Here is a 144,179-nt window from a genome sequence, read left to right as displayed (position 1 = left end):
AGGAGAAGAAAAGAAGGAACTCTAGAGGAATGGCTTCAATTTTTTAGGTGAATTATGAGGCAAAGTCCTTAGATGATAGGGTGGAGAAAGGGGCTGCCAAGGTGGGCTTAAGGAGGAATGAAAATGTTTGGAATAACTCTTGTGGTGAGTAGGATAGCAAACTGATTACGGAGGTGTGAAAGGTTACCTTGCTGCCGTGAGGGAGGTTTCTGCTGAGATTATGTAACATAGATTTGTAGGGCAGTGACAGGTGAAATCTGAAATGACTGAAGAAGCAAAGGTTCAAGCTTCTGGGCAGATCGATTTTTTAAGCACTGTAAGCCAATTGTATAACAAATCAGAACCAGGCCTTTTCAGTTTGGCAATGGACCCTGAATATACAGGGGGAGACAGATTTTTATGCATTAAAAAAACCAATTAAAAAGATATTAGATGGAAGGATAGAAAATTAGGTAATCTGATTACTAATTGGAGGAAAGTTTAGGGGCTTTCCAAGTTGAGACTAGGAGAGAGAAGAAGTACAATTCCCTAAAATCAGAAAAAGAGGTGCCCCACTCTCCTCCAGGTGTCTGTATTCAATGAAAGTAACAAGGGAACAGTAACTAATTGACTAATATGGGGCCAGTTTTCAGATAAGACAGATGGGTTGTTTGAGATGTATAATTGTGAGAAAACTTGCATCAGTCTTCAGATCTGATCTGGTTTCTGGTCAGCATAACCTAGATCCTTAGTTAAGGTCTCTAAGCAGCAGGTAGAGGTGATCCAGCTTCCCAACCACACAGGGCTATGTTCAAACAATGCAATAAAGTTGTCTCACAGTTCCCATAATTGAATAAAGTTTTCTCACAAGACAGAAATTGAACTAGACCCATAACTGAATAGAAAGGGAACTGAGCTAGATCCATAATTGAGTCACAGGATGGAGTCAATGTGATTTGCTCAATTTCTGCAATTCCCACAGTGGACCCAATTAGTATGATTCCTTGACTTTCTCCATCTCTGTTGAATATGAGGGAAGAATAGTGGGGGAGTAATCCAAGGTTGAGGTTTTTGAGAAGGTATAATCGATGAAAGGATAAGGAGACAGGAGACTATAGAGGACAGTGTACAATTGAACTGAGGGACAGAGGTAGGGAGGGGAGGTGGGGAGGGAGTTCAGCCATTGTAGGGGTGATATCTGGCAACAGAACTGAGCAATAGAGGATTAAAGATCATGATAAGGAGAAAGAACAGGGATGGGGGTCATAAGGTAGAAGCAAAGATGCTATAAATATTTTTATGCACTTGAGTCTTTTCCCTCTTTCTTTGATCTTTTTGAGAGTATATGCTTTAGAGTAGTGTTGCTGGGTCAACAGTTATGTGCAGTGTAGTGACTTTTGAGCATAGTTCTAAATTGATTTCCTGATTAGCTGGATCAATTCATAGGTTCACTATCAATATATTAATATTCCTGTCCTTTTCTGTCTCCAACAATTATCATTTTACTTCTGTGTCATTTTTGCCAGTCTAATGGGTAAGAGGTAGAATCTCGGAATTGTTTGAATTAGCATTTCTCTTATCTGCGATTTGGAACATTTTTCATATGGTTGTTGATAGCGTGCCTTTCCTCCTTTGAGAACAGCCTATTCATATAGCCTTCGTTGTTTGTTGTTTAGTCACTTTTCAGTTGTGTCCAACTCTGTGACCCCCTGGCTTGAATCTTAACATTAAAAAAACTTAGATCAAGGTGACTAGTCCCATCTCTTCCTGGCAAATAGAGGGAGAAGAAAAGGAAGCAGTGGCAGATTTTATTCTTGGGCTCAAAGATCATTGCAGACAGTAACCGCAGCCATGAAATTGAAAGCCACTTCCTCCTTGGAAGGAAAACTATAGCAAATCTGGACAGCATATTAAAAAGCAGAAACATCACCTTGTCCACAAAGGTCCATATAGTCAAAGCTATGGCTTTTCCAGTAGCCATGTATGGCTGTGAGAGTTGGACTATAAGAAAAGCTTTTGAATCAATGCTTTTCAATTGTGGTGCCGAAAAAAACTTTTGAAAATCCCTTGCATGTCAAAGAGGTCAAATCAGGGAACACTTAAAGAAATGAATTTAGACTATTCATTGGAAGGTCAAATACTGAAGCTGAAGCTTAAATGCTTTGGCCACATAATGAGAAGACAGAACTCATTAGAAAAGATTGATACTAGGAAAGACTGAAGGCAAAAGGAGAAAGGAACAGCAGAAAGTGAAGTGAGCAGAACCAGGAGAAAGTTGTACACAGTAACAGCTACATTGTTAGACTGATAGACTTGGCTCTTCTCAGCTATGCAAGGATCTAAGACTTCTCCAAAAGTTTTGTGATGGAAAATGCTATCCACATACAGAGAAAGAACTGTAGAATCTGAATGCAGATTGAAGCATACTACTTGCTTTTTTTTTTCTTCTGTTTTGTTTTCTTTCTTCTTTCTTGTGGTTCCTCCTATTGGTTCTAATTCTTCTTTACACCATAACTAATGTGAAAATATATTTAATAGGAATGTATATGTAGAACCTATATCAGATTGCACTCTGTCTTGGGAAGGAAGGGGGAGAAAATTTAAAACTCAAAAGCTTATGAAAGTGAATGTTGAAAACTAAAATAAATTAATTATTTTTTTAAGAAAAAGAACAGCAGAGGATGAGATGAATAGATATTGTCATGGAAGCAACAAACATGAGCTTGGACAGACTTTGGAAGATAGTGGAGGATAGAAGGGCCTCGTGTGCTGTGGTCCATGGAGATCATGAAGAGTTAGACATGACTGAACAAATAAACAAAGCACAACTTATCATTTAGTGCCATGAAATGATGATTGGTCCTTACACTGAATGGCTTTTATTTTGCCCTCTGGTTCGAGGAGATCTGGGCAGTTCTCTTTTTTAAGAATTCTTGAAATGTGGTATCTAAGATCTTTTTCTTTGGGGTGGGGGCGGGGCATGGTGTTCAGGTAGTCCAGTGATTCTTAAATTTTGTCATCTCAATCTACTTTCCTGGTCAATTGTTTTGCTATGAGATACCTACATTTTCTTCTACTTTTTCAGCCTTTTTACTTTGTTTTACTATTTCTTGTCTCACAGGGCAGTGGGTTCTGTTTGATCTATACTAATTTTCAGAGAGTCTGTGTCCTGGGCAAACGTTTTCTCTCTTGTGCTAAGCTGTTAATTCCCTTCCCAATTCTTTTTTCCATAGCTCTCATTTTTCCCCCATTTTTCCCCTTAAGCACTCTCATTTATTTAAAGAAAAACATTTTTAACTCTTTTTAAGAAAGACCCTTGCTTCATTTCATTTGTATTTGAACCTGTAGGACAAGCTGTGTCATTCTTTGGAGTTTTGCTTGTAGATGTTTTGGAGTCATTCTCTTCTTTGAGTTTATGTCTTGAGACTCCCTGTTACTGAAATATCTTTTTATGATGCTTTTTTTGTCTGTTTATTTGCTCATTCTTCCAGTCTGCTTCCTGACTTTAGACTCGTTGTTAGGATTGGACTCTGGGCATTTCTGGAAGGTCTGGGCTAGTTCTGTTGCTGCTTTCTTAGGGTATTTGAGTGATGTGTTATTCCAGGATCTTGGGCACAGCTCAGGCTGGGGACCTGCAAGCTTTTAGTGCTTTGCAGGTGGTCTTATTGAGGACAAAGTTTGATTATTTCCCTCCCTGGTCTGAGCTCTACAAATTCTTGACTTGGGCTTGGGTCTGAGCAATTGCTGCTGGACTCAGCCAGCTGGGACATTTTGCTGGTTCAGAGTGACAAAACTGCACATTCTCTTTTGGTCTGGGATTCCTGCCCTGGTTATTCCTTTGTGGGTTTCAGTCCAGGCTAGAAGTTAGAAACAAGACCCTGTTCTGCTCTTGGGATATGAGGCATATCACTTGTTTGCTTCTGAGCTTGCTCCTCTCTAGGCACATAACTTATGGACTACCACTGCCATGACCCAGAAAGCCATAGTCTAGGCATAGGTCCCCTCATTTCCTCCTTTGTGACTCAGAACTGGATAGTGAGCCACAAAGCTTCCAGGTGGTACTCTTTCTGTCAAGGTGCCCTACTATGGGTTTAAGACCTCCTCTTGCCTTAATGAACAGCCTTTCCTGTGGGCTGGAGTGTCCCCTGCACTCTTGGCCAGACCCCCCTCTCCAGTATCCACAGACCTCTCTATCTTCTGCTGATCTGTGCTGGGAAAATGACTGTGATTTTAAAATTTCTCCATGAGAATTCAGTCTGGTGTACTTTCTAGATCTGTTTGGAGGAGGTTTTTAGGGAGAACTTAATGTACTACTTCCTGCTACTCCTCCCTCTTGGCTCTGAATCTTCTCTGTTCCTTTCAATCAATTATATGACTGTAAAGATATGATGATATAGAGAATACCATTTTAAAAGTCTGCCAGATCCCTTCTCATAACTTCATCAAGGATATATTCCATATACATGCAGACTATTCTTATATTTTATAGAGATGAGAAAGTAGGTATATGGGTCAGTGTTTATTGATATTTGATCTCTCAACTTTTCTGGGTAGTAATAAAACCTTTGATTTTTTCCAAAAGTTTGTTAGTCTTTCCTCTTTCAGATATTTTGAGAATTCATCCCTCCACATTTTCAAAATTATGTTGGCTCCAGAAAAGCCCTCCTCTGTGTAATGTTGACTTAATACAGTTGCTTTTTCTGTCTTTATTTTTTTTAAGTGCCATTTTTATTTACTTATGCAGCACGTAGGAGACTGAGTTATTAGAGTCCAAATGTAGTGGTTCCAGTATCATTGATGGAGAAGAGTTTGTTACCGAAACATTCACAGATCTTTCCTGTTTTTTTCTTTTTTGTCCTCTGTTCAGTTTCATCCCAAAATGGTTCTTGGGATAGTTTGGCTTAATCGTATCTTGTGTCAGTATTCCTGTAGACTTGTTTTTCTCTTCATTGCTTCTCACTATTTTTAAACTCATACTGACTATATCCTCCTCTAAATGATCTTACAAATAAATTTATAACATATTTATAATTCGAACCAGAGTTGCCTTTGACTGCTATATCTTTCTGGTTGAGATCAAGTAACTACTGTGATTTCTAAGCTCATTTGATTTCATCATTGTGGCAATTGATTTATGTTAGTTATACTTTGTCAGGAAATGGTAATAGGCTATACTTATGTCTGTTTTATCCATTTCTCTTTTTTGTTGTCAAGAACTTGGTTAAACAAGTCAGGTTGGACTTTCCTCAACTGTGTGCTTGCCTTATCTTCTCATTTTTCTTTTTTCTAGTGTGGTATTTGATTTTCATCTTTGCTTTAACAAATTAAAGGTCTTAACATGCACAGAGGGCTGGTTCAGAAATGGATCCCACAATGTTAACCGGTTATTTTTTATTTATTAAAACATAATTGGTCACATGACCAACAAGATGGCAGACAAGACCTTTTTTTCTAGTCCCTACTAAGTGTCTTAAGAAAAACCTTCAGACACTAAAGGAGGAGTCGTGCTAGAAGTATTATGTATTTAATTACAGTGGAATCCATAGGACCAGAAAGCAAGAAGCTCCACAAGATCTTGTGAATTAATACTGGAGACCACCAGTCTCTCATTCACTCAGCATCTTTTTCCAACCAAACTCCCATGTTTCTGCAGGGTGTACAAACCAACCCATGGGCTTGTGCTTTAGGATACAAAGATCTCCCTCCTGCTGCCTACATATTTCACCCACTTCCCGTCTCCTGACTCTGTTGTAACAAATAGGAGACACAGCTACCCAACCATATGAAGAGGGGGGTAGGAATTGGAGGGAGCAAATTGGATTTGCTTTATGCCTGGGGAGGCCCCTATTATAGGGAACCCCAAGGCTATAGAAACTGTGCCCATAGCATCTACTGTGCCTTCCTTTAACCGTGCAAAAAGTGGAAGATGCCAATTTATGCCAGTCAGAGAAAGAAAGCACAGCAACCAGAGATAAAATTGGTTCATTGTCTGTTTGTCTGATTGAGGACAAAGTTTAGATAGAAAATGAACTGAAATCTACCTGAGGCTAGTCCCATGCCCCCTAGAAACTACTTAGGATAGGTCCTGAAACCAGTACAGCGTATATTGCCCAACGTAGGAGGAGACAGAGTCAGTTTTGCAGCCCAGCCCTGGGGGCATACCCACCAATAAAGGGGAAGAGTCAGAAACTGAGTGATGGGGTGGGGAGAAAGGCTAAAACCACAAAAGATGTTGAGGGGAAGAAAATTAATTTGAAAACCTATAGCACAATAGAGAGAATACTGAAAATGAGAAGTAAGGGCAAATGCTAAATCCTTGAAAACATTATAAACTTCTCTAAAGAAATATTACAAGACAAAGGGAATTAAACCAATGTCTGATGAAACAGAGAACTCTGTCGGATCCAAAGAGATTGTAGAAGTACAGCAGGTTGTACTAGAGTGGTTCAAAAGACAAGTAAAAACCATGAGAAAAGAAATGGGAAGGGAGCAAATGTCAGAACGTATGGCCTGCATAGAAGAATATGCCGGAGGATGCTCAAAGTATCTGGAGAGTTTATTGTTAAATTTTGGAAATTGTGCTACAGATTAAGGCTCAAGAAATTGTTTTGTTGATTGTCTAGACTTAAGAGTGTCAGTAGTGCATATTAAACTTTAAAATGTGTCATGTGTACATTTTTTCCCCAGAGTGATGTTTGTTAAACATTCACCAGCATATGCCTGCCTGCACAGCAGAAATAATTAGCAATAGAGAAAAACTTAAATTTACAGGAGTGAGTCTCTCCAAAGAAATGAAAGAAAAAACAACTGATTTTTAATAAAGAACAACAGATTTGGAACACAAATTACTAAAGTTAAGGAAGTTCTGGAAGAAGGTAAGCAAAAGGCAATAATGCTGAAAGATCACATGATCTCTATACAAACAAAAGCCATTGATCTTCAAGACAGGATTCAGAAAGACAACTTAAGCTCCAGAGATCTCCCAAAGAACATAATGCAATGAAAAATCTGTAAGAAGTGATATAAGAACTTCTGTAAACAGAAAACCAAACATTAAATCAAAAGAATCCATAATCACCTTCAGAAAAAAGCTCTACACTTCAAACTCCAAGACACATAGTGGTCAAATTTAACAATTTTAATTCCAAATAACATTCTGCAAGCAGCCTAGAGAAAGACTTTTAAATATAATGGAAAAGAAATTTGAGTAACAGAAGTCTATTCTGAAGTCACTTGAAACTGCAAATATTAAAAAAAAATACCAAAAAAACAGAGGAACTCAATACACACACCAAAATGACATCCTGCAAACCTGAGCCTAATCATCAATGAAGAAAGATGGACATTCCATAAAGGAGAGGCATTTGAGGCTTTCCAGAAAGAAAACAAAACAAAACAAAACAAAACAAAAAACAACAAAAAATGAAAATGTCTATCAGAATAATTAACATGTAAACATCTCAAGCAGAAAAACAAGGTAAATAAATACAATTACCAGAGAAAGAATAAGTACATGATGAAATAAATCACTTATTTCTAGAAATTAATATTAAAAAATAAGCAAAATGAGAAAGACCAACGTATCAGGTGTATGTTCGTGTGTGTGTGTGTGTGTGTGTATTCATCATAATTATATGTAATCCATTTAATTTTTGTTATTTGTTGTTTAGCCTTTCTAGTGACTCACATCTTTCTTCTTAAAGAACATATTGACAATATGTAATTCTAAGGCTTCTGTAGAGTCTGTAAGACCTTGACCTTTTTTTTCTTATTGCTGAACTACTTTTTCCAAAATATTTTCCACCATCCTCTCATTTTCCTACTTGTGCTTTAAAGTCAGTGAATATTACAGTATTTTAAAACTTAATCTGGAAGGTCTTATTCATGGAATCTCTCTATCTATCTTCCTTATCCTCCACGATAGATGTCAGTACATAAGCTAGAATACTGTAGAGTTTTGTTTTGTTTTGTTTTGTTTTTACTCTTAGAAGTTCTACTAATAAGATACATAAACAAGTGTGTCCTAAAAGCCAGAGCAGACTGACTCTGATGTTGTGCATGTTCCAGGGGTTCACATGCTCTCGTACATATAGGGCTTCAGGATTTACCCTGGCAGGAAGTTCAATCACTGGTTTGTGTAAAATGCTTATCACAGACACTGCCTCACACTGGACATAGACAGTGTGACCAAATAGCAAGGGCACAGTATAGGGGCCGCATCGCCAGATGAGAGGAGTTATATCTGGAGGAGTTCATGGAGTGTCTAAATAGATACCTGGAGTGTGGGCAGATCCTGCCTCTGCATATGTCACTCATCACACTAGTCCCCATAGTGAGGTGACTTTGAGATGCCAGCTATGTGACTTTTACCCTGAGGAGATCTCATTGACATGCCTGTGGGATGGGGAGGAGCAGATCAAGGACCCAGAGCACACTAAGACCAGTCCTACAAGAGATGGGACCTTCCCAAAGTGGGTAACTATGGGAATATCAGAAAATGAAGAAGAATGTATTTCAGTAGCTTAGTGTAGCATGAGAGACTGCCTGAGACTGCCTTTCAGCCTGAAATAGGAACCACAGTCCCTGTCCATCAGGGTCATTGTAAGTGCTCCTTTCAAAGTTATCAATGATTTCTTAGCTGCCAAATTCAATGGCCTTTTCTGGATCCTCATCCTTCTTGGCCTCTCTGAAGCCTCTGACACTGTTGATCATCCTCTCTTCCTTGATACTCTCTTCTCTCTAGGTTTTTGGGACCCTACTCTCTCCTCTTATCAGACAGCTCCTTCTCAATTTCTTGCTGCCTCCTCCGCCAGGCCTGCCCTTCAGATGTCTCTCTCAAAGCAAGTCCTTACTTGTGTGGGCCTGAGAAAGAAACAGAAATACTCACATTTTCATTTCCTGTCTATTCTGCTTCTTCCCCCTACCCCTTATTTTCTTTCTCCAGATTTGCCGCTATGATCTTGGTTGTTCCTCTGTTAGCCAAACTTCAAGGTAGGAAGCATCAGCGCCTTCATCCTACTTATTACTTCTTACTCCTTCCATCTTTCTCCTTGTCCTGAACAACTTTGCAGGGAGCAAAAATGGAGTGTAATTGGAGGAGTTTTAGAGTTTTCTGTCCTCCATACTTGATGTTGCATTGGCCTTTGGGACATTTTTCCTGATTTTTTTTTTTTTGCTGGAAGATAAAAAAAAAATACATGCTTAATTTTTGTTGTCATTTTTGTTATTTACTGACTCCTCAATCCTCACCACCACCACCACCCTTCCCACTCCCCATCCTCACCTCACCTCCCGCACCCCTTGGCCCTATCTAAATCAAAATTATGTTTTGGTGGGGTGAACTGTGTGACATGTAGAGAGATTCTGGCAGTATGATAGGGAAAATAAGTAAAGACCTTTAAGACTTTTAAGAACTGTCTTGTTTTCTGGACACCTTCTGGCCAACCACCCTGCCTGTCTGTGTGTACTCTTCTCCATCCTCACATCCTCCACCTTTTGCTCTGGGAACCATAATCAAACAAGTGCCACCATTGCTCCTGAAAAGGCCATGCCATTGTCTTTTCTCTGATTTCACTCACTATTCCAATGACTTTCCAGACCAAAACACCATTCCCTGACCAACACTCCCACAGATGTGTTTTTTTCCCTATTAGAATATAAGCTGCTGAATAGAGGGGACTGTACTTTTTTTTAAATTTGTATTCCAAGAGCTTAGCACAATGCTTAAACACATAATACGCACTTAATAAATACTTTTTATTCTTTTGTTAAAAAATTCATTCTTGTTGCCAGTTGGTGCTTGATAAAGCACCTGCTCCTTTATTTGTCTTTCCAAGGACACCCATGAGCCATCATTCCCCTTAGCTACAGCTTCTCTTTCTCTTTGGTTTTCATTATGACAAAAATGTCAAGATTGGTATGATTTAGTTGAACCAGTGTATGTGCACTGAACTCACATTTAGAGTACCAACACATCAGTTAGCATTTTAGCCAAGCTGACAGGGCCCTTTGCCCCTTTTCTACCATTCTGCCACTCTCAATGGAGACATGTTTTTCTTTGTGTCAATGCTTAGTCTACCTGCCATCCACAGCCCTCAAATGGGCAGAATTCAGGGGACACACAGCATGGCATGTATTTCTCCCACTTTCATATACTTTGTGTTAACATTGACACTGGGCAGAATATATGAAACATGCACTTGGGCAGGAAGGGGGAGATTTCCCACACCTAAAGAAATTATATCCTTTGAGTCTGTGGCACTTCTAGACAATCATAGTACAATTACATTGTAGGTTCAATATCAAAACACTGCATAACTTCAGTAGCTGAATGAACAGAGATCACAGGCAGATATGGTCCCTGCCCTAGAATCATTGGAGAGGTGACTCTGTAACACCTTAATCTCTGCTAGTCATGCCCTGAGAGAGACTTGGTTACAGAGATGACCTAACTGGCGAGCAGCTTCTGCCCAACCTGCAAGCACAGTCATTGCAAACTACTCAAAAAGTACTAGTAACTAAACCCAAACTCTGGGAAAATATATCATGTTAACAGACATTTGAGACAACTACCCACCTTCTCCTTCTTATATCTAATTAGAATTTCCTACATTCATAGAATGGTGGTGGTAGCTCACAAATTATCTGGTGTCTTAATACATTTTCAGTATAAAAATTGCTTTCTCTCCTTAAATACCCTGGCTGAACTCAGCCTTAGAGTGGGTAGAAGCTGTTGGTTCCTTCACCCCTTAAAAAGGCACTACCCCTTCCTGCCTTTACCAGCCAGGTGCATTGTCACCTTCACTGTGCTAACTACATGTCCTAGGCTTGAGTGACAGGCAAAGCCCACTTTCCATTAGTTCTGCTTCTGGGTCACTTATCCCTTTCAAATGTGCAAATTTCCCTTTCAAGGGCACTCTGGGAATCAGCAGAGCCATAAGTATGGGCATGCAGCTTCCATAATGGTCACACACCTAATGATGTTTCTTGTGCAGTGTTTGTTTCGGAAGTTTAGACAGAAAAACGATGGATTCATTGATGGACAAGGGGAGTTAAAAGTTTGAGTGGGACATTCAAGGTGAGATATCTATCAAGCAGGTGTCAGTGTGGGACTAGTACTCAGAGCTAGAGATGAAGAAGCAGGATTGTGACCATAGAAGTGATGGAGGTGGATTGAATAAGGCTACCTAGAAAAGGTATGGAAAAGGAAGAAAAAAGGACCAGAGCAGAGAGCCTTGGAAATGTTAATATTTGTGATAGGAGTCATCTTGCATGCTTTTCAAGAAAGAAAAGGGACAAATGAAGAGAAGACTAAAGATGCATTAGAGAACAGGGATGATTGTTGGACCAAAGTCCTAGAGAAGGTGGGAAGGAATGTGACTGAAGATAAAAATGGAGGGTTGGCCTCTACAAGGAGAAGGGCCACCTTTTCCTTTGAGAAAGGAGGGAAACAAAGAGATCATACAAATGGGAAAAGGACCCACATGTACAAAAATATTCATAGCAGCTCTTTTTGTGGTGGCAAAGAATTGGAAATTGAGAGGATGCCCATCAATTGGGGAATGGCTGAGCAAGTTGTGGTATATGAATGTGATGGAATACTATTGTGCTATAAGAAATGATGAACAGGTTGACTTCAGAAAAACCTGGAGTGAAGTGAGCAGAACCAAGAGAATGTTGTTCACAGCAACAGCCACGCTGTGTGATGACTAATAGTGATAAACTTAACCCTTCCTAGCAATACAAGGATCTAAGACGTCTCCAGAGGCCTTGTGATGGAAAATGCCATCCACATCCAAAGAAAGAACTATGGAAGTTGAATTGCCATTTTTTTTCTCTTCTGTTGAATTTTGTTTCCTCTTTCTGATGGTTCCTCCTATTGGTTTTAATTTTTACTTACAACATCACTAATGTGAAAATATGTTTAATATGAATGTAAATGTATAGCCTATATCAGACTGTGTGCCATCTTGGGGAGGGTGGTGGGGAGGAAGGGGGAGAAAAATTTTAAACCCAAAAGCATATGGAAGTGATTATTGAAAAATCAAAATGAATTAATGTAAAAATAAAAAATAAAAACAATAAAAACTGAAAAAAAGAAAAAAAAAGAAAGGAGGGAAACACGGTTAGCTTGAGACACAGAAAAGCTTTGAGGTATAGAAGAGGAAAGTATTTTGGATGCCTTTAATCTTCTCAAGGGGCAGCTAGGTGGCATAGTGGATAGAGCACCTAGCCTCCAGTGAGGAAGACTCATCTTCCTGAGTTCAGATTTAACCCTCAGACACTTACTAGCTGTGTGACCCTGGGCAAGTCACTTAATCCTGTTTACGTCAGTTTCCTCATCTATAAAATGAGCTGGAGAAGGAAATGGCAAATCACTCCAGTATCTTTGCCAAGAAAACCCCTAATGGGGTCACGAAGAATCAGACATGACTGATCAACAACAATCTTCTTAATAAACATGAAAGCAAGAAGAGCAATTTACTTGAAGGGAGAGGGAGTGGAATTTGAACTTTAGAAGAATGGAACAAGTTGGTAAGTTATTTAATCAACCAATCAATCAACAAGAATTATTAAGTAATTACTGTGTGCCAGATACTCTGCTAGGTATTGGAGGGTGTGTGTGTGTGTGTGTGTGTGTGTGTGTGTGTGTGTGTGTGTGGGTGGGTGGGTGGGTGGGTGGGTGTTTTCAGTCATTTTTTTCAGTCTTGTCTGACTCTTCACTGGAGATTAAAAAAAAAAATGAAAAGTCCCTGCTTTCAAGGAGTTTCCATTCTGTAGGGGGAACAATATGGACACATGTAAGCAGAGACAAAATATGTACTCAATTAATACAGGGTCATTTGGTAGGGAGGCATTAGCTGCCAAGGAATCAGGAAAAGGCATTAGGAAAAGGCCTCAGGAGGAAGTAGCACTTGGGTTGAGCTTTAGAAGAAGCTAGGTATTCTAAGGGGGCAGAAGTGAGGAGGGAACACATCCCAGGTGTGAGAATTGTACACAAGACCAAAGAACGGAGATGGACTTTTATTAGGAACTAGGAAAGGTGTATTTGTGTGTATCAATTACATGTTAATGTCATTCCCGTGGCATTGAGTGCAACAATGATACTGCTCAGGGAGCATCGTGAGGTTGAGTGCTCTTGGATTTGGACTGGTAGTTTCCCAGGGATACCTCAGCTGGCATTCCTTCTTTGCCAACCCATACTCTAGTGCAGGGGTGGGGAACCTGTTGTATCCTCTTTGCAGGACCATCTGCGGGCAGACAGCAGACAGTCTAGGAGACACAAATCTGACAAGCAAGTTCAATATGCAAGGCCCAAATGTAAGGAGCATTAAAGCGATGTCAGAATAGAGGAAAACAAAGAAAGAAACCACAAGTCTCATGATGCCATTATTTAGTTTTGACAAACAAGATTATCTGATCTAATTATTTCCTCAAAAGTTTCCACTCCTATTCCAATTCCTTTAGCAGGATCAGATGCTATTGAGGATCCAATTCCATACATGTAAATATAAGTAACAACACTTTTGCAGGTAGAAGCTTTCTATCCTTGAGTGTAATAGTTATATAAATGAATTTGCTTATGAGAAGCTGATTTTACTCCAATTATCATAAAAGATTTGGGAGGATACATAATTCCAAAACAGTGCATATCAATGAGTTGTTTATGATAGGACATGTTTGTACCACAGGACACACAGTATAAACAGATGTTATTTCCACAATAGTTAACAAACTTTGCATGAAATTGACTTTTCTAATAATGCAAAAATGTTCCATAAGTTACCTCCCTCTAAAGAAAAACTGATTGCACTGAAATTCTCTTTCCCAAACCAAACTGAAGATGCTTCTGATTTAGTTTCATTTATTAATAGAATAACAGCGAGGTCCCTCAATCAATTGTACCAATACCTAATTATTCTTACATCATTTTGAAACATTTTAGGACCTTATTCCATACAGACATATACCTAGTAACAGGCAGGTAACTAGGCCAAATATCCATTTGCTAAGTTGTTCAGGATATAGAAAGTAATATAATCTTAGGCTGAACAACTCAGATCTTAAACACACATTTTATTATCATAGTCCAGATGTATCCCAGCCTTAACCTATAGGAAAATGATTCAAAATTGAGTTTGTACCCATATCATTCTTAAAGAATGTTCTATTCCAGGGATTTAATCTTTCACATGACTATGCAGGACTACTAATTTACCTAGTTGTTTGAGATATGAAATGACTACACATTCAGATTGAAAACAGCAAAATTTCACATACTTGCATTGTGCTTTTTTTTACTAATCACTTGCTCTGATTATAGAAATTAGCCATAAAAAGGAAAAGCATGGCATATGATTATGCCAAGTATGGCAGGATAAAACATCACAGTGTTCCAACCACGTGGTACCAATTCCACCTCATAGCCAGACTCAGGAATAGTCAAGTGGGAAACATTCCCTTTCAGAGGAACACAATGGCAAACTGAGCCAGGAGGATCCCATCCTAGATTGAGGCTAATATTGTCCCCCCAGTTTTTAACGGATGCAGACCCTCCACCTGTATCACATTCTCTCTGAATAACTTGTAGCATTTCTCTTAGATGGTGGATTACTGACTATTGAATATCAATGGATTATTATGATCTATCAGACAACTCAAAACATAATCCGTTATGGTCCCAAGAGCTTTTACCTCAAGATGGCAAGTTTCACTAATCAAAAATTTACCAGGACTCACAATCTCAAATTTAAATTCCCCCTCCTACAAAAGCCAATCATTAGAAATCATTTCTATATATTTGCATGTTCTTAGCAAGCCAAGTTCATTGCTTTAGGAATGCCATAATCCAAACAAGTTCTTTGGCAAGTTTACAAAGTAAGGGGGATCGACAGGGAGAAAGGGCCTCCTATCACAGACAATAAGCAACAATCTTTTCATAAGAGATAGCCAAATTGTTTTAACTGTAACACAAACAATAAACTTCAGATGACATCAATTGCACATGAAGTAGCTGCTGCACCTCCCCCCTCCTTCCTTTCTCCAGATGGGGGAGGGGAAGGGTGAAATTCTCTTCTCCTAGTCTGATCTGGGATGAGAGGGGTTAACAGGAAAATGTGGGGCTGTTTGCAGTCCCTAAATTGAGATACCCTCTTGACTCAATGGGAGGGAATGGGGGAAGGGAGTGATGGGTTGTAAGAAGGTGTTTGAAAACTCCTTAATGATCAGTTTCAAATCTTGCAGAATCTGCGAAGATGTTTTAGCTGTCCTAACTCTTTCACTTTTACTTCCACCCCTCAAAATTTAATGGGGCATTGAACCTTTCAGACCTACATTCGACAGACCAGTGCCCTTTCTTATGGTACCTGAAGCACGAACCATCGATTCTGTTTCTCTGAAAGCACCCATTTAAGGCTGATCCAAGGACACAACAAACCTAGGAATGAAACTCAGAAAATTCGCTGTAGGTTTGGACATAATTGTTATCAATATCAAATTAATACTGTAACAAATTAGCTTGAAAATGAAAATTTACTAGGCCTTTTAAAATTTACTCAGTACCTTTTCTTCTCTTTATCTTTAAATACATCACTAAGAAATTAAGAAAAATAATTGCATTCTGGAATCTCACATAGATAGTGAATGTGGTAGTTCACAGACCTCCAAATTAACATGTGAATATGTCCTTAGATGAAGCAGACTTGAAGATCACACCCCTATTTTGTGCAAGGATTCCCATTTACTCAGTAAGAATTCTACAACACAGAAAACTTGGCACAGAGTTGATAAGAATTTATGATTAAATGGTTCCAAAAATCCTTGTCTTCATTAACAACCTCATAATCTGACAGTACAATTCTTAATCTAACAATATCTAGATTATAAGAGAAATTGCTTTTCTAACAACATAGGTGATACAGTTGTTTACCAAATTACACAATATAAAACATTTAGAAATATAACCATACCATAAGCAATTATCATGTATTTAAAACTTGAAACAAAACCAATTAACTACCAGTCCAGTGACTTTAATTTAGGTAGATGAGCAAATCAAATCTGGATTCATAATCACTAATGGTAATATTTTAATTTCTAAGGCCCAATACTCTTAGCTCTTTAAAACAAAAGATTATTATCCATAAGTTCACTTTTTTTTTTGAAGACACGTGGTGACAATTCCCAGCTCCAAATAACCTTTTACTTCCTTAAAGAGCTGGAGCTCCCTGTCGCTTTTACCTTTGAGACTTATCAGATAAAGAGCTGACCTAAGCATTCCAGCTCTCCATTCCCTTCCTGCCAGGAATTGCATATCCCATTTTGCAGGAGGATGCCTAGTGGGGAAAGAAATACAGAGTGCATAGGTAATGACTGGGAGAGGAAGAAATCCAAAAGCTTGGAGAGGCTTGCTTAAAAATCCCATTCACAAATCACTTTTCTTGGTCCTCTAGATTATATTGAGGCCAGGCTGTGTTGCAAAAAAAAGATGAGATGTTTTCTCTCAAGGTTCCCCTTCCTAAATTTCTCCCAGTGCCTAAAGAGGCAACCGGGGGAGAATCCCTTAGCCTGTCCCATGTCTAATATCCTTCCCCCACTCACCTCATCTTCTTCATCCCAAAGAGGAGGAGAAAGAGAATAGATGGCTAAGTGAGAGGTGTCCCCCCTCAAGAAGCCGAGAACCATTTGCCTGACTGTCTAGAAGTCAGAGAGACCCACAACGCTGCTCTAGGTAATCAAGGCACCTGGAGTGTTCCAGCCACAGGACACAGACAAAAGAAAGGGTGAGGAGACAGGGATGTATACCTGTTGGCTAGGAGAAGATCTGACCCTCTGTCAGCTCCCAGGTTTCGGCACCAAAATGAAAAGGATAAATAATGATGAGGTTCAGGAGTTGGATTGTCCAGATAGAATTCAAGAGGCATATATTTTCCTAATCAAGAGAGCTTTATTGTCAAAAAAGCAGCGGGCTAGCCCTTGTGGGGCAAGGGGAAGGGAGGACTAGCAGTTTGCCGGAAGACGGGGGTTTGTTTTTATACATAATTTTTGGGCATTCAGGCAAGAGTGGAATGTGCTCTTACATGAGTAAGGGAAATCACTGAGAAAAAGGGAGGCAGGAAATGAAAGCAGGTGTGCTGAAAAACAGGTCAAGAATGTGATCACAGAACAAGGAACTTAGCTTGCTCCAGTATGAGAGGCTATTCATGTACAGAGTATGGGCTAAGGAAGCAAGGTTTTATTATCTGATATAGCTTCCTGTTACTGGGCAGATTTAGACGAGGCCCTCATAGTTGCTGGGCAAAAGTCAGCCTCATCAGAGCTTAATTCAGATTAAATGCAAAGACCAACTTTTGTACTGTGGGATGGTTAATTCAACACATTTGCCTCTTCTCCCCACAGGGGGTGGGCAGTTATGGTTGCTAAACGTTGTCTAGTCTGTCAGATGGTGTGGGCTTTTCAGTTTGTTTTGCTTGATTGTTTTTCTTTGTTACAAAGAGAGATTTTCCAGGAAATGACTGTGTTATAAAACAAAACAAAAAGTAGAAGTAAAAAATTTTAAATTAATAATAATAAAAAGTTATACCGAGTAGTGAAAAGTTTGCAGTTGCCAGCAATAACAAAATAAGAAACAAAGAAAGTAAGCTCAGTAAAACTATGCAAACTCAATCTGTCATTTCCAGACCACAAGTCTGGCAGACTGAGCACACTTAGCAGTAGGTCTCTGTAGGTGCTGCTCTCCCTTCTCCACTGAACCTTCCACAGTAAGGCAAGTGAAGAACACAGCTAAGGGCCCCGTAATGATCTTTTGTGCAGCCATCTAACTGGTCCATATAAAGAAAAAAAAAATAGATTGAAAGAGAATCAAATATGTGCTAGTACAAAGAACACTGCCAGTCCGGCTCCATCATGGGAAAGTAAGGACTGACGAGTTATGGCTGTGTACTCTTCAGACTGAAAAATATGTATATATTGAAGAGTAGAGGCATTTTTCGGTTTGATTTTAGGGTGAGTTCTTCTTTCTTGTTCTCTCTCATGTTCTTTATTTTGTGAAGGGCAATATTCAGTTGTGATCCCACCCCCTTTTCTGTTGTTGCTTCTTATTTTGGGAGGGACTGGTTTTCTGTTGTTTTTGTTTTTTGTTTCATCTATGTTTAGCTCAGAGAGGAGCTTAGAAAACACTTCCTGCTTCCTCCCTTCCCACTTTCTTAGAGCTTTTTCACTTTTTCTTTCTTTTTTTTTTTCTCCTAAGGATATGAGAGGTTTAGAAACTCGTTATTTTTTCTTCCTCACAGGAGTTCCAGCACACTCCTGGAACAATGGTTCAGTAGGACCCTGAGTAAAGTAGCTTTATTATTCTTTCCCCACTTCCCAAGAGAACTTTCACTGCAAGTTGCATCCTCTACTTCTGTTGCCAATATTTTAGTTCTGTGTTTATTTCTTCTCCTTCACTCACAACTCTTAGCTCTCTGTGTGTGTCTTCTCTGCCCGCCTGTGGATCTGTGTAATTTACTTTTAGAAGTTGTTCAAGCTAAGATCCTAATGCAAAATAGCTCTCTGATCACACTAATTGTTGTTTTTATGAACAACATTTTACATACTTGCCTATGAGCTAAACTTTTGCTGGTATAATATATATTTTAAATTTGTACACTTAATGCATTGATGCTCTTTTTTTTGTAAATAGTATTTTATTTTTTCCAATTACATGTAAAGATAGTTTTCAACATTCATTTTTTATAAGATTTTGAGTTCCAAATTTTTTCCTTCCCTTCTCTTCCTTCCTGCCTCCCCAAGAAAGCAAAGTGATATAGTTTATACATGTACAATCATGTTAAACATATTTCCACATTAGTCATGTGTGAAAGAAGAATCAGAACAAAGGGGAAAAACCACAAGAAGGAAAAGACAAAAAAAAAGTGAAAATAGTATGCTTTGATCTGCATTCAGACCCCGTAGTTCTTTCTATGGGTCTGGATAGCATTTTCCATCATGAGTCTTGTAGAATTGTCTTGGATCATTGTATCATTGAGAAGAGCTAAGTTTGTCATAGCTGACCATCACACAATGTCGATGCTCCTGTTTTTAAAGATAGACCTATGAGAGTGTGTTGTTGAATACAATATGCTAAGATACACTACTAATGAAGTTAAAAGGTACCAAGTTCAAGATATTCATTTGTAATATAGATTGAGTGGAGGCTACTCAACCTTAAACTTTTTTGTGACATGACCCCTTTGGCAGTCTGGTGAAACCTGTTTTTCTTTTTTAAATTGTTTTAAGCTAAATTTCAGTTAGAAATTTGTGAAAATAGAGATGTAATTGTTTTCCTATCCAAGTTCACAGACCTTATGTACAGAACATGCAACCAAGATTATGCTCATATGTGTAGCATACATACTTGCCCATATATGATGGGCTTCCATATGTAGAAGAAATAGAAGCTTCTACTTTTGAGAAAACTCATATATGCAGAGGATGGGATCCCATGTTATACAGGATAAGCCTCATGTATAATATGTGCACGCTTGTAAAAGGGGTTCTAGTGCATAATAATAATAATAATAATAATAATTAAGGTTCCAGGTGTAACAATAATATACCTGTATATAGCCATCAAAGATATTAAATTATATAAGAATTCAAAGATAGGAAACAAAAGTGTTGACCTAATAGACTTTTTTTGGCTAGCAGCTGTGAAGGACAAAGTGTGGGTGTGTGTATGGGTGGCTGGGGCAGGGGCTTTGAGCTAAGTTTCCTTTAAAGCAAAGGGTCCCACCACTCTGCTATTCAGTCTTCCCTAACATGCCCATCAGCTCTTAGCAGTTGCTAGCTTGGCACTTAGTCCTCATAATCACTACTGTCTTCAACAGCAATTTTTAAGAATCCCAAGGGGCCTGGGTAGAGTACTCAGGGATAGAGTGCTTGTCCAAGAGAATCAATGTCCTTCTTCTCTACATCCTCAAAACTGAGGTTAGTATCATGGATGGGTCCTGTCAACTTTGGGTAGAAGGCAATTTGGAGGTTATAGTTCCTTCCAGTGTTTTGAGTGTCCCTGTAGGGACTTTGCTGTAATGTCAAGCTAGGGCTACATGTAGAACATGTGGAAAAGAAGAATATGTCTGTAAGAATCTTCCTAAGAGGCTTCACTAGGCTTCTGTGGACTGAGTTCTCATTATCCTGGAGGCCTTTAAACATTGCACTTCATGTATTTGTTAATGTAGTTCAAACAGTGCTGATCAGTTACTGTTGAACTTCCCCTTGTCTACTCTGGCAACTTCAAGAAAGGGAAGATTTCCTGGGTAGGATTCTCTTATTGTACAAATTAAGTATTTGAATATTATAAGTATGGCAAAATAATGTAAGTGGTGCAGTAATAAGCCTTTTCATTTGACCTACCTGATATATTACCCACCTTAAATGGAGCTATGTTATCTGTGCCAGAAGATTGTTCTTATCCACCCCTAAACTCAATCGCCTAGAAAAAAAGATATCTAGGCTCCCACTCTATGTCTTTATCATATCTCATTGACAGTTGATTTCATTAAATCTATAGGTTAATTAAATAGCATTGCCATGTTTATTGACTTAGCATAGCCATATATATAGACTATCTTTAATTATTTACTTCCTCTTTTATTTTGCAAAAATTATTTGATAGTGATCTTTTTAAGTGTTATGTGTGTCTTGATAGATTAATAACAAAATATTAAATTCCATTTGTCATTATAAATGGTATTTCTCTTTATATAATTTTGTTCTGTTCTGGAAAATAATGAATAGAAATGTATATTTTTCTTTTGTCCTATTTTGCTGAAGCTTTTTATTATTTTTATTAATATTTTTATTGCATCTCTTGGGTTTTCTAAAATAAACCATCATATCATCTACAAATTGTACTATTTAAATATCTTCCTTATGTGGGTTTATTTCCTGAATTTCTTCTTCTTGCCTAATATTTATAGTTAACTTTTTGAAAACTATATTTAATAGTGTTAGTAAGCGTTAATAGCCTTCCTTTACCATTGTTCTGAATGGCATAGTGCCTACATATAATGCTAGATTTTATGTTCAGATAAATGATGTTTTTCATGTTAAGGAAAATCCTTCCATTCCTGTACTTTTTAGTGTTTAAAAAAAATACAACTCAGTCTTGTACTTTATCAGAAGGCTTTTCTGGATCTGTTGATATATAATCATATTATAAGGGGGCTAATTGGTCAATGAGCACTTGATTTCATACTTTTTCCCTATATTGTTGTAGTCATAGAAAGTAAGGGGCAGATCGGGAGGTATTAGACTAACTGTAAGAATGTGATCACACTGAGTGGGATGCCCCTATGAAGACTTCTCAGTGTAATTAAGGTTTGGGATAAGACTATCCTGAATTTGGAAATAAGTTTAGAAGACAGAAAAGGATAAGTATAGATTTCTATAGTTCCCTGGTTCTCACAGTCTGACATCAGTAGTTAAGGATTGCCAAGTCTGAAAACCCCCCCCTCCCCCCGTACCCCCGCATTCGGTCATGGCGAACTTCCCACAGCAGCGTTTAGCTTGATCACACATACTAAATTGTTCATTTTTGCAGCAAACTAAGGTGATGGATGTGTATATTGTTTCTTTGTTCTCTGTCTCTGGGAATAGATTTTCGCTCTTAGATTGTAAGCCGAATATTGGATGGTTAGTGGGAGGGGGCATTTTCCCCATTTCTGCTATTTAATCTGACTTTTTGCTTCTGTAATTTGTCTTCATTCATCAGAGGCATGCTGGTGAGAGGAACACCCAATTCTCGAAAATTGAAATAAACTTTCTGTTCCTACCTTGAGATACCTCTGAGGTTTTTTTAGATCCCTATCCCACACAACACCCAGTTCCATTTCAACAAAAGTATGGCCAAGTTTCACTTTGATTGAATTGAAAGGTGCAATTCCATTGGCTGGGTGAATTGGCCACATCTCTGATTGCCCCTTAAAAGGTTAAAGCTTACTTCTTCTGGGAGAGTCCAGGGAGTATGACCCTTGTGTAGGAGTGGATTTATGTCTCCTTCTCCCCCCACCCCCACCCCCATCAGCCACAATGTCCTGAGAGGGGAGCTACTCTCTCGACAGGAGACAGTGCATTCAGTAGAAAGGAAACAACCATTTTTTTGTTTGTTTGTTTGTTTTTTGGTGAGGCAGTTGGGGTTAACTGACTTGCCCAAAGTCACACAGCTAGTAAGTGTTATGTGTCTGAGTCCACATTTGAACTCAGGTCCTCCTGACTCCCGGGTGGGTGCTCTATTCACTGCACCACCTAGCTGTCCCTGAAACAAGAATTTGTTAAGCACTGACTATGTGCCAGGCACCTGCTTGCTAATAGCTGGGAATACAAACAAAACAAACCAGAAAGGCAGTCCCTGCCCTCGAGGATTTTACTTTGTAGTAGCGAGGACAGCAAACAAAAGGGAACTGAATGGTATGTGAATGGTGGGGGAAGAAGGGGCCAGTTGCAGTGAAACCTGGAAGTAAGGAACAAGGTTGGCCTGGGCCCTTCCAAAAAAGGGAGGCTCCAAGAAGAACTCACCCATAGATGAAAGGGTGGGCCTTACAGAGTGATGTTCCAGGTGGAAAAGGCCATAGGAGTGGTTGGGTATTATAGAGTAAGGAGGCTCCAGGCACAGCAGGAGAAGTTCCAGGTTGAGATCCGTGGTTTGGAAGTCTGGAAGCCAGGAACAGGACTGGGAGGAAAACAAGCAGTCCATGAGTTCATTAGCTTGAAAGAACTAATGACACAAAGACATATATTTCCTAGTCAGATGTGGACACAAAGGAACCATTGACTCAAGAAAGGAAGAAGTTTCAAGGAATATGACCTCTGGCGAAAGAGAAGAGGGTAGATCATGGATGTAAGGGTAAACAAGTCTTGGCAATAATAACAATAATAATAATAATAACAATCTAGCTATAGAAAGAACTCCATGTGAAAAGAATATATATCAGGGCTCTGTAGTGCCAGAGGTATGAGTTACTTTGGTCATATATATGTCTTACTACTATTACATTTTAAGTTTGTGTCTACACTTCCCATGGAACCTGTGAATCTTTGTGGGAGAATGCAATCCAGGTTTATGAAGGGAATGTCATATAGCTGTTAAAAGAAAAATCCTGATTCAGGTCTTACCTTGGTCAATTAAAGGCAAACTAAGAAAATAAGACAAAAAAGAGTTTATTGGACCCTAAGGCATCAAGCAGTTAGAGTGGGGCCACCAAATCAAAGCTCTGACCTGCTTTTATAGACATTAATAGAACAATTTACATACAAAGGTAAAATAATCCCAATTGGTAGACATTTTAATGAGGAGGTAGAATAAGTGTCATCCAAGCTTCTCCCCATTACAGCATCACTGGGAGATGAGATTAGTTCTCAGGCTATGAGAGTAGCCTAAAGGGGACCTCCCCATTTCCCGTAGTCTGGCTGAGCTCAGTACTCAAAGGTTGAGCAAGGTTAAAATATGGGGGTCTCTCAGATTATATTTGGCCCACTTGCCTGACTTTGCACATAGCTACCGTTCTTGCTATGCTATTTTAGTAAATGCCTTTATTTTGGGGTAATTATGTCTACGGACTGACTGTTAAGGATAAGTTCACTAATGGGGGCTCCTAAACTTTAGTTTTGGAAGTGCAGACCCAAAGGGGACCCTGCCCTGCAAACCACCTATTAGTGCTGCATTAGAGTGGTCACCCAGAGGAAGTACTATTGTCAAAGGAAAAAACATTAATACTGTACTATATATTTTAGGTACAAGTCTGCCAGAAACAATTTTTTAAAAATCAATTTAACATCATTCTAAATATAAGTATTTTTAGTTAAGTGAAAGAAATGTCCAAATTGACATAGTCCTCCTATGCCAGCAGATATCTCTTTACCCCAGAATGATCTGAGGTAACATTTATAGGAATCTTGAAGAAAAAATGTCACAATATGTTAAAGTTTTGAGGTAATATTCTAGAACAAAAATGACTAACAATAGTCACTTAATCTTCAACTAGAACTACTCAATTCCTTCCTTGACTTCTCCCTTCAAGAACTGGAAAAGTCTCTCCCCTTTGGATCAATATTTTAATACTTCCTGAATAAATAAGGGCACTTGTTTTATAAGGATGGGTCATAGCCACAGGCTTCAGAGGATGAGGAAGCTAATTATCTCAAAGATAATTAATAAGAGATAATAACTTTGTCCCAAATTTTGGTTTATACTTTGGGCCTTAGGAATACCTTTTTGTTATTGACTACTTTCCTAAAAGGACAAGTCTGGAAAAGGTTTTTAGACTAGTGTGACCATTGAAATCTGAAATAACTGAGAAAACAAAAGTTTGAGTTTTCGAGCATTTCAGTTTATTGAGCAATACATGCCAATTGTATCATAAATCATGACCAGGACTCCTCAGCTTGGCACTGGACCCCAGATACAAGGGGGGAGAGATTTTTTATGCATTAAAAGAAAACACAAAATATAAACCAGGATACAAGATTAGGTAATCTGATTTCTAATTGGAAGAAAGATGTGGGGCTTTCCAAGTTGGGAGAGAGAGAGAGCAAACAGGTAAAATTCCCTGAAATCAGAAAAACAGGTGTCCCACTCCCCCCAAGCATCTGTATTCAGTCAAAAGAACAAGGGAACAGTAATTGATTGACCAGTATGTGACCAGTTTTTAGATAAGATATATGGGTAGTTTGAGATGTATAAGTATGAGAAAATTCCTTGTATTAGTCTTCAGATCTAACTGGGTTTCTGGTCAGCATAACCTAGGTCTTTGGTGAATAAAATTGCAAGAAAGGCACAGTTTTCTCCAGGGCAAATGGGTTATACTGATACCTCAGCAAAAGCCAGGGATCTGAGCATAATCCATTCATTCATTCATTTTTAAAAATTTTTGATTTGTTTTTCTGGAGGCAATTGGGGTTAAGTGACTTGCCCAGGGTCACACAGCTTGTAAGCATCTGAGTTTGGATTTGAACTCAAGTCCTCCTGACTCCAGGGCTGGTGCTCTATCCACTGTGCCACTTAGCTACCCCACATGATCAATTTATTGTGTAGGCTAGCAGTAACCAAGAAATTTCATCTATGGCCTCTCTCAGTGACCAAAGACCACAAGTAAGGGCTGACAGGGTCTTTTATTAGTTCAATAGGGTTCTCAATTTCAGTTTTATTAATCTCTCCTTTGATTTTCAGAATTTCTAATTTGGTATCTAATTGGAGATTTTTAATTTGTTTTTTTTTCTAACTTTTTTAGTTGCATGCCCAATTCATTGATCTCCTCTTTCTCTATTTTATTCATGTAAGCATTTAGAGATATAAAATTTCCCCTAGGAACTGCTTTGACTGCGTCCCATAAATTTTGGTATGTTGACTCATTATTGTCATTCTCTTTGATGAAATTATTGTTTCTATGATTTGTTGTTTGACTTACTCATTCTTTAGAACTAGACTATTTAGTTTCAAATTAATTTTTAGTTTACCTTTCCATGGTCCTTTATTACACATAATTTTTATTGCATCATGATCTGAAAACGATGCATTTAATATTTCCGCCTTTCTGCTTTGGATTGTGAAGTTTTTATGTTCTGATACATGGTCAATTTTTGTGTAGGTGCCTTGTACCACTGAGAAAGAGGTGTTTTCCTTTCTATCCCCATTCAGTTTTCTCCAGAGGTCTATCACATTTAAATTTTCTATTCACCTCCTTAACTTCTTTCTTGTTTATTTTGTGGTTTGATTTATTTAGTTTTGAGAGGGGGAGGTTGAGGTCCTCCACTTGCATAGTTTAACTATCTATAACATAGTTTCCTGTAACTCACTTAACTTCTCCTCTAAGTATTTGGATGCTATACTATTTGATGCATATATGTTTAGTATTAATATGAATTCATTGTCTATGATACCTTTCAGCAAGATGTAGATTCCTTCCTTATCTCTTTTAATTAGATCTATTTTTGCTTTTGTTTTGTCTGAGATCAGGATTGCTACCCCTGCTTTTTTTACTTCAGCTGAAGCATAATATATTCTTTTTTTTTTTTTTTGGCAGTTGGGGTTAAGTGACTTGCCCAGGGTCACACAGCTAGTAAGTGTCAAGTGTTTGGTCTGAGGCTGGATTTGAACTCAGGTCTTCCTGACTTCAGGGCTGGTGCTCTATCCACTGTGCCACCTAGCTGCCCCAGCATAATATATTCTACTCCAGCCTTTTACTTTTACTCTGTGTATATCTCTCTGCTTCAAAAATGTTTCTTGTAAACAACATATTGTAGAATTCTGGTTTTTAATCCACTCTGCTATCTGCTTCCTTATTATGGGAGAGTTCATCCCATTCACATTCCTGGTAATGATTACAAACTGTGTATTTCCCTCTATCCTGTTTCACCCCTATTTATGCTTTCTCTCTCCTCCTTTCACACTGTCCCTCCTCACCAATGTTTTGCTTCTGACCATTGCCTCCCTCAGTCTGCCCTCCCTTCTATCAGCGCCACCCTTTTGTTTCCCCTTTCTCCTTTTACTTTTGCCCTCCCTTCTGTCCTCCCTTCTATAAGCCCCCTGCTTCCCTTTTATTTTCCCTTTTACCTCCTACTTACCTACAGGGTAAGATAAATTTCCATATCCAAATGAGTGTGCATGTTATTCACTCTTTGAGTCAAATCTGGTGAGAGTAAGATTCAAACAATGCTCTCTCCCTCCCTTCTTTCCCTTTACTGTAATAGGTTTTTTACACCTCTTTATGTGATGTAATTTATCCTATTCTACCTTCCCCTTTCCTCTTCTCCCAGTACAATTCTTTTTTTCACCCCTTAATTTTTTTATATCATCACATTAGAGTCTACTTATACCCACACCATCTATCTATGTGTACTCCTTCTAACTGCCCTAATAGAGGTACAGTTCTCAAGAGTTATAAGTATCATCTTTCTGTGTATGTAAACAGTTTAACCTTATTGAATAATGTGCTTTTTTCTTTCCTGTTTACTTTTTTATGCTTCTCTTGAGTCTTGAATTTGAAGATCAAATTTTCTGTTCATCTCTGGTCTTTTCATCAAGAAAGTTTGAAAGCCCCCTGTTTCATTGAATATCCATCTTTTTCCTGAAAGATTATGCTCAATTTTGCTGGATAGTTGATTCTTGGTAGTAATCCAAGCTCTTTTGACTTACAGAATATCATATTCCAAGCTCTCTGATCCTTTAATATAGAAGCTGCTAAGTACTGTATAATCCTGACTGTGGCTCCTTGATATTTGAACTGTTTCCTTCTGGGTGCTTGCAGTATTTTCTACTAGACCTGATAATTCTGGAATTTGGTGGCTACAATATTCTTTGGAGTTTTCATTTTGGGATCTCTTTTAGGAGATGATCAGTGGATTCTTTCAATGACTATTTTACCCTCTGGCTCGAAGATATCAGGACAGTTCTCCTTGATAATTTCTTGAAAGATGGTATCCAGGCTCTTTTTTTTTGTTTTATCATGGCTTTCAGTCCAATAATTCTTAAATTATCTCTTCTGGATTTATTTTCCAGGTCAGTTGTTTTTCCAATAAGGTATTTTACATTTTCTTCTCTATTTTCATTCTTTTGATTTTGTTTGGCTGATTCTTGATTTCTTACAGAGTCATTAGCTCCCACTTGCCCAATTCTAATTCTTAAGGAATTATTTTCTTCAGTTAGCTTTTGTACCTCCTTTTCCATTTGGCCAATTCTACTTTTTAAGGAGTTATTTTCTTCAGTGGATTTTTTTCCCATTTGGCCAATTGTATATTTTAAGGAATTGTTTTTTTCAGTCAATTTTTGTTCTTCATTTTCCAAGCTGTTGACTCTCTATCTTTTTTTTTTTTTGACTAGGCAGTGGGGTTAAGTGACTTGCCCTGGGTCACACAGACAGTAAGTGTTATGTGTCTGAGGCCGGATTTGCACTCAGGTCCTCCTGAATCCAGGGCCAGTGCTCTATCCACTGTACCACCTAGCTGCCCCCTGTTGACTCTCTTTTGAATAACTCTTATTTCTTTTCCCAATTTTTCTTCTACCTCTCTGATTTTTAAAATCCTTTTTGAGCTCTTCATCTTCCCTTTTGAGGCTTTTCAGGTAGGCATTTTGACATTGTTGTCCTCTTCTGAGTTTGTGTTTTGATGTTCTTTGTCAACCTTTGTCAGGGCTCTTTTCTGGTCTTTTTTTTTTTTTTCATTTTAAGCCGATTTCATGACTTTTAAAGTTGAGCTGTGCTCCTAGGGCACAGGGGCACTGTCATAAGCTTCTTGCACTGGCGTCCAGGGGTCTGGTCACTTTTGCGTGAGGGCCTCTGGGGTGTATGACTTGCCCACTGTGCTGGGGTGGCCTAGCCTCGTTGCCCCTGTTGTGCAGGCATTCTAGGACTGGCAGTTTACCTTCTGCACTGGGGCTGGAGGCCTCACAGCTAGACTACTGTGCCACTAGCCTGATGAGCCAGGGCTGAGTGGCCTCCACTGCTGATCTGTGCTGTGGCTCAGAGCCTCCCACTGGCTTGCCTGGACACTACCTGCACTGGGCTGTGCTCCCCTTTTACCCAAGTGAGACAGACCTTTCCTGAAGTCCTATGTTTTCTTAAGCTGGAAAATTGTTTCACTCCATCTTGTGGTGGGTTCTGTTGCTCCAGAATCTGTTTAGAGGCTTAAGTTTTTTTTTTTTTCTTTCCTGAGGGAAACTGTGGAGAGCTCAGGCAACATCCTGGCTTCTCTCCATCATCTTGGCTCTGCCCCTTCTGACAGGGTCTTTCAAACCTAGGTGAATCTCCCTTCTGATTAGCCTTACAGCACATCATCTGGACCTCTTCTGGCAAAGGTAAGGCAGTCCATTTGGAAGATGGGTTGGTCTTCGGGTATGGACTCTCACACTCCTCTGTAGCAATTAAGGAATGTTAATTGTTTGATGGGTATCAAACTGCCCAAGCTGGTTCTCTATTTACAGGTAAACAGAAGGGGGGGGCGGGTTGGAGTGCTCACAGTCCTCAACCAAGCCTTAGTTTGGATTAGGAGAGGTCTCCTTTAGAGTTAGGCTAAGAGAGGGTTGTTTTGTTTTGTTTGTTTTTCTCTACAAAATAGGGAAAAGGATGGATTACAGAATAATATTAATTATTAAATTCAGCATAATATTAATCTTCCTCAGTTAAGGGACTCCAAGCAACAGATAGAGGTGGTCCAGCTTCCCACCATGCAGGGCTAGGTTCAAACAGTTGCAATAAAGTTTTCTCTGAAGTCCCATAATTGAATAAAGTTTTCTCACAAGACAGAAAGTAGACTAGACCCATAATTGAATAGAAAGAAAACTGAGCTAGATCCAGAATTGAGTCACAGGATAGAGTCAGTCCCACAATTCCCACACTAGAAAAATATTTATTTCTTAATATTTCTAAAGAAACTAAAAAGAAGATTTTCTGTTTCTACACTGCACCTGACTTTTATGGTTACATACTGATGTTATGATTTATCATAATGATTATTTTCATATTATTGAACAATTCTTATATTTCTGTATGGTTCATAATGAATATTTTATATACTGTGATATATTCTGTGAATATTTTTTAGGATATTTTTATTTTTTTCATCTAAAATATTCATTCATGATGTTGGTCTATTGATTTCTTTTTCTGGTTTATTCTTATGTCTTGGTTTGTCAATATTTAGGTTCTGATACTGAAGATAATGAACAGTCTCCTCTTCAAATACCACAAGCTCAAAAGAAACATATATTTAAATGTATGTACATATGTGCATGTATGTGGACTAACAGTTAAACACACGTGTGCTTGTTTACTGGCAATTGATGTTGGAAAACTATTGCTACTCCAAAAAAATGGCCTTTTAGGAGTTGGCAAACTGGTGTACTCCCTATTTTTGTACAGTGATCTAAGAATGGTTTTTGTACATTTAAATACAATGTACAAAAAACAGGTTGACTGGCAAGATTTGACCCAGGTTGGTAATTGCTGACACCCCACCACTACCACCACCACCACCACCACCACTACCACCACCATAGAATGACAATTAATGTATACTGCCTGTGAAGTATAGACAGAACACTACTTTTCATAAAGCATTTCTAAGGTGTGTACTCTTAATTTAGGTTGATACTGTGTCTCTTTTGGGTGGTGCTTAGCTAGAGAATTCCTGCATAGCTATGTAGAAATCTAGCTTCCTCTTTCCCTGCATATGTAGCTAACTTCTGATCAGTAATGATTTAAAGCTAGCTATCAGAAAAGGCCAGAAATTCCTGTCTAAACAGCTTGAGCAGACTGCTGTGGAACTGAGTTATTATAGTACTTTAAGTAGGGACAACAATCAGTCTTATAGTTTACCTTTTTGATGACAGCTCATTCTTCAGTTCTGGAATATCTTTAACTGGAGAAACACCAATATGTTAGGTGACTGAACTTGGTGATAGGCTGTGATCAGTTACTTGGTGAGTAAGTTGGATGGGGTGGTGGTGGCAGTGTCTGGTTGTGGGGAGGAAATGCCATTGATCAAACTGAATTAATTTCATAAACCCTGCAGCACCAGAAGCATGGAGAAGATTGCAGATTCAGTTCATTTACTTATCAGATTTGGAGATCAGCATCATATTTACCTCATAGAAAGTTTGGTAAAAAGCCATATTCATTTTTTGAAAATTTTATATAGGAGAGATGGTGTGATATTGGATAGAGAACTGACCTCAGAGCCAGGAAGACCCAGATTAAGATCTTGTGTCTCATATAACTGGCTTTATGACTTTGAGTTTAACTTAATTTCTCTAGGAAGTGCTCTAAGATTGTAAATTGTAGAGAGGATCCTAACTTACTTTGATAGAAAAAGTTGCTCATCAGAAGTTCCCTATATCGAGGAAATCACAGGTCAGAGGTCTATTCCCTATCCCCATTCACTTTATATAAACATAAGAATTATTTGTTCTTTGAATGTTTGATAAAATTTACTTGTGAATCTTTCTAGCCATAGTATCTTTTTCACATGACAGGATATTCATGACTTGTTCAATTTATTCTTTCTGATATTGGTTTATTTAGGTTAATTCCTCTTCTGTCAATTATAAGATATATTTTATAAATATTAATCCATTTCTTTTATATTCTGTTTTGTTAACATACAGGTATATATAATAGTCTCTAGTAATTTTCTCTCAGTAATATATTCCCTTTCTGATTTGTTAATTTTGATTTTTTTCTTTCCTCTTTTTGATTAAATTTGTTAGTGGTTTATCAATTTTTCTGGAATAAAAAAAAACAAAGCAAAAGATATCAGAAGTTTTGAGATAGATTTGAAAAAGGACTCAGAGTAAATGTATTGTTTGGTATCTTTTTTTTTTGTTTTATTTTGTTAAATGCTAAATATTTAAATGTGTTTGTTCTTTATTTTTTATGCTTATTTGATCATTTTTGTTGATGTTATTAAGTTTAAAATAAAAATCTTTTTGTCTTCTAAAAATGAGATTTGGTTTCTTTTTTTCAGTTCTTTTATTTTCTATCTTGTTAATATTTCCTTTAATTCTGGCAACTTCTTGTTTTATATTTTTATTCAGTTTCTACTAATTTGTTCATTTTATAATTTTGTAAACTATGAACTCAAGCTCATTAATTTTTTTCTTTCCTATTAATATAAGTATTCTGGTGTATAAAATTTCTCTTGAATACTGCCATGTCTACATCCCATAAATCTTAATATCTTGTTTTTCTATTTACTTAGTGTATGGATTGAATCCTTCCAACCCACTTTGTGAAATTATAAGATAAAAGGAAGCGGCAGGTAAGAATTGTTAAGGTTTTGCCCCTTTTCTACTTGGAGTAGGCACATTTGCATCTTTTAAACAGTTGCCCCTTACATATTTTGAGTTTATACATCATAAAGAGTGTCAAACCTTTAAGTTTACAGTCTGAGTGGCCTATTAAAGATTATAAAGGGAAGTAAAACATGTATAATTGATATCATATTGCTGCTTGCTTTCTCAGTTTATGCAGAGAGGAGCTAAAAATGGTTTAAAAATAATTATTTTTTTAAAATGAAGTGAAAGGGGAAGGGGCCTATTTACTACTAGTAAATGAAGTATAAAGAACTATTGCTCCTTTAGGAAATCTGAAGACTGTTCTTCCACTAGTTTGATAGAATTAATAGGGAGTGATCTCTGGAAGTTTCCAAGGAAGTCATGCCTGGCAGTTGATAAGAGAACAGTTGTGGAGGAAGACCCCAGCTCTTTAGAGGGAATCACTGTTCACCTTTTTATCTTTTTTTTAATTTGTTATTTTTTTTTGTCTTTTTTCATTAAAAACTTTCAATGCCTCAGGGACCAATAATTCCACTGGTATTTATACTCCTTCAACCAAAAGAGATGGCAAACCCTCTAAAAACTGAGTAGACAGTCTTCAAGAGGATGTTTTTTATTAATACTAATACAGTATCACCAGTAGTAATTTCTTCAAGGTTTATATTGCCAAGGAAGGAACTTTCTCTAACAATGCCAATCTGCATTTTCTCTGTGAATTATAGCTTTTCTATACTTGCCTAGGAGTGACTTGATCAGAGTCACACAACTAGTATGTTTCAAAGGAGGGACTCTATCCAGTAGGCAATGCTCCATTTTCTTTTTTCCTTTTTTTTTTAAAATAGGAATTTCATTCATTTATTTATTTTTAGTTTTCAACATTCACTTCCACAAGATTTTGAGTTCCAAATTCTCTCCCCATCTCGTCCCTCCCCCCACCCCAACACGGCGTGCATTCTGAATTCCCCTTGACTTAATCTGCCCTCCCTTCTGTGAGAGATGATCTCTGAGCATCTCTCAGGAGTGAAGCCTCCTCAAAGAGTTAATCGTTTCTTATTCCATTGAAACATTTGCAGCCGGTTGACCTTGTAAAGAAACATGCTTTTCAACACATCCTGTATTTTACCAGACCCCCCCCCTTCCCAAATTTGTTTTTAGGCATGTAGCAGGGAGGAGTAACACCCCCCCCCTTCTAAAACTGTATACTCCTTGCAAAAACTTCCTACCTCCAGGCAGGTTTGTGAAACTGTCTTTGTTCTCTGTTGCTGGGGTAGATTGCCGCTAATAGATTGTGCCCTCAAGGCTTGTACCAGTGAGCTGAAAGGAAGGGGGTTAGGGAGGAGGAGTTGCCGTTAGGGACTATATATTCTTCCTTTGCTGAGTACACCCTTGCACTCTCCCAGCAGAGCTATTTTAAGCAGACAGAGGGTGCCCTTTCTAGAGAAAGCTAATAAAGAAATCTTTTCTTTGCTACATCTGAGTCTCCAATTTATTGGTAAGGGTCTCTGTACCCCACCCAGTTTTGGGAATCATCCAGAATTGCACCCCCTTTTTGGGAACTCTCCCAGTCTAAATTCGGGGGCAGGTGCCGCACCAGACTTTTTTGGTGGCCTCTGGGTCTCGACTGGTTTGGGATTCTCCCCCAAGGAGGGAAAAGCCCGAAGGGAGATCTCAGAGTAGCAAAACAAAAGTTCTGCGGCACCAGTAATCAGAAGACCACCGAGGCCACCTGTGTGAAGTGAAGGAAATTTTTGGTCATGTAAGTTTGTGCGCACAGATCCAGGTAAGCAGACTGGGAAGGCTTGGAACCTAAGCGGGGAGGCCTGTAAGGCACTGCAAGCCCGGAATGACACCCCTTTGAGTGACCAGATTCCCCGGAGTCTGAGCAGAAAGGTCCATAAGATGTCCGAGGGAACTGAAGTCTTGTGAGGGGAAGCCGTACAAGCCCACCTAGACTCTTCGAGTTGGTAAAGCAGCATACTAGCCTGCCTAGACTCTTTCAGTTGGTAAAGCGGCCATCCAAGAGGATGGGGAAAACAAATTCAAAATTGGGTGGAGACAAGGAAAAGTTACCAGATGTGTCAGCTGATAGTCCCTCATTTTGCTACTCTAGACTTAGTAATTGGGATGAACTTCCAAAATATAGGAAACAGATTGAGTAATTGAGTGCACTATCAAAACATAAATGGACAAGAAAATATAAACAGGATTTGTTTCGTGACTTTGTTTCTATCTGTCATGTGTCTGTGGGAGTGTCTGTGTAATCTGAAACCCTGTAAGGTGTAAAAATGCAGCCAGCAAGAGTAGCTTCCAAGAGCTGCAGCTGGATTTATTGCTTGGAAAAATGTTTTCTTTCTTTCTCTCCCCCCTCCCTCCCTGATTGCAGCAGCCTCGAGGAGCGGGTGGATGGGAGAGAGAAAGAGAGACAAATACTTTATTATTTAGGATGATTGGTAAAAGACAAGCCAAGAAGGATCCCTGAAATGTCAGGTCAGGATTAGAAAGAAATAAGATATGTGCAGTTTTAAAGGGACTTTAATCAAAGTCCATCAGAAGGAAAGGCAAGAAAGTTTAAGCATGTAGGAATGAGAGAAGTATGGGTAGAAAGAAAAGTTCAAGCTATTTGCACAGTGTGAGCAGAGGGTTTGAGAGTAAAAGAGTTGGGAACTTTTGGAGAATTGTTGGGGAAAAACAAAACTCTCTCTACATTCTAACTCTGGCCAAGTTTTGAATGTGGAGGGAAAGACAAGAAAGAAAAGGGGAACCTTTTCCCCTCAGATCAAAAAGAGAGGTAGCCAGTCTATTGGGGTGGGAGTGGCCCTAGGAGACTGTTGGACCTGGTGGAGGGGTTCAGAAAGAAAGGTTTTTTATTTATAATTATTAATTGGATCTGTTTCAAGTTTTAATATACTACTTACATAGTTCTGAATTTTCTTATATGATGTAATCTGATAAGCAATTGTATTAGTTATGTTGCTGGAAGGGCAATTTATTTTATAATCTGGAATGTTAGATTAAGAATTGTACCTTCCAAGAAAGAGAAAAAGGAATGAATTGGGGTTGTTGGGGCATTCTATATGGTCCTGCTTTGTAACATTTCCTTTTAAGTACTGTAATTTAAGAAATAAGAACTTCTAAGTTTTGTCTATGTTTAAAGGAAAGTTTTAGCCAGGATTATTTGGCTCTCACTTATGAAGTTTAAAATTGTTAACTAAGCTATTTGGAGTTATTGTTTAAGTCAAGCACTGGAAAAAATATTTTGTGTGTGTGTGTGAAAAGAAACTTGGTCATTATGCAAAAAAAAAGAGATTTTGTAAAATCTCATAATTCTTATACAGACACCTTTTGACTAAAGAATTTTATGGTAATTAGGAAATTGTAAGCTGTTTTTGAGAAAGGGAGATACTTTTATGAAGAAAATGTTTTGATGAAATCTTTGATATTCTTTTAGAGGGCCTACTAAATTTCTGTTTGTAAGAAAATTATGTCCAAACCTACTATGAACTTAGAATTTCATTCCTGGGTTTATTGTGTCCTTGGACTGGACTTAACTGGGTGCTTTTGGAGAAATAGTCTCAATGGAAGCAGCATCAGAGATCTAAGGCTAATGATTAATACGAAAGCATATAAGCTGTAAGTAGGAAAGATCTTACTGTTTTGATCTGAACTCATTCCACGGCCTAGCAGGAGTTAAAATTGCTGTTTGAACTTATCATATGTATAGGATTCAAGTCCTGAAAGTGTCTCATTCTTTCAGATTAAGAATAGTTAGAGAGGAATAAATAAGCTTGAGAAACAGAGAGGCAAATTTATTTAGAGAAACAACTTATGATCTTAATGGAAATTTGGTTTTACTCAGGATAGTATTAGGAACCAGAACATGTGTAGGAAGTTATGCAAACTACTTAGAGCTCACTTTGGAGATGTTCCCTAATTAAACTATATTCCCATCTTGAAACCTTGAAATTCCCCTGATAAGGGGAATTTGCTATTTAAGACCATGGGGACTGTTAATGAACTGTTGTTCTGAGTCTAACTCCAGGTATGGTTAACAAGGAACTGATTGAGCTACTGACCCATGATGTCAGCAATCTGCAAAGAGGCTTGTGAGCTGCACCTATGAGCTGCAAGAGGGTGTTCTCATGGGAAGGTTGGGAGAACGGCTTTTCTGCATGGCTGAGGTAGGATTCTCCTGACTCAATTTCCCCACCATGACACCTGGCAGACTTTAAACTTGGCTTAATGCAGTTGGTCATATATATGTAACTTCTGCCTGGAGTTGACATGACTCTAGGGAAGCATTGTTCCCTTACTTTAGTTATGTCCTGTCTTTTCATGACAAATTCCTCTAATCATAAGTTTTGTAAGCATAAATATCAAGTCTATTAAACAATAGATTGATGCAGGAACATCTGAGGTTATTATAGTAAGATTCAAGTATAAGATTGAGTTATTTGGCTTAGAATTTCAATACTAAGTATTCAGTGTTGACATCTGTTACTAGTATATTCCTGTATAAGTCAGGATCCTTTAATTTCTCATAATGGCTATGATAAGGCCTAGAGGTTTGGGGGTGCTGGGACTCCAAGGTCACAACACGAGGGTTCCTCCTTAAGGAGGTCAGCCCAGGTCTTTCAGCCAGGGGGGAAGTTTGTTGGAGATAAACCATACAGGCCGGGTGATGCCCATAAGGACAAGCAGGCACTTGAAAGTCTCACCATTTAAATGGGGGCCAGGGTGGATCTTACATACACTAAAGTAACTTTGAGTGACCAGAGGAGGAGCTGGGAAAAGGGTCTAGGAGAGAATTCCCATTGGAATGTCTGAGAGATTGAATAGACAATGGGAATAGGTAGTGAAGGGTACTGGAAGGAAGAAGTTTGAAAGGCATCTGAATAAGATCAAAAGGTGGGGCTAGGGCTTTCAAAGGAAGATGAGGAGTTGGGGCCCATGGAAGGATGGGAGCCAGATTCTTTCTAGGGCAAGGGGCAAGGGTCTCGGCTTGAACCCATACACCATCATTAGAGGATAATTAGACCAGGAGATTGTGGAACTAGAATATTATTCTGTAACATAGTTAATACTTAGTTAATGTTAAAGTTGTAAGTTGTCTACAATTAATTAATGTTAAAAGAGGAATAACTTATGGCTTATCTTGTAAATGCCTTGAAAGAAGCATCTATTGTAATTAAGGATTATCTATTTGTAGGTGATTTGATATGTACTGGTTTTAAATTAACTACTACATATTGGAGTGTGTTATTAATTCCTTAGTGGAATCTCATCCTCCTTATGGGGAATATGAATAGGAATGAATAATGAACTAATGTGAGGTATGAAACTAGAAGTAACTCAGAGTGTAAGGCTGGGTTCTAATTTTTCTAATTTGAGTTTCTTAAAATATGACAATTGGCCAAGATTCCAATTTTGACCTTGTAATAGTGGAGATGTGGGAGTTGAGTTAACTTTCATTATTTGCCCAGGTTATTGGCAAGATAATTTAAAATTGTGTTAAGATCAATCTTGTAGGAGAGAGAACACAAGAAGGAGGATCTGTGCAGGAGGAGAGTCTGCTGGACACTGTTTGAATGGTACTCGGCAGAGGACTTCACCAGATGATGTCCAGAATGTCAGACAGCTGTATGAGAAGAGACTTCTGAAGCTTTAAATGGACAATTTATCATTACTTTTGGGTCTCTGTATCTGTACTTAATAAGGGGACTGCCCCCTTTTTAATTTGCCAATGCGTCATTCACTTTCTCCCATATTATTTTAAGTCCCCAAAATCCCCTGATGAAATGTTGCCCAGTAGCACAGCCCCAGATAGAACCATCACTAAGTCATTGCAAGGTTTAACCACTTTAGCTGAGGAGTTGGCAGAGAATTCTGGGATAGATAATTAATTAAAGGGATGGTTAGAATGTTAACTGCTATAGGATGTTGTATAGTTCCATGCAATAAGGGATTAGTACAACGACTGATAATCTCACTAAAGATTATCCCAGTAGGACCCACAGGAGGAGTGAGGGGGGCCACTGGGACCAGGAGACGGAGAATATTACCCTATAGTGGGGAATTATTCTGCCGTGTTCCATCACCAACAGCCAGCTTTGAGAGGGCATTATTAGATCTGTGGCCTCACTGCTTACACCCACCTTCCCACTGATTGGACTGGGATATGCTATATTGGATTGATCCGCCCCCAAATTCTTTTTCCTTTCTGGAGCAGAAGGAGGTAACCTTGGGGTAAGGTTATATGATGATTTAGGCCAGCACAGGCAGGAAAGGTCTCTGGGTATCTCCATTACCAGCACTGGGAGTGCAAATGGATGGGGAGATGAGTGTCCCCGGAAAGGATAATCCAGACATATGGGCCAACCACTCGGGCTCAAGATGGGAGCTGGGGTTATAAGATTCCAATTTACAAACTCAATGGGTTGATTAGACTCCAAGCTGTAGTAGAAATTATCACCAACCAAACTGCTAAAGCCCTCAACCTACTAACAGACCAAGCCACCCAGACTAGGGAAGCCGTACTCCAGCATCAGTTGGTTCTAGATTACCTACTGGCTGAGGAAGGTGGAGTCTGTGGGAAACTGAATTTGTCCATCCATTGCATAAAGATTTATGACAATGGTAAAGTAGTAAAGGAAATCACAAAGGATATTAGAAAAAGTGCCCACATCCCTGTCCAAACTTGGTCCTCCCTCTTTAATACTTCTTGGTGGTCTTGGTTTGGAGGAAGTTGGTGGAAAGAAATTCTGTGGTTTGTGCTAATTGCTATTAGTGGCATAATGTTACTCCCTGTGTGCCTCCCCTGCATGATGCAGCTAATTGCCTGAACTGTTCAGGACACCCTGTCTAAGATGATCAGATTAGAAGAGAAGGCAGAGGGGTCCCTGCGACTGATGATTTTAAAAGGTCAGGGGTGGACCCCCTGGTTGACCCTGGAGATTGAAATAAGCCTAAGGGCAGAGAAGACAATTTGATGGAAGAAGCATATCAAGAATGGTGTGAGGAGGCTTCAAAGAGTAAAAGATAAGAGGAGGGATTGTAAGAGATGATCTCTGAGGATCTCTCAGGAGTGAAGCCTCCTCAAAGAGTTAATCGTTTGACCTTGTAAAGAAACATGCTTTTCAACACATCCTGTACTTTACCAGACCCCCCCCAAACTTGTTTTTAGGCACATAGCAAAGAGGAATAACACCCCTCCCCCTTCTAAAACTATATACTCTTGCAAAAACTTCCCGCCTTTCCTTGTCTCCAGGCAGGTTTGTGAAACTGTCTTTGTTCTCTGTTGCTGGGGTAGATTGCTGCTAATAGATTGTGCCCTCAAGGCTTGCACCAGTGAGCTGAGAGGAAGGGGGTTAGGGAGGAGGAGTTGCCGTTAGGGGCCATATAATCTTCCTTTGCTGAGCACACCCTTGCACTCTTCCACCAGAGCCATTTTAGGCAGACAAGGGGTGCCCTTTCTCAAGAAAATTAATAAAGAAATCTTTCTCTTTGCTAATATCTATGAGTCTCCAATTTATTGGTAAGGGTCTCTGTACCCCACACACTTCTATCTCTCCCCCGCTCCTTCTCTTATCCCCTTCCCCTTCTATTTTCCTGTAGGGTAGGATAGATTTCTGTCTGTATATCTTATTTCCCAGTTGCATGTGAAAACAATTTTTAACATTTGTTTTTAAAATTTTGGGTTCCAAATTTTCTCCCTTCCTTCCTCCCCATACCCTCATTGAGAAGGCAAGCAACTTCATACATGTTATACATGTATAGTCTTGCAAAACACTTCTATAGTATTCATGTTGTGGAAAACTAACTATATTTCCCTTCATTCTATTCCACCCCCCATTTATTCTACTCACTCTTTTGACCCTGTACACCTTTTTATCTTGTTCTTCAGAGTAAAGGAGGAATGGGGGGGGGGGGAACAGCCAAAGGCCAGTAAAGAGAAGTCCCAGAGAGTTCAGCTGCAGCGTCAAATTGAGCTGTTGAAAGGAATTGGCCCAGGAAGCTCAGCAGAACAATCTGCCCAGTAGAGACTGTTCCCAGTTTGAGGACCTTAAGAAAAAGACAACACAGTCCTATAGTGTCAGAAGTGTGAGTTAGATAGGCTATGTGTGCATTTCCCTTCCATTTACTGTACTCTATTTGTGTACCCATTCTTCCTACTGATGCTGTGAAAGGTTTATGGAGGGAATGTTTTATTATTATTGCTCATACTGTGCAGTGTGGTTGGCCAGAATACTGGTGGAACTGGGGAGGCATGAATTAACTTCCCACACTTTTATAGCACAAGTTAGGGCTATTTTAAATGAGGAAGCAGTGGCAGAGACCTGGGGCTGTTGGGTTAATTTTGCTCCATGGTAAATTTCTGGGACCCAACTGTGTAAAAAGCAATGTTTAGGACTTTAGTGGGATGTTCCTGAGACCCCAAGGAATTGCCTTGTCAGCTGCGTTTAACCTCCAACTTTTATCTTTATCTTTCTGAATGTCATTTTTACTATTTTGAGAGCTGCTTTTTATGGTATTTGGATCTATTTTTTATTAAATGGATTATTTGTTTGAACCCTTGGGTTCTGAGTGATCCATTGGAATCTGCTTCAATGGCTTCTCTTTGAAAGAGTTGTAGAGGGTAAAAGGGTAGTAGTCTCCTGACCTTCACTTAAGCAGTGATGAGGGAAGTGACATTTGGACAGGGATGACAACAGCAAGATAATGGGGTACCCTGGTCTTTGGAGTAAAAGCCCCTATAGCATTGACAATGCTGGCAGTAGCAAGATAATGGGAAAACAATGTCATCCTGGCACTGACTCTGCTGGTGACACTCATGTCCAGAAAATTGGCAAACATGACAAAAAGTGGAAATGGTCATGGGTAGAGGGGTTCCAGAAAGACAAGCATGTTAATATGTTGATGGGAGCAGACACACAAATTGTTCCAACCATTTCGGAAAATTATGTGGAATTATGTTGAAAAAGTGACTAAAAGATTCATACCCTTGGACCCAGAGATCCCGCTGCTAGACATAAACCCCAAAGAGGTCAAAGACAAAAAAGTCCCATATAGAACAAAATATCTATTTTTTTAAATACTAGAAATAGAAATAAAGAAGGTGCCCATTGATTGGGGAGTGGCTAAGAAAATTATGGTACATTAATGTAGGAGGTTATTATTTCTACCTTAAGAAACCACAAATATGAAGAATTAAGAGAAATGTAAGATTTATATGAACCGATACAGAGAAGCAAGCAGAAGGAAGTAGATAATAAGACTAGGTGCCTTCTAAGATCTCTTCTTAGCACAGTGCCTGGTACATAGTAAATGCTTAGTAAACACATATTTCCTTCCTCCTTTCCTCCCTCCTCCCTCTCTCTCTCCCTTCCTTTAGTCTTTCCTTCCTCCCTTTTCTTCTTTTCCTTCCTTCCCTTCTAGCTAATATATACCATCCTTATAACATTCATGTACCACAGTTTGTTTAGCCATTCTCTGATTGATGGGTACCCACTTTGTTCTCAGTTCTTTGCTACCACAGAAAAGTGCTGCTATAAACATTTCAGTCTATATTATATGGGGACTTTCTTCTTATCAAGAAATATACCTTCTTGAAGAATATACCACAGAACAATAATAATAGAATCCATTTAGAGAAACAAAAGATCCAGAATATCAGTGGAAATTATGAAAAAAAAAAGGTTGGAATGAAAGAGGAATAGCACTTCCAGACATCAAGTATATTATTAAGCAAGATTCATCAATACCATTTGGTACTGGTTAAAAAATAAGTAGATCAATGAAACGGATTGACAAGGAAGAATCAGAAACCAAGGGACTCAATAACATCAGTGTTCAATTAACCCCAAAATATAAATTACTTAAGACCTCCCGATTTGATAAGAACTGCTGGAAAAACTAGAAAGTAGTCTGGCAAAAATTTGCCTTAGACCAACATCTTATGCCAAATTCCACAGATACATGACCTGAATGTTAAAAATCATATCACAAAAAGATAAGAGAAATAGATCACATACATTTCATAGGTATAAGTAGAAGTATTTTTAATTTAATTAGAAGTATTTTTAATTAAACAGGTTATAGAGGCAATTATAAATTATAAGTACATAATTTTGATTACATGAAATTTGAAAAGCTCTTGAACAAAGAAAATTAATGCATATAGGATAAGAAGGAAAGTGGTCAAGTAGAAAAAAAAATCTTTGTACCAGGTTTCTCAGGTAAGGATTTCATATCCAAGGTAGTTAGACAATTAACAGTTATCTATGAACAAAAAACCATTCCCCAGTAGATAAGGGATCAAAAAAATATGTAGGAAGACCTGCAAACTATTAACCACCCATATGAAAGAATACTTCAAATCTCTAAACACCAAGGAAAAAGTAGATCGAAACAACCCTGAGATTTTGCCTAATGCCCAGTAACAGGACAAAGATGACAAGAAATAATAGTAGTCGATCTTGAAGGGATTATGAGAAAGTAGACATACTAATACATTGTTGGCAGAGCTGTGAATCAGTTGTAAAGCAATTTAGAATTATACTATCTGATGCAGGGATTCTGCTACTAGGCATAAGAATGGAGTACCCTTAACTGAACATGGTACTCCAAATGTAGTCTGAGCAGGGCATAATTCTGTTGGACTGACAATGACCCATCTTGTAAATCATACCACATTTCTAATACTGAAGGTTAAGGTCAAAATAGCTTTTTTTGGCAGCCATATCATAATGTTGACTATGTTTCTAGTCCACTAAAATTCCAGATGTTTTTCTTTAAAAAAAATTTTATTGTTATCTGTTTTAATGTCACCTTTATTTCTGAATAAAGAAATACTTTCTTCCTTCTCAGCAAATCATCCCTTTTAACAAAGAATGAAAAGCAAGTTATTTTTGCCCTTAGTATTGAATCAACAAATAAATCATTAACATAATAATAGCTAATAGCTAACACTTATGTAGAGCTTACTATGTGCCAGGCACATATTACAATTATTATCTCATTTGATCCTCACAACAACCCTCTGAGGTAGGTGCTATTATTATCCCCATTTTATATATGAAGAAACTGAGATTAAGTGACTTGCCTAGGGTCACAGAGCTAGTTAGTGTCTGAGGCTGGATTTGAACTCAGGTTTTCCTGACTTCAGGCGCAGCACTCTAACCATTGCACCACTTGACTGCCAAGCAACTAGAAGACCACAGCTTTACAGAATCCCAAAGCTTCCATCAAATATAGCATCAGTCTGGACCTGGGAGTTCTAGGACATGAGTAGTTTGATTTTGTTTGATTCTGTACAATGATACTAAGGAATATAATAAGCAAGACAGTTTTCACAGGATGTTTGATTTTTTTTTTTTTTTTGCATTTTGCTAGGCAATGGGTTAAGTGACTTTCCCAGGGTCACACAGCTAGTTAGAGTGTCAAGTGTTTGAAGATGGATTTGAACTCAAGTCCTCCTGACTCCAGGGCCAGTGCTTTATCCAGTGAGCCACCTAGCTACCCCAAGGATGTTCAACTTATTTCTACAAACTAGAAGAACCCTGGACCTAGGATTCTGGTGGATTTGAGATCTCAGCTAGTGCTTGGAACTTGGTTATGGTTGTCTTGTGGTTGGTGGGGCCCTCCAGACCCTTTGGGCAAAGCCAGCGCATGTCAGAGCAGGGTAAGTGGACTCAGTGGCTAGCCTTGGCAAGATGGGGCCATCTTGATTGGGCTCTCTTCTGCCATAGTTGAGTCTCTCTTCACTTCCTACCCCTTCCTTCCCCTACCTCTCCAACTCCTACTGCTCAGCAGAGTAGGATAGAATGGAAGACAAAGTATAACACTAAATCTTAATTAACCTTCCATATCTCAGTTCCCATGTCTATAAAATGAGAGGTTTGGACTCAGGTCTCTTAAGGTCCCATTTAGCTCTAAATTTAAGATAGGATTATTTAAAAATTTAGAAATATCATATCAGAGTGAGGTAATTAGAAGCAAAACTAAAATTAAACTTTCTTGACTCTGATTTGGTGACTTAGCTTCTTAACCTAATTCAATTCTCCAGGCTTAGCTTGCCTAACATCCTCTTGATGCCAAGAGCCCCAGCACAAGTGTTTGGCTCAATTCCGGACAATTCTCAGAACTTTCCATAACCAATCTGGTCTTGTCCCACCTGTGTGTTCTCTAAATCCATTCTAGAAATTCCTGCTTGGTCTCAGTCAGTAGGAAGTCTGATGTTTCCTTTTATTATTTAATCCCTCAGCTAACTAGATGTCCACTACTCCTTGGAGAGAGGGAGGGGACAGAAAAAGAACATTTAATTCTTACCCCATTTCCCTAAAAAATTTCCATCAGCTCACTTCAGTAATTGATTTTTACTTCTCTTATTATGATTGATGTGGATCATTTTTTATAGATTTCAGTTCTTTTGAAAAACTGTTCATATCCTGTGACCACTTGTTAGGGGAAAAGCTTCCATTTTATTTGGAGAACACAACCTGCACACAAATAATGGTACAAAAAATTTGAGGAAGAAGAGCATCACATCTCTTCTCGAGGAGTTTGTAATCTACCAAAGAGAATAAAATATGGGGTAGAATGAATATTAGTTTAATTGTCAAATAGTTGAGTGATCCAGGTCTCCTGACTCATAGTACAGTATCCTTCCACTGCTCAGGGAAGCTTTCTTTCTTACTAGTATTATTTGGATAGTCAGTTAGCCAGCATCTTGGCCCTTAGTCCTTTTCAGTCCTCAAATAAATTCCAGAAGTCAGAGACAGGGAAACGGTGAAGTCCATCTCAGGCATTTGAGATGGCAGATGCAAAGACAGGAAGACTGGAGGAGGCAGGACTGATAGGAGAGTGTGTGAGTACTCACAGTTTGGCTAGAATGTAGAATACATGAAGGGATTCAGTGAAAACTTCAGAGGACAAAGGGTAGAAAGAAGAAAAGAGGATCAAAGACAAAGTCCTGGAGGTGGTTATTAGGATAAGAATAAGGAAATAGAAAGGTAAGTCTATTAGTTAACAACCACTTAGTATTCGCCAGGCATGTACTGAGGATACAGAGAAATACAAACATGGCCCTTGCCCTGTAGGAGTTTGCATTCTAATACAGGAGACATGTACATCAATAAGATACTGTGTGTGATGGAGGAATGACAAGACCCCATAGTCTTGTGTCATAGGGTCAAACTTGTCTTAGGTTTTATTAAGTTTGATAGCAAGGGAGCCACACCCCCATGGGCAGAGACTCTCCAAAGTGAGTTCATATGAGGCTTAAATGTGATTACACCACAAAGGAGACAAAAGGAGATTGTCAAGGGGTGTTGTTAAAACACTAAATTAAGATTTAGCATTATTCTCGATCTGCCTTTTTATCCTACTATGCTGAGCTAGCTGATTAGATATCTTGACCTGAATGACCAAGCTGATTCCTGATATCAAGGAACCTTTGAAGTTTCCCTGTACAGATACTATCACACAGGATGTTCTTGTTGGGGTGGGGAGCAAGGCTGGGCAGTCCTTTAATTGGTGAGCCACTGCTTATCACAAGATGGAGGGAGTTGTGCTCAGTTTGTGATCCACATTACATACAGAGTAGAAGGAAAGTCACCTTAGAGGGGAGGACTCAAATAGCTGAGGACTGGAAAAGGCCTCCTGCAGAAGATGGCATCTGAGCTAAATGTTGAAGGAAACTAGGGATTCCAAGAGGTGGGGGTGTGTGGAGGGAGGGCATTCCGTACAGCTAGGGCTGTACCTATAGATCTGTGCCTTTTCTGCATAGAGATGACAATCCATCCTATGGGAGCTGATGAGAGAGAAAAAAGGAATGGAGCCCAGGTTAGAGGTATACTCATAGTGAGTATGACATAAATGGTTTTCAGCAAAAAAAGACTGACCAGAAGTGGCTAGGCAGCCAAAAGAACCAAAAGAGCAATGTCATGAAAACCCAGAGAGGAAGGAACAAATAAATTAATAAAGTGTTTATTAAGTGTTTTTCTAAGTGCAAAGCACTGTTCCAAGTACTGGAGATACAGGTAGTAAGGTTCGATATTTCCTGCTCTCAAAAAGCTCCCATTCTAATGGAGCAGATGACATGTAGAGGTTTCAGCTGCAAGTCAAATGGGCAAGTCCCAAAATTGTTAGGTTATAGCAGCAAAGCAGATGCTAATGCCTCTTCTTTAATGTCATTTCCATTACATCATATCAGTGTCTGACGTTGAACCTTTTGATAATTCTAAGGATTTGAATTTAGGGAGATGAGTCTTCCTGACTCAAGGCCAGACACTCTATCCACTCAGCCACCTAGCTGTCCCTTAGAAAAGATATGAGAGAGAAGATAGTGTGGGGTCAAATTGGTTCATCAAGGGGGAGGAATGGGAAGGGAGGTCATTGTGTAACCAGAGCAGTAGTGATTGCCTGGAACAGTCAAATGAAGTCAACAATTAGCAATTATGAAGTGCCTACCACTATGCTAAGCAACAAGGATATATAGAAAAGCAAAAAAACCAAAACACCAGTCCCTGCTCTCAAGGAACTTACATAGTTTAAGGGAAGGGACAAACCACTATATATGAACAAGATATAGACAAGATAAATTGGAGATAATCTCAGAGGGATAATCCTCAGTTTAAAGAGGATTGGGAAAGATTTAGAAGGGGGGCATTTAGCTGGGACCTAAAAGAAGCCCGGAAAGCCTGGAGGTGAAGACAAGGACAGAGAGAATCCTAGAAATAAAGGACAGTCAGTAAAAATGTCCAGAGGAGCTGGGTTGGAGTGCCATGAGTAAGAAAGCGAGGAGTCCTGTGTTACTGCATCACAGAACAGTGGTAGGGAGTAAGGTATAAGAAGACTGGAAATATAGGAAGGGGCCAGATTGTGAAGGGCATTAAAAGTTAAGCAGAGAATTTTATGTTTGATCTTGGAGGTTATAGGGGAACATTGGAGTTTATTGAATGGAGGTGGGTGGGTAGGATGAAGGGATTGATTACATGTTCAGACCTTCACTTTAAGGAAGATCAATTTGATAGCTGAGTAGAGGGTGATCTAAGGTGGGGAGAAACTTGGGCAACAAGACCAACCAGAAGACTGTTGCATTGCTCTCAGTCAAATGAAGAGATGAAGGCCTGCACCACAGTAGCTGCAGTGTCAGAGGAAAGAGACATATAGAAGGGATGTTGACAATTGGTTGAATATGAAGAGTCAGAAAGAGTGAGGAATGGAGAACAACACCCAGGTCGCAAGCCTAGGTGACTAGGATATTAGTGGTATCTTCCATAGTAATAGGGAAGTTAACAAGAAGAGAGAGTTTGAAGGGAAAGATAATTCAGTTTCGGACTCATTGAGTTTAAGATGTCTATGGAATATCCAGTTCAAGATGTCCAGTAGACAGTTGGAGATGTGAGAGTTGAAGGCAAGAGAGAGAGATTAGGGCTAAATGAATAGTTTATGAGGGGTAGAGAGATTGGAGAGCATGGTGAGGAAAAAGAATATCGTTATAACAGAAGAATAGTCAAATATAGGGAGAGATATAATGATAAAAGATAATTATTATTCCAATAAAAGAATTTTGGAGTTCTTGAACATGGAATACCTGTAAGTGACAAGGGCAAGATCAAGGGGTATGAGCATGCCTTTGTGTAGCTGAAGTGGCGGGGAATAATTATGGGAGTTGAATAGATGGAAGATCTGAGAAGTTAAGGTATTTGAGGAAACATCAACATATGTTGAAGTCCCCCATGATGAAGGCTGGAGTTGGGATGTAAAGGGAGACTGTGAGTCAGGCAGTGAATTCATTGAGAAAGGGGGGAGAATGTCCTTCGTGTTGGTCTGGATTGGGTGATAAATTTGGATTGTGAGAATTCTAAAGGAAAAGAGGTTGCTAAGTGATGACTTGGAGGCTCTTTTTGGAGAAAAACTCCAACTGCCTTTTGGAGATTTCGAACTGAATGTCTCATAAAATGAATGTTCCAAACTGAACTCATCTTTCCATCCAAACCCTCCTGTCTTCCTAACTAGTCCCCATCACTGTTGAAGGGGGAAAGGAATGGGAATAAGCATTTACGAAGCCCCTACATGCTGTGTGCCAGGCACTGTGCTAAGCACTTTACAAATATTAGCTCATACCATCCTCTCAATCATCTAGGCTTACAATCTAGGGGTCATTCTCAATTCCTCTCTCATCCCCCACCCCTATCAAATCAGTTGTCAAGATCTGTCATTTCTGTCTTTTTAACATCTTTCATATATACCTCCTTCTGTCTTCTGATTTTATTTCACTCCTCATTTCACACCTAGACTATTGTAATAGCCTGCTAGTTGGTCTCCCTGCCTTCCATCCAGATAATTGATCTTCCTAAAGCACAAGTATGACCATTAATCTCCTGTTCAATTAACTCCAGTGGCTCCACTACTGGCTCCAGGATCAAATATAAAATCCTGGCTCTGGCTTTTTAAAGCCCCCCATATTCTGACCCATTCCTACCTTTCTAGTCTTCTTACATAGCTCGCTTGTGAAGTAGATACAGAAAGGGACCTGGAGTCAGGAAGACCTGAGTTCAAATCAGACCTCAGACATTTAACTAGCTGTGTGACTCTGGACATGCCACTTACCTTCTATTTGCCTCAGTTTCCTCATCTGTAAAATGAGGATAATAATAGCACATCTCAGGGTTGTTGTGAGGATAAAATGAAGTATTTGTAAAGCACTTTGCAAACTTTAAAGCACTATATAAATGGTAGCTATTTATCATCATCATCGTCATTATTATACCTGACAACTCTCTCTTCTCTTACTCTGTGATCCAATGACTTGTTCCTCACAGGAGATACCCCATCTCCAGACTTCCAGCATTTTCATTAGTGATAGCCAACGAATGGGCACACCCCATTCCTGGGAGTTTCCTCCTCAACTCCACCTTCTGGCTTCCCTGAACTCTCAGCTAAAGCTTTGCCTGCTATCAGAAGTCTTTTCCAACTTCTCCTTAATCTTAACCTTCCCTCTGATATTATCTCCGGTTACCCTGTCTACACCAGTTTTGTACATACTTGTTTGCAGTCTTCCCCTTTTAACTGTGAGCTCCTTGAATGCAGAGATGGATTTTTTTTTCTTTGTATCCCAATGCTTAGTGCAATGCGTGGCACATAGTAGGAGGTTAATAAATGTTTGCTTACTGACTAACCGAAGAAGCAGATAAAGAAGTTAATGCAGTTGGTTTTGTCCTGTGTCCAAAAAAAATCAAACATCATTTCATGGGGCATTTGGTATCACACAGTGCCAGTTCTGATGAAAAATACTTTCAAAAGGAATATCATTTATTAGCTGACATTGGACAAATTACTTAACTTCGTAGTGCGTCAGTTTCCCTATCTGTAAACTGAGATTACACTCGAATGACCTTTAAGGTCCTCTCCTGAACAAAAGCTATGATCCCATACCTAAGGAAAATAATTGTTATTTAGATGCCATTCTAAGACTAGGCCAGTTCCCAGAACTAAGAAAGCCATTCTGGTTAAATCAACATATCTTTGATAGCACTCAGTACAGGAGAATTTGCAAGTTAAAAAAAAAAAACCTTCGTTTTATTCCCTTGGCATGCACAAAGTAGGTGAACAGCAGTTGAATTAACACCCCACATTTGCATGACATTGACCCAAGCAGTTTCTGAAGGAGTTGGCTTTGTTTGGGCAGGGGTTTTCGGGCTACATCCTGAATCCAATAGGTCCCCAAGTCCATTACTGACAATTCCTCCAGGCACCGGCTTTCCCGGGTCGAGTTCATCCCCTCCCACAGCAGCCCGGGAGCCTCAGCATCTCGCTTCTGCTCAGCTCCCGGCCTCTGGACTCCAGGGTGCGAGCCTCCTCCCGTGCATCCCGCCCACTTCTGCAAGAGAGGGAAGAGCATCTAGTCCCACTGGACCTTCCCGGAGGGAGCAGCAAAGAAGGGAGAGGGAACGAGGCAAGAAAACGAGCGAAGGGCAAGGATGATTCAGAGTGAAAAGAGGGAGGAGAGGGAGGGGCACAAGGGAGTCAGGTGAGACCGCGACAAAGAAGAGAGAGGCCGGAGCTAGGAGGAAAAGGAAGAAAATCCCGAGAAGAGCAGCGCAAGGAGGCCGGCCCGGAGGGGAGGAGAAGGGGGCGGGGGTGGGAGTTGGGGGGCTAGGGAGGAGGAAGAGCCGCGAGGCAGACGCGAGCCGGGGAGGACCGGAGGGAGGGGGCCCGGGGCGGGGCGCGGGGCGGGGCTCCGGGCGGGCGGTGCCGGCCCCCCATCACGTGACGGGGGCCTGGCGGCTGCGGCGGCGGTGGCGGCGGCGCGTCGTTCGCGGCGCCCAGTGCACCATGGTGGTGGCGGCGGCGGCGGCTTCTGTAGAGGCTGCGGGAGGAGCGGCGGCGGCGGCGACGGCGACGGCGGTGGCTTCGCCTGCGCCTGTGGGTGGTAGAAAATGGCGGATTTTGAGGATTTGCGGGTAAGCCCGGGATGGGCAGCGGTAGAAATTGAGGAGGGACGGGAAGCGGCCACGTCCTCCTCGAATCCCGGAGGCAGGGTTGGCCCTGCCCGGCAGACCCCCGGCCCCAGCCCCGAGCCGATCCCGGGCCGAGCCGCGGGGCCTGGAGGGGCGCCCCGAGTGAGCCGCCCCCTCCTCGCCCCTCTCTTTGGGGGGAGGAGCCGGGGGCGCAAGCCCAGCGTCTGGGGGGGTTTGGGGGAGGGTCCAGGCCTCCGGCGCGGCCCCCACCCCCTCGTGGGTGGGAGTGCATGCACACATATGGGCGTGCATCGTGTGTTGATGGAGACACTCGCGGGTGTATGTGTGTGTGTGTTGTATCTGTTCATTTGGGGTCTGTAAAAGGTGAAATGGGGGTAAGAGCTTTGTTGTTTTGTGTTTTCTCCCCTCTTCCTGGTGCTGCTGTTGTGGAGGCTAGGCAGGTTTGCCAAGGGAGCCCCAGACTCCACAGTGTGACTGGTGGCACGGAAACAAATGAAGGAGCCCCTTCCAGTAACAACTCCGATATCCTCCTCCTCCTTAGGCTGCCGATCCATGGGGCAGGCTGGCTGGACGTGGGTTTGGATGGTCAGGTGAAACCAGCGCCAAGGACAACACTGCCTGGCCCTTGGACGAGCTTTTAGTGTTATTTCCTCGTGACTCTAACAGATAATTGTAATCATGGAATATTGGAGTTATGAGGGTCCTTAGTGGTCACCCAATCCACGCCTGCAATCATTAAGTGCCTACTGTGGTTAGGGCTGAGAGTCCGGCATGGCGGAGACACCAGGGTCTCTCAAACATCACATACTACCACTAGCGCCTGTTTTTGTACTTGCAAGCCAAGAATGACTTTTACATTTTAAAATAAAATTTTATTATATTTTAAAATGCAAAAATTGTTCTTAGCTCCTGGCCTCACAAAACTGGGGGAGGCAGGATTTGTTCTCCTGCAGAGGTGGTATGGCGGCTGGAAGTTACAAGTTAAGGTTCTTTCCCAGACACTGCAAGTCACTTAATCTCTCAGTATCCTTGCTTCTCTCTGAGACTTTATATTGGTGAACAGTTGCTAATCTGCCTTAGCAAGCCCTAGGAACTCTCTTCTAAGAAAGAAATCCAAGGTTCAGAACCGGAAAAAAAATGCCCTAGGCACTGTGATGGTAGCTAGTGATTCACAGGCCAAATGAAAAGTTTATTCTTCTAGGAGTTTATGTATTTTAGGAGGATACGGCCTATTATTATTTACTAAGCACTAACTTGGTGGGGACCTCAGTGCTAAGCACTGGGGATACAAAGAAAGTCGAAAGGTGTGCCTGGCACCATGCAAAACACTGGGAATACCAGTACAAAGGAGAAAAACATTCCCTGTCCTCTAGGAGCTTACATTTTAAGAGGGGTGATGGGGATGACCTCAAAGGAAGCTGAAAAGTGAGGTGGAGGGAGAAAATGAAGAGCTGTGGAGTTTGGGGGCTTGGTAGAGAGTTAGGAATGTCACCTGTAGAGGAATAAAGGTAAGACTGGTCTGGAGAGCCTCCTTAAAATGGAGATTCTGAAAGGAACCGGACCCTGCCCTCAAGGAATTGACAATCTAATGGATGAGGCCACTTGAAAACTATTGTGTATAAACAAGCTATATTCTTGATATATAAATTGAAAACAAACAAAACTAGGGATGCATTGTTATTTAGGGAATCAGAAAAGGCTTCTTGTAAAAGGTGGAATTTTAGCTGATACCTGAAGGAAGTAGGAGGCGAGATGAGGATACAGCCAGAGAAAATGTCCAGCCAGAAGAGGGAGTGTCCTGTGTGAGGAACAGCAAGGAAGCCCCTGTCATTGGATTGAAGAATATTTGGAGGGGAGTAAGGTGTGAGAAGACTGGAAAGGTAGGAAGGGGCCAGATTATAAAGGGCTTTGAATGACAGCATTTTATATTTGATCCTAGAGGTAATAGGAATTATTTATTGAATGGGGATTATATAAACAAATCTTCACTTTAGGAAGATCAATTTGACATCTAAGTAGAGGACGGATTATAGAGAGGAAAGACGTGAGTCAGGGAGGACACCCACTAGGCCATTTCAGTAGTCCAGCTGTGAAATGATGAGGGCAGTGTCAAAGAAGTACAGTATAAGATGAGTATATGAAGAGAGAGAAACACTAACAATAAAAGCTTCTTGTAGGAGGTGGCACACAAACTGATCTTTGAAGGAAATTAAAGATTCTTAAGAGATGGATTTGGAAAAGGGAATTGAAAACTTAGGCAAAATAGGAGATGGAATGATGAGTTCATGAAACAGGTAGGCCACTTTGACTGGATAGTACCTGAAGGGGAGTAATGTGAAATATGCCAGGAAAGCTAGGCTGGAGCTAGATTGTGAAGAGTTTTAAAATTCCTGACAGAATAGTTTGTATCAGCAATTGAAAGCTTCTGAACATTGCTGACCATATTTTATTTTCACTGCTGTTTGGCAGACAGATTTGAGAGGGACAGGGATTTGAGTTTGTTGCAAATGTATAAGCAAGAGGCAGGAAGGGCTCTGAACTGTGGTGCTGGCAGTATGAGTGGTGAAAAGGGATGGATGCAAGAGATGTGGTGGGAGAATTGACAAGATTTAGCAACTTCTAGGTTATGGGGAGAGAGTGAGAGTGAACAGTGGAAGGTTTCTCTTAAGTGGTAAACATGGGTTACTAGAAGCAACCTGGTAACCTCTACAGAAGTTGGAAGTTCTGTTTTGGATGTGTTGAATTTAAGATACCTACAGTTAGAGATGCCCAACAATCCATATCTAGTCCTCTACCTAGTGATTACATTTCCTCTACCACATCCTTGAAAAGTGACCATTTAGCCTATGGTTTACCACCTAATAAACAGTGAATTTCACTTCTAGGCATTACCGTGTTTTAGATAGAGTGTCTGGTCTATTTCAGTAATTTCATTGGCATAGTGAACTCCTAGTGTTGAAAAGGTTCATGAAATTCAGCAGTGGCTTTTGACTTAAGAGTCTTGTTTTTACCTTTTTTTAAAAAAAAATTCTGGACTTAAAACACAAGTTATGAGCATTTCCCAGTACAAAGTAGGACAGAAGAAGAGAGTTGTACATGGAACTGAATCTATTTTGTACAATTTGTTTTTCAAATATATAATAAAATTATTTTAAAAGCTGTTCTGTTTGTTACCCTCTGATCTTCTGGGCATTTTATTTAAAAATTTACTGATCATTTTTTCTTTATTTTCTTTCACCTTATTGCTAGGCGTCCACTCCCTCCTAAATTAAAAAAAAAGAAAACTACATCCCTCTAACATATGCAAAATAAATTCCCTTATGGACCATGTCTGAAAATGCATGTTTCATTCTGTATTTTGATTTTAATATACTCTGTCAGGAAGTAAGTAACATGCTACCTCTTACGTTCTTTGGAATCAGAGTTCTTCATTCCATTGAATTCAATTCTTAAATCTTTCAAAGTGAATAAGAGTGATTTTTTCTTTACAGCGTTATTTGTTACTTTATAAATTGTTTTCATTTTACTCTTCATCAGTTCATATGTCTTCTCAGATTTCTCTGCAACCTTCCCTTTCATCATTTTTAAGGCACAATAGTATTTCATTACATTCATTACGTTCATATTCTACAACTTTTTCAGTCATTACCCAATTGATGAGCAACCCCTTAGTTTCTAGTTCTTTGGTACCACAAAAAAAAGTGCTTATAAGCATTCTTGTGTTGTGATTGAAATCTGCAAATAAAAAAAAAAATCAGCTTATTAGCAAAGTGAGCATTTGCCAGTAAATGGGGTTCAAGGCTCTTCAGTAATCAAGGACCCCTCCTGACAGTCAGGGCATGTCATAAAAGAGGAACCTGGAAAGGGCAAAGAAAGGGACACAATTTATACACCGTGGGCATTATCGAGTTATAATTGGGTTGTATCAGAGAATGGGGATTTTGCAAAGCCCCAGGAAACAGCAGCTACTCCCTGGAATATCTGGCATCTGTGTTTTATGGAATACATTTGACCTTTTAAGTAAGCTCCTAAAAGTGGGTAGTGGGTGACTTATAAGGTCAAAATAGGGCACTAAAATTGTAGGCTTAAGGAATTTAAACACATATAATGAAGGAGAATAGTAATTTGAATTAGTCTTAATGAAGTAGAGTAGTATATCAAATTTTAATATCACATTTGATTTTTTCCTTGAACTACCTGTTCATATCCTTAGACTATTTATCAATTGGGGAATAGCTCTTAATTTTAAAAGTTTGAATCAATTCCTCATAAATTTTGTAAATGTATCACAGAAACATGCAGAGATTTTTCCATTTGTTTCCCTTTTAGTCTTTGTTAAATTTGTAGAAAATCAATTCAGTTTTATGTAATCAATGTTATCCATTTTATCTTCTTTTAGGCTTATCCCTAGATCTGATAGGTAATTTTTTTCCATATTTTTCAAATTTTCTTATGATGTGATCTTTTACAGCTAGGTCACATCCCCAGTTGGTGATTATCTTTGTGTGAAGTGTTGGTCAGAATTACTTTTTTTGAAGCAGAACTTTATACTGTTTTGCTTTCTATTTATTGTCATTCTAATCCTGTCTATATAGGTAGGGACTATTGTTTATATCTCCATTCTGTTAAAGCTTTTTCTGAAAACTGTATTCTAATTTTTCTTGAATATGAATATCATGGAAATAGGAACCAGAGACCACAAAAAATTCAGTTAGTGACTTATGTTCACACATGTGTATGTATATTTTTTTTTGTTGAAATTCACCTTTGATTTAGAAAAGTAAAATCTTAAAATTCTGATTCTTATGGAACATATTACATCTCCTTTTCCTTCTATTTCCTTGTATACTCCAAAGGAATGACTTTTTCTAAAAGTTTTACACTATAGGTTCCTTCTGGTAAACCCTCTGCCTCTGTACCCTTACAGTATGTGAGATATTTAAAACCTGACATTGAAGAGTTATTTGATTTCACTTTTGAAGAATTAAAAACTTGATTTTTTCTGCAGACTTCCCATTGCTATAGAATTTTTGTTCAAGGTCATAGAAGTTGTGATTGAGTACAACTGATCTTCTGAGCATGGTATATCAGGTCCTTCCTCTTCTCTTGGCTTACTAACATCCATTAAAAAAAATTATGGTAGTGCTATGGAAAGATGCCAGGGTGCATTTTAACTCTACGTGTATGCAGACATAGTGATAAGTATAATAAAAAAATCTATAGAATTTCATCTACATGAAACAAGGTACTTTGTGTACTTTCCCCTTCTCAAATGGAATCGTAATGCATCTTATCTTTGTACATCTCTTAGAGGTTATAGCTGACTGAAAATATTATGCTTTCTGTATTGGATCTGAGCTTTAAATCAGGCTAAAGGAGGATGAGGATGATTGATTTTTTATATATGTGTGTATGTAGAAATAGATATCTAAGGTTGACCTTCCCCAAGAAAAAAAGATAATTAAGGCAGATAGTAATAAGTAGAGACAATACTTAAAATAGTTTCTTCAGTTACTCTAAGTCCTCATTATTCCTTACTCTGTTGTCCATGTCTGTTTTTTCAATTCGTTGTCCTGCCTGGGGCAAAAAGATTATTTGAAGCCATCCCTGCCCTAGTCTTTCTGTCTCTTTTTGTTTATTTCTGTTATCATTATAACTACCTGGAACACATCCACAGTGAATAATGAGTACTTGTTTTAGTTAATAGTAATATTAAAATAAGAATTGGTATTTTGTCTTTCTTGGGGAGCCCTCAACTATGGTGGTCATGTGTCCCTTCAATCTAGTGTAATGGAAAGACCATTAACACCCAGTCTTAATCCTTGGGTTTGATTAGTTCTTCCATTTACTGGTTATAACTTGGGAAAGTCACTTTGCCTCTTAGGGCCTCAATTTTCTTATCTATAAAATAAAGATGTTGGACCTCATTTTTTTAAAAATAACTTAATACTTTTTTTTACATTGCCCATGTTTTCTAATAGATCCCTTCTCCCCTTCTAAGAGAACCATCCTGTATAACAAAGAATAAAAAAGAAAGGGGGGCAGTTGAGCAAAATTAGCCAACAAGTCAGTTATGTCCAACATACATGTAATTTACCCTACCCCCATAATCTCCCACCTCTACAAAAACGTTGGAGGAAGTATAGGATATTTTATCGTCAGAGTGGGTCTGGGCCATTATAATTGCACAGTTCTCAGTTTCATTGATTTCTGTTGTTCCTTCCATTTATATTTATAGTCATGTATATTGTTTTCTTCTTTTTCCTTATTTTGCATCAGTTCATATATATAAAAGTTTCCCTATTCTGTGTTCTACAGCTCCATTTCTTACAGTTCAGCAATACTCTAGTTCATTAATATATTACAACTTGTTTAGCTATTTTCCAATCAATGTGCATCTATCTTGTTTCCAACTCTTTTGTCCTACAGAAAGTGCTGCTATACATTTTGGTGTGTATTGGGGACTTTTTTATTTTTTTACATTTAGGAATGTGCCTAGCAACAAGACTCAGCTCAAATTCCATTTTCTACAAAGAGGCCTTTTATAGTTCCCCCTTTTCTTTCCCTTCCCCCCACCACCAGCTTCTCCCTGCTAGTACCTTTCCGATGAGATGTCTCCTTCCACATACATTGTATGTATCTTATATGTAAACTGTTATTTGCATATTGTTTCTCCTAATAGAATGTGAACTTTTTTAATGTAGGGACTATATTTGCTATTTTTTTTACATTCTTAGAACGAAAGTGTTTAATAAATTGTTGACTGACTTCAGCATTTGACACTGCTGGCTGCCCTCACTTTTTGCATATTCTACTCTTGGCTTTCATGACTCTGCTTACTCTTGGTAGGTACTTGGTTACTCCTCCTACCTGCCTGATCCTTCCTTCCAGTCTACTTTGTTGGATCATCATGGCCCTAGCTGAAGATCTAGCAAAGGAAACTGAGAAAGTAAGTCTGATATGTGAGAAGAGAACTGGGAGGAAGCAGTGTTAGGAGAACCTATAAAAGTAGTACTGTAGTATCAAGGACACAAAGGTGACTGCAGCATCAAAGAGCACTGGCAGGCCCCGAATAATAAGGATTGTGACAAGGCCATTAGATTGAGCAAATAAGAGATCATTGGTGACTGAAGACAGCAGTTTTAAGTTGACTAATGAGGTTGGAAGCTTGGAGGCAAAGTGGTGGTAACCAGTGTAAACTATTTTCTCAAGGAGTTTAGCTGTAAGAGGGTAAAGAGAGTTAATACGGTGAGTGTAATTCAATTAACTGTGTGGTTTTTAAGGATTGGGGAGACTTGGCCATGCTTGTAAGCAAAAGGGAAGCAGTTAGTCAAAGGCAGAGTGTGAAGAATAGTGAGAGAGTGATGATGAAAGACAGGATAATCTGCTGGAGAAGGGTGGAATGGGATCAAGGATGCCTTGACAAGGAGAATATCCACCTCTTCATGTGAGATGAGAAGGGAAGAAGAGGGAGGTATCTGTGAAATGGCCTCAGTCCTTTCAGTGAAGTAAATAAGGTTTATTTACCTTAATAAATAAAACCCTTACAGGATGGGAGGGGAGATACATGAAAGGATGAAAAGGTTTTGAATAATCTCCATGGTGAGTAGGAAAAGTTGATAATTTTAGGAGATGTAAAAGGATTGCCTTGCTGAAGTGAAGCGCCATCTGAGATGATAATAATATAAACTTGTAATGTCAATGTCCTCTGATAACAGACAGGTACAGTTAACAATGTTTTACCACTTTATGCAGCTCTTTTCAATAGCATGTGAATTATGTTGGGTTGGTGGGGTAAAGGATTGTAGGAGTTACTTGAAGTTAGGGTTTGGTAAGAAAGAGAAGAATAAGAAATAATGAACTCAAGTGTAAAGGGTGGTTCAGGGTTGAACTTATTCACCAAAAAGTTGAAATGGGCAAGGAAGGAGATTGTAACTAGTGCAAGAGTGATAGTATCTGAGAAAGAATTGAAGATCAGAAGGATTGAAGGTTACCCTAAGGATGAAAAACAAGGGAATGGTAAGGCAGAGGAAAAGTTGGAATGATTAAAATTTATGATAAGATATTGGGATTTCAGAGGTCCTAAAGGCAGAGATGGAATATTCATGAGTGATGGCAAGATCAAGGGTATGACCATTTCTTTTGTAGTTGTGGTAGAATGAAGAAGTAGATCATTGATAGTGAGTCTTTTGAGGAACTGGGAAGTTAGGGTACTTGAAGGAGTTTCTATGTATTTTGAAATCCCCTAGTATAAGAACCGGAGTTGGTAGAGAGACTGAGTCTGGTATGTATTGAGCTTACTGTGAAAGGAAGGAGAATGTCCTAGGGGGCAGTTGTTCTGATCTGGACCTGACTCAGGTTTGTCTGTTGGTAGTTGAAGTTGAATATTGTAACAAAAAGAGACAATGGCAGGTCATTCAAGAGTTAACAAAAGGAGAGTTATGTAGCCATAAAAGGAAAAAGCTATTCAACAAGGATAGACATTTGAGAAACACCTTGAGTTCATTTAGTTGAGAGAAGCTCTCATTGTGATCTACCAGCCAAAAATCTGAGAGCCCCTCTGATTTCTTGTGGCTGCTTTGTACTCAGGCAACAAAGAAGAGTCCCTTTGTCCCCTGAGCTAACGAGATCTTGAGAAGTGTCTGAATACCTCTTAAGGAAAAACTAGCCAATAGAAGGAAGGAGTTAGGATATTACTTATACTTTATCAGTATACCAGAATCTTGATTAGGTGATACATTTAGATTGAATGAACCTCAAAGAAAGAGAAGTTACTAAATGAAGGTGGTAGAGAGAAAGTCTAGCACTGGGGAACAAGGAGTATTCCCATTCTTCTCTCATGAACATTAAGATGGAGGGTATGAGTAAACTGGAAAGGTGACCAAGGGAAGCAGTGTCATCAGCAGGGAGCTAGGTCTCAGTGAAAGTCAGAATTTTGAGGGAGTAAAAAAGGAAAACGTTTAAGGTAAAAGCAATATTTGTTCAGTATAGAGCAAGCGTTCCAGAGAGCACAGTGGAAGGAGCTGTTGGATCTGTAGTGAGACGCAAGGGGGACAGAAAGAGTTGATGGGGATGAGAATAAAGTCATGGACTATGGGAAAATGATGGGGTACAGAATTGCTGGCATGGATGGTATGAGAGGGAAATGGGAGTTATGCTAACATTGAGGTAGTTGTATTATTGTCTGGAGAAACTATCTGTTACCACTGGGCAGGTAAGCCCAAGAATCCTGGGAGTCCAGTGCCTCCCAAGCCACCAGTCATGCCTCCATCTCAGTTCACAAAGGTATCATCTGGGTAAGCAACTGCTGTAGAGAAGCCACCGCCAACTGCTAACCATTTGCTACGGACAGGGCAGGCAATCAGCCTAGCTGAAGCAGCAAGGAGAGACAGGAGGTGATATATGCCAGATGAGTTTAGCCAGTGTGTCCCCACCTCAACCATTACTTTCCCTCATACTTCAATGGAAACGAATCAGAACCCTGAGCCTAAAAGCTCTGGAAATGGTAGTCCTGCACAGATTTACTACTGGTCCTATTTTTAGCACAGCCTCTGCAACCATCATGCTGGGAAGCAAGCCCTTTGGAGATGCTACCTGGAAATTGCTTTTACAAGTGTTGAAGCTCCCCTCCTTAGCAGCCACAACTACTGAAGACCTTGAAAAAGAAAATTCTCACCACCAAAGTTCTTGGCATTGTCAAATGGTTATCACCAGAAACAGGTGATTTTTTTTTTTTAATGGAAACAACATTAAAGAAGTTACATTGCCATCTCTTTTTGTCACTATACCTTAAGGATCATGAGACCTTTCCATGTGCACCTGAAACCTTTTATATATTGTTTCCCCTTTTAGAATCTGAGTTTCCTGAGAGTGGGGACTGTCTCCTCTTTGCTAGTTGTATCCACAGTGTTCTTTATACATAGTAAGCTATTAATAAATTCTTTTTCATTCATTCATCAACACCAACATTTTGCCAATATTCTTACATCGCAGTGAGACATGGCATACAGTAATTTCCAAAGAATAAAAAATGATTATTGTACAGAGAGCATTGGAGAGGCATATGATGCTTGTGAGCAGACTTCATTATATAATAAGGTATGTCAAAGAATAAGAGCAAAAGGTGTTGAAAAAATGCATGCTGAGAAGGGAAAATGGGCCAATCACTTGGTAAGGGTAGGGATGACAAATGTCCATCTGCGGTGAGATATTGGTACCCTCTTGATGTTTGGAAAAAATCAAGAAAAACCTGTGACACATTGAGTTTGACTTCTGTGGAAGAATTATTGGAGGAAGTGAACAAGAGTCACATGATGGGTGGAAAAATTTGCAATTTGCATCCTTGGATGGGATTTGCCAATGAATGCCTTCATAGACCTATTTAAGAATTGAGAGGATTAGAAGCATCTGATGATTTTGTTTTCAGTTGATCAGTGGTCAAGAACATTTATTACTCTTGGGTGCTTCCTGGGTGAGGTAAACATTTCTTCCCATCTTTGTTCCAGGCCTTGAGATCTGGTGTCAGAGCTGAGTATGTTGATATCAAGGGCAGCGAAGAGAGTTGTCTGGTAAAGGAGTCCTCTGTTTTTGGTTGTATGTTGTATGTTGCCTCTTTATTCCACTGCTCCTAGGTACTCTTAGGATGAGAGGCTATGGTGTTTGTTTTAGTGTCTTCTTTAGTGGTGACTCCGTCTTCCTGAGACTTGGGCGGTTGTGATGACTGAAGACACTTTTCCCAGATGAGAGTGGGCAGCATATATGTCACCGTCTGCCTCTTTAAATAGCTTTTTAAGTATCAGGATAATGGTGTTTGTGTGAGTAGTGTTATACTCTTCAGTATGCTAGTATGTCATACTCTTCTTCAAAGTATGGTCCCCACACGGGCCTTTGTTGTGGTGGATCACTGATGTTATTGCAATATACTTCTTGTCCCCCCAACTTCCTACATTCCTAAATTACAAATCCTCTACTTCTTGTAATTTCCCTCTTCTGTCCTCTTCTCCCCATCCCCACACCTGACTTCTTCACCTCTGCTCCTTGGGTACTGAGCATTAATGGACAAAAGTCAAATTGAGCTGAGTTCACGTACTAGACATTTAGTTTGCATGATCTCAGTGGTGATTTACAGGCAGCTGGGTGTTTGACAGCTCATGTCACCATCCTTAGATATAGTGCCTGTACCTGACTCCTTCATTCTCTTCCTCTCACTACCTTTCCTTCTTCATACCTCAGTGCCACATGGTCTAGCTTCTTACTTCATTAAAACTGAGAAGCTTAATGTTTATTCTTTATATCTTCTCCATTCCTCAGGAATTTTTAGCATCATTTTCCACCCTTCTGTCCTTTCCTCTTGTAACAGAAAGGTCCTAACTAAAACTCCTCCCTCTCTGTCCTTAATCCTGTTCTTTTTTCCTTCTTTCACCAACTGTCAATCAACTGCCAGACTCAGGACAGGAAAGTTAGCCTGGCTGAAACAGTAAGTCACCCAAAGGGGGACGAGAGGCAGCATGTGCCAAGCAAATCAAGCCACCCCCACCACCGTAACCACCATCTCCTCTTAGAAACAGCCCAGGACTCTGAACTCCAGAACCATGGAAGAAGCAGTACTTCCTGCCCAGAGCCCTCAGCCATCACCTTGGAAACCCACCACTGTGGAGATATGGCCTGCCATCTGCTTTACTGCTGCACCCTGAGGACCCTAAGTCTGTTCATCTCATTTGCAGCTGAAACTTTGAATATGTGTTGTCTCTTTTAAAATGCGAGCTCAATCTATTATGCTTGCTTTTTTGGAAAGTATATCATGAATTCAGTGTTTTAAAATTCTTGATTATCTGTGTTTCTTGAAGTTCGTTGTGTTTTCTGAAAATAATGTTTCAAAGACCTTTTCTTTTCTGCATTTTTGGTATTGCTATCATTTTTTTTTCTTTTCCTGAATTGCTCCCATTTAAGAAAAACAGCACAAAATCCTTGAAATAAATAAGCGTAGTAATGCAAAACAAATCTACAAATTTACCCATGCGTGAAAATGTCTCATTCTGCACTACGAACTCATCACCCCTCCCTCAGAAGGTGGGTAGAATGTTCATTAATCTGGAGGAGTTGCGGTTGTCCACTGCATTAATAACAACGACAAGGAGAGCTTATATTTACTTAGTGATTACTATGTTGCAGATGCTGTGCTAAGCACTTTACAATTATTATCTCATTTAATCCCCACAACTACCCTGGGAAATAAGTGTTATTATAATTCTCATTTTCTGAAAGAGAAAACTGGGGCAAACAGAGGTTCAGTGACTTGCCCAGAGTCACACTGCTAGAAAATGTCTGAGGACAGATTTGAATTTCTGATTCTAGGCCTAGTGAGCTATCCGCTGTGCCATCTATCTGCTTAGGTTAGGAAATGACCCCAAAGGGATGCAAACCTTCAGTCTTCTATCCCATCCAGTAGTTCTTAAGTCTTTTTTTTTTTTTAATGTTGATTTCTCTCTCTCTCCTTTTTTCTTTTGCTCTTTGGTGAGGTGATCAGGGTTAAGTGACTTGCCAGGGTCACACAGCTAGTAAGTGTTAAGTGTCTGAAGCTAGATTTGAACTCAGGTCCTCCTGACTCCAAGGCCAGAGATCTATTCACTGCGCCACCTAGCTGCCCCTAGTTCTTAAGTCTTTTAAAGTTTTTCTTTAATCTCCTGTTTCTTATCACTTAGTTTTACATCATTTTATACTGATCTTCCTATTTTTTTTCTGATTCCATCCTTTTTGTTATTTTTTACATCACAATAATATTCCATTACATTCATACACCACATTTATTTAGCCATTTCCCAATGTATGGACATTTTCTTAGCTTAACACTTACTTTCCACTCATTCATTTATTCTTTATTTTGATTGGATCTGTCAGCTTCACTTTGCTTCAGTTACTGCAAATCTTCTTATGTTTCTTCTGTGTATCTTTTATGTTCATTGTTTTCTATAGCTGAGTAATAATATTCCATTACATTAATTTGTATATTTGTATAGCCATTTACGAATCAATAGGCATCTACTTTTTTCCAATTCTTTGCTTCTACCAGAAGTGGTACTATAAATATTTTGGTGCATTTGGAGCTTTTTTTTTTTTTTTTTTTTTTTTTTGCATTACCTCTTTGGATTGTATATAGGAGTGGACTTTCTATTACGAATATTTTAGTCACTTAGCATAATTTCAAATTGCTTTCAAGAATGGTTAAATCACTTCATTGCTCTACCAACTGTGCATTAATGTCTTTTTCTTTTTCCTTTTAAGTAGATAGACTCTGCATTTTACTGTCAAAGCTGTCTTGCTTGAGGATCTCTGGGTCATGTGACCAACAAGATCCAGCAGAGTGACACACTGGATAGAACCCTGGGCCTGGAATCAAGAAAACCTAAATTCAAATCCTGTCTTAGACGCTTAGTAGTTGTGTGACCCTGGACAAGTCACTTAAACCCCTGCCTCAGTTTCCTCAGCTGCAAAATAATAATAGCACCTACCTTGCAGGTTTGTTGTGAAAATCAAATGAGATAGTACTTGTAAAGTGCTTAGCAAGTGCCCAGCACTTGGTAGGCGATATATTAATGTGTATTCCTTTTCCTTTCCCCTCCCAACCTTTCAGACCCCTCAAGCAATTTCAACCACCTCTACGGTCTGACCCAGTAACAACAGTAACAAACCAGTGAACAGCCTAATCAGTAAAAGGTTCACTTAGCATTTCCTCATCCCCTTCCCTACTGGCTGTCATCTTTGGGCAGGGCTATACAAATCAGCTCAGAGCTTGTAACAGATCTTAACTCTGCCCCTCACTTTTAGCCATAGAAAGCCAAAAGCCAGAAGCTTGCTGTAGCTTAGCATAGCAGGTGTGAAGCTGTGCTTCAGACAAAGAACTGAGAACAGAAGGAAATGAAATAGGGTGCCACTGTATATGTGGCTTTACCAGGCCTTTAGAAAAAGGATTAGGGGTGGGGAGAACTGGCATATAGTAATGGTTAGTTCTGTTCCCCAGATGTTACATAGGCACACATATGTGTGATTTGTACAGTGAAGAAGAGAGACTGAGACAGTTTTGTGGTCCAGCCCCTGTGTGCACCATCATCAAAGGGAAAGGAGTCAGAAAATGAATGATAAATAGAGCATAAGAAAAAAAGACGATGACAGTGTTTCCAAATTCCTGACAAATAGATTTGGGAATAAGGAATTGGAATTGCCCAAATCATGAGTTATTTTCTATTTTTCACAACATTTAATATACATGTTTTTAAAGATGAATGACCATAATAGTAAATGGTGAATAATTTTTCTGTAATAGCATTATATTAAACATTTTAGAAATTCTCTGTTAAAAAAGTAAATGCATAGTTTATATTGTATTGTTATATTGTAGCAGTGATTCAAAATATCTGGCACTGACTTGACTTCCTTTATCTTTCTCAAAATACTGCCAACATTCTTCCTACTTTACTTATTATGGATGTCTAAAGTTTTTGAGTAAAAAAGAAATCTTGTTTAGTAGTATATACAAAAAATTGTAGCTGGCAGAGAATATTCAAATACTGAAAAACAATAGCAAACATTGAGTAGTATTCGAATAATAAGTATTCAGATCTGGTAAGATTAACAGCAGTACACAGAATCACATGTTGAAATAGCCAATTTAAGGACTTATTTTCCTTCCAAAACTTATTTCTTGGAACAGTCCTCTTAGGATCTGTATAAAGTATCCTATGCCCAAAAACTTATTTGTGAGAATAACTTTCCAGTAGCAGCAATAGGGCCATGAACATCAACTTATAACATGGCAAAACAGTTATAAGCCAGACTGACTGATTAGATTGTGACTGCTTCTCTATTCTGAGGATATTTTCTCATAGAAATGTCAACTTCATATTTGACTTTGGGTGTCATCAATTCCTCCTTTTGCTTTTCACTTGATAGCAGTGGGTTCTTTTAAATCAGTAAAATTTCTGTGTTGATTCTAAAGTTAATTCTCTTACAGGAATCACAACACTTTTTTCTATTTCTCAGTTGATTTTTCTTGGGATTTGGAAAAATACATAAATTATCTGAGAAATGCTGAGTGGAAATTTCTCCATGGAAAGACTTAATTGAAATTACCAGAGGTCTCAGGAAGAAGAAAATTCAGTAAAAACCTTGAGCATAAGCTGAAAACCCAGTAGGGAAAATATTTAAGATATTAATAGAAATGAATATGGTCTTCAGATCAGGTAAAAAGAGTGTAGATATCTGTAAATAAATATTGTAAGACAAAGGAAAATGAATCACTTCCGAGGGAGGCAGAGGACTATGTGGATTCCTAAGACAGCATGAAACTGCAGCAGAATGTTCCTGAATGATTTAAAAGATACAAAAAGAAATGTAAAAGCAGAATTTGTGGCCTATATTGCAGAAATAATTGACAGAGTAGAAAATCTCAAATCCAGGGTGGGAAACCTAACCAAAGAAATGAGAGAGAACAACTGATTGGGAATGCAAATACACAGAAGAAAGGACAATCTAGAAGAAGAGAAGCAAAAACAAAAACCCAAGAAAACATGATCTCCAAACAAGGGAAACAGTGATTTCAAAGATATACTGGCTACACTACTTAAAAATTATGGGGCTCCCTGAAGAACATGATAAGTCAAAAACCTGACCACTTTAATGTAAGAAATAATACCAAAAAACTACACAGAAAGCCAAATGTTAATGGAAAGAATCCTCAAATTACCTCCAGAGGAAAAAAATTGTAAACCAAGACACATAATGGATAAATTTAACTATTCTGGAAATTCTACATCTGGGGAAAGACCTTTAAATATAAAAGAAAGGAAATTTAAATAACATTAGACTATTCTGAATCTAATAGAAATGACAATAGGAAGTGGAATAAATAGTATATTTTAAAGAACAAAGGAGCTTAGGATGCAATTCAAGGGGACAAAACATGCAAATGTTAGCTTAACCATTAATGAAAATGAGCATTGAGTAAAAAAGTGGCTTTCGAAGCATTCCTTCAGAGAAAAACACATGTGAACGAACTGATTATTTGCTTCTCAGATGCCCCAGATAACAGAAATATAAGAAGGGTAAACAGACACAGTAACTAAGAAAGTCACAGGTAATGAAATAAATTACCCCAGAAAAATAAGAAGCTAAAAAAATGAAAACCTAAAAAGGGATGAGACCTAGGAAGTAAGCAACCATCTTTAATTAATTTATTTTTAGTTTTCAACAGTCACTTCCATAAGCTTTTGAGTTTTAAATTCTCTCCTCCTTCCCCAAGATGGCATGCAATCTGATATAGGCTCTCCATATACATTCCTATTAAATGTATTTTAACATTGGTCATATTGTAAAGAAGAATTGGAACCAATAGGAGGAACCACAAGAAAAAAGAAACAAAACAAAACAGAAGAGGAAAAAAAAAGAGCAAATAGTATGCTTCAATCTTCATTCAAACTCCATAGTTCTTTCTCTGGATGTGGATAGCATTTTCCATAATGAGACTTTTGGAGATGTCTCAGATCCTTGCATTTCTGAGAAGAACTAAATCTGTCAAAGTTACTCATCACATTACTGTGTAGAGTGTTCTCCTGGTTCTCCTCACTTCACTCAGCATCAGTCCATACAAATCTTTCCAGGTTTTTCTGAAGTCTGCCTGCTCATCATTTCTGACAGCACAATAGTATTCCATTATATTCATATACCACAACTTGTTCGGTCATTCCCCACTTGATGGGCATCCTCTCAGTTTCCAATTCTTTGCCACCACAGAAAGCTGCTATAAATATTTTGGACATGTGGGTCCTTTCCCCATTTTTGTGATCTCTTTGTAGTTGCATATATTTTTAGGAAGAAATCTGTTAATGCTGTCTTGTTACTTCAAAAAACCTAACCTGTTCCACTGATCTAGCACTCTATTTCTTAGCCAGTACCAAGTACTTTTGATGATTGCTGCTTTATAATACAATTTAAGATCTGGTATGGCTAGTCCACCTTCCCTAACATTTCTTTTCATTACCCGTGGTATTCTGCACCTTTTATTCTTCCAGATGAATTTTGTTATTATTTTTTCTAGCTACATGAAATAATATTTTGTAGTTTGGTTGGTATGGCACTGAATAAATAAATTAACTTAGAATTGCTGTTTTTATTATATTAGCTTGGTCTACCCATGAACGTGATGTTTTTCTAATTATTTAGATCTGACTATTTGTGTGAAAAATGTTTTGTAATTGTGTTCATATAGTTCCTGGTTTTCTTTTGGCAGGTAGACTCCCAAGTATTTTATGTTGTCTACGGTAATTTAAAATGGAATTTCTCTTTCTATCTCTTGCTGTTGGGCTTTGTTGGTAATATATAGAAATGGCAATGATTTATGGGGGTTTATTTTATAGCCTGCAACTTTGCTAAAGTTGTTTATTACTTCAAGTACTTTTTTACTTGATTCTCTAAGTATATTATATCATCTGCAAAGAGTGATAACTTTGTTTCTTCTTTGCGTATTCTAATTCCTTCAATTTCTTTTTCCTCTCTTATTGCTAAAGCTAACATTTCTAGTACCATATTAAATAACAGTGGTGATAGTGGACATCCTTGTTTCACCCCTGGTCTTATTGGAAATGCTTCTAGCTTATCCCCATTACATATAATGCTTGCTGATGGTTTTAGGTGGGTGCTGCATATCATTTTAAAGAAGACTCCATTTAAAGAACTGGTATTTCTAAGAGTAAGGCAAAACCCAGAAAGTGGGGTAGGGGAGTGGGCAGCAGCTTGTGGCAAGATCTACAGCAACAATATAGAAACTAGAAGAGGTCATCCAAAATAGATTCCTTGGAAGTTTTAATACCATGAATATTAGAGATAATGAAGAAGGAATAAATAAACATAAGAGTCGTGACTTAAAGGATAAAAGTCTAGAGGAGACAAAAAAAGAAGAGAAGTCATGAGGAGGGGAAAAATCCTTTTCACGAAAAGGCACAAATGAAAATTTTAAACTATCAAGAAAAAGGGAGGAGATGAAAGGGGAGGTTCACATGATTACATGATAGAAAAAAGGTGAAAGAAAAATGCACTAACTAGGAAAATGCCTAAAGTAGGGAAAGAGATGACAAACGGGTTGAAAATGAGGGGTTTATGGAAATCACATTGCAACAAAAAGTGAGATTCAAAAAAAGTCCTTTTGCGTTAACTTGCAGTTGATATGTATTGCAATGGATGTGGCAAAGTGCGGAAATGGGTGTGTGTTAGGCGATTGAGACAAGTCATCCCATGAAACTGGCACATAAAATAATAGCTCATAATTTTATGGCCCCTTAAAATTTGCAAAGTATTTTCTCACTTTTATTTTTTGATGTAAGTATATGAATGGGAAAATGTGATAAGAAATGGAAATACAGATTTGAATTTTAAGTCTGAGCACTTTGGTTTGAATCCTAACTCTGTTGCTTAGGATCTACTTTCAAGACATGAACACAACACTGAAAACCTCCCTGGGTCTTTTCTTATTTGTAAAATTGGGGGTTGGGTTACCTGAACTTTGTTCCTTTCAGCTCTATATTTTTTGATTCTGTGATTAGAATAACATCAAGTAAACCTATGGATTAAAAATTGTGAATTTTCTGTAGTCTTAACTTTAAACATAGTAAGTTGGAATGTTCATCTGCCAATAGCTCCACTCCTCTCTCTGTAGGGTGAAAGTATGGTAAAATACTTAGGATTTTCCTTGTGGTTTAGAGGCCTTTTCTCATCTTCATTGTACATGCCCAATCATCCAGAAGTCTCTATTGTCACTTAATGTGAGTGTAGACTTTTGCAGGTTGCTCACATTTTTATATATTTAATGCATATTTGTTCATTTTTTTCTCTGTAATATTTCAGTTATGGTAAAATTGTCATTCAGTAATTCTACTCTCCTTGAAATCATATGGAGTGATGTACATAATTGAGTGTTGAATTTGGACTTAAAGAGTCATAGGATTTAAAGTTGTAAGCGATCTAACCCTTGTAAGAAAAAGAATCCCTACTATGTAGTGCATCTAATGAATTGTCATCCAGCCTCTGCTTAAAGATATTCAATTAGGGGAACTAACCACCTCTAAAGACTTTCTCATTCTACTTTTGGCTGTCTCGGATTGTTAGGAAGTCTTTCTTGACAGGCCTAAAATTTCCTCTTTACAACTTCCACCCATTGTTTCCAGTTCTTCCCTCTGGGGTCAAACAGTCACATTTTCCACATCACAACTCTTCCAATACTGAAGACAGCTGTTCTCTCCCTCGTGAATCTTGTAGTCCCCAGGCTGAACATCTCCAGTTTCTTCAACTGACATTCATATGGCATGGAATCAAGGGCCTTCACCACCCTGGTTGTTTTACTTTGTAAGTCCTCCAGCTCATCAGTGTGCTTGTTAAACTATGGAACCCCTGATTGAGCACAATACTTCTGATATAATCTGACTAGGGAGTCTCACCTCTTTACATCTGGGTGCTATGTTTCAAAATCTAAAATAGAAGAATGATGTTCCTGGTGGGAGGGAGAAGGAAGGGGAAGGGAAGAAGCTCTAGGTAGCAATGAATAGAAAAGCTTCTGCAAAGTCCCTTTGAAGCCCAGGGCCTAAGCCCAGGCTGAGATGCTATTTGTAAAAGCAGACATTCAGAACTTTGAATGTCAAAGTGGAGTGGTTCTATGTGAATAACAGTGTAGCACAGAGATAGCCATCATAATGTAACTCTGAGCTTACGTGGACTGGATTATGGGAGTTGACATCAGAAGAATAATTATCTCTTTAGCTTATAGCCCCTACCTTGAGCTTCTCCAGGAAAATCTAGTATATTCAGGATATGTGGATAAAAATATTCTTAACTCCAATGTGTTTTACCCCATTGAAAATGCAGGAGACCTGAAGGACTCAAAAGAACCCATAAATAGAAACAGAATCATAATCATGTAAAAAAGCACTCAGTAATCCGTTAGCTTCCTCTGGAAAGGGAACTGAATATGAGATTGCCAGTAGGGCTACACCCTGACATTCTGATGAATTCCCACAGGGTAATAGACAGTCCCTTTCAAACTAACAGAAAACACTCTGTAGTTTAGATTTCCCCTGAAAATTAAACATTTTGGGGTACTGCTGAGCAAGCAATTACATTCTCATTATAGGGTCACTGTATTGTCTGAGGAACTGATTGACTTTCCTCTCCAAGTTATGCTGCCTAGGAAATTATATTTACTTCCCCTTTCTTTCCTTAAGGAGTGTTCTGAATCAAGAAATCTTCTCTCTATAGAAGGTGTAATCCCCAACCTCTTGAAATTGTGATTACCTATGAAGTAACTTGACAGCTCCCAAAGTTCATATTGTAAAAGTAATAAACTTATTTTTGCTTAATTAATTTGATGAATTAATGCTCTAAAGCCAAGGAGAATACTACATTAGATTTCTTTTAACATTTTTTATTTTTTAGATTTATAGTAGCTTTCCTCTGCTCTTTTAAAAATTATTTATTAATGCCTTTTGTTTTTGTATTGATCATTACCAGATATACCTTTCCCCTTTGGGGAGGGGAAATGTAAGCAAAACCAGTTGACGAGCATATACAGCATTCCACACCCAGAGGCCTTCCATCTCTCCAAAGAAAGGAAGATGGTGCATTTCTAATGGTGCATTATACTTAAACAGAATTGAGTTTTATTTTCATCTTCTTTTCATGTATGTTAACATAGTCATTATGTATATTGTTTTCCTGGTTCTCCTTTACTCCCTATCAAGTCATATAAGACATCTCATATTTTTCTGAATTCTTCGTATTTGTGTTTTCCTATAACACTCCTTTAATTTTATGTATGATAATTTAACCATTCCCCAATCGATGGCACCTACCTTGTTTCTGGTTCTTTGATAGCACAAAAAGTACTGATATGAATGTGAAAAATACTTAATTTAGTACTTAAATGTGATTTCATCAGTGTTTATATTTCTTTCTACTTTATTCTTGGCTGTAGATAGCCTAAATAATTCACTTGGTGGCTAACTTTTACTAATGAGGAATTTCTTCAAACTTAAGCTAGACTGGTCTTTGGAAACAGCCATAGGTCATCACTGGGCCCACATTTGTCCCTGAACCCATATATTTGAAGATTTTCCAACTTGTTACAAGACCTCTGCCAGAACTTGCTCCACTGGCATAACTTCCTGAAATCTGCCTCCATTGTGTGTTAATACATTGGCAGAGAATTAGTGAATGATTAAGAAAATTTTGGAAATAAATATTTAAATTAGAAAGATTTTGTAGCCACTAAATAAATCTAAGATGGCAAACTTCATATCTAATATACCGATAATAGTCTGAGGTCTTTTGTTTGTTTAATTAGATATTCTGGTTCACAGTGTTATTACTTACTGTTCTCTGTATGTGGCATTCAATCTCATGTCTCCTCTTTCTTTATATAGACTGCCTCCCATGCCTTGACTACATTGCTTCCTCCCTAGCTTTCTTCAAGGTTCAGTTCAGCCTTTGAATATATTTTGCATTTACTTAGCTATGTACAAGTTTTTTCCTCCGGTAGAATATAAGCCTGGTGAAGGTATGAGCTGTTTTGGTCTTGATTTTGTGTCCCTGCTGCCTAGCATGTTCATAATATAATAGAACTTAATAAATGCTTATTGAATGATTATCAGGTGTTATGGTTTGTCAGTTGAAATTATTCATCAAAATTATTTCATACTGGAACTTATGGAATACAATTGAATCAACTGTGATTTCAGAGGTACTTCAGGATCTTTTAATTCCTTGGAATAACTATAAAAGTAGTGATTGGCAGATAGTGGGTGTGTGGAAAATGCTGGTTAATAATGTTCTAGAAGATAAACCAGGCTACATTGTATTTTGTATGTAGCATTTTTGTTTTCATGAGAAGGGACTGTCTGCTTATGTGTTTTTTTTCCTTTTTCTTTTTTAGAATATGGTTTCTAGTTTTCGGGTTTCTGAGCTACAAGTATTGTTAGGCTTTGCTGGACGTAATAAAAGTGGACGCAAGCATGACCTCCTGATGAGGGCTTTGCATTTATTGAAGAGTGGCTGTAGCCCAGCAGTTCAGATTAAAATCAGAGAACTTTATAGACGGCGTTACCCGCGGACAATTGAAGGTCTTTCTGATTTGTCCTCGATAAAACCTTCAGTTTTCAATTTGGACAGTAGTTCATCACCTGTGGAACCCGACTTGACTGTTGCTGGAATCCACTCATTGCCTTCTACTTCGGTCACACCTCAGTCTCCTTCCTCTCCTGTTGGTTCAGTGCTTCTCCAAGATACTAAGCCTTCATTTGAGATGCAGCAGCCATCTCCCCCAATTCCTCCAGTCCACCCTGATGTTCAACTGAAAAGCCTTCCCTTCTATGATGTTCTTGATGTTCTTATCAAACCTACAAGTTTAGGTAAGTGTTATTTCTTTTGGTCAGAAATTAAATAGAATAAATTGTCAGCTGTTTGTTAAGTGGGTTAGTGTTCCTGCACAAGTGAGTTACATTAAATGATTAATGTAGGTTACTTGTAGCTTTTTACCTTAATGTTCATTTTATTATGCTGCCATCACATTCCAACCTGAGTTTTATTTGTATAATGTCAAATTTTGCCAACCTTTTGCAAAAACCTTTGGTTTTGCTTTTTTTTTTCTTCCCACCATGACCCAGAAACCCATTCAGTTGTACAGATAAAAATCATATTGAATTAACCATAGCTTAGTTTGGAAGACATTTGTCTAGAATGTGGTGGTCAACTTTTTCTAAGTAATATTTTTTTAATAGGTGTTTGACAAAAAGATGGTTTTTGTTTCTGAAGAATGTTGCCTGTTTGTTTTTAAGTTTTTTGGTCTAGCCTATAGCAGTTAACATTGGCTGTAGTTTTGGTGTCCCTGCCTTACAGTGATCACCGTGAGTATGACTCAAGAAGAGTATAAGATCAATTAGGAGGTAGATAGGGTAGGATCAGGAGCACTCCAGACCTAGAGTCTCCTGAGAAATAAGACAGAAGGTCCAGGGAAAAGATGAATGTGTTCTTGGAATGCCCTTCATTTTCCAATGAGGAGTGATTATGAAAGAAGTGTGAAGGGAAAGGTAGGGGAAGACTATGCTTCTTCATGCCTACTGTAAGAGTAGTATTTTCTTTATCTTTTTCTTAAAGAGGATAGTTACAAAAGTAAGCATGTTATGTAATGAAATGGCATCACTTAGGATCTTAGGATTTTAGAGTAGGCCTCATGATTTTACCTTATAGAATTATTAAAATAGCCCATTACATATCACTTTTCAGTGACATAAGCATGGATATTTATGACTTGGCCAAAAAATGCATACAAACAATAAAGCACCATAAAAGTACACGATATTTGTTGGAGAAAGCTTTGTAATGGATGGAAGGTTTTTGAGCAAGCCCTTGAAAGATGACTAGGATTTGGATATGTTTAAGGGAAAGGAGATCACATTTTATATATAGAAAACAACATGAGTATAGCCCTAGAGACAGAAATGAAGATGGTTTTATCTCCAAGCAATAAGATTGCCCTGACCAGAGAGGAGCATTGAGTTTTTAGCAGTTAGTAGAAATATCTCTTGACTTATTTTTAAAAGTCAGGATTGTAAATCTTATTCAGTTTTGAACTGCTTGAGTTTCCTTATATTTCAAAAATTAAATAAATAAGTCATTCCCCTCTATAAATAGTCATATATTTGTGTGAATTGGCATTTTCAAGATAAACAGGAACAAAAGCTGTATTATTATGGCATTAAGTGCAAAAATGGCATAAGGCTACCACTCTTCCTTGTTGTTTACAATTTATTAGCAAAAAAAAAAACGTTCTTATTTATAATGTTGTTAGATTCAGAATAAAAGTAATTAGAAAGTAAAGTTTTTAAGAAATTTGTGTTTTTGGTACAATTAGTAATAGACACTTAAAATAATTTTAAAAGATTTTACTGTTAGAATTCTGTTCGAAGTTTTGTTTAAATTTTGACTTACAAAATCTGAGAACTATTGAAGTAGAAATTAGGTATATAAACTTAAGTATTATATGGTTCCACTAAGTTTTAATTATCTTCCATAGCTTAAGCATTCGTTTCTATAAGAATGACTTCTAAATCCCTCTCCAGCTTGAACTGCCTAGACTCTAGATCTATATACACTACAAAGAAAGATAAAAAAAAAAATCAGTCTGGTAAAAGCAAACCAACATGCCAATGAATGCTACATCCATGGTCCCACACTTCTCCAAAGAAAAGAACTGTCTTCTAATACTTGGATTTCTTATTGGCTCTTAAAATTTAATAATAGTCAATTCACTTCCTTTCAACAAATTATTAAAAGTTCTATAGGATGAACTCTACCCCAAACCTACTTCACTTTATTATTGTTTTTATAAATGGTACCATCCTTCAAATGGTAACTCATGTTCGAAACCTTGTATTAACATTTGCTGTTATCTGTCTTAATACCTGAACCAGAAGAAATTGAGAGTACTCTGTGTGTGTGTGTGTGTGTGTGTGTGTGTGTGTGTGTGTGTGCATCTCAGTACCTCAGGGTAGATTTTTTTTTTAAACCTGTATTATAGTTCTCATTGTAATGTGAAGTTTCCACTAGTGTTTGAACCACAGACAACCATAATGATTGCTTCTGTTCCTATGTAACTTTAAGGTTTTTAAAGTGCCTTTATGTGATTATTGCATTTTTCAGTCATCCATCAAGTATTATTAAGTTTCTACTCCTAGAATTGTGGTAGGTTTTGGGAAAGGGAGTAAACACTTTGTAATCTAGTATAGGACAGACAGTAATATGAATTAGAATATGTTTTAAGTGCATAGGAAGAATAATGAGTATTTGACTCAAATGACATTGTTGGGAGGGAGGGCGCTGTCATAAATACATTTCTGGTGATTTTATGTAGTATGGCAGTAGACAGAGATTGGGGTATGGGCAGTATGTGAAAATTGTATTCTAAAAGTAGGAGATAGTACATGGGGGCTGGAAATTACAGGATGTGTTTTCGAGGAGGAATCCAGTATGGGCTAGATTGTAGTGTAGGCAAGGGAAGGTAATAAAAGATGAAGCTGAAAAGGCAGGATGGAGCCCTTCTTTTGGGCCTTGAAGAATACTGAAGAGTTTGGACTTATATTTTAGAAGCCATCAAAGATTTTAATAGGAGGATAGTGACATCATCAGACTTGTTAATAGGATTATGTTCTATGGTTTGTAGGATGAATTGTAGTATAGTAGCAATAACTCATGTCAGCCTTAGTATGTTAATTTATTATTCCATAACTGACTGATTTTCAGAGGTTAAGCAAATTATCCTGTCATACCACCAGTAAATGGTAGAATAGTATAGGTGTACTGAGTCTTTAGTTCATTATTCTTCTGCATTACAGGAAGGATGCTGACTAATGCCTAGCTTAATAAATGTGTGAGCTATATTTTGAAGATTTCTGTGCTAGTAAGTAAATTAGTTTCTGTGCCTTTCCTGAGAGAATAGTTTTCTGTGAGGGTAACAAAAAGAATGATTTAACAGAACAATAGCCATTATTGGGCTATTAAATCTACCTCATGATTTTGAATAACGCGCAGGTGGTTAGTGAAGAGGAAAATTGTTGAGTTAACTATTGAAGAAATTTTTTTAGCTTTTTTCACTGGAGAAAAACATTTGTATGGTGTAATGAATAGAGTAAAAGAGTTGGAGACAGGAAGACATAGGTTTGAATTCGGCCTCAGACACTAGCTGTATGAGCCTGTGCAAGGTACTTCACCTTGCTGGCCTCAGTTTCCTTGTATGTAAAATTAAGGGATTGGATTTAGTAACCTAAGACCCCTTCCACTTATAAATCTATGATTCTGTGAATATATGGTACTACTTTGACTGCAGCTCCAAGGTTAATGGAATCATTTTGAATCTGGTTGCTGTAAGGAAATGATATATTTTTTATTTTAGGTTTTAGGTTTTATTGTTGCCTTTTGTGTTACACCATGGTCATTTTCCCTTCCCCCCCCTTGCATTGAACCCTTCCTTGTAACAAGGAGAAATATTTGGCAAAGCCAGCTGACTGAGATTTTCTGTACCATATTTCAAATCATAGTCTCTCTTTCCCTCTCTACTGAGAGGAAGAAGTTGCCTTATTAAGCTCTCTCCAGGACTGATATTATTAGAATAATTCACCAAAATTTCTACAGCTACGAGGAAATATATCGAGGGGAAAAAAGGGCATCTGTTCAAACTTCTGAGGGTTTCTTTAGAAAGAAAATTTAACCATGATTATCATTCTTCAAAATTCCTTCCTAATTTTAAGAAGGCAAATATTGTTAATTATATGTTGTATGTTTATTTATGGATAACATTTGTTTTAGGTCAAGTTTACCATATAATTGCTGTGCATTATTTAATGTTTTGTATATGAGGGTAGATCTGGACCTGAAATTTCACTAGGAGAACTCCTGGGTTAGGAAACTCCCTGTACTAAAGCAGATCGGCACCTTCACCAGTATGTGTTATATGTGTTGAGGTAAAACTTGAACCCAAGTCTTCCAGACACAGATGAGGAAACTGAGGCAGCCCATAATTGACAGGAGGAGAGGAAATAACCGAGAAGTTACTTTTTTTGCGGAGAGGGGTGGATAGAAATTTCTATTTTTTAAAGGAGCAAGGTAATGAATACCACCTGATGATTTAACTCGAGGATCATCTCTCTTAGAGTTCTTTTTTGACCTGTGTTCTGTCTGCTTAAGGGCACTTTTGCCAATAATGGTACTTAGATCCAGAATTCAGTTCCCTGTATTATTAATATGTGTTCTGTAGAACTTGTTATAAGTATATCTTCTTTATTACTTTTAAATACTATAAGAGTTTACAGTAGTATTCTTGGGATTAAAAAACAATCTTGGTCATATCTGTGTTTGAATGATGATGAATGCTTGTTTTCAAGAATGTAACTCCCACTTACAATATTTTACCTTTGGGAAAATAGGACCTATTTTATGATAGTTTCCCTCTATGGAGAAACGTAGAGACTTAAATAGACCTTAAAGGCCATTGATCCAAGCCCCTCATTTTACAAAAGAAACTGAGGCGCAGAGCAATGAAGTGATTTGTCCAGGGTTATGCAGCTAGTTTTCTGTGGTATTTCAACCTAGGTCTTCTGGCTGAATGATTTGGTAGGATGAAGTTTGGTTCATGATTGCAAAGTACGTATTCCTGATGTCTGTTTTACTGTACTCATGTATGTTGGGTACAGAAGTAGTCATCATGTGCTGCTCTACCATATAGTTTTCCCTTCCTTGGCTCTATCATAGGACTAGAGAGAGTGGGGATGGGGGTGGGGTTTGGGGAGGGAAGGGAACATTTATAAGTACCTGTTGTGTGCCATACGCTGCTGAACACTTCACAGATACTATCTCATTTGATCCTCACAACAACCTTGGGAGAGGTAGGTGCTTTTCTTTTCTTTCTTTCTTTTTTTTTTTAGGCAGTTGGGGTTAAGTGACTTGCCCAGGGACACACAGCTAGTAAGTGTCAAGTGCTTAGTCTGAGGTCGGATTTGAACTCGGGTCCTCCTGACTTCAGAGCCGGTGCTCTATCCACTGTGCCACCTAGCTACCCCTAGGTGCTTTTATTATACCCATTTTACGTTTGAAGAAACTGAGACTGACAAGGTTAAGTGACTTGCCCGAGGTTCACACAGTAAAAGTCAGAGACCAAATCTGAACTTGGGTCTTACTGACTGCAGTCCCAGTGTTTTGTCCACTGTGCTATCTAGCTGCAGAGCAGCATTTTGTTTTTGCAATCTTTGGGTCCTTTGTAGCGTCTGTATTGAGAATTTTCTCTTTTTATTAGCTGAAATAAAATGCTTCTTTGGAAGCAGTTCTTGGAATCCTAAAACAGACTCCAAGTCTTCAGTAATATCCATGGCTTTATCAAAAAGTATAGCATCTCTGATCAATCTTTCACTTTTGACATTGAAATAATAGTTCAGGTCTTGCTACTGGTTTGTTGTACATTTTAATAACTACGTAATGGGATTCAGGGGGGGTTTATCTTTCAATTTTTTTTCCCAGCAAAATACAATTGAATATAAGGCACCAGCGAAATCTCCTAATGAATAGAATTCTTATATATGAGATCGTTTGTTTCCTGCCAGCTTTGTTGTATGATAACATGGCAATTTTCATTAGATGACACTATAGTTAGAGATGAAATATTATTACCTTGAAGGAGTCTATATTATGGATATTGTAATTGTACTTTGTTCTGTTCTTTAAAGATGAGGAATAACTGAATGCTAAATTTCTTGCAAACACTTTTTCAAAGACTTCCACCTTTATTTTCCCGCCATAAGTTGCATTCGTTCTGGCCACTTCTTTATTAGTGTGTTTCAGTAATAAATAATCTAAGAATTTTGTAGGTACTACACTGTCTGGCTATTATTGGCTTTTATATTCTCAGAATTTTATTGAAAGGTCGTCTTTCATTGTATTTTTTTCTCTCCAGTTCAGAGCAGTATTCAGAGATTTCAAGAGAAGTTTTTTATTTTTGCATTGACACCTCAACAAGTAAGAGAAATATGCATTTCCAGGTAAGAGGAGGGTTTGAAATATGTTTCAGTGGGTGTGGGGCTCTTTTCTCTTTAGAGATAGCATACTAAAATTCCCTTATTGTTAGCCAGATGACTAGTTTATATATGTTTGTAAATAAATTTGGAGGTGTTGGTACACAGAAGAATTTCTTTTTTATGCCCAAGACCCAATAAATAAAACGCTGTGATTTTGTGTTATTATTATTATTATGATGATGATGCCAGTGATTTCAGTGACCTGGTTAATAGAAATATAATAAAGAGAAAATTTGAGAGATTAACAGAAATTGCCCAAAGAGTAAGTAGGAAACAAACTTGAAAGTAACTGATCATTACAAAAATAGTAGGTGCTTAAAGTAGAAACAGCTTTTTAAATAGTAAGTAAAATTAAATGGATATAAAAAGTGAGCAAGGGAAATCTGGAGAATATACTGTTAGGTTGTTTTTTTAAATTATCAATGTCACTGATGTTGCGTTATAACATTCATAGAGATTCACATAGATTGTAGCCTTTTTAAAGACTTAGAATGAGAAAAGTAAGTTACTCAAAGGTTAAATGACTTTCCTGTGATTACAAATACAGAAGTAGTTTCATAGCACAGATATAAAAAAATTTGTTTCTTTGCTAGATATTAAAATGAATTTTCTAATATTAAAACTTTTTTAAAAAATATTTATAACTAGAAGGAAAAAACAAAAGTTTTTAAAGAGTTTAGTATAGAGTATCTATAATAATATACATATAATTATAATATAAATATATATATTATATATAACTATGTATTATATATATTGTATCTAAGTATTTTTTCCCCCTCTACTCCAGATGTTTTCAGCATCCACATTACTTCTAAATATTGTCCAAATTCCACAAAGAATTTAATTTTCTACCTGTTGAAGATAGGGGGCTCAATAAAAGCTAATGAAATGGTGCCTATGGCTAGCTTGTCTCTTGATGGATTGCATCTGGTAGTGTTATGATAGCATTTGACTCTTTACTAGCTATAAGACATTAAAATTAATTTTCATTATTGAAAAACCTTTCAATTTCATAGAATAAGGAAAATGATACATTGGGTGTTAACAGAATTTTACATTATAGGATCATTGATCTAGAACTCGAAGGGACTCAGTTCCCTGTCTAACCTATTCATTTTACAGATAAGGACACTGAGGCCTAGGGAGGTTAAATGATTTAGCATTTTGAGTTTTCCATCACAGTTAATATAATCCTGGTATCAGTCTGGTAGTTCATATTGAAGTATCCCCCTTCCATCTGTGTGTCTCCTCCACTCTTCTTCCCATTAGAAAACTCTGTAGTAGGTTTTAAATTTTAACAAAATAAATAAAAAAGTAATGCAACATAGATAATTTGTGGAGACCTCATGTATATTTTTACATAAAAAGTTAACTAAGAATATAAACTCTCATATGACAGATGTCAAATAAGGACTGTCAATATTAAGTGGGCTGGGTTTTCAGTGGAGGTGGAGATCGCTATGACTTGTGACGGATTGGAAAGCTTTCACAGAGGGTATTATTTTACTTGGGCTTTAAAGCAAAATACTATTTAAGCAGAAATAAAGCTGCTAAGCATCCTCAGAAGGTGAAACTGAGTGTAGGTTTTGAGCATGTGTTTTTCAAGGATTGTAGACCATTCATGTAAAGGGGAACAATGGGAGAAATTAAGACCAGAGTGTGAAGAGCTCTGAATGCCTGACGTAATAGGATCAAACCTCCTTGAGGGCCGTGACTGTTTTGTCTTTGTCTTTGTATTTGTATTCCTATTCTCATTGCTGATTTAATGCCAAGCTCTTAATAGATGCTTGATTAAAGCTTGTTAATTTGAAATTTGGATTTTGTTCCGTGTCATTGAAGATTTCTGAGTAGTGTTTTGGAATAATTGTTCTAGCTGTTTCTCCCCTAAAGTCCTATTTCATTGATCCATCTTGATATGGATCAGTGCCATACCAGTTCAGTGCAAGCTGAACAACACAGCAATGGGACTGGGTGTTTGTTATCTGAGGACCTGCTTAATTTGGTAAGGCTCATCCCCAGAAGGTTGTTCACAATCAATAAATATTTTGGCTGCAGCTACTTGTGAAGATTGCTTGCTAAAGCATTTAAGTTTGGTGACAGGACCTCCTACCACAGTAAAGTTACTGGTGTATAGGAGTAATCTGGCCATCATGATTAATAAAAGGAAGGAGAAGCCAGAGGCAGGGAATTGTGTAGAGACTGTTAAATTAATCTGGGTGATAGCTTATTCTTCAAAATAAATGACAAAAAAGCTTAACCCTTAAAAAATCCTTACTTCACATTCCCCAAGTGACTTTCCATTTTGTTTACACCAGCCCAACAAAATCTTCATCATTCAAAGGTTTATAATATTTGGGTACTTTAACTTTTCTTTTCTTTTCTTTTTCTTTTCTTTCTTTTTTTTTTTTTTTTTGCATTCTTGCAAGCCATTTCATTTCTGCTTAGCACATCCCAGAGCTAGGACAAGAGGATGAACCTAAAATCAGTTCACTTGGCTACCCTGATAGCAGCTTTGGTCAGGGAAAGAGATTCAGGCTAATGGCTAAAAAGAAGTATTTGTATTATCTACAAATTTTATTTCTATCCATTTATCAATAGGGCCTCTCCTTGGAGAATTGACATTACTATTTGCCTCAAAAAAAAAAAAGATACACGTTTGACATCTTACCTTTATATTTTTTTACCATAGGGAAATTTTAAAAGGGTAGAAGTAAGATGGTTATTCTAAAGGACACATTTTTGAGGCAACTCCCCTGAATTTCTAAGTTTAATTTTTTTGGATTTGCTGGGTTGCCTTCCACAGGTATTTATTTAGCATGACTTGCTTGTGACAATCAGTGCCAAGTATAGTTTACCACTAAAATTAGTGTTAGACTAGATAATCTGTAAAAATCCTTTTAGCTCTAACATTCTGTGATTATGTGAAAGGAAACAGACTAGTAGTAGGTACCCTACTTGCAGTATTATTGTAAAGATTTGGGAAGTCAATATTTACTTTACCTAGAGTATGGCTGGTGGGAATTTTCCAAGGGATTCATTGGACATATCTATTTAATGGTGCAAAAGGATAGGACAGATTAATTTGCAGATCAACTTGATAGTTTTAGGTACTTTGCATATGCAAAATAAGGTGCCTCCCTCCCCACTCTGAAGCTAAGATAAAACATTTCTTATTCATGGCCTTAGAAAATTCAAAAACAAACCTATGTTTATTGTAAAGTATGACAAAATCAGGGTATAATTTCGAAAAGCACTATCCAAGCATCGAAAGAAGTAAGATTTCTTTTTCTTTTTTTTCAATTAGCCCTTGGGCCCTGGGCTTTTCCAAAAGTCTTGCTTCCTAAGTTTAGCAGGATTTCTTTTTCCTCTCCTCTTTAATTCAATGCACAGTTGTTTTAGGTTCACAATTACATTTTACTTTAATGTGAGGGAATTTGGGGGTGTAGACTCTACAGCTGAGAGAATATCATAAGTGATTCTTCTCTTCACGTTCCCCAGTTTTGTTCAGGTCAAGAACCTAACACTTCCTTCCTAGGCTTTTCGTGTCATGATTCTCATTTAGTCTTCAATTCCTTCCCCTACAGTCTGATCCTTGGGTTTAGGGTGCTTCTGGCTAATCTACCCAGCTTTTACCTTTAAGTCCCAGAACTGGCTGTAGTCTTGAGCTTCCCTTTCATCTTGGAACAGTAAGGTTCTTAATTTTAGGATTGTGCCTTCAGTATAACCCTACTTGACTTTTGGTCTAGTTTAATGTTCCCCAAGACTCTTATCAAAGTCAACTTTTGTATCTTTGATCTCTGCCTGAGCAGTCTTGGTGTCTTTATGGGTTGTGTTACAGGGTCTCTAGAGGTCTTGTTACTTAGGACCAGCTATATATCCTCTCATCTTCGGTCTGTTCCCCTTATATGCTCATATGCCTTTATTTTTCTAACAGGCACTCTTTAGCTCTTCTCAACTCTTCCCCTCATCATTGTAGAACCACCTGACCAAGATAAGGGTCTGTCTTCTTCCGGTCTGATTCATTTTTTCACACTTCTCATTCAGGAATTTATAGTCATTTGGATCTTAAAGGTAATCTTCTTCCCCAGGGAAACTTCTAAGACTTCAATTTGTGACCACTGAAAATATGTAAGACTTACATGTATATTTTTAACACAGAATCCTTGAGACCCTGGTGTACGAAGTGTCATAATCTCTTCTTATTCAGTAGAAAATTTTTGCTACATAAGGGCAAATGGTGAGATTTTCCATAGCCTATATTTTATTTTTGGTAAGTTTTTTAAGTGTATTTTCAAATTAAGCAACTATTTATTTATTACTATCAGTATAGCCAAATATGAGGGGCTTTTATACTTCTAATTATTAATCCAGTGTTGCAGGATAAGCAGAACAATTCACATGCAATCCTATTTAAATCTTTCTTTGATTATAGTTGAATACTTACCTCTGTCTAAGCAAGAAGTCTTTCCCTCTTTTTTTTTTTTAATTGTTAAATCGTGGATCCCTTTGGCAGTCTGGTGAAGCTTATGATCCTTTCTCAGAATATTATTTTTAAATGTATAACAAAATCGTCATCTTAACAGAGGAAACCAATTATATTGAAATTGTTGTGAGTTGGTTTTTGTTGTTGTTGTTTCTAAAGTAATTCATGGACCCCAGTTTAAGAACTCACTGGTCTAAGATATCATCAGCTTCTTAGGACTGTTGTGGCAAGAAGCAAATAAATGACTTCACTTTGTAAATTAAAGTAGTTTGAGAGACTTTCTTGAAGTCTCAGCTAAAATCTCACTTTTGCAAGAAACTGTCCTCCGCCTTCTTTAGTGCCTTCCTTCTGAAATTATTTCCAGTTTTATCTTGTGTATAGTTTGTCTTTACATAGTTCTTTGCATAGTGTCTCCTTCCCACATTACATTGTAAGCTCCTTGAAAACTGGAACTTTGTGCCTTTTTTTGTATCCCCAGGGCTTAGCATGGTATATGGCAGGCATTAACCATTTAATAAATGCTTCTGGATTTGACTTATATGAATAGAAATAGAAATAAAATTCCCTGAGTATTAACTAATAGAAAGTTCTCCAAGTATTAAAAAAATTTTTTTTTTTTTTTACAAAAATATATATATTTTTTTGGCTAGGCAGTGGGTTAAGTGACTTGCCCAAGGTCACATAGCTAGTCAGTGTCAAGTGTCTGAGGCTGGATTTGAACTCAGGTCTTCCAGACTTCAGGGCCAGTGCTCTGCCCACTGTGCCACCTAGCTGCCCTGACAAAAAATATTTTATAAAACTCTTGGTTTTATTATTGTTAAGGATATATTGTTAAGGATCTTGTTATTTCATTACTACTACTTCCTTGATTATGTATGTGCCATGTATAGCGAGTTGATGACAGCTGGGCTTTTTGCCCTGGTTCATTTTCAGTATTTTATTTAACACCTAGTCTGTGCTCAGGAGCATACTGCTAGATAAAATTGAAATATATGACTTGTCTTGCCCTTAGAATTCCCATTATTGTTGGGAGAACAAGAATTAATACACTACACAGATAAAAACTAGAGATTAACAGATCATGCAAATATAGATGATACTTTTTCCTAAAATCAGATTTTTCTAAATCTCAGTACTTAAAATTATTATTTTGGGATACTTGTGTGCCTTTTTCCTTTCAAATAGGTTTCTTTGTCTGTCCCTAGAGAGGTGATCTATATTTCAGTCAGTGTGGCATTTTATTTTTACAGTATTTAGAAATAAATAATATTATCTTATGCTATCCTACATCATTTATATGTGAATTTTTTTCCCCAGAGTCTTTTATGAGCACATTCTTATCTATGGATGGATATCCATATGTGACATTTACTTCCAGACATAATAAAGGTCGTAAGGTCTTGTATGTATGACTTACACTTTACTGTATAAAGAACTTCACTGTATAAAATAACTTCACTGTATAAAGTATAAAGAACAGACGATGGTATGAGTGGTTAGGAAAGGAGGATAATCAGTGTTGGCTCTAGATGAGTATTGAAGAATAGGAAATATTTGGATAATCATATCATCATGCATTATTGTCAGGAGAAATAGTTTGTGTAAAAGTATGAAGGTAGGAACAATTATGAGTTATTTGGGGAGTATTAAGAAGACTCACTTAAATGGATTGGAATACTTAAGATTTCTGAGCAGAAGATTACTTAACATTTTTTCCATGTTGGTAAAGAGGATCCAGTAGAGTTGACGGTAGCTGTGGTAATGGCCCAGGAATTCATTATTATTCATGATTATCTAGGGCTGCATCAGGCTTCCATCTAGAAACTACATTACTTGGCCACTTAGTTTTAATATAAGATGAAGCAACTGGGCCATCATCCTTAGGACATTTGCTTTTGACTTGGATTTTCCAAGAATGGTGATCGATTTGTTTTGATTAATCCACATTGTCATGTACAGTTGTCTGTGAACCAACAACACACTTTTTTGGTGTTAACAATGCATTCTGTGGCAATAGAGCAAATGGGTATTTCGGAAATGCTAAATAAGAGATTTTTATGAAACCAAGGGGTTTCCTTGAATATTGATCACTATTAAATGTCCTTGAGTGTCCACTGCTGTAATTAAAATGTCTTTCAAATTTCCAAGTAAATGAAGCTGTTTTGATTATAGTGGATTGGTTATAGATTATTTGGCTAATGAGGCTGTGAGAGAGAATGAAAATGTCATTGGAGGAATATGCTGTTTGTTAAAAGTTTTTAATATAAGAAATATTCTGTGGGAAAAACCAACTGTACTTCCTTAACCAAGGTTCTTTCTTTCCAACAGGGATTTTTTGCCAGGTGGTAGAAGAGATTACACTGTCCAAGTACAACTAAGGTGATTTTGATATTGTTAAATCAATATTTTTACACTGGCTAAAATATCATTTTGCAGGCCTGTTTTAAGTGTTTGATTACACTTTTAAAGAATGATTTCTCTTTTAATACAGATTGTGCCTAGCAGAGACTAGCTGTCCTCAAGAGGATAATTATCCCAATAGTCTGTGCATAAAAGTAAATGGGAAGCTGTTTCCGTTGCCAGTAAGTTGGAGTATTCAGATTCCTGTTTTGTTTCTTTGTTTCTTAGATTTATGTAATCTGTGTTAAAAAAAAAATACATGTGATTAGATGGAAAAGATGACAACATGGGCAAAAATTATGAAATAGGTTTAAGCAGCATTTCACTGTGATCAAATTTTGATCAGGGTGACCATGAATGAAGTTAATATTCATAGGATCATATGGAATGAAAAAAGCTTTTTAGTATACAGATTTTTCTTTCCAAAGTTTTAATTGCAAACGTAACTCCAATCATTTATTCTTTCTGATTTGTGAAATGTCTTCTTGAATTTAATTCATGTGAACCTCATTGGTAGAAATTAACAGATCATGCAAATATAGATGATACTTTTTCCTAAAATCAGATTTTTCTAAATCTCAGTACTTAAAATTATCATTTTGGGATACTTGTGTGCCTTTTTCTTTTCAAATAGATTTCTTTGTCTGTCCCTAGAGAGGTGATCTATATTTCAGTCAGTGTGGCATTTTATTTTTACGGTATTTAGAAATAAATAATATTATCTTATGCTATCCTACATCATTTATATGTGAATTTTTTTCCCCAGAGTCTTTTATGAGCACATTTTTATCTATGGATGGATATCCATATGTGACATTTACTTCCAGACATAATAAATCTGTTTCTGTGTTTGTTAAGTGTTTTTTGCTACCTATAAAATAAATAAAATGATATTGACAAGTTAGTATTCTTTACCCAAATCAAATACTTATTCATTCATTCAAGAAACATTCATCAAGTCTGTCTGCTGTGATACAGTATATATTATGTGAAGCATTGGGAAAGATAAAGTAAATGAAAAAATGATTGTTCTCTTCAAGGAATTTGTAATCTAAAAGGTTAGGTAGTTAAATAGAGTACAAACTGGAATGTGATAAATGCTTAAAGGGAATACAAAATATTCTGAGATCAGATCTAAGGCAGGTAGGGGAGTTTTCAAGGAAGGCCTGATACGTGAGTTGAGCTTCGAAGTATTTGTTTTAACTTTTTTACTCTAATCTAGGCTCTCATTTCTTTGTCCATTACTTTTCCATTATCATCAATGAACGTTCTTCTTCCTAGTTATTAGTGGCTTTGATAACTCTTACCTTAAGTCTATGGAAACTGGTAAATTTCTTCCTTAGGAGGCCTCTTAGGCATTAAGTAGGTCATGGGGTGGGGAACTTGTGGCCTTGCGGCCACATGTGTCCCTCTAGGTCCTCAAGTGTGGCCCTTTGCCTGAATCCCAACTTCACACAACAAATCCCCTTAATTAAAGGATCTGTTCTGTAAAACTTGGACTCAGTCAAAGGGTCGCACCCAAGGACCTAGAAGGCCACATGTGACCTAACCCTTGAGAGCTTCTTATGAGGGCTCCTATAAGTTGCATGCTTGGCCAGGAGCTGACTATAGGCTCATCCAACTCAGCGTTATTCATTGGTTCCATGTAAAACCACGTTAAATAAAATGATAGCATCAGAGGCAATTATTCCTTTGGGAGTGGAGTTCTTATTGTTAGATATGTGCTGGAGTGGCCCAAATTCATGACTTATTTTTTAAAGACTACAGTCTTCATAGCAGTAAACCTTCCCTCCTCTACTCACTCAATCACTGTCAGGAAGTCAAGGCAGAGAGGATGACCCATTTAATATATTTTCTTTTGTACTTGCAGCAGACTGGGATTGAGCATTGGTGGGCAATAATTAGACTGTTGTGCCAATCTCACAATCATAAAACTTGTGCACAGAGGAAGAGAAGCTAGCTTCTTTCAAACAGTTCCTCTTCCCCTGCGCTACCCCTCCTCCTCAGACATGCTGTCTTGGGTTCTTTCAGGGAACGTAGGATTCAAAAGTTATGCTCTTGATTTTTCTTTTAAGCGGGAAGCTGCCTGGACTTCTTTTTTTTTTTTTTTTAATAAGGTTGTTTCCTATTTCACAACTCAGACAAAGTTATGTTAAGGTCTTGATCTGTGAACACATTTTGAAGACGTTAGCTTGAAGTATTTGGATGAAGTGACACACCTACTAGAAGAAAGAAGGTGTTTTCAATATGATTATTAGAGGCTAAAACGTCTTGGATAGACTTAGGGGTGGAAGGGTATAATAGAAACCCAATTTTTCTTCAGAGAGTTAACCTTAATGGTGTGTGGCTAAATTTTATAGCTCCACATGAAATTTATATGATAAAAACACATCCATTGATACATTTTTACCTGTTTTTCATTTCATATCCAGTACTTTAAAGGAAAATTTGGTTCTTTTTCTTTATATGCATGTAATGAATAGCTGCTGTGTTGGTTTTTTTTCACCTTTCAATATCCTCTTTATTTCCTGTCATATCTACCTGCCACATCCTCGACATTAAACCAGTTAATTACCTTTGTGACAAGAACCATGGAAGAACAGAAGTGTATGTTGGAAAAGGGGGAATCTCTAATTTCTCTTCTTTCCTCCATTTATATTTCACTTTGAAAAAGGAATTTATAAATTTTAGCTATTCATTTTTGTTAGCTAATGAGGACCTTCTTGAAGCATACTTTAATAGTTAAGAAAGGATACTTTTTTTCCCCAGAGAATTCAATTTATTTTTCTCATTATTGCAGGGATATGCACCACCTCCCAAAAATGGAATTGAACAGAAACGCCAGGGGCGCCCCTTAAATATTACATCTCTAGTTAGGTTATCTTCTGCTGTGCCAAACCAGATTTCCATTTCATGGGCATCTGAAATTGGAAAGGTAAAATTTTTCTTTGTTTTATCCAGACCTGTGAGTTTATTGGTGTAGGGTAGCAGTTCTCAAACTTTTTGAACTCAGGATCCTTTTTAAAAAGCAGTAATAAATCAATTACATGTTAACATAAATAACATTTTTAATGAAAACTAACGATTCCCCCCCCAATAGTGAGAAGAGTGACATTGTTTTGCATATTTTTGCAAATCTTTTTAATGTCTGGCTTACTTGAAGACAGCTTGATTCTCCTCTGCTTCTGCATTTTATCTGTTATAATATTGAAGAATATGAAGAAAATCTGATTTTACACAGATGAATAGTTGGAAAAGGGAGAAGTATTTTAATAGGTTCATAACATCTCTTAGTATTATTATGAAACTAATTTTGACCTTTAAAGACTCTGTAAAGGGGGTTTTAGGGATTCCCAGGGGTCCACTGGCATAGAGGGTTTTGATTTTGGAAACTGTCTACTAATGCAGATCTGCAACTTACAGTCTTAGCGTAGAGTACTGGGAGGTTAGATGATTTGCCCAGGGTCGCATAGCCAATAAGTGTCTTTAATGAGACTTGAACCAGCTCTTCCTGACTTGGCATTTTCTGACTGAGACTGACTGACTATCCACTAAATATCCCATGTTGCTATCTTTGAGGGTCAGTATGATAGTTATTGAACAGTTAACTAGGTGGTTTCAATTATTTTATTTTCCTGTACTCAGAGGTAATACTTCTTGAGTGTCTGACTCTGCTTGCTAAGAAGAAATTATATTCATTTTTGATGTTCCTTAAGTAAAATGAGCTACAATTATAGCTTGTGCTTTAAATAAAAAACATAACTGTCTATAGTAAATTGTAAGCTTTTGCAGGAACTTGTTATATTTTTATGAAAAGTATCAAAGTTTTAAAAAGATAAATTGGCCCTTAGTGGGGAAAACATTGCACATGTGTTAAATCACAACTAAAAGGTAATTAGAAATAATTGTTTTTATCACTTCTTCAGACTACTAGGTATCTTGACACATTTAAAACATGACATTAGAGGATATCATTTAGGAGCACGTTTACCCAGAGTGTCATTTCTTTAAGTAGATGATACTGGCCAGAGGTACTGATTCTTTGCTATCCCAGCCAGCATTACAATCTTAACCTCATTTCCTTGAAACTGATGTTTAGGATTTAGGAGTTTCTTTTTTTTTTTTTTGTGAGGCAGTTGGGTTTAAGTGACTTGCCCAGAGTCATACAGGTAGTAAGTGTTATGTGTCTGTGGCCGGATTTGAACTCAGCTCCTCTTAACTCCAGGACCTGTGCTCTATCCACTGTGCCACCTAGCTGCCCCTTAGGATTTACATTTTAGAATTAACTTGAATAATACTGTGCTCTCTGAACTTATAGTGAGACAAGGAGAGTGGGGTTCCCATTTTACAGATGGAGAAATTGTGGTACCTTTGTTGAAGAATTTTTTTCCCAGGGATATGACAGTATCAGAGATGGCAGTAAAAAAATATACTCTTAGTATTTAATCACTATACTATTAGAATATCATTATGTATTTTCTTAAACTGTACATTCCCTTTCTCCCTTCACTTCCATTTGTAAATTTCTGCTCTTGCTCATTACCAGGATTAATGATAAATAAAACTGTGTCTTCAAGACCAATTGTGAAATTAATCCTTTAAAAGAACCAGTGTTATCAAATGGTCAGTTTATTTTTAAAATTTTAATTATTGTGAACTTTTAACATTCATCAGTCAACAAACATTTCAAGATACAAAGAACAGAACATGTAAAAATATTATGTAAGTATTATGTAAAAAATTTATGTAAAATTTTATGTAAAATATTATGTTAAAAAACTGAGCTTTTAAGTATAGTCAGATTTTTCTTTATTCAGAACTTCACCATCAAATAAATGAATATTTCTGTGTAGTCCTGAATCTGTATGATAAGCAACTTACTTTTCTCTTTAAGCATATAATAAAACCAGCATAATATTCATGATCAGTTACTTAATACTTAAGAATTTATGCAAAAACAAAAAACCTAACTGTATAGAACATAATTTTTGGAAAGGCTCACAGTTCTGTAATAGAAATAGGAAAGTATTGCTTGGTCTTTATTATTTAACCTTTGTGACAACTTGTTAATTGTCTTTGTTTCCAAAATTTGACCTTTTGTTTGTGATATCAGTGGATTTTCTTTATGTAATAATATATGTATATATATGTGTGTGTAGATATATGTAATACACACATTATGTAGGATATCCCCAAAGTCTAAAACTTTTGGGATACCCTGTATATATGAAAGTTGATTTTTAAAAGAAAAAGGAAGTCTGCTGTTTATCATTTATGTGTATTTACTTGTTATCTTTTTACCCTTATGAGTGAGAATTCTCTATGCAGACCTCAGGCTAACCAAATTCTACAAAGTTATTTTTTGGTGCATAGTTATATTCCCCACTGCTTCTTCCTGTTTTAACCTGTGCTTGGTCTACCACCTCTTCCTCAAAGGGAGGAATTGTTTATCCCTTCATTCCTCATGAGGAAGCCAAGATCAAGTTAGTTAAATGATATGCCCGTGGCCGTGTCGCAGATAGTCTGTGATCAGAATTAGAACTTGGAATTCCCGACTTACTTAATACCATATACCAGATGTGTCAAACATGTGACCCAGAGATAAATGCAGCCGACAGGACTCCTGAGTGCCTCCTGAACCAGATCAAAATGTAATTGGGAAATATTTAGCAGAATAAATAAAAAGACAATAAAACACCAATAATACTGCATTTTAAAACTAAATCATTATGCAGCTCACAAGGATCATTATATATGGATTAGTGGTCCCAGTTTAGAACATGTTGCCTTTAATGGGTATGTTGGCAATTGAATATGAAATATCTGTGATTGAGATCTCAGTTCCTCTGAAAGAGTTGTTTTTTATTTTCTTTTTTTCTTCTTTTTTTTTTGGCCTGAGTTGTCATGGTTTCATGGAAGACTAACTTTGAACATGTAATTATGAGAATTTTCTTTCTCATCTTTAACTAAGATTATCTTTTTTGTAGAATTACTCCATGTCTGTGTATCTTGTGAGACAGCTGACATCAGCCATGTTGTTACAGAGATTAAAAATGAAAGGTATTCGAAACCCTGATCATTCCAGAGCACTAAGTAAGTAATGTATATGAAACTGAATGTATGAAACATTTGCGGGGGAAATTTTTTTGCTGAGTCAGTGTGATGGGGTGGGTAGAACAAGGTTTGAATTTAGAGTAAGAAGAACTGGATTGGAATCCTGGCTCTCCTACACACTGCTGTATGTATGACCCCTAATAAGTCTTGGAGCCTTTTTTGGGACTTGATTTCCTCTTCCCTAAAATGAGGAGATTTGACTTGATGGTCTCTCATCAGTTCCTTTATAGCTCTCAATCCTGTGAAGTATGGCCTAGGTGAGGCTAGCGTTGTGGGAATCCCTCTTCCATAGTAACTTAAGTGGTATAAAATTTGTGTTAATGCTGGCTCACTAATATCAGTTCTGATCTGAAAGAAAATTAGGGATCAGCCTTTGGCCTGTGTTGATGAAGGCCTGTTGTAATTAGGATTTTGACTCTGTAGATTATTGATCTTTTTAGAATTAACAGTCCTGAAAATAGCAATTTATTTCATATGACTCTCCAACGAATAGCTGACAGGCTGTTTTGTCTAAGCAAGAACATGATTTCCCTATTAACGGCATATTGACCAGTAAATAAAAATATTTTGCTTCTTATTATGTAGGAATTCTTAATTTAGCTCTTATGATAGATACTATGAGGCAGGAATAATTTCATCTCCCATTAGTCAGTATTGCAAATGACTATAGTGCACAAAAATGTATTTGTTTTTCAAGTAGCCATTTTAATAGTGCCAATTATTTACCTTACATATTACTCTTTGGAGGTTGTTGGAGATTACTCTCAGCCAATGTTTACAAATGAAAATTATTGCAGAGATTAGATTTGTTTTTCTTTTCTAATGAAGGAGGATTTTTCACCTACTCTTGATTAGAATTGTGGATTGGACCAGTGTAGGGAGAAGGCTCTGTGAGGTGAAAACAGAATCCTCTACCCTACAGTAGAGTTCTGTGAGGTCAACCAGACAGGATGCCATTCTCTGGTCTTTGCCACATTGCAATGTTGACTTTCTTACCCACATCTGAATATGCTTGGTTCTCTAAAGATCAGAACAATTTATTCTCACTTTGTTTCTTTTCTGCCCAGCTGCCTGGGATCCAGCTGTTTTTGGCAGTGATAGACTAAGTGGAGAATCACTAGGGCTTCAAAGAATTGTGAACCTAAGTTGAGTAAAAGGGAACAGTTTTTGTATTTGGCATCCTTAGATATTTTGGGGAGAATTATGTCATTTAATGAGAATGGTTTCCTTTACCTAACTATATACTGACTTAATAGAAAGGTAACTTTTTATTAAGCTTTTTAAAAAAATTTAAAAATCATTTTATTTTCATATCTGTATTCTCTCCTTCCTTCCCACCTCAGGTGCCCCCTCTTTTGAGAAAATTAGTAAGCTTTTCATTCTGGTATGCCCCCTCTTTTGAGAAATATAGTAAGTTTTGCATTCTGGTGTGGAATTTAACTCAACTTAAAGAAATAGTAAAGGCAGTTTCAAGCATATTTCTGTAAGAAAAGGATCATTTCCAAAATCTTCTCATTTCTGTTGTGTGTCTCGCAGCCTGTGAACTGTGCGTCATCTTGAAAGTCTTGTTTTTGAGGGACTTGAATTTTAACTTATTAAAAAACAAGATGTTTAATAAGCTAAAACTGGAGTTGTGACTGACATTAAAAACAACATCACACATCAAGCATTTCTTTTAGCTCTCTTTTTACCTTTTAGCCACATTTGGAAGCTTCTGTTTATAGGTTGAGGCAGTCTGTGCCTGAATAACATTGATTTCTGTTTGTGTTTTTCAAGTTAAAGAGAAGCTCACTGCAGATCCTGACAGTGAAATTGCTACGACCAGTCTTCGGGTATCGCTGATGTGTCCTGTAAGTGAAGCCACAAAATGTTCCGAAAGCCTTTACTTTGTGGAGAGATTGCAGGCATATATTGCACCATGTGGTTACAACCGCTAACTTTCTTAACATGTAGCTGTTCACTACAGTAACATCTGGATTGGGCTGCTCTGGCTCCTCGTTTTGACCAACTTCACCACGTAAACATTCCTAAACATCTCACTGTGCTTGGTTCAGTTCTGTTCCTGTCAAACTAACTCCTCCATGTAACGTTGTGCTCTGACACCATTTTAAAAAATTTTTATTTTTCAATTAACAAACATTTATTTTCTCTCTCACCCCCGCAGTTGGTGGGGGGGAGCACTTGCTATCCTATATATATGCAAAATCTGCAAAATATATACATAAAATCAAGCAAAACAAATTTCCACATTGTCCCTGTCCAAAAACGTACATCTCATTCTGCATCTTAAATCCAACACTGAGAGTTGGTCATTACAGTGATCAGAGTTCTTAAGTGTTTCAGAATCTAGCACCATTTTTAATGGGATTCCCAGTTTAACAATGTTAAACATGATGTGTTTACATTGATAACATTTTTATTTGTCATAGATTATAAGGCGTCTAATATAAAATAAGAGTAGTCTGAAACTTTTGACAAGTTATTAGTTAAGAAATCTTGTCTTTTGACAGAAATCTAATATTTATCTACTATCAGAGGGGAGTAATACATGGATTAACTATTATTTAGGAGTGTGCAGCAGATTTGTCTTGTTAATTATTATTTACTGGGGTTAATAGCCAAATGAATTATTTGAGGATAACCAAACTGATAGTAGGAGGTAGTGACCTAAAAGAATACTGTAGAGGATGGAAGGGGAAACAGGTTGAAATCAGCCTTGAGTTTTAAAAAAATGGTCTGTAAATATTTTTTAATATAAATGTTTATGGCTGGCTTTCATTTTTATATCACCAAATTTCTCTATGCATCCTTCTTCCTTACTTTGTTCTCTGAAGGCTATCCCTTACAACAAAGAATTTTTAAAAGGGGGGGAAAGATTTCAGCAAAATTAATTAACAAATGTAAAAAGTCTGACAAATGTAAAAAGTCTTGTTTCATAGTCCGTAGTCCTCCATTTCTGCAACCAAAAATAAAAAAAAAAGTTGGAGTAGGTAACATCTGTTTAGGACCAGACTTTGTCATTAAAATTTTATGGTGTTCAGTTTTGTGGCACATTTATTAATGTTGCAATAATAGATGACTTTATATAGTGCTTTTAGGTTTGCAAAATGCTTTATGTGGCTTATCTCGCCAAGAGCAATTGGCGTATGAATAGCAAATCACTGTAAGAAACTACATAACAGTACTGAGAAATACCAATATTGAGGTCTTTAGTTCCTAATAGTAAATAATGATGATTCAGTTCACTTTTCAAATCATACCATGTGCATTGCACAGGTTACAGTTGCAGTCCTCAAAGAGCAATTTAAGACAACCTAGGATGGGAGATAAGACCATATATGTATTATAGCTTGACATTTTTTCTTTGCTAACAATTCTGTGTGGTAGATAGTATCAATAATGGCTCTATTTTACAGATGAGAAAAATTCGGAAAGGTTATGAGTAACTTGCTCAGCCCACATAGCTAATAGGGGTGAAAGCAGGGTTTTGAATCCATGTTTCTTCTGACTCCAAATATCATGCTTCTTTTAGACAAAACATTACTATACCAATCATGAAACATCAACAGATCAACTTGCATGGTGCAATAGAGAGAATACTGATCTTGGAATCACGAAAGATGAATGGCAGATCAAACGTGTCTTCATCTGTCATTGTATTTGGCTCTTTTTCACTTTTTCTGTTCTCATTTGTAGTAAGAATGTTAGTGTGGATCTTCTAATAGCCTGTCAATTTATTGATCTTTGGACAGAGATCCTGTAATGATAGTTAATATAGTGTTTGTGAATGGTCTGACCACTGAGCCACTGTTACTTAGGAAACAAAAGTCTTGATAATGCCTGAAGACCATTTTGCATTTTTTCCTACTTATGGCTTACTAGGGGCAAAGATTTAATCACTTAGTAGTCAGCATTATATAAGGTTATGAACTTCTTTGCCCTATCACTTAGAATAGAAGTTCTTAGAAACCTGAGGTCCCTGAACTTGTTCTTAAGAAATCTTGATTATATTGATATTTCAGTATATTTGGATTCCTTTGGAATTGAATGCATTTAAAAATAATATTCTGAGAAGGGAGCCATAGGCTTCCCCACATTGTCAAAGTGTTCTAATAATAAAGGTCAAGAATCCTTGATTAGAGCCTTCCAAGGTTAGAGGATCTGTGTTAGCTTGTTCCTGTGATAACTGCCTTTGAGAATCCAGGATTATTTTTATCCCATAGTGAGGCATCTTTAGTAATTTAGGCAATTTAGAGATTTGTGTTTACAGAACACTAGAGAAAAAAAAATAAAGCTATTTCAGTGCATTAAATAAGGATAGTAAAGAAGCCAGTAACTTTTTTTTAAAGCTCTGAGCAACTCATACAGTGCTGAATGTGACACCCCTGGTTTCCATGGGTGCCACTGGAAAACCTAAAGTGGGGGGGGGGGAGAGAAGGAAGATGAGATGGAAAAAAGAAGTTGTGGAAGAAAGAGAGGAAGTAAGAAAAACAAAGGGGGAAACATAAAGCAGTCCTGAATGGTTCATGGAGATATAGGGTGCCTTCTTTAGCTGCCCTTCATTAGGTGCTTACCACTGCATTAAGTAGCATGCTAGTAGTCTGTGTAATTTTTACAGTTTTTTGGGTTTCATATAATCCCAAGTATATTCTACCAAATGAGTAGATAATTCTCTTGATTTGCTTATTGTAGTTAAAATTGTATTGTTTATTAGGATGGTAAACTTATCAAAATCCTGTTGTATATTGCTTTGCTGAAGCATAAATTTTACTTAACATAATTGGATTTCTCTAAACTATATTCCTTTTTTTAAAACAAAAATTATTGTTTCTGAAATGCAGTTTCCATTTTGCATTACCCTTTAGTTAGGAAAAATGAGGCTGACGATTCCATGTCGTGCAGTGACATGCACTCATCTGCAATGTTTTGATGCTGCTCTTTACCTGCAAATGAATGAAAAGAAGCCTACCTGGATTTGTCCTGTGTGTGACAAAAAAGCTGCCTATGAAAGTCTAATACTGGATGGGTAAGTTTAGCCCTGTCCTTTACTTTATCGAAACTTTTCCCTTTCATACAACCGACTGACCATGGCAGAAAAAACCTAGCAAAAAAGAGCCTTCTGTCATGTATATAATCCAGCTAATTTAAGAATTTATTATATTATATTAAAATTAAAATATATTTAAAAAACTTTTTTCTTAGATTTTTTTTTGACTTGAAATGAGCTTAATATATTTCTTTTAATGTTTTGTGATGAGCAAGGTTTACAGTTTCCTGTCTCTATGCTTAGGAAAGTTATATATTTCCCAATATATGGTGAAAGGAAAAACAATACTTATTGCCCTTCCTCTTTCCTTGTTCAGAGAAACCCAGGAGGTTAATGAAGGCATAGAACCCATGTAAGACTGCATTTTACCAGCTCTCTTAAATAAAGAAGTTCTCAAATGGCAGTTGAGGTATTGAGAACGACTGTTAAATTTAAGAAAAAAATATGAGAAATGTCATACTAGTCAGGACCTAGAACCTATTCAACCCAATATGCTCTCTCAAGCTTAGTGTCAAGTTGTATGGGAAGGCACAGGTACCATCTCTAACACTGTTTTTGGAGGAATAGATATGTATCCAAAAACATCTTAGTTTCCCTTAGCAACTGATAAGAAATTTGTTATACATTCATTTATCTAAGCCTAATTTTAAATCTATTTATATTTCAGCCGGTTATATTTTTTTGGGATAGTGACTTAAATAAATTTATTGTGCTAAATAGTACTTGACTTATACTTTTTTTTTAAAAAACCTACCCTTTTCAGGCTACAGGGGATGCAGCGTATTATTCTGGGGTTTTGTTAACTGTCTGTGTTCATCCTGTCTATACACTTTTGATTGTATGAACTTCAATCATATCACATTTTGTTCTCCGAGGATAAATTAAACTGTACTGTAGCAGTGGGAGTCAGAGTGTGGATCACGATGTTCTCTAACTATATTTCTCTCATTTTAGGGTCTTTTCATTATCTCTCTATATAGAGAGATATTAGATATTGCTCCTGATATCCTGATTTATCTTACTGACAAATAAGCAAGGAATATGAAAGTAGAAAACAGTGTAGAATTGAACTACTTAATTATAGTCTCAAGATTGAGAAGGAAGGAAAGTAAATCCAGATGGAGGTTGGTGTTCTGAATACTGAGGGATGGAGGCGATGAAGGTAACAGTACTGATGAAGAAGGGATTTAGGAAAAGTGAAGTATAGGAGAGATGGAATGATGGTATTTATAGTTGGAAGAGGAAATTTCAGGATTCTGTGTATGTAAGTGGAACACTTGTGATTGATGATGAAAATCATCAGTGATGATGATGAAAAAATTGTGATTAAGCCTATGTGAATGTGAGGTTGGATGACATAAGCCATTGAAGTTGAGGAAGATTGAAGAACTGGGAGAACATGGTGATCAAATATACATCAACATTTATGTTGAAGTTGGCCAGTGATAGGCAGAGGGGTTGGGATGGAGAGAAACTCTGAACCAGGTACTGAACTGATTGTAATCTGGCTTCTAGTCACATCATTCAACTGAAAGTACTCTGTAAAATTATCAGTGATCTCTTTAAGAAAAAAGTATTGATATCTTTTGTTTTCACATTACTTAAATTTTCCTGTATAGGGTTCCACCCTATATCTCCATGAACCATATTTTCCTTAAATAGTGTCCTCTATTCCTGTCCTTCCAGAGAGCCATTCCATGTAACAAAAAATATTTTTTAAGAAAAAAAGGGAAAAAGAGAAGCAAAATCAGCAAAACCCAACCAGTAACCTCACAAAAGCCTGAATATATGTGTGGGGGGATGTATGTAAAATCTTGAATACCAGACCTTTATCTGAGAAATTTGATAACATTTTTTCCCCGACTATTTTCTTATTTTAATTTTGTTTGTGCAGAAGCTTTTAATTTTCATGTATTTAAAATTATTTTTTCTTTCTGAATTGCCTTTATTCCTTTTTTGTCTAAAAATGTCTACCCAGAGCTGTAAAACGCATATGATCTGCTTTTCTTGATTTTATTTTATTTTTTTTTATGGTTGATTTTTAATTTTCAGGTCACATATCCATTTCAAGTTTATTGTGGAATACGGCGTAAGATGTTGGTCTGAGCCTAATATCTGCCACACTGCTTTCCAGTTTTCCTAGTAGTTCTTATCAGATTGAGAGTTCTTTCTTAAATAATTAATGTTTTCAGGTTTATCAAACACTAGGTTGTTGAATTCCACTATTTCTGATTCTCCTTGTCTAGTTTATTCCATTGATCTACTTCTCTATTTTTTAACAAATACCAAAAGCTTTTGGTGACTGCAATTTTATCATACAGTTTGAAGTCTGAAAGTGTTTCTCCTCATTCCTGTTGTTTTTCATTATTTCCACAAATCTTTTCTTTTTCCAAATGAATTTTTTTTTAAACTTTTGTCTGCCGTCTTGGGAATGAGGCAGACATATTCATGGAGGCAGTACCCATTTTGCCTTGTTTTATTAGACTCAGAGAAAACAACCCCACTTTATCTTTTTCTTACTACCAAACTCCTTCATATGTAATGGATAAGTATTTGGCAGTAGACTGCCATTTGTATAAGCACAGGAAACTTTTCTTAGTAATTGATATACTAGAAAGGAAAAAAAAACCAGCTTGATATGGGATATGCTTTGAGCAATCCTAACATTCCTAAGGGTTTCTTCTTTGCCTAGGGAACAGTTTCTTTTGACATAAGGAAAAATGTTACATTCAAATACCACAGCAGAAGGGAGGCCATTTGAAGTGGCTGCCCCCTGCTCTTTTTTTGTCATTAGCATCCTCAGGACTTCTTTCCCCTCTTACTGTGGTTAATAGTAGAGAAAACCAAGATTCCCCTTTGTTACCACCAAGTATATAGATGGGGAATGCTCTTCATGATTGTTCCTTCATTGTCATTGGATCCAGGGACCTTCTTTGGGAATGGCTTTGAAGGTGTCCTTACCATAGAACGTATTACATTTGTGTTACACTAAACAGGAGATAAAAACAATGCCTCCATCCCTCATGACTATTTCACACATAGGCACCAGGTCTCTCACCACTTGGGTTAAGTATGAGACCAGAGCTAAGTGTACTTTTCATATGTATTGTACCTTTGGATGTGCCATCTTGGAATGGGGTAGAGTAACTGATACTGACTGTGAGTTCAGTCAGATCCTTTGGCAGATTATCACCCATCCAGGCACCTAACCTGACCTTTCTATTGGCTAAAACCCTTCCCTCCTTGCTTCTCTTGTTTGAAAAGAGAACAGCCTTTGGCATCATACATCCTGAAGGTTGGGTTCCTTAGTTTGGGTGTATTTTCCCTAGCTTGTTTTGCTTTTTCATTTTAAAATACTTGTTTTCCCCCTTTGAGGGATAAAAAAATCATTTTGTGTGTGTGTGTGTGTGTTCAGAAACTTAATAGTTCTTCATTACCTCATCTGTGTCGATTATTCTCCTCCCCTAGGACTGGTGTCTCGGGTTTAGACTCCCTGTCTTTCCGTAGCCTTTTTCTTTTTTTTTCATTCTTGATCTCCGTGGGGGGAGGGGACCTCTCTTCCCCATCCCTTTCTGGGAAGCTGTTACTACTGTTCCTTGATATGCTTCATAGCAAGAAGTTTGTTCTTCAGGTGCTTCTTTAGGAAGGAGCAAGTTTGCACATAGCCAGCACACCACGTGCTTGTTTAATGCTGAAGACAGAAGAATAGGGGTTTTTTGTTTGTTTGTTTGTTTGTTTTGGCAAAATCTGTGCATCTGTAGAAAAAGTTCACTTACCTTCTCTGTTGCAGTTGAAATCTTTGTTGTTTTTGGTTGCTGGCTAAATGCTCTGTTCCTTAAAAAGAAAAGAAAGTCTCAATAGCCAAACTCAGGATTTTTATATTATAGTCCATCAAATTTCTTTACTGTTGCTCTTCCTTCACTCACCTGTTCTCAGTTATAATTAACAATTAACAGGTGTCTCCCCATTCTATAAATGTCTGAAATATAAGCGGAAACCTTAACTAGGGGATGTTATCAGAAAACTTTGATTAAAAAAACCAAACAAACTCAATTGTCCTCTTCTTAATATATCCCTCTGGTTCTAATAACTGGTCTTTTTTTTTTTTTTTTCCATATTCCAGACTCAGGAGACTCAAGGGTGAAAAATCAGTAATTAGCTGATTCCTTTCCCCTCAAACACACAGAGATCGTTGATAGGCACTGGTAGCAGACAGAACAATTGTAAATATACCTTCTAAATCATCCTTTCTTTTGGTGACTTCTTCATAAACAGGCAGGCCACAAGCATTTGTTAAGTGCTTTTGTGTCAAGTGCTGCCCTGAGTGCTAGGAATACAAATAAAAGCAAAAAAGGACAGCCCCTGGCTTCAAGGAGCTTGTACTCTGAAGTAGAAACACATTAGTGGCAATGAGCAGGGAGTGTAAAGACGGTTCTGTAATAAAGATCCTGGCTTAACTGAAGTCATGAATCCTTTTGCATCTTCTGTAGTTTCCTTCATGAATTAATTTTCTTCGTATTTTGCACAAGCCAGTGCTTTGAATTTTCAATGTAATTAAGCTAATTTTATTTCAGTGCTCAATAATAAAATCCTAAACATGAACAGACTCCTAATTTATTCTGTCTAAACCATGTAAGACAAATGAAGTTTAATTTTTTCTTACGGATCTCAAAAGCTGCTGAAGATTTTATGCCTCTTCCTCCCACCTTCACCCTTACTCCCCGTAGTGCTTAGTGAATACTAACTTTTATATTTCTTAAGGGTTTTTTGTTTTATTTTAAATCTTGGTCCACTTTTAAGTTTTTTCACATACTTCTCAAGAGGGACTAAATTTAGATTCATCATTTTAAGAGTCTAATGACAAGTAAAACAGTTGCTAACATTGTAATATTCCCGTTTATATAGCAAGGTCATCTGTTAACATTTTTAGTAATGATATTGTATCGGTGACATAATTCAATACATAGTCCACTGTAGTCCTTTCTTACTATATTCCTCCTAGACAGTCATTCATTGTATTTTGTATTTTATATTTGTATTTAGGCCTTCTTTTTTTACCTATTTATTCATCAGACATTTCTAAATGCCTGCTGTAAGCTAACCACTGTGTTTGGTGTTGGGGAGAGACAAAGAAAATTGACTTGGTCCGTGTCCTTATGGAGCCGATTTATGTCCAACCGAGGTACTTGGCTCTATTGGATACTTTGCATTGGGGGTAAATAACTAGGGGTACAGTTTCACAGGTGACTTTGCAAATTTATAGAATATGAAGCAGTTTGAAATGTTTTAACCATAAACTATACCAGGAAAAAATATGTGCAAGGAAAGTGTATAAAAGTTTGAGTAAATCCGTAATGACTGTTATTAGATAGATGCTAATTTTAGAATTCTATAACTTAAGCCCCTTGATTTGTAACTGGAGGTAAAGGAAATGTTTATTGATATTCTTTTGCTGTGTCTCATAGTTTAGGTCATTCAAAGCTCTAAGGGACCTTAGTCTTCATCTAGTCTTATCTCTTCATTTTATAGATAAAGAACAAGGAAACATGTACTGAAACAAGGTAGTAAGTGAGTCAGAGCCAGGAGTCAGACTCATCTTATGACTTCAAATCCAGTGTCCTTTCCATCTTATCACTCTACCAGTCTATTGTTGCATTCTTTTGCATTTTAGAGGGAAATATAGCTATCATATGGTCTTATAAAATTGAGGATGCTATGGTAATTTTTTTATTAGATAATCTACACTTTTCATTCTTTGCCATGAAATCATTTTAATAAACTATCTTAAGGACCAAGATTTCAATAATCCTACATGGTAAACACCATTCTTTTGAGAGATAAGACATAATAAAGATTTTTTTTTACATTAGCTTTCCTAAAATAAATTGTCTTGACTTTTTTGTGACTTTTATTGGTAATGTTATTTGTTAAAATGGGGTTTGATATTTATCTCACTTTCATATTGATTGAGCACTTTTGTCCTTGTTGCAATACTGTGCTAACCTAGTTCATATTTTATAACCCTACATCCAAGATGGTTTGAGAAAAAAGAGGTGCTTTGAGAAGCCATGTTAGTAAATGAAGGTTAGAAAAGTAACTGTTGTGCTCATTTTGGTAGCATATACGTTAAAATTGGAACGATACAGAGATTAGCGTGGCCCCTTAAGCAAGGATGACATAAAAATTCATGAAGTGTTCTATATTTAAAAAAGAAAAATAATTATTATGTTTTTCCAATATTTGTTTGTTGATTTGAGGCAGGTGATATTTCAGGGCATACTGTTGTAAGCCTTGAGATAACACAGTATTGTTTTCTCACTTTTTCCATTTAAGAAAACAAGAAGAAAGTACTTTGGAAATAAAGGCCTTGGAAAACGATACTCATTATTATCATAGTTATAGTCAACAACATAATTTTTATTGTTTTCTTTATTATCTCACTTGTGAACAAAAGTTTGAATTATACTTAATTTAACTTTTTTTTTTTTTTTTTTTTTTTTTTTTTGGCTTAAAGGCTCTTCATGGAAATTCTCAATGAGTGTTCTGATGTGGATGAGATTAAATTCCAAGAAGATGGTTCTTGGTGCCCTATGAGACCGAAGAAAGAAGCACTTAAAGTTTCAAGTCCACAGTGTACAAAAATAGAAAGTATGTACAGAGTACCTAATTAAAAAAATCAAGAACTTGCCCTACAATTTTACCTTTAGCTGCCAGATCTCAGTTTGGGTGTCCATTTGGGTTATAGCCATTCATAAATCAAAATTATTTTTATTTAAGTGTGTATTCTACACTATAATACATTTATTGCATTTGCTGCACATTTAAAACACAGACACATAGGATCGTGGGTTTAGAGGTGGCATGGATTTTATTTTATTTATTTATTTAAAAATTTTTTTAATTAATTTATTTGTTTTTAGTTGTCAGCATTCACTTCCATAAGCTTTTGAGTTTTCAATTTTCTCCCCCTCTTCCCCTCCTCCCTCCCCACAACAGTGTGGGATCTGATATACGCTCTACATATATATTCATATTAAACATATTTTCACATTGGTCATGTTGTAAAGAAGTATTAGGACCAATGGGAGGAACCACGAAAAAGAAGAAACAGAACAAAACAACAAAAGAAAAAAAGACATCAAATAGTATGCTTCAATCTGCATTCAAACTCCATAGTTCTTTCTCTGGATGTGGGACAGCATTTTTCTTCATGAATCTTTTGGAGTTGTCTTAGATCCTTGCATTGCTGAGAAGAGTTAAGTCCATCAGAGTTAGTTATCTCTCAGTGTGGCTATTACTGTGTACAGTGTTCTTCTAGTTCTGCTCACTTCACTCAGTATCAGTTCATAAAAGTCTTTCCAAGGTTTTTCTGAAGTCCTCCTGCTCATCATTTCTTATAGCATAATAGTATTCCATTATATTCATGTACCATAACTTGTTCATCCATTCCCCAATTGATGGGCAATCAATTCTTGGTGTGGCATGAATTTTAAGGGCCACCGAATCCAATCACCTCATAATCATCTTAATTCCTTTTGCTTGTTATAGAGCAGTCCGCAGGCCGCTTATGGTGCTGCTTGTGGCTTACAAAAGGGTTTTGGGCAGCCCAGGAAAAATGTAGAGGATGTAAAACAAGTCTACCCAATATATAGTTCGCAGGCCTTATGTTGTGCAGGCCTGTTATAAAGTGAAAAAAGTTGTTACAAATGTCTTTATTTTACCCTAGACTTTGAAGGGAAGTATCCAACTCGACTTGAAGGTTAGCTCTTAGGAACAGTGTCTGTTCTGAATGAATTTTTTAAAAATGCCTAAGTAGTTAAGGGATTTTTGTGATTTATTTTGCTAATGGTATTGCCAAAGAATTTACTGTCTGTTTTTAAGTAGCCCCTATTGTGACTAAATTTAGTTATGAATCTTGATGTCCTAAGTTGTGCTGTATTTCTGCTATTAGAGGTAATGAAGAAAGAATAGTTTAGATTAATTGAAATCCACTAATATTCTCAGAATTTCAATTTCACTAAAGTAGCAAATTAATTCTCTTCCTTCCCATTTTTCTGACCAAATTTTGTTGGAGGTAATAATTAGTAGGGTTCATTACCTTGCTTGTAAGGAATCATATTGAGCAAAATAGAAGGGAAAAAATAAGGGAATTATACTACTATAATTAATCCTTGTTAATGGACACCAGCCGTAAACAGTCAAATTACTATGTTTTATCATAGCTTTTAAAAATTTATAAAATAATTGTGCTTGTTGACAACCCCCGATTTTTATATTTGAGACAAAAATAGCTTTTTATATATATATATGTGTGTGTGTGTGTGTATATATGTATGTGTGTATATGTGTATATATGTATATGTGTGTGTATATATTATATATATATACATATTATATATATTATATTTATATATGAAGCTATGTTGTTAATAGTTTTTCTCAGTAAGTGTTCATAGGATTTTGCTCATCTATCCATTCTTGTTTATTTAGTACTTGAGGACAAATGTTCATTTACCAGCAGATAAATATGGTTCGCATGATAATTAAATGTAAGATTAAGGAGTAGTTGGAATTGTTCTCATACTGAGCTAAGCAATCCTGTCTTTTGGGACTAGGACCTTTTTTTCCTATTAAAACCCTTATTTCTTTTTCTCTTTTCTGTCTAGGTTCAAGTGTCCTCAGTAAACCCTGTTCCGTGACCATGGCCAATGAGACAAGCAAGAAGAAAGTAGATGTTATTGACCTAACAGTAGAGAGCTCTTCTGATGATGATGAAGAACCTCCTGCCAAAAGGAAATGCATATTTATGGCGGAGACACAAAACAGCCCAACCAAAGGGTTTGTTCATTTAAAGTTTATTACTTTTCCTTAACTCTTCCAATTGAGCTTGACACTTGTAAGCACCCTATGGACTGCAGTTCGTAATTGGATGTTTGGTGTCTTTTGTTTCCTGAAGGATATTTTAATGTGCCTTTGTCTAGGTGCAGTGTGTTCAAAGCAGTTTTGCTGTACATGCTGCGAAGTTATTCTTGAGGAAGAAGATGTTGTGACCCACTAAGAAAACCTCATGTCAAGGGAAGTGGGATTGGGGGGGAGGCTTTTGTATGCCAGAGTGTGTGATAAGTTGCATCTTTAGCTAATTTGACAGGTCAAAAAGTAATTTTTCTTTTTAAAACAGCCACTTTCTCCCAGGGAAAAATAAGGAAAGTTATTTGATCAAGAGAACTATGTGTTTCTTTCTACCATTTCCGATCATAACTCCTCAATACTTTAGTAAAAGGTCTCCATCAGTTGCCATGCCCAAAAATTATATTACTTAATGGATAACCCATCTGTTGATGATGTTTTATAGACTTGGTTAGTTTGGTCCTTGAATGACAGTCTGCTTCTGGTTCTGTACTCAAAAACTTTTCTAGCTTGCTTCTTACGAGCTTATACTGAGATCTTTTGAGAACTCAGGAATACCCTCCATTCTACCACAAATCATCAAAATAAAAAGTGAAAGGTAGAGAAGAATATAAATAACATCAATTTCCTTTACTGCTTGGCTGATAAAAAATCATTACTCACTCACTGCAAAGTAAGAGTTTTCTAAATGACAACATCCATCAAGAGATTCTCTTTGGAGATTCTGAATTTGGTATACCAAAGGAAGTCCCAGAATTCTTTCCACCAGCTTAGAAAACAGACTTTAAAAACTTAGTCTGTGTTGGTGTCTTGGTATTTTAGTTTCTTGGGATCATTTCTGCATTTTACTTTTTAATCAGTTGTGGAAACCAGAATATTTTGAACTGCCTTCCATACTACTGAAATACTTGGCAATTTGATTGTCAGAATCTTTATACCACATAAGTAGGACAAGCATTTGATTTTACATAGTTGTTTAGCATAAGACTTGATAAGTCACAAAGGACTTTTTAAAGATCCTGAGTGAATTTTGCCTTTTTGAGAAAGACAATTGGCACTTCATGAATTTTTTAACAAAAATTGAAAGGCAGTGTAGTAGTCAAATATGTTTTTGATGGTTCTTGCCTTAATCTTTGTTATTTTGTTTTCATTGTATTGTTTTATATAAAAGTAGTAGATTAATGATGTAGTTTGGGGGGATAAGTGTAAAATTGGAAAGAGAGGACTTAAGAAATTATTTTCTTAATTTGAGCTGAAAAATACAAAAGCACATTGTCCCTTGCTTAGAATACAGACTGGTGGAATCTCTGATAATAGATAGAATTACCAAATACTTAAGCTTGTCATATGGAGAAAAAGACAACTTGTTCTGTATCAGGAAAAAATAATGTCTGACTTGCCTATTAGACTTCTATAAGGGAGTATGTAATCATGAGTAAGAAAGAACCATTGAATGCAATATTTTAGACCTTTCAAAAGTCTTTTGACAGGTTTTCTTGTGAAAGGCGATAAAAAAAAGTTGACTATCAGTCATGGATTTGTAGTGACTATTGTGTCACTGGCTTTAAGGCAGAATAAAATATAAAGGATCAATTATACTTCTTGGTAGAGAACAGTAAGTGAGGAATTAGAGTTGGTCAGGAAGAGGAAAAATGCCATGAAATCTCCCGAATTTGTTTTTACTTGTTTTATCATTTTACTATCTTCTGGAGAAAATGGCATATACATTTTAATATGAGCAAATATAAACTGCATTTAAAATAATGCAGTTAAAGAAAAATATTTGAAACTACACATACCAAATGAAGAGCTGTAGGTATTGATTATGATTCAGGAAAGGGGCTTGAATTTCTTTGTAGACTTCTCTTTTTTTTTTGACAGTCTCAACCTGATGTGCTGCTGTGGCCAAAAAGGCCAGTAAAGTGCCAGGTGTTGTCAGAATTCCTGGAAGCTTGTTCTAGAAGCTATGGTGTCGTGCACCTATTTCTAGGGTAATGATCATAATAGCTCACATTTATTTGATGTTTGCAAAGCGCTTTGTCCGTAACCTCGCTGTGCAGTAGGTCTCTGTCACATCTGGTCACTGGTTTTCAGGGAAGACACTGAGCTACAAGAGGACCAGAGAAGGGCAAGCAAAGTGGACAAAAGAGAGGTAGGGACTGCCATAGAGGAGCAGACTAGAAAAGATTAGGCCTCCTCAGCCTTGAGCATTGCAATCTTCAGTAAGTACTCAGGTGAATGAATTCACTCAGGTGAATAAAAAATTATCAAGATTCATTGGATAGGTGAATGCAGATTTGTCAAACCCTGCTAAATTAGAAATGGTGAGTCTCCCCATAACAATTCAGAGAGGTAAATTTGGGACAAATAAGATACTGCTTTTTATACATCAGATAGTAGATGCACAGGATTCATTTTCTTGAGACGGTAGCTAGTAAGGTTGAAAATATTAGTAACTAAGGCTTACAAAGGATGGATAAATGCATTATGCCTATTAAGGGCATTGAGATGCTTTTGTTTTAACCTTTACGGTTGACAAAGAATCTCACAGTTGTCCTCTGATGGCCTCTAGTTTAATTCTTTCCTTCTCTGTCCCCTTTAGGTTTCACTGATGGCTTTGTTGACCACATCAAAGTTTACTCAGTGAGCTTATAGTCCATTTCAAACCCCTAAGTCTTTTTACACAAACTGTCTTATAGTCACATTTCCCTCATCCTAATTTTTGTTAGTTCATTATTTTTTTGAACCCAGAATCATAGAATTAGATTAAGAAGGAACCTTAGAAGTCATCTCGTCCAACATCTTAATTTTATGGATATGGAAACATTTACACTTATTGAATATCTTACTAGATTTGACTCATTGCTCTAGACTGTCAATTTTTTGTTTTTGTTTCCAGTTGTGTTGTCCATCATACTTCTTCATCCTTGCATTGAGTCATCTGAAGTTTGATAAGGCTTTCATCCAGGTTATGAATAAAAATGACGAACCTGCCCACAACCAAAGGCAGAGTCTTAAGATATTCTTCTAGAGGCCTCTTTCTGGGTTCAGTTCAGTTTTTAAGTACCTAGTATGTACAGAGTACTATGTTAGGCTCTGGAGAACAGAGACCAAAAAAAAATGGTCCCTGTCTTTAAAGAGCTTACATTCTACAGGGTTCATATCAATCTAGTATAAAGCCCATTTCTCTCCATCTTTTCTGTAAAGATTATGAGAGACTTTTAATATACCCTGTTGAAATCCAGATAATGCACTGAGTACATCATTCCTCTGATGTCTACAACATTTCCAAATGTAGTAATCCTGTCCAAAAAAAAAGATATAGAATTACTTATTCCTGATAAACCCATTCTGATCTATCATGACCCTTTTCTAAATGCTTATATAGTTTTCATAATGTGTCAGAGAAATATACTAGAATCAAGCCACTTGATAAGCTTACCTTTGTCCTCATCTTGAAAGTTAAAATGGTACATCTACCTCCTTGAAAAAATTAATCAAACCTTCTCACAGATTTCTTGGTGTTCTCTCAGAGGCAAAGTACTGAGGTGGGCTCAGCCCTGGACCTGAACTCCCTCTGTGACTATTGTTTCAGTAACTTAATTCTGGTATTTGGCAAAAAAAGAGCTTTTTGTCTTTTTCCTGTGTGGAAAGAGTATTGTGGTACAACTCAACAACAGTAAGAACATCTTTTCAGACTGTGAGTAGGAAAAAATTGGCATGTGACATTTGTTGTGAATCAGCGATGCTGTGCTGTCTTTTGAGGCATATGAGGCCCCTTTTCTAGCAGTAGCAGGGACTATAGATAGGAAGAATTCTTGTTTTAAAATGGAGCGTGTTAAGAAAAACAAATATCTATTTGACTTGAGCTAAATGAATAGCTGACTTGAGGAGTAAATGAATATAGGCTCTTATATAAAGATATTTTAGGTAGAACTGATTATCAAAAACAATTCCTGTGTATAAATAAAATTCAATAATACAACCCCTATAGGAGGTGTGTCCTAGTGACACAAAAGCTTCCAGAAGTTTCTGTGAGGCAGAGGTCTCAAGCTCAAATAGAACCAGATCTGGGGAGTTGGACACCTGCTGTAGGCATTGGGAGAGGTGATTTTTCTTTTTCTTTTTTCTTTTTTTTTTTATTTTTAGGCAATTGGGGTTAAGTGACAAGCCCAGGGTCATACAGCTAGTAAGTGTCAAGTGTTTGGTCTGAGGCGGGATTTGAACTCAGGTCCTCCCGACTTCAGGGCTGTTGCTCTATCCACAGCGCCACCTAGCTGCCCAAAGAGGTGATTTTTCTAAAGACAGACAAGACATATTACATTGAACCTCTTTTACCTCTTTTGTTGTAGATTTAGCCCTGACATTGTTTTCATAGTTTTTACTCATATTTGAATTTAGCAGGGAAGCTATAGGATTGAAAATCATTTTAAAGATAAACCAAGGCATGATTAGCAACACAGGTTGCATTGAGGAATGGATCTGCTGAAAGATAGAGCTTTCCTTTCTTAGCTGGGTAAAGACACCTGATTTGGAGAGAGCCATTCCTGAACTTCAAAATTTTGAGGAAATTACAACACATTATGTCAGAGGCCAAAGTAAGAACCCACTTAGACCAAGTGAAAACCAAGGTTTCAACTTAAGTTCTGAAGTAGGGCTGTTAAGTGTAATGGGAATGAACATAGTTGAGTTACATAGAAAGAATAAAGTGACCATGTCTGAACAGTCATTTCAGTTGGGGACAGCGTATTGAGGGAGGGGAGTGGAAAGAGCCAGACACATGGAAATTAAATGAATGAGAGAGCTGCACAGCTTAGGTGGCTCTTTTTGTTTTTGTTTTTGTTTTCTCTAAAACCCCTGAAACTAAATTCTGAATGAGACAGTACTAGCCTTGGCTTCAGTGAAGAGTTAGCTCTTCTCCCTTTATCCTCGGCTTAAGTTTTGGAGTCTCTCTTTCTCCTCCTCCCACCCCCCTTCCCCTTTCCCCCTTTTTTTCTCTTCTCTCCCTTTTTCTTCCCTTTTCTTTCCTCCCACCTCTTTATTCCTCTCTCTCCTCCTCTTATTTCGCCCTTCTCGAAGGGCCTTTATGAGAAGGACCCTAGTGGGCAATTTTATTGTTGATACTCTCCACCCTCATACTGACTACTGGATTGTAGTTTGTATTTTCCTAGTACTAGAAATCATCAACAACTTCATAAAGTAAAAGTTTTATAAACACTAAAAATTCTTCATTTTTCATAGACCCGTTCCACCTATTTTAATCTTAAGACATTGTACAAAGCAATGGAAGCATTTCATTTTGTTTCCTTGTTAGCCTGAAACAGAGCTTCCTTGTGGCTTTTCCAAGTACATCTTCCCACCTGAAATAGATTAGATTGTCAGAAACCAGTACCTTCTGGGCAATACCAGGATATCAGTTTCCACTAAGTAGTGAGAATATGTCTTATCACCTAGTGCACCGAAATATAGCCTCATCTTTTACCAAAAGTACAGCACCCTCCGGTGGAAGTATTTTGGCAGCCTTCTTGGCATTGTCAAGAGAGTCAAGTGCAGAAAGGATATAAGGAATTTCACTTATTCACAGATTTACAGAAATACAAGAATCAAAAGGAATGTTTTAAAGACCATGTAAGGTCACCCATGTAAGACTTATTTACAATATCGTTTCTGCTGATGATCTCCAATGATAGGGAAACTTCTAAGACAACTCAGCCTCTCATCTCACAGCCAACATAAGATGTTGATAGTTAGTGTTTGGTAGCAAACTGGCAACCAACTTCTGATTGCTTTGTGATAGAAACAATACAATTTTAAGTGTGAAAATTGATATCAGGTTAATCTACCATGGAACATGTAAGTCACATACTTTTATTGGCCTCATAAGTGTGTCGTATACCTTGATAACATTCTTGTAAAAATTCTGATGTAAACAAAAGTTCTTGTCTTTCTGATTGTTGGTAGTTTTGTCACCTCATTCTGGCCATAGAATATACTATACTTTAAAATATATGGAGGGGATATACCATTAGACCTGGAAAAGACATTAGAGATCATCTAGTCCCACCCTCTTACTTGACATGTTGAAACTGAGGCTCAGAGGTAAAGTGCTTTGTCCATTGGCACACAGAAAAGTAGCAGCAAAGGCTCCCTACAGCCTGGGCCTTTTGAATTGCATTCCACTACTATTTGTCTATGTGACTTTGCTGCCCCGTCACCAGTTGGAAAGGCCAGTATCAAATAATAGTCTCATATTTTCAAGTGCAAGGGTTGTAGTCAAGTAACTTGTGCACCCGGGACTGAGACAGGTATTTTCATACATATTAATGCATGCCACATTTTGGTAGTGTAGCCAGAACCCCAAACATTATTTAACTTTGACACATTTGTTGTATGTGATATATGTGTCCTCAGAGTACAGCATTAAATTTAGGTATTCTACGGGACAGATCATCCAGTTTAACTATTGCCACAATATTCAGCCATCTGTACAGTTAGAGAAGAAAGACCAATATGAGGGAGGAAGTTAGTGCTTAAATAAAAGCCAAGATGTTGAGGCTGAGGCCTTGATTGAAAAACTTGTGAGAAACTAAGGTAAAGGAACAGAAATGAAAGCAGATAAACTATCATGTACCCCTTAATACCCAGAAATTTTTGTTAAAAGCTCTACATAATGGAGGATGCCAATGTGATAGGCTATTGGGGGTGTGTGGGGGGGGGCATTTGGGGTTAAGTGACTTGCCCAGAGTCACACAGCTAGTAAAGTGTTATGTGTCTGAGGATGGATTTGAACTCAGATCCTCCTGACTCCATGGCCAGTGCTCTATCCGCTGTGCCACCTAGCTGCCCCATCTGATAGGCTATTAAGAATGGTTTTTTTTAAGAAAGTCGCAATTCTTTAAGCATTAAAATTTATCTAAATTTCTATTTGTTCCCCAAGATCAACATTTAAATGCCTCAAGGAAGAAAAAAATAAGCTTTAAATCAAAAGTGTGCTTAGCTCCACGTCCACACTTTTACCTCATTGCTTTTTCCTACCTTGTTCAATATGAGTTCATCATAGTGCATATTTCTCAGCAGATCATCAAATGGCATCCTATGAAGTCTCTTTATTCCTAACTAAATAAGTTTTTAGAAGATGTGTTTTCATATTTTAGAAGGCAGCCTTTGCTTTCATCCCTTATAAAGCTCTGTCTGTTGCCCCTAGTATTTTGCCCTTACCTCAGGTAAATTCTGCTGCATATGTTCTCCAGATGGTCTGTTTAACCCTGTAGAATTTAAATTCCTTGACTAGTTTTTTTTTTTCATCTTTGTATCCCCAGTGCCTACCACAGTGCCTTGCATGTAGTAGGTACTTAATAGAAGCTAGTTAAATGAATTAATCTAAATAACCATGTGATCTCTAAGCTGCTCTTTTCAAAGAAGGTCCTGGCATTATTTATTTCTATTGCCAACACAACAAGAGATGCTTTTCTTTTCATTTTGAAATGGACTACTACACTGGTTGTAACCATGTTGTTGAGATAACCTCTGAGAGTAGTAAAAACTTGTAAACCATTTTCTTTCCAGTTTTAAAGTAAGTTTAAAGTCCAAGTAAAAGTTCATAGTATTATCAGTGACATAAGTTAAATCAGTTTATATAGCCAGTTGTTTATAAAGTTCTTTGAACATGAAAAAGCACTCTATAAATGGTTGTTTCTTTACTTCATTATTTAATAATTTAAACAGTCATAAATCAGTGGAGTGCTATGGAAGCAACTCTAAACAAGACACTTTTGGTCTGGCTTCAGCTTTGCTGCTAACTTAGCTGTGTGACTTTGGTCAAACCATTTTGCTACTCATGACTTCAGTATCCTTTTTTAGAAAAGGAGGGGCTTGACTAGCTGATCTTTAAGATTCCTTATTCCAAGCTTCAGTAATTCTTATAGCAGTTGACCGACAACTTTTGTATTCCTTTGATGCCTTTGATGTTAATTGTCAGCAAGATGGCAGACACCAGCTTTGTGGTCGAAAAGCGGTTGTGAAGGTTTTGAATGTATTCGGGATGCATTTCTTGCTTGTGAACTTCCAGTGAAATGTCATGGCTTGAATGGGAATGCATTTAATTTAGACAACAAAAGGAAAATCGTTACCAAGAATTTAGAGGAATTAAAGAAAATCTTGTTAAACCTGAGTGTTTTGAACTGTGGCTCATACTGAAATGATAGTAAGTAATACTTTATCTGTTTGATTTGTATTTTTAGTAGCCAAAACAGTTCATTTGAAAAGTGCAAATCTTCCAGAAGATGAGGTGGCACCTGTGCGGTTGTACCAGGTTTATTGAACATTAAGGCCTCAAACATTAGCCTGACACAGACGCTGCTATGGTTGTCATGTTTAGCATTTGTTTGTCACACCATTCCCCATGTGAGTTTGGGTTTAGCAACTCATTGAGGCAAACCCAGATCTCTTTTCACTGTAGAAAACAGATCACTGTAGAAAATCAGAACTACTATTTCAGCACTTTGGTGAGAATTGAGAAAATTTTCTGGCTATGCTATTCAAAAAAGGCCATCACATCTCTATACTCTTTGGCGCTAGTCTTGAGTTAATTCAATCTGAACAACCCCTCTTGTTCTAAATTTCCTTCTACACACACATATATGTCAGTGAAAGCATATATCTAATATGTGTGTATGTAAGTATATGCATTTATATGTTTATATTATTGGATGGAAGTATTATAATGGCTCCAGCACTGTACTTTGTTTTAATGCCACCTTGCTCTTATGTCACAGCTAGTGTTGAGAAATAAGATACATTCATGTTATAATGAAGACTTATGAAAGATGAGATTAGAATGCAGTATCAATGTTGTGAGTAGCCACTATATAGTTGTGTTGGAACTGAGAATGACCAGCAGTACAGCTCTTCTCTCCTGTAAACTAACAGCCAGATTGCTTGTAATTTTTCATACTGTTTAAAACAGGGTTCTCATGTACCAGCCATCTACTGTCAGGGTGCCCAATGTGACTTCGGATGCTGCTATTCCACCTTCATTAACAGATTACTCAGTGCCATTCCACCACACTCCAATATCAAGTATTTCCTCAGATTTGCCAGGTATGTATTTTGTTAAGATTTTCCTCTCTTACTTAAAAGTGTATATTTTAAGACAAACTTACTTTTAGAACATCTGTATTATATATTATTTTAAATTTTAATCTTATCTTTCATCAGTGAATCTGTGACCTAGCTATTAACTTCATCCATTAGCTTATTAGCTGTGTGACCCTGGCCAAGTCATTTGACCTCCATCTGCTTCAGTTTCCTCTACTGTAAAATGGGTCTAAAAATATCACCTACCTTCCCGAGTTGTTGCAGGGATTAAATGAGATATTTGGAAAATGTTTAGCACAGTACTTGGCACATAGTAAGCACTTACTAAATGCTCCTTCCCAGTAATCTTTGATGAAATACATTTTTCAAGGTTTATAGATGACATCTATTAGTCATTTTAACAGGTCATATCTTGGTTCGCTTGGAGGAAGGCAGATGAAATAGTAGGAAGAAACTGTACTGAGAGTCAACTGACTGAGTTTAATCTCAAGTCTTCCACATTTGTGGACTTGTGTGACCTTATACAAGTCACTCAATCTCATCTGGAATGCAGTTAATTATATTATATTTATCTTGTCTAGCTTACAGGGTTGGTCCAAGAGTAAATGAAGTAATAGATGTAAAATGTTGTATCAGTGTCAGCTACTATCATCACTGTCTTCCCAGAGCTTTCACAACAGAAAGATCACTCCCTGATTGAGGACACGTAACACACATACACACACAACAGAGACAGAGATTTATAAGATATATATTCTTTATGATGAATCTACTGGTTAGCTGTGTAAAAGGTAGAACAAGAGTTTGTATTATCAGTAGAATGTGTCAGCATATTCTTTATTCATTATAAAGACTACCTAAGTACTGTTTTATTCCCCCCTCTGGCTTTACCCTGTTCATTCTCTTTTCTTAAAAGGGCTCTTAGAATGTACCAGCTGGTGCCACAGTCAAAATGCTTGCCATTTAAGTTTGTCTTTTTCTGTGAATGTCAGCTATAACATCTAGAAATATAACTGAGGCTGCTTAAATTGTCTGAGTAATAAGATTTCCCAGGTGAAATTCATATTTTCAAATGAATGTTGTCTTCCTCAAATTTCTCCTCACTCAAAGCACACAGGCACACTTGTCAGATAATACATTTTATCTTCAAATTTTACACAAGTTACTACTACTTACTCTGCCTTTCTTCTTCTCTTCAGGATACATTTGATGAACTATAGTCCTTGTTCTCTTTCTTTTCACTTTTTATCTATTGAAAGAACATGAAAATGATCTGGCCTAAGTTTTGTTTTGTTTTTTGGTGGTGCAGTGGATGGAGCCCTGGGCCTAGAGTCAGGAAGATCTGAGTTCAAATCCAGCCTTAGATACTAACTAGCTGGGTGGCATTAAGAAAGTCACTTAACCCTGTTTGCCTCAGTTTCCTCATTTGTAAAATGCACTGGAGAAGGAAATGACAAACCACTGTAGGACCTTTGCCAAGGAAACCCCAAATGGGGTCACTTGAAGAGGCAGGCCTGACTGAAATGATTGAAGAACAGCAACAGTAACACTGAGGTTTTTATTGTATCCCAAGTACTAACTTTCTCCTGGATTTTTATCATGGTATTTTATCAAAGGATTTGTTCCAGAGATTTGTTCAGTTTTTGTTGCTTTAGCCCAATATGATTTGGACACTTAATGAGTTCCATAGATTTTATTTAGCTCCGCTCGTTATATTCAAATCATGGTGTTGAAGGCAAAAATGTTGAATTGAGAATTAGGAGACCTAGATTTTAGTTTTGGTTCTCCTACTAACAAGTCATAGGAATTTGGGCAAATCACTTTCATTTTCTGAGGCCTTTAGTTTTTCGAGAGGATTGGATTAAATGCTCTCAGAGGTCTTTTCTAGGACTGAAAATTGATATAACTTTTTTGGAAATGCTTTGCAGCAGCTGAAATTATATGCATAACAGATAATTAGACTATAACTTTTAAAGTTCAGCAGCTTTGAATCTCATTTATCACCAGTTATATAAATACTCGTTATGTGAAAAACACTGCTCTGACCTGAAAGTGGGGAGCAAGTATTAAAGAAATAGAAGCCACAGTGTTTGATGCATAACATACATAACATAAAGATATTGAACATATATGAAATCCATATGTATGTTAAATATGTAAAGGTGAAGTGTTTTTTCTGTATACCCCATGTCAGCCCCTCACATCTCTAGGTCCTGAGTGACACTGTGCTAGGGCCTCATAAAAGCCAGTTAAATTGCTCTTGTTGGTGCTACTTTGAAAGTCAGTGGCCATGGCTGTTCTCAGCTCAGGGGCTATAGGAGGCTGTTTCACATTGCCTGTACCATTAGTAGCCTATATCCCTAGCATCCAGCTTTGCACATAATAGTTGCTTAATAAATGTTTGTAGAATGGAAATGAATGGAAGATGAACAGGACTGGTAGTTAGGGCTCTATTTTCAATTCTTGCTGTAATTTTTGAGTGTCTTTTGTCATTGCTTAATTTTCTCTAGATTCAGTGGCCCTGGGGCTTGTGTTAATTTAAATGCATTGTATAAATGACTGACCTACCTATCTGATATGCTGTACACAAAATGGGATTTAAAAATTAAGAATTTTGGGACAGCTAGGTGGCACAGTGGATAGAGCACTGGCCCGGGATTCAGGAGGACCTGAGTTCAAATCCGGCCTCAGACACATAACACTTATTAGCTGTGTGACCCTGGGCAAGTCACTTAACCCCATTGCCTAGCCAAAAAATACATAAATAAAAATTAATAATTTTTTTGAAGTGTTCTTTGAAACATTTGGGCAGGGAGATGCATATGTTACTTGTGTGGGGAACTTGTACGTGTTCTTATTATGTTTTAGAGTAGAGGTCCTTCCCCTGGTATTTGTAAAATAGTGTAGAGAATAATGTGTTAATTCTAGTATGTTAAGTATTAATCAGTTTTACTTAGTTGTTCAGTTTGTCTGTCTCTTCTCAACCTTGTGGACCATACTGTCCATGAGGTTTTCTTGGAAAAGATCTTAGAATGGTTTGCCACTTCTTTCTCCAGTGGATTAAGGCAGAGTTAAGTGGCTTGCCCAGGGTCACACAGCTAGTAAGTGCCTGAGTCTGGATTTGAACTCAGATCTTACAAACTCCCAGCCTAGCGCTCTATCCGCTGAGCCATCTCGCTGCCTTCTAGTTTCACTTAATATTAAATGGCTTAGAGAAACAAGAGGATTCTTAGAATTAATTCCTCTTTTCTAAATAGAAAAGATTACTGCTAACATATCATTTTCATTTTAGGTTTGGATTTTCTTTCCCTAATTCCAGTTGATCCACAGGTATGTTACCTCACTTTAGCAATTAATTTGCATTTCATTTGGTTATGATGCTTTAAATTAAGAGACCAAATTGGTTATTTTGACAAGCATAACATTAGAGCTCTCAGCTCACTTGTTCACACTAATTGAGGTAATTTAACCTTCAGAATCTGTTTTAACATATCCTTAGTTTAAAGATGTGTGTATATTTCCTGAGAATGAGGGAGCCAGGAATGTGAGGGAATGTAGCCTGGGGTTTGTTACATGGCCAGGCAAAGCTGACCTAGGATTAGAAATATACCACATAGTACACAGAGAACTGAGAGGCTTGAACAATAAGATTTGTTCAGTCATGTTTATAAAGCTATCATGTAAATTAAGTTATCTGTGATTACAGTAGGCAAACCTTTATACATATATACATATCACTGTTTTTTTCTATTTAAGATAACAAGTATCCTTTCTGCTAGATTGTCAAGGTCCAGGCGTAGCAATAGCCATGCATGCCAAAATCAGGTTAAAGGCCCTGGCAAAAGAGAAGGAAGAAAGAAAAGGAAGAAGATAAGAAAGGGGAAGGGGAGAGAAAAAAAATTGTAGAAGAGACCTACTGGCTCTTACTCAGTTACACAAGGACATAAAATTTGCCTCTTTTATAATTTGATACTGTGTACTTGACCACATCAGGTTTGAACAATGGGAACATCGGACCTGTGCTTAGAAGCATTTCAAGTCAAATGATATCTAAGTCATTTCCTGTAGGAAGAGTTTTCACTTTCTAGTAACTACTGTGTCAGTAAGTTCTGAGGCAAAATCATCTATGTACATTGCTAGGTTATCCTTTAGTCTTGAAGGGATTATACGTTTCATTGTGAACATCTCTTTGGATCAGACTGCTCAGCTCTGGAGAGTGAAAATTGAATTCCTGAGCTCTGTTGAGTAAACTTTGTGGCTGATGGTAGTTTGGTCAGAGGATGGTTATAATGAAGGTTCATTTTCATATAAAACAATCAACATTGTTGTTTCACCATCCTTACTGTACACTTAATCCATAGCTATTTTAAAAGTAAAATACATTCCATTGGAAGGGTAAACAGGAGGAACACGGTGATTAATATAAAATGGCTAGATCACCACAAACCCATTTTTAATAATTAGAAAATTAAATAATGTTACTTGCTAATAACATATCCAGAGCAACCATTTTGCAAATGAAGGATGACACATACGTACTAAAGCAGATTAAAAAAAAAATGGAACTTAATAGTAAAGTTAGGGCTTGAGGAGTACAAAGAAATTTTGATGTTTGACAGATTTTTTCCCCCTATGATTTGAGAAATTGGGAGTTAATTTCCTCCTCTTCTCCCCCCACGTTTTTCTGTCCTTTTAGACATTTGATAGTTGCTTTTATAGTTCTGAGAAGCTACTGAAAAACTTTACAGATTCACTTTGTATATGATCACTTTTTTGGTGAGCCCAGATATTTCTAAATAGTAAAAATGTTCCATTTTCTTAAAATAGGTACTATGCATGGCTGGCCTAACACTTGTAAAGAAGCTTACATATTTCCTTTCAGAAATCATCTCCCTATTCAGTGCACTATAGATTTTTATTTGATTAAAAACTATACCTTATATATAAAAGACACACATCATGTGATATCTAACCATTTCTTGCTCTTACTGTGTAGTATCTCAGTAGACATTTTATTTTAGAAGTCGTTTAGTCATTTCTGCATCAGTAAACATGTCACAACTGAAATCAGCTAGCCAGCTTTCAGTACAGCACACATTTAATAAATATCTACTCTCTGATAGTCATTCAGGAAGGTACAAACTTTAGCTCCAATGCTCCCTGCTTCGTGAAAAGTTAGGATAGATGGAATGAAAGGCTCAGGTGGTGGGGTTATCCACAAGGCCTCAGGAGGGGCGGATGCCTTTCTCTTTGAGGTGAGAGGGGAAGAAGTCGAGCATGGAGAATGGTCTTGGAATGTTTTAAGTAATGTAAGAGGTGACCATCCGTTCAGATAGTATTGGTTGTTACAATGAAGTATGTAAGTTCAGTCGTGTTCTAAGTGTAGGAAGTGCTTTTTGGCTGAGGGGCTTGCAGAGAGAGCAAGTGTGAGAAAGGCAGTGAGAGCAGAGGAGAGAAGGATTGCTGAGAAGGCCCTGCTGGGGTTGTGTGGCATACAACCTTAACGTTAACTAGAAGATATAGTTACAATAGTCAGTTAAATTTAGCATTTATTAAACACCTAATGTATGTAGAGCAATATTCCGTACACTGAGGAAAAGACAAAGTTTAGGTAAGACATGATTCTCCCCTTCAAGGAGTGCACAGTCTTATAATATACATAGAAACAAGTCCTGTTTGACGTCTAAGAGGGAAGGTCATTACTAAATGGGGGAATTGGGGAAAGAGTCATAGGGAAGGTTGCATTTGAGGTCAGCTTTAAAGGCTTTTTAGCTGTTCAGTAGTTGGGAAAAGGAGGATTGGTACTCTCGATTATCATCTAGGCCTGAAAGAATAGGTAGATTTTTAAGGCCACTTTACTTAATTAGCATCATTGAAGATAACTATGTATTAGTTCTCCCAGAATATGTAAGGTACTCCTTTAGGCCATGTTAATTAGCAGCTGCTCTCTATTCTTCAGGTTTAATATTATCCAGAATCGTGTGGCTAATGCTCATCGGTGTCTATTTTGTGCTTTAAGGTAAACTAGTCATTGATGATATTGGTAGGACTTTCTAATTTAATTGTAAGCAGTACTTAAAAACAAAATATTATGTAAATAATGCCACCTTATGAAACCTTGGGAAAATTTTCATCTCTGCATGTACAGGTAGAGACCAGTGAGATAATGTGAAATTCATTGTTTTGTATAAAACCACTGTAATCTCTTCCTCATCACCATCATTGTTTGTTTCAAGCAGTACTGTCCTCCTATGTTTTTGGATAGTCTGTCCTCAACCCTGTCAACAAGCAGCACAGCTGGAAACATCATCACATCCACAAGCCCCCAGGAAAGCAACACTCATGTGACTTCATCAGGCAGGAGTGAAACTGGGGTGATAACCAGCAGTGGGAACAACATTCCAGACATAATCTCCTTGGACTAAAATGGACTCATTGGACTACAGGAATAATTAGCCAGTGCTGCCCTTTCTTGCATCTCTGGTCCATGGCATTTATTTTATTGCCAGTTAGTTTGATATTTATTGAAAAGACAAATGGATTCTGTTACCTTCTGAAAATGGAAGAAAAGAGATTACGTGCAGCAAGAAGTACATTTAGCTTTGAAGGATTTTTTTTTTCTTTTTCATAAAATACTCTGAGTATCAAATATATTCAGCCACGTCACCATCTTTTAAAAAATAATTTGTTTCTTATGTTGCTGGATGGATTCTACAAACTGGTTAAAAGTAAGTTTTTGGTTGTAATACACAGCAATAAAATTATGTAAATAGTCAAACTTTTTTTTTCTAATAAAAGGCAATTAACTAATAGAAAAAAGTATGCTCACACATTCTGTGTGAGAGTCTGCTTTGCTGAATGAGTACTTTTCACAGATCTATCAAACTATGACAATAAGGAATTCTTCTGAAATGATCCTGGCTTACTTTATGTCTATGCTGTTATGACTCTTCTTTTTCTGTTGCCCGTCAAAGGGAAATGACTCATTTCCCCCCAGATTGTCATTTACACTGTAATATTGCTGATAAGAATGCAAAATGAAATTCTGGTATTTGGATGTTTTTTATTATATAGAAAGCTCACTATGCAAATTCTGCCCCAGGCATAATATGTTTAATGTTGGTGGATGTACATTCCTGGTACCTCATGCCACATATTGGGAGTTTTACTTGTTTTTTCAAAAAGGAAATACTAGCTATTGACTGAAAACAGTCCAGCCACAACTTTGTGGGATGGGGTGGAGGACTTGGGTAATATTGATTGAATGGTAAACTAAGAAGTTTTCCCTTTGTGACAAGTTTGAAGAGTAGCAGGGATATTGGGGAGGAGTTGAGAATAAGAAATCTTAATTTGTTTGCAAAAGCTTTATTTTTCTCTTTCATTTTATGGTATAGGATACAAACACCCTGATCACATTGTAGTGCTCAAGAAGGTTAAACTAGCACTGAAACCTTTGAGAGCCTCCGGCCACATTTTTTTTTTCTGGCCCAAAGAAGCCAGTTTCCTGTAGGATTTGTTTTCTTTGTCTAGTTTAAAATAATTCAGAAAACTTGGTTTTTCTACTTGCTAAATTTGGTACCCATAACCTTTAATTAACTTTCTTTGGAAACAACATTGTGTTCTTTTCTTAATTTAATTAACTTGAACAATTTGTTGGTTCTCAAGGATTTCAGTTACTTCAATACTACTCTTTAGTTTGTGTATTATTCTTTTCCAAGATGCAGTCGTTTCACATAGCTTTGAATCTAAATCTCTTCACTGACTGCCATGCAATTGACTAATCTTTTTGTAAAACTGAGGTGCCTTGCTGAGTACTTGTGGACTCTTGGCATGTTTTAACCAATGTCAGAGGGAGAAGGGAGAGCTACTTCCCAGTCTGTAAAATAGTCAGCTGTATATGAATGACTATGGGTCGTAAGGTCGTAGATCCATAGCTAACAGGGGCCATCTAGTTCAACTTCCTCCTAGGTTTATGGATGTGGAAACTGAGTCCCAGGGAGATTCTAAGTGACTAATCCAAGGTTCCAGAAAATTGCTACTGTCCCTGATTGGTTTTTGCACCTTACCAAGTATTCTTTGCTTGTGGGTTTTGCTTAATTTCTCTTGTGGACTATATTGAGTTTGTACAGACTTAAATTTCAGATAGCTTATTAGATTTCTTCAGGCCTTCAACTAGGTGGAAAACACCATATGACCTCTTGGGGATGGTTATTGAAGATGGAAATAAAATGAAGCAGACACCAATTGTTATTCACAACTTCTTTTTCATTACTATTTATCGTGCTCCTTTAGCAGGTTTCCCATTCATGTGACAGTCCTGTTTCAAAACAAACTAATATTGCTTTTCCAAGAAGCCTTTTTGTGGCACCATGCCAGATGCTTCAGTTACTACAGCTGCATTGTCTGTCTGCTAACTTTGTAATCAGATAGTAGTAGTATCACAGTTTGTCTGACATAATTTGTTTAATAAAACATGATGTATATTGTTTATCATTCTGTTACCTTTTAGATGTTGACATAATTATCTTTTCATTTAACAAACAGGTTTACAGTAGGTTAAAAGGAGTAACTTCTAAAAATTCATATTTGGGTGTTTCTTTGGCTCTTATTGTTGACTCTTGAATTTCAAAAACTTGAATTAGTGTTTTTTCCTTTTTTGCTATTCCATGCTATTCTCATTTGGTACTTCACCTTCTGAATATAATTTTTAGTTTCTCTAATGAAGGGGGTTGCTCAGAGGCCATCTAGTACAGCCTGTACTTGGATAAGAATCCTTCTATCACACTCAATACATAGTCATTTAGTCTTTGCCTGTGAGAGGCAACCCATTACCTGCTATGTCAGGCCACTTTTGGAAGTTGTTATTTATATTATGACTAATTTTTTCTTAATGCAGCTTCCACCAGTTTTCTACCCTCTCCCTTCTGGTCCCTTGCAGAACAAGCTTGATCCCTTTTCAATGGACAGTCCTTAAAATAGACAGTTATGTCTCTCCTCCTCCCCCACCCCCCCATCTTTTCTTTTTTGGCCAAGCATCCCCAGTTCTTAAGAGGGTGTGTAATTATAATTCATTTGAAAAATATTTAAGTCTCTTCTGCATGACATGCTCTGTGTTACTTGTCAGGGATAAAGGCATGGATACTGTCTTCAAGGAGCTGGTGTTTTGGTTGGAAAGATTAATAAATAACTCATGAAACAGAAGGAAGATCAGTATGATATCAAATAATTAAATGTGATACTGAGGTGTGACTTTAGAGAAGAGAGTGAGCTCAGTGAAAGAAAGTCTAAAAGGAGGAAGTATAACTTGAAGTGGGTTTTGAAAGATTGGCATGACTGAGTTAGATGGAGAAGAGAGAAACACCATTCCAACTTCCTTGTGAAGACAAGAAGTAGGAAATTTCCAAGGATGTGTTCAGGAACAGTCATGCTTGGAAATCAGATCAATGGACTGGGAGGAGGGGTACATGTGTTGGGTATAGTAGCAAATAGAGGTTAAGAAGAGATTATAGGTAAATTTAGGAAGACCCTAGCAGTCTTAACAGAAGTTTAGACTTCATACAGTATATCATAAAGTATCACTTAAAGTTTGGAATTAAGGAATGACACAGAATCTGGTAGTGCTGTGCCAGGATGGATTGAAAGGAACAAAACCTAGGATGTGGGGAAGATATGATATGTGTGAAAGTGGGATGGGAATTAGACATGGATGGCACCTGAGAGAATAGAGAAAGGATTGATTTTGTGGATTCTTGAAAGGAAGAATGATAAAGATTTGGAAACTTGTAAAAGGAATGGAAAAAAGAGACAAAATAAGTTTTATGACTAGGTGATTGGGAGACTGTTAATGAGAATGTGGGAGGCAAGGCCAGTTTTCAGGAGAAGATGATACACTTGGTTGAGTTTATGGTGACCTGGAGACTTTTGAATAAAGACAGGGGCCTGTTACCAGGTGATGACTCCTGGAGCAGTTTATAGAGTGGTGAGACAGCCACGTGGAAATGTCCAACAGTTTGTTGGAGATACACAACTAAAGACTAGGCTTAGAGTTAACAGAATGGGGAGTCTGTAACATAGAAGTTATGAAGAAATGTGTGTGGATCTCTGTGTGTGTGTGTGTGTGTGACTATAAAAATAACTCATTTTCAATAAGCCATAGGTGAAAATTTTCCCTTCTGATTCCAGTCCTGCTTCCTATGTAACCTGTATTACTTGTGGAGTGAGAGTTCAGTACCTCTAAAAGAATAAGCCCTTAGAGATTCTTGGCTGACAGATGAGGCAGGACGACATCACTGTATACCTCTATTGTGAAAAAGAACCTTCATTTAGGAGGAGATTCTTTAGAAGGGAAACTTGTTTCAGGTTTTTAAAGAAAGATTGCTTCAGGCTCTTCCACCGGGGGCTGCTTCCAGGAAGTCCAGAGAAGAGTCTCATTTTTCTAAGCAAACCACTTGAACCTAACTAAGCCTTGGTGCCTCTTTTCAGTGAAATATGAAAATTGTGTGAATGTAACGTTTAACCAATGGGAGACTTTGTTCTCTGTTCTTTGCTGCTTTAGTTAGGAAGGACCAATGCAGAATTATCATGGCCAAGTAAGAAAAGACATGAACTATTTTTTTTTTGTAAGAAGTTTAAAAAAAAATTTTTTTTTTGCTTTGCTTCACTTGGTATTGACTGATTTATCCATGTTTGCAAATAAAATGGACAATATTTTGATAAAAGAAGTATAATGTAATGAGGTAGCATGGCATAATAGATAGAGAGCTAACCTTGGAATCAGGAATACCTGGTTTCAAATTCTGCCTATGCCGTAGACTATCTCTGCATCACCTGCTCTCTGTTCTTGTCAACTCTTAAAACTGCAAAAGTGTTGACCTATCTTTGAGTTTCCTCATCCAGGGAATTCCCTGTAATCATACCAATTTATACCTGTCCCTAAATGCAGGATAATTAGCATTTACCATTTATCAGGCTTATGTTTTAAGAGTAGAGGCCTTTCCCCAAGTACATCTTAAATCTCTCATGCCATATGCTGGTTGAAGAGCTGTGGTCTACACCAGTGGTGTCAAACTCAAATAGAAATGGAGGACCACTAATCTGTACTTAGATACCTGTGGGCCTCATGTTAACTTACTTTTAAAATATATTATTGATGTTTTATTGTGTATTTTGTTAAGCAGTTCCCAGTCATATTTTAATCTGATTTAGCTGCGCTTGGGAGTTTTGGGCCATGTGTTTGACACTACTCGTCTACACTGTGTATCTCAAGGAAAAGTGTTCTCTTTTTTGAGGAAAAGCCCTAATTCAAAAATCGGGGGTGGAAATATTGGAGGTCTTGAAGGATTCCTTTCCTAACCCAGTCACAACCTCAGTAGAGTCCACAGTTTTGTTTTGTTTGTTGACCCCAGTCTTATAGAGTGGCCCCTACCCACAAGCAATTAAATGAAAGCATTATTAAGCCCTTAAGTTGATTTTAAGAGACTTCTATGATCCGTATTAGGGCAGCTAGTGGTGTAATGGATAGAGCACCAGGCCTGGAGTCAGGAAGACCAGAGTTCAGATCTGGCCTCAGACACTAGCTGTATGACCCTGGATAAATCACTTAACCCTGTTTGCCTCAGTTCCTTCATCTGTAAAATAAACTGGAGAAGGAAATAGCAAACTACTCCAGTATCTTTGGTAAGAAACCCCCAAAAGGGATTATGAAGAGTTGGGCCCAACTAAATAACAACAGCATGAACTGTATTTGGCCATATTTGGCACCAATAAATTCTAAAATATTTCTCACCTTTGTAAATGCATTTCCTTAACCTCAGGTGCTTTGTTTGATCATCTAGAATTTAGAAAGGCCAGAATGATAGAAGTTTAGAGTTGGAAGGTACTTAAAAAATTTAGCCCAATCACCTTATTTTACAGAAGGGGAAACTGATGCCTAGAAAAGTAAAGTGACTTGCTGACTGCCTCTGCAGGGTTAGAGGCAGAATCAAGACAAACCCAGTTCTCCTAATTCTCAGCCAAGGGCTCATTTCATTACGTTATTCCACTTCTTTCTGCAACCATTAAGTGTACAGTTCTATCCAGCTTCCTGCAGACAGCTTGCTTCTTAGCCCTTACAGTAAGGTAGGAGCTTTACAATAACCAGCAACCAGCCTTATAAAAGAGATTGCTAAGTTGGAGAGCCTAATGCTCATTTTCTCCTGTGCACCAAATGTACTTCACTTGTTATTGAACATGAAAAATACATGCCCCAAAGCTTGGGACTACAGAAGCTGTGTGATTAAAGAGAAAGAGCAAAGGCCATTGAATCAGAAAACTTGAGCTCAGATTCCTGCTCTGTAAAATAGGGGTGATAATAAACTACCTACTCTATAGGGCTGCTGAAAGAAAAGTACTTTGTAACCCTTAAAGCTCGTATTAGTGTAAAAGCACAAGCTATTTGCCATGATACCCACTCTTCCATTCCTGACAGTTGAAGACTTGTAGCCTTAAAAAAAATACTCTGAACTTTTAAGAAGTTAAGTTGTTCCACATGTTATTTTAAAAGCTGGGAGATGACATGCAGCTTATAGTTGGAGCAATTTATGATTAAGAGAGCACTTAGTAATGTGATTGTTGTCCATACCTAATCTTGAGAGCAAGCATCAAGTTTGAAAGATTGTAATGTTAATTCGCTTCTTTCTTGAAAGTCTATTTGAATCTTCTTGATATTGGGTTCTGAAAGACTGGCTAGTGGGGTGCAGGGCTTTAGGTATGGTGTGATGACCAGCTTGATTCTGAGAACCCAAAGGTTGACTGCTAGGTGATTTTTTTTTCTACCTCATCCATTCACAAAGTGCTGTAGAGAAGTCCTAAAAGAATTGTCATCTGAATCAGTGGAAGCAGCCACCAAACCAAATGAAATCTTAGTTACCAAGTATTCAAGGACTCACGCATAGGTCTTCTGACTCCTAATTTAGCGGTTTTTTCCCCTGGGACACTGGATGGTTTCTCCATGAGATTGTCTTGAGAACTGAATAGTAAATTAACCAGGGTTTCTCAGGAAACCTTATACAGTAACCCTTCCTAATAATAGCAGTAATTTCCATTTATGTGGCATTTTAAGGTTTGATAAGCACTTTACCTGCATTAATTCATTTGGTCCACATGATATGCCTTTGAAGCAAGTGCTACAAATAGTTCATTTTATGAATGGAGAAATTAAGACTCAGTTAAATAGCTTCTCCTGGGGTTCCACAGGGGTGGCAATTGAACTCCAGTCTTCTTGACTCCAAATCCAACAAATAACAACACGTTTGCAAATGGAGAGTTGGTCTTAGGTTACTGAGGGGTATTCCACATTTCCTGTGTAGGGCGGGTGAGTTGTGAGAATGAGGAAATCCTCAAGGTATTCCTGGAACCTTTGTATCATGGAAGTTTCAGTATAGGGTAAATGAGGGCTTGTGATTAATCTTTAACACCTGGAACTTTTGTGTCCAGATTTTTCCCCTCTTAGACCCAATTTGCTACTCAGTAAGTACTGCCTAGTTTTCAACTCTGGGGACTTGAGCTGCAGTCAGTAACTAATAAAGACTGGGAAAGCAGAGTCTAGGGACAAAGGTAGAGTTTCCTTCTTGCTGTCATTGCCCTTTGTTGACCAATGTGATGTAAAGGTTACCCTTGGGTCTTCTCTGATGGAATCCTCCTGTTATGGACTACTAAACTGCATGACATGGTCAAACCTAGTGAATTTAGGTTGACTGAAAGACCAATCTGAGTCTAAATTGGGGAGCAGTTTTTTTTATACTTTTAAATACTTTCAGAAACTAATGCCTAAGATTTTTTTTTAAGCCCCAAGATCTGAGGGACCTTAATAGATAACTTTGAATAGATAAAGATAAATTGTAATTAGCATAAAAGTTGTATGCAGATGAATATTTCCAAAGTACTTAAAACTTCTTGTTAAAATGGGTTAGGAAGTTTCCTCTGACTGTCAATGCACCAGAGAAGCACGTCAATATTGGCTCCTCCATTCCCGGGTGAATCAGGACCCCAAGAACTAGGGAGATATCATATCAGACGTCTTCCATCTTGTCCGGCAGATGTAGTACAATCTTCCTCATTTGATTAGCTGGGACTGGAGAATCTAGATTTGGTAGGATTGCTAGTTTAAAGTAAAGATACTGATGTTTGGAATCTGGGCCTTGGGAGACAGGACTTTGCAATGGAAATCAACTGGACACAGCTGCTTGGAGAGGTAAGTCAGCTAGCTGTCTCATTCTGAGTCCTACCTACCTGCACACTCAGCTTCTCTGGTTTATTAACAAGCATCTTTGTAATAGTCATTCACTCACTTTCCATTCTCACCTAAGAATTTGTCTGCCTGATCCACCTGTTGCAAGAAGGCAGTCTTGCCTTCCTACCTGCCTCATCTCCCAGTATGGCGCGTCTCCCCCTCCCCCCCATTATTCAGTCAAGCATCTGCCTGATAGAATTTAGTATCTGAAAAATCTGGGCTTTGGCCCCACTAACTGGAACTGCTAAAACATCACCTGTCCAAAGCTACCTGACCTTTTGACCTGTAGTACAGTGGGAATCGGCCTACAGCTGAGAAAACAGCTGGCCATTCACGAGATGGCCTCATTCTGTCGTTTCGGCCTTTTTAAACTTCACTTGCCTCCATTCAATCTGATTCAGCTACATTAACCTGTTTGCTGTTCTCCATACATTCAGTCCTTTCCACTTCTGACTCTGCCTTTGCACGTCTTACATATATCTAATTGTCTCCCTCCTCACCTCCACTGGGCCCCTTAATTTCCCTGGATTTTTCCCAGACTTGTTCAAATCCCACCTTCTGTAGAGGCATTTCCCATTCCCTAGTATCTTTCTCTTGTCAGATTACTACTTGGTATAGAGCTCGTATCTCCTTAGCTATATATAGTTTATTCTTGTTTCCCTCCTTCCCCATTAGAATGTGAGGTCCTTGAGGACAAAGATCATTTTGCCTTTTATCTCCCGTGACTGGCACGGATGGCACTGAATGGGCTTAGCCCAGCTCAGACATTGATCTTATTTGCACTATCCATTTTCTAAAAGAAACATTTTGGGGGTCTTTTTCTCTCTTAAGGTGAAAAGGAAAATAGGTTTTAAATCAGTCCAAACTTGATCACTCACCAATTCAGAATTAGCCATCTCTGAATTGATGATATTTGACTATTGTGCCTTGCTTATCTATGATAACTGCAAAAAGCTGAGTGATTCCAGAGAATACTTTTCCAGGCAAGGGAATGAAGGTTATAATCGTCTAGGCAGGAGGGAACAGTTTGTACAGCTAGGTGTAGAAACAGGGCAACTCAACATTATAGCAAGTACTCGGCACACAAAAGTTGAATCACTTGGTTTTGTTTTGTTTTTTTTTAAAGCATAAAAGCTTGATAGTTCTTCCAAGAGAGAATGTCAAATCCTGAATTCTCAAAATGTTTAAAATTTTAGTCTGATAGCTACCGAGACTCAGATTGTTCCTGAAAGCACACTTGTATTCTGCTTGATCTGGGCTAGGAATGCAGCCACCATTCCATTCTTGGTGTGTCTTTGCTTGCCCTGCCCCCACTAGAATCAGACTAGGATACCTGGGGAACCTCATGTATTGTAGATTCAGGGCCCGTGAGCACTGGGGCCTAGTGGAGTTGGTAGTATCTATACTGCTTCTCTGAGTAGAAGCCTGAAAACTGACTAGTGGGGCAGGTAGGTGAGCACTGGCGCTGGAGTCAGGAGGACCTGAGTTCAAATCTAGTCTTAGACCAGACCTTTGACACTTACTACCTATGTAACCCTGGGCAAGTCACTTAACCCCAATTGCTTCACCCCAAGAAAAGAAAAGGAAAAAGGAAAACTGACCAGGCTTCAGAACCTCTGGGGCAAGGTCTTAACCGTTTTGCCCTTTGGGCAATCTGATAAAGCCTTTGGAACCCTTGTTAAAATGTTTATAAATGCACAAATACATAGGCTTACAAGGGAAGCCAATTATATTGAAACACAATTATTGAAATATTTTAAAGAATGTAAGAGACAGAGGTTAAGAATCCTTGTGTAGAGGGAGGCAGATATGGGAGGAGGAGAAAGGAGAGAATATGTCCAGCAAAGACTGAGCGTTCATTGCCCTTGAAATTCAAACAGCAATGATAATTATATTCTCTCAACACCAACTCCAATCTTCCTCTCATCTCTTTCTTTTATTCAACCTTCATTTCACTCATTGTGATCTCTATCCGTCTATATATATATGGATATACTTATATACACATATGGAGCCTATGGGATATATCCTATATCCACTCTGTCCTATAGCCACCTTCCCTATAATGACTTCACTTCTTTATATTCCCAGCCTTCCTGGTTTAATGATTTACTGACCATCAGCCTAAAATTCCTTGCTCCCCTCATTCTTTATCTGCTAATGCTCATCCCCGAGTAACCCTTACATGTTTTATATATGTGTATATATAATATATAATTTATAACATGTTACTTATTACATACATGCATGTATATGTGTGTATGTATATGTGTGTGTATACATATACATACATACATATATATATATATACTGCTTCTCTCCTGCTGTCAATTTTTGCTGAAAGACATCCTGACACAACTGATGTGACATCAACTAGACCCTTACTATTGCTCAGCAATCCTTTTCCTTTCAATGGCCATTTTAATGTCCTCATCTTTAAACTTTGCAGCATTTAATAAGACCAACTATTTCAGGTTTGCAAAGTGATTTCCTTCCAACAAACCTATGAGGTAGGTAGTACAAGAGAAGGGGAAGAAAGTAAGCATTTATATAGCACCTACTATGGGCCAGGCACTCCAGACCCAGGACTCTATCCACTGTGCAACCCTTTGCCTACTACTTCTAGTATATGTGTTCTCATTCCCATTTTACAGGTGAGGAAACTGAGATTCTGAGAAGGTAAGTGATTTTTTTGCCCATGGTCTTTTAATAACTCTTTTAAGTGCTAAAGCCAAGATTTGAAGCCTCATCCAGCATTCTTTCCACCACACCCTATTGTCTTTCCTCCTTTTTCAGATGGACAGGTATCCCTAGGCCTTGCTCAAATGAATCCCTCTGCCTGCGTTTATAATCCCATCCCCTCCGGCCCCCCTCAGGGCATTGTTCCAGCAGTCATTCATTCCCTGTCTCTTACACATCTATTTTCTCAGATAATTTATCCAACATTCTGGAAGTCTTCAATTCTTGGTGTTTCCTGGGTGCCAGTAATACCATTCAGGCTGTCCATCCGTTGCTTCTCCTTTTCCCTATGTGATTGATTAGATTCCTTTTCAGGTCAATAATGAAGTGTATATGTCACTGCTTTATATGAGTCTTCTTTTATAATGTGCTCCAGACTATTTATACCCACCATTGTTCTTTCCATTGCCCTTAGGGTTATTTGTAATTTTAGTTCTTCTGACCTTGTGATATTTCAATATCACAATAGCATCAATGGGATAATATTGGTGCTGGTGATTTTTGTCTTTGAGGCAGTGAGCAGTTTGGGATCATTGAAAGAATGCACAATTTCCTGAGTGCAATCCAGCCTGACCTTTTCCTCCTACTCAGTTCTGAGCCCAGCTCATTTTATATCAGAAGCACATACATAGTGATGATGGGCAGCTAGATGGCACAGTGTATAGAACACTGGGCCTGAAGTCAGGAAGACCTGAATTCAAATCTGGCATCAGATACTTACTAGCTGTGTCCCTGGGCAAGTCACTTAACCTCAACCTACCTCAGTTTCCTCATATGTAAGATGGGAATAATAATAGCACCTATCTCCCAGATTTGTGAGGATAAATGAAATAATAATTGTATAGTACTTAGCACATAGCTGGTGCTATATAAATGTTAGCTATTATTATGAACTAACTCAGGGAGCTGTCTATCTATTAAACTGCAAGTTGTAATCTGACCCCAAGCTATACTGCCCAGATGAGGGATTGTTAAACTATCCATGAGTTCTGATTATACATATACACATACAGACATATATATATATGCATATACACATATATGCATGTATGTATATCTAATGTATATCTATATTTTATTTTATTGGACCTTGATTTTATTGGAGAAGGGAACTTCCACTTGTAAACTCAGCACCAATGCAAATCAGCCGACTTTTAGGTGTAACTCTGTACTTGTAGTCTTAGGACCTGGCACACAGAGAATTTAAGTGACTTGCACGGAATCACCACATCAGTATGTGTTGGAGGTAGGATTTGAATCCAAGCCTTCCTGATGTCATGGCCAACTCTATGTACTATGTAATAGATTTTCAGGAAAGGGAGACTTTTTTTTTATTAAGTAGTATGTACACATACATACAAATATAATTTTTCTTACTATTTAAATATTTAAGTAGCACACATATACATGTATGTATACATATCTGCAAATATTTGATGACTGTCTCCAAAAGTATAAAATACTTTATGAACAAAACAATATTAAACTCTGCTCAGTTTTAAAAAACACAATCTTAGAGAATTTCAGGAAGCCTAAACGAACTCACTGCTCACATACGGGCCTATGATCTCATCAACATGAGCATTCCTTCCAGCACACAGATTACAGCCTATCCATATAACTCTTGTCCATGGCCTTCCATAAGTTGACTACAGTAGTTCCAATCAATGTGCTGGGCATCTTCCATGCTTTCATCTGATGTTGAAAAGATATGAATGGAGTACCCCAACTATCCATTGATTATACCTTAATGTCACTACATGACCAGTGCATCTTCTGTTTCACTCATACATTTCCTTGACGAGATCCTTTAAACCAATGCTTCCATATAATTCTTTATTTTTATTGTAATGCACCCTGCATATGGCTATCATGTGCCTCTCCATTACCCTTTAGATGTTCCTCAATTTCACCTCTTCACTGCCTTTGTAGTTCCATGGTTTGTAATTGTACAATAACACTGAAAGCATATTAGTATTACAAAGACGAGCCTTTGCTTCAGGAAGTGTGGGGTCATTAAAAGAACTTTGAAATTTCCAAAAGACAATACAGCTTGCTCCCCTCTCCCTATTCAGTTTTAAACCCAATTCATTGTCCATTTGCAGCATCTGTCCAAGATGCAAATATTGATAGACAAATTCTATGATTGTCCATTCAGCTATACAACATAGTAATAGGCGTTTTTCATTCACTTGGTTTTTTCTGTGGGGATAGTGAGAACAATCTTTTAAAAGTGATTGTAGGTTTCATTTGTAATTTTGTCATTTTTTGTAATTTTGACTTTGTAAGTTTCTAGGACTTCATGCAATCTGCCCAATAGCATCTAAAAATCACCTGGCACCTACAAAATCTGGAGATCCTATCCATCTACTAAAATCCTTTCTCTACTTAGGCACTACATTACATCTCTTCTATGGCAGTGTTGAATACCTTTGGCAAGCATGCATCTTGTTGCTTTCTGATTTGCTTGATATTAACAGTCAGATGGTTGTCAAAGTTATCTCTGTTATATCTTCTAATGAATCTTCTATAATTTTTTATGTATACATGAGAGATGCCTTTTTGGATTTTCTGAATGGATATATAACTAATTTAGTTTTATGCAAGGGATAGAAGGATGGTTCAGTATTGAAAAATTAATTAGTATAATGAATCACATAAAAATGAATAAATAACATGATTATGTCAGTAGATGCAGAAAAGTCATTTAACAGTATGATAGATATTTCTTAAAAATTCTAAAAAGTGTAGGCATGGAAGGTATCTTCTTCAAGATGATTTTTAAAAATTTATCTAAAACTAGGAGCCAACATTATTTATAATGCTGAAACATTAGAAACTTGTTCCATAAGTACAAGGGGAAAGTAAGGATGTTCTTTCTTCTTACTATTATTTCATATAGTAATAGAAATGTCAGCTATTTTAGTAAGACAAAATGATGAAATTAAAGATATAAACACTAACAAAGAAAATACTTATTTATTTTTAATTATTATTTATTTTTATCATTTAAAATTTTTTTTGAATTCAAAATTTTCTCCTCTCTAGCCCAACCTCCTTTTCCTACCCATTGAGAAGGCAAGCAATATGATATCAATCATACATGTGAAATCATGCAAAACATATTTCCATGTTGACTGTTGCAAAAAAAAAAAAGGCAAGAAAAATAAAGTGAAAAAGTTATACTTTAATTTGCACTCAGTGTTCATTAGTTCTCTCTGGAGATGGATAGCATTTTTCATTATGAGTCCTTTGGAATTGTCTTGGATCATTATATTAATTAGGGTAGTTAAGTCTTTCATAGTTGATCATCTTTATAATATTGCTATTCTTGTGCACAATGATCTCCTGGTTCTGCTTGTTTCACTGTGCACCAATTCATATAGAAAAAAATATTCATATAGAAAAACCTCAGGTTTTTCTGAAACCATACTGCTCATCATTTCTTATAGTACAGTAGTATTCCATCATAAACATATGCTATGACTTGTTCAGCCATTCCTCAATTGATGGACATCCCCCCAATTTCCAATTATTTGCCACTACAATAAAGATGCTATAAATATTTTTGTACATATAGATTCTTTTCCTTTTTCTTTGATCTCTTTGATCTCTAGTAGTGGTATTGCTGGCTCAAACGGTATTCAGTTTTATAGCTTTTGGGCATAGTTCCAAATTGCTCTCCAGAATAGTTAGCAAAGTTCATAACTTCACCAACAGTGCATTAGTGTCTCAATTTTCCCATATCCCCTCCAACATTTGTCATTTTCTTTTTCTGACATATTAATCAATCTGATAGGTGTGAGGTGGTACCTCGGAATTGTTTTAATTTGCATTTCTTGAATCAGTAGTGGTTTAGAGCATTTTTTTTTCATATGACTATAGATAGCTTGGATGCCTTCTTCTAAAAACTGCCTGGTCTTATCCTTCAATCATTTATCAATTGGAGAATGACTCTTATTTTTATAAATCTGACTCAGTTCCCTATATATTTGAGAAATTAGGCCTTTATCAGAGAAACTTGCTCTAAAAATGTTTCCCCAGTTTCCTGCCTTCCTTCTAATTTTGGCTGCATTGGTTTTGTTTGTGCAAAATCTTTTTAATTTCATGTAACAAAAATTATTCATTTTATATGTCATAATGCTGTTTATCTCTTGTTTGGTCATAAACTCTTTTCTTTTCCATAGATCTGATAGGTAAAATTTTCCATGCTTCCCTAATTTGCTAATGATGTCACCCTTTATGTCTAAATCATGTAGCAATTTTGATCTTATCTTCGTATACTATGTGAGATGTTGGGCTATGCCTAGTTTCTGCCAAACTATTTCCAATTTTCCCAGAAATTTTGGTCAAATAGTGAGTTTTTTCCCCCAAAGCTTAGATCTTTGGATTTAACAAATACTAGATTACTAGGGTCACTTAATATTGTGTATTGTGTACCTAATCTATTCCATTGATCCACCACTATTTTTTTTAAGATTACTGTTTTGAAATATAGTTTGAAATAGGGTACTGCCAGGCTGCCTTCCTTCACATTTAAAAAAAAATTATCCCCTTGGTATTCTTGACCTTTTGTTCTCCCAGATGAATTTGGTTATGATTTTTTTCTAGTGCTATAAAATAATTCTTTGCTAATTTGATTAGTATGGCACTGAATAAGTAAATTATTTAGGTAGAATTGTCATTTTTATTATATTGGCTTATACTACCCATGGGCAACGACTATTTCTGCAGGTATTTACATATGTCTTTATTTGTATATAATTGTGTTCATTTAGTTCCTGAATTTGTCTTGTCAGGTAGACTCTTAAGTATTTTATGTTGTCTGCCATTGTTTTAAATAGAATTTCTCTTTCTATCTCTTCCTGTTGTGTTTTGTTAATAATATATAGAAATGTTGATGATTTATATAGGTTTATTTTATATTCTGCAACTTTGCTAAAGTTGTTAATTATTTCAACTAGCTTTTTAGTTGATTCTTTAGGATCCTCTAAGTATACTATCATATCATCTGCGAAGAGTAATAGTTTTGTGTCCTTGTTACCTATTCTTATTCCTTCAATTTCTTTTTCTTATCTTAATGCTTATAGCTAGCATTTCTAGTACAATATTGAATAGTGACCATAATGAATATCCTTGTTTCACCCCTGATCTTATTAGGAAGGCTTCAAACTTTTCCTCATTACAGATAATGCTTGCTCGTGGTTTTAGATAGATACTACTTATTTTAAGAAAAGTTCAATTTATTCCCTATTCTTTCTAGTGTTTATAATAGAAATAGTTGTTGCATTTTGTCAAAAGATTTTTTTGCATCTATCAAGACAATCATATGATTTTTGTTGTGTTTGTTATAGGTATGTTCAATAATTTTGAACCAGCGCTGCATTCCTGGTACAAATACTGCCTGGTCATAGTGTGTGATCTTCATGATATATTGCTGTAATCTCCTTGCTCATATTTTATTTAAAAATTTTTGGCATCAGTAATTATTAGGGAAACTTGTCTGTAGTTTTTGTTCTTTGTTTTTGTTCTCCTTGGTTTAGGTATCAAAAGCATGTTTGTGTCATAGAAGGAATTTGGGAGGACTCCTTTTTTTAAAACTATTTTTTCAAATAGCTTATATAATATTAGATTTAATTGTTCTTTAGGTGTTGGGTAAAATTCACTTATGAATCCATCTAGTCCTGGGGATTTTTTCCTTGGGGAGCTCTTTTGTGGCTTGTTTGCTTCCTTTTTCTAGGATAGGATTATTTAAGTGTTCTATTTCCTCTTCTGTTAATCAGGGTAATTTATTTCATCCATTTCACTTAGATTTTCTGTTTCATTGGCATATAATTGGGAAAAACAGCTCCTAATATTTGCTGTAATTTCATCTTCATTGGTGGTGTAATCATCCTTTTCACTTTTGGTACTAATAATTTAGTCTTTCTTTTTCAAAATCAAATTAACCAATGGTTTATCTATTTTATTAGTACGCCACCCACCATAAAACAAGCTCCTAGTTTTATTTATTAGTTCAATGATTGTTTAAAAAATTTTCAGTGTTTTTAATCTCACCTTTGATTTTCAGGATTTCTATTTTGGTGGTTAATTGGGAATTTTAAATTTGTTCTATTTCTAGTTTTTTAATTGCATGCAAAATTCATTTGATCTACTCTTTCTCTTTTTATTGATATAAGCATTTAGAGATACTAATTTTCTTCTAAGGAGTGCTTCAGCTGCATCTCACAAATTTTAGGATGTTGTCCCATTGTTGTCATTCTTTGATGAAATTACTGATTATTTCTGTGATTCGTTCTTTGACTCACTTGTTCTTAAGGAATAGATTATTTTGTTTCTGATTACTTTTTAATTTAGTTTTCCATTGTCCTTTATTGAATGTAATTTTTATTATATTATGGTCTGAAAAGTGTGCATTTACTATTTCTGCTTTTATATATATATGTGTGTATATATATACACATACATGAAAGGTATACTCCTTTCTATTTCTATTCCATTTTCTCCAGAGGTCTGTCATATCCAATTTTTCTAAAATTCTGTTGATCTTCTTACATTCTTATTATTTTATGGTTAGATTTACCTAGTTCTGAGAGGGGAAAGTTGAGGTCCTCCACTAGAATGATTTTACTGTCTATTTTTTCTTATAAATCATTTATATTTTCCCTTAAGAATTTGGACACTCTACCATTTGGTGCATATTTGTTTAGTATTAATATTACTTCACTGTCTGTGGTCAATTTTTGTTTATATACATGGCACCTTCGCAAAAATTGATCATATATTAGGGCATAAAAACCTCACAAAATGCAGAAAACCAGTAAATATTAAATGTATCTTTTTCAGACTATAATGCTCATTTTTGGGTGGGGAAGCACTGTCCCAAGCCCCAAGTTTTTTCCCCCTGCTACTTTCATAACTAGTTCTGAGAATCTGTAAGTTTTTAGTGCTTCTAAGATGGTAGTATTCTGAGAAGGTGTGGTCATTACTGTCCTGGTTTTCACACTGGTCTTTTCCCAGGACGGGCCACAAGTACTAGTGTTCCTCTCCACCCTAGAATTGTGACCAGGACCTTTGTTCCCTTGTAATGGACAACAAGCAATGTTTCCTATCTTGGAACTGCAATCCAGAACTGTGTATGGCCAATGGAGTTGCCAAACAGTGCCTGATCCTGTACTCAGTGTCAATTCAGGGTCTCTTGGCAATCCCTTTCTGACCAGTTGTCCAGACTCCTTACCATTTCTAGACTGAGAACCCCCAAAGCTGCTCCTTGCTCATTGCTGATTCTTGTACGTCAGACCAATCCCCATCCTGACATCAGAGACCTTTCATGAGAACTCCTAAGTTGTTTTGGGCTGGAAAAATATCTCACCATAACTCTGTGTTGGCTATACCATTCCAGAATTCAATTTGACATATCCAAGTTATTTGGAGAAGTATATTGGAAGAATTTGACTGAGTTGCCTCCCCTACTCTGCCATCTTGGCTCTGCCCCAAGTTTTCTTTATTTGTAAGTAATAGTGATGATAACTTTTATGTAGTGCTTATGTAGCTTTTATGTCTTGTGTGTGTATGTGTATATATATATATATATGTGTATCTATATATATAAAGTCAATGGTGTCAAAATCAAGTAGTTATCAGCACTATTACTTAATGACAATGTCACTTCTCTTTGCATCAGTTCATGTAAGTCTTTCCAGGTTTTTCTGAAATCATTCTGCTCATCCTTTCTTACAGCACAATGATATTTCTTTTTTTGAGGGGGGTGCAATCAGGGTTAAGTGACTTGCCCAGGGTTACACAGCTAGTAAGTGTCAGGTGTCTGAGATCGGATTTGAACTCAGGTACTCCTGACTCCAGAGCCAATGCTCTATCCACTGTGCCACCTAGTTGCCCCAATAATATTTCATTGTAACAATATACCACAACTTGTTCAGCCATTGCCCAATTGATGGGCATCCTCTCAATTTTCATTGGTAACTTTGAAGAAATAGTTTCACTTGAATGATGGAGTCAGAAACTCTTTTCCCACCTTTCTAAGTCTATGGTCTTGTGATCTTTGAATAGGGGTGCAAAGAGAGTTAAAGTTAAGGAAGAAATGTAGTTTTGGTTTTGGAAGAGCTTTGATGACAGACCAAGAATTGGGGTTTTATCCCACAAGACTTCTGAACTGCATATGGCTCCTTCACATGTATTCCAGAACTCTGACCCCTGAATTAGAATATTTTATTATGCTCTATTATGCTGACCTATACAGTGCAAATGGGGAAGGCCGTGAAATAAGCAAGATAATTGAATATCCTATAGGGCTTTGGGGTCATTCAACAAGCATATACTGAGTATCTACCATGTGCTGGTCACTATGGAGGATTCAAAAATAATGTGGTCTTAAGACAGAATATGACATAAAAGAGGACTATAGGACAATGACACAAATGACTATGATACAAATAAAAATGTGAGAAGTACATCTGAGAAATACAAATAGTACTTTGGGGTTATGGGGAAGAAGGGATTAACATTTTGAACAATAATTCTCATCATCCAGAGCTACAGATAGAGAATGTGTTGGAGGTTGGGCTACATGAGAGCTGCTTTGTGAATGAATCTTTGTTCTCCCCTTGCTTAACTAGAATTTATCTTTTTTGCCGCAAGGCTGAGTTTAGTGATAAGAGTGTATAGGTTCTGGGCAAGTCAGCTTCTGGTTGGTTTAGGTTTTCCTGCAAAATCAGCCTTATGTAAGATTTGGGAGGAAGGCATAAATGAGTCCTGTCCGATACTTACTGTCTTTGGGACCCTAGGTAGTCAAGTCATATCACCTCTCTCAGTTTCCTCATTTATGAAATGCAAATAATAATCACTGTTGTTTTTCCTTCATTTTTTAAGAGGACCAATGACATCACAGGGATGATGTCTTGACTTGCATATGAATAGGATTTAAGTGAGGCAGAGCTGCACAAAATCATCTGCCTCACTCTCTCTTCCCGAGTCATCAAAGTCCAGTAGCAGGACAAAAGTCAAGATAACTGGCGATGGCCTGGGATGCAATGGATGACCTTGGTGTCTTCCATGACAAACCAAATTCTAAGTGCTCCACAGTGCCTGCTTCAGCCACCTTCATGGCCGTCAGAACAAATTATTCTCATCTGCCCGTTCTGCCAGGAGAGTCTTCACGTGCTTGGGGTAGACATCCCCCTACTTACTGACGTGTTTGAAGCCTGTTGGTTACCCCCAATCTGGTTTAACCCGTCTGCCTGCTGGGATGTGGCTGCCGCACATGCTGCAGCTTCTTGGAGCCACAGGTGAGAGTTGAGTAACAAGTGGACATCAAAGGTGGGTGAGCAGCCCTGGTAAGGGGTCAATAAGCCCTCACACCGGAGGTTCTAGTCCTCCCTGAGCACCCCACATGCCCCAATAATCACTGTAGTATTTACTGCATAGAATTATTGTGAGAGTCAAATGAGATCATGCATTTCCATTGCTCTGCAAACCTTGAGATCTTTCTTTGTAAACCTTGGAGTGCTGTGTCAGGGTCAGTCACCATTACAATGATGATGCAGAGATGAATTGAGTCTCTTAGAATGACTTTAGTGGTTCTGGGAAGATCCCTTGACTCTTCCTTACTTACTATCCTTAGATGTCCTTTTCCTTTGTGCCATGAGGCCTGACATTTTGCAGTGTGCTACTCCTGCTTTTGGGATCAGCATCTATCTCCTTTACCCCGTGCCCTCTTTTAAAATGAAAGTGCCCCTAAGAAGACCCAAGTCCTTAATCAGTCAATCGACATTTATTGGGCACTGTGCTAAGTGCTAGGGATACAAAAAGAGGCAAAGGATAATCACTGCCCTCAAGGAGCTTACAGTCTAAACGGAGAGACAACATGCAAACAAATATATACAAAGCAAGCTATATACAAGATAAACAGAAAATAATTAACAGAGCACTAGAATTAAGAGAGGTTGAGGAAGGCTTCCTATAGAAGGTGGAATTTCAGTTGGGATTTAAAGGAAGCCAGGAAGGTTGGTAGACTGAGCAGAATAGGGAAGGCATTCCAGGCATGGGGGATAGCCAGAGAAAATTCCTGGAGTCAAGAGATGGAGTGTCTTGTTCGTGGAACAGCCAGGAGGCCAGTGTCATTGATTCAAAGAGTATGTGTTGGGGATTAAGGTATAAGGAGAATGGAGAGATAGGAAGAGGCTAGGTTATGAAGGGTTTTGAATGCCAAACAGAGCATTTTGTACTTGGTTTTGTATTTTGTAATGTGATGAGGGCCTGAGCTAGAATGGTGGCAGTATAAAAGGAGAGAAGCAGGGCTTATATGAAAGATGTTACAAAGGTGAAATCAGTGGGCCTTGGCAACAGCTTGGATGTGGAGGGTGAAAGATAGTGAGGAATTCAGAATGACTCCTAAGTTTCAAACCTGATAGTCTTGGTAGGATGATGTTGCTGTCTATAGTAATAGGAAAGATGGCAGGGGTGGGGAACATTTAGGGAGAAAGACGAGTTCTGTTTTGGACATACTGAGTTTAAGATGTCTATGGGACATTCAGTTTGAGATGTCTGGGAGGCAGTTGGAAATACGAGGTTAGAGGTCAGCAGAGAGGCTGACAAGGTCCAATTGAGAAGCATCAGCATAGAGAGGGTAATTAAATCCATGGGAACTAATGAGATCATCAAATGAAGTAGTATAGAGGGAGAAGAGAAGAGGGCCCAAAACAGAACTGTGAGGGACATCTATGATTAGAAGGTATAATCCAGAGGGGGATCCAACAAAGGAGACAGAAAATGAGGAAAAGCAAGAGAGAGGTCCTGAAAACCTAGAGGGAAGAAAGTATCAAGGAGGAGAAAATGATGAACAGTTTCAAAGGCTGCAGAGAAGTCAAGGAGAATAAGGATTGAGAAAAGGTTGTTGGATTTGACAACTAAGAGGTCATTAGTAACTCTGGAAAGAGTGGAATAATGGGTTTGAGTGGAATAATAAGGTCAGAAGACAGATTGTAAGGGTTTAAGGAAAGAGTGAAAAGAGAAAAAGTGGAGGCCTCTATTGTAGATGGCCTTCATGAGGAGTTTAGCTATCAAGTGGCAGAAGAAATATAGAATGAGAGTGGTGACGGAGGGATCAAGTGAAGGGTTTTTCAGGATAGGGGAGACATGAACATACTCATTGGCAGTAGGAAATGAGCCAGTGGAGAGGGAGAGATTGAAAATAAATGAAAGAGTGGGGATGACAGAGACAACAATCTGTTGAAAGAGATGAAATGGAATGGAATCACTTGAATTGGGAGAGATATTCACCTTGGCGAAGAGCAGGGCCAATTGACCATGTGAAATAGGGGTGAAGAAGAAGAGAATGGCAGAAGGCATCTGAGTGATGAGGAAGAGGAGAGAAGAGAGAGTTCCTAGCAAATGGCCTTAATTTTTTTTTCTGTAAAATATGAGGCAGAGATTTCTGCTGAGAGAGTAGGAGATGAAAAAACCATGGGACCTTTGAGGAGGGATGAAAAGGTTTGGAGTGGGGTAGTGAGTTGTTAAGGGAGTGGTGTAGTAGGATTGCCTAGCAGCAGTGAGGGCCCAGTTAAGGTTGTGTAACAGACTTTTGTAGTATACTCAAAACGGTTGTGTGATTTTCTCCACCTTTGTTCAGTAGCACATGTATAGGTGCAAAGGTGATGATTGGTGAGAGGTTTGAGGTTTGGCTGGGGGAAATCACTGATATGATAAGTGGGCTAGAGATTCAAGAGAAGAGGAAAGTATAGAGTTGAATTGGTTCACCAAGGATTCAAGATGGGGAGAAAAGGAGTATCTGGTAAGGGGTAGATGGCCTGGGAGAGAAATGAGGCATCAAGAAGTTAGAGATCATGGTGCAAAGGAAGAATATGGTTATTTAAGGGAGGGCAGAGAGAGAGGTAACAAGTCAATAGTTTATAGTCAGATAAAGGGATTTCAGAATTCTTGAACATGACGGTGTTACATTCTTGGATGATGACAAGATCAGGGGTCTTCATGTGTGGCTGAGATGGGGTGGAGTAGTAGCTCATGGGAAATGAATAGGTTGAGGAACTGAATAGTTACATTATTTGAGGGAGAATCAATATGTATGTTGAAGTCCCTTAATACGAATGTATGAGTTGGGGAGGAAAGAAAAAGAATATTGAGAAAGGAAGGAGAGTGACCAGGATCCATAGACAGCTGCTACCAGGA

General features: G+C 37.4%; 1 protein-coding gene and 1 non-coding gene across 5 annotated transcripts; both read left to right on the top strand.

Annotated features, from left to right (window-relative positions):
- The first annotated feature begins 50,164 nt into the window (after nucleotides 1-50,164).
- Nucleotides 50,165-123,434, top strand: PIAS2 (protein inhibitor of activated STAT 2). 4 transcript variants are annotated; one of them, XM_027869015.1, is made up of 14 exons: nucleotides 50,165-50,247; nucleotides 72,233-72,707; nucleotides 78,797-78,881; nucleotides 85,732-85,782; nucleotides 85,895-85,985; nucleotides 88,604-88,738; nucleotides 91,791-91,896; nucleotides 93,694-93,767; nucleotides 96,783-96,943; nucleotides 103,479-103,612; nucleotides 105,631-105,802; nucleotides 114,837-114,970; nucleotides 118,260-118,297; nucleotides 121,207-123,434. In XM_027869015.1, exons 1-14 carry the CDS (start codon nucleotides 50,224-50,226, stop codon nucleotides 121,390-121,392), a joined length of 1,866 nt encoding a protein of 621 aa, XP_027724816.1. In that variant the 5' UTR covers nucleotides 50,165-50,223; the 3' UTR covers nucleotides 121,393-123,434. The 4 variants fall into 4 exon arrangements, with proteins under 4 accessions (XP_027724816.1, XP_027724815.1, XP_027724817.1 ...); XM_027869014.1 differs by having other exon boundaries at nucleotides 121,204-123,434; XM_027869016.1 differs by lacking the exon at nucleotides 88,604-88,738 and having other exon boundaries at nucleotides 121,204-123,434.
- On the top strand, nucleotides 103,067-103,171 carry LOC114048229. The gene has a single exon (XR_003569711.1). It is a non-coding gene; the product is annotated as a U6 spliceosomal RNA (small nuclear RNA).
- Nucleotides 123,435-144,179: the final 20,745 nt, after the last annotated feature.

This window comes from Vombatus ursinus, unplaced genomic scaffold (genome assembly GCF_900497805.2).
Source record: "Vombatus ursinus unplaced genomic scaffold, bare-nosed wombat genome assembly UNPS02014791.1, whole genome shotgun sequence".
Taxonomy (NCBI): Eukaryota; Metazoa; Chordata; class Mammalia; order Diprotodontia; family Vombatidae; genus Vombatus; species Vombatus ursinus.
This window is presented reverse-complemented; position numbering and strand designations above follow the sequence as displayed.

Excerpts from the sequence above, each read along its gene's own strand:
- PIAS2 (XM_027869014.1), top strand. The coding sequence starts at position 50,224 with ATGGCGGATTTTGAGGATTTGCGG. Across the intron at positions 78,882-85,731 it reads AGAGAAATATGCATTTCCAG|GGATTTTTTGCCAGGTGGTA; the intron begins GTAAGAGGAGGG and ends TCTTTCCAACAG. Across the intron at positions 93,768-96,782 it reads GGGTATCGCTGATGTGTCCT|TTAGGAAAAATGAGGCTGAC; the intron begins GTAAGTGAAGCC and ends ATTACCCTTTAG.